Genomic DNA, 144,179 nt, shown 5'->3' on the forward strand with positions numbered 1-144,179 from the left:
ATCTCCCTTCTCATCCTCTAAAGGACCAATATTTACCTTAGCCACTCTTTTTTGTTTTATATATTTGTAGAAACTTTTACTGTCTGTTTTTATATTCTGAGCAAGTTTACTCTCACAATCTATCTTACTCTTCTTTATAGCTTTTTTAGTAGCTTTCTGTTGCCCCCTAAGGATTTCCCAGTCCTCTAGCCTCCCACTAATCTTTGCCACTTTGTATGCTTTTTCCTTCAATTTGATACTCTCCCTTATTTCCTTAGATATCCACGGTCGATTTTCCCTCTTTCTACCGTCCTTCCTTTTTGTTGGTATAAACCTTTGCTGAGCAATACGAAAAATCGCTTGGAAGGTTCTCCACTGTTCCTCAACTGTTTCACCATGAAGTCTTTGCTCCCAGTCTACCTTAGCTAGTTCTTCTCTCATCCCATTGTAATCTCCTTTGTTTAAGCACAAAACACTAGTGTTTGATTTTTCCTTCTCACCCTCTGTATTTTAAATTCCACCACATTGTGATCGCTCCTTCCGAGAGGATCCCTAACTATGAGATCATTAATCAATCCTGTCTCATTACACAGGACCATATCTAGGACCGCTTATTCCCTCGTAGGTTCCATTACATACTGTTCTCGGAAACTATCGTGGATAGTTCTATAAACTCCTCCTCAAGGCTGCCTTGACCGACCTGGTTAAACCAATCGACATGTAGATTAAAATCCCCCATGATAACTGCTGTACCATTTCTACATGCATCAGTTATTTCTTTGTTGATTGCCTGCCCCACCATAATGTTACTATTTGGTGGCCTATAGACTACTCCTATCAGTGACTTTTTCGCCTTACTATTTCCTGATTTCCACCCAAATGGATTCAACCTTATCCTCCATAGCACCGATGTAATCCCTTACTATTGCCCGGATGTCTTCCTTAAGTAACAGAGCTACACCACCTCCCTCACCATCCACTCTGTTCTTCCGAATAGTTTGATACCCGTGGATATTTAACTCCCAGTTGTGACCATCCTTTAACCATGTTTCAGTAATGGCCACTAAATCATAGTCATTCACAATGATTTGCGCCATCAACTCATTTACCTTATTCCGAATACTACGAGCATTCAGGTAAAGTACACTTATGCTGGCTTTTATGTCTCTTTTTTGAATCTTAACACCTCAATCAGTAACCTCTCCTAAGTTATATTTACTCTTAGCTTTTCTCCTAATTTTCCTTGTCATTGAACCCATATCTTCATGTAACAACCTGCCGCGTTGCTTACCATTTATGTTTTTACTTCCCGTTTTATTCCTTTTAGTATTACTGGGCCTATTCACTGAACTCCCCTCAGACACAGGTACCTTCTACTGTCACCCTTTTTGATTTTTGACTATGGCTTCTCTGCCTTACACTTTCCCCCTTACTGCCTTTTGTTTCTGCCCCTGTTTGACTACCTTCCGACTTCTTGCATCGGTTTCCATCCCCCTGCCACATTAGTTTAAACCCTCCCCAACAGCTCTAGCAAACACCCCCCTGGGACATCGGTGCCAGTCCTGCCCAGGTGCAGACCGTCCGGTTTGTACTGGTCCCACCTCCCCCAGAACCGGTTCCAATGCCGCAGGAATTTGAATCCCTCCCTCTTGCACCATCTCTCGAGCCACGCATTCATCCTATCTATCCTATATTTTTTAAATTTAGAGTATCCAATTATTTTTTCCAATTAAGGGGCAATTTAGCGTGGCCAATCCACCTATCCTACACATCTTTGGGTTGTGGGGGCGAAACCCACGCAGACACGGAGAGAATGTGCAAACTCCTCACGGACAGTGACCCAGGGCCGGGATTCGAACCCGGGTCCTTAGCGCCGTAGGCAGCAATGCCAACCACTGTGCCACTGTGCTGCCCTCATCCTATCTATCCTGACATTCCTACTCTGACTAGCTCGTGGCACTGGTAGCAATCATGAGATTACTACCTTTGAGGTCCTACTTTTTAGTTTAACTCCTAACTCCCTGAATTCAGCTTATAAGACCTCGTCCTGTTTTTTACCTATATCGTTGGTGCCTATGTGGACCACGACAGCTGGCTGTTCACCCCCCCCCCCCCTCCAGAATGTCCTGCAGCCGCTCCAAAACATCCTTGACCCTTGCATCAGGGAGGCAACATACCATCCTGGAGTCTCGATTGCGTCCGCAGAACCGCCTGTCTATTTCCCTTACGATTGAGTCCCCTATCACTATAGCCCTGCCATTCTTCTTCCTGCTCTGCTGCGCAGCTGAGACAGCCACGGTGCCATGAACCTGGCTGCTGCTGCCTTCCCCTGGTGAGCCATCTCCCTCAACAGTATCCAAAGCGGTATATCTGTTTAGCAGGGAGATGACCGCAGGGGACACCTGCTCTGCCTTCCTACTCTTGCTCTGTCTTTTGGTCACCCATTTTCTATCTCCCTCAGTAACTTTCACCTGCGGTGTGACCAATTCGCTAAACGTGCTATCCACGGCCTCCTCAGCATCGCGGATGCTCCAAAGTGAGTCCATCCGCAGCTCCAGAGCCGTCAAGTGGTCTAATAGGAGCTGCAACTGGATACACTTCTTGCATGTGAATTACACTTACTTATTCGCACTAGAGGCAGTTCAGAAGTACAGCCCAGAAAAATACATAATTGTTTTCCCAAATTCTCCAGCTGATTGGCTGAAGTAAGTGCAACACAAGCTTTTTTAAATACATTCATGGGATGTGGGCGTTGCTGGGTAGGCCAGAATTTAATGCCCAGCCCTAATTGCCCTTGAAAAGGTGGTGGTGAGCTGCTGCTTTCTTGAACCACTGCTGTGCCTGTGGTGTAAGTGCACCCAAAGTGCTGTGAGGGGCGAGTTCCAGGATTTTGACCCAGTGACAGTGAAGAAATGGTGATATATTTCCAGGCGGCATGGTAGCACAGTTGTTAGCACTGTTGCCTCAGAGCGCCAGGCTCCCAGGTTCGATTCGCGGCTTGGGTCACTGTCTGTGCGGAGTCTGCACGTTCTCCCCATGCCGGTGTGTGTTTCCTCCGGGTGCCCCGGTTGCCTCCCACAAGTCCCAGAAAGACGTTCTGTTAGGTGAATTGGACGTTCTGAATTTTTCCGCTGTGTACCCGAACTGGCGCTGGAGTGTGGCGACTAGGGGCATTTCATAGTAACTTCATTGCAGTGTTAATGTAAACTTACTTGTGACAATAAAGATTATTAAAAATTATTAAAAGAAACAAAGAGGAGGAATTAACGGGTCTTTATCAAATTGACAGTCAGTGACTAGTGGGGTACCGCAGGGATCAGTGCTGGGACCCCAGCTAATCATAATATATATTACCGATTTAGATGAGGGAACAAAATGTCATATCTCGAGATTTGCAGATGATGACAAGTTGTGACGGAGGGTGAGATGTGAGGAGGATGCAGAGATCCTTCAGTGTGATTTGGACAAGTTGAGTGGGTGGGCAAATGAATGGCAGATGCAGTATAATTTGGATAAATGCGAGGTTATCCACTTTAGTAGCAAAAACAAGAGGGCAGACTATTATCTGAATGGCTATAAATTAGGCGAGGGGAACATGCAATGAGCACAGGGTGTCCTCGTACACCAGTTACTGAAGGTAAGCATGCCCACATTCTCCACTTCATTTTAGGGCAGCACGGTAGCATTGTGGATAGCACAATCACTTCACAGCTCCAGGGTCCCAGGTTCAATTCCGGCTTGGGTCACTGTCTGTGCGGAGTTTGCACATCCTCCCCGTGTGTGCGTGGGTTTCCTCCGGGTGCTCCGGTTTCCTCCCACAGTCCAAAGATGTGCAAGTTAGGTGGATTGGACATGATAAATTGCCCTTAGTGTTGGGTGGGGTTACTGGGTTATGGGGATAGGGTGGAGGTGTTAACTTTGGGTAGGGTGTTCTTTCTAGGAGCCGGTGCAGACTCGATGGGCCGAATGACTTCCTTCTGCACTGTAAATTCTATGAAATAGGTGCAGCAGGAGGTAAAGAAGGTAAATGATATGCTGGCCTTCATTGCGAGAAGATTCGAGTATAAGGGCAGGGATGTCTTGCTGAAATTATATCGAGCCTTGGTGAGGCCACACCTGGAACATTGTGTGTTTTGGTCTCCTTATCTGAGGAAGGATATTCTAGCTATAGAGAAAGTGCAACAAAGGTTTACCAGGCTGATTCCAGGACTGATGTTTGAGGAAAGATTTAATCGGTTAGGATTGTATAAATACTTGATGTCGCGAGGAATTAAGGGCTACGGGGAGAATGCTGGTAGGTGGAGTTGAAATGCCCATCAGCCATGATTGAATGGCGGAGTGGACTCGATGGGCCGAATGGCCTTACTTCCACTCCTATGTCTTATGGTCTTATGGTCTTATTTGTTGGAGTTCAGAAGAATGAGGGGATCTCATAGAAAGCTATAAAATTCTAACAGGATTGGACAGGGCGGATGGAGGAAGGATGTTCCGATGGTGGGTGTGTCCAGATCAGGGGCACAATCTGAGGATATGGGGTAGACAATTTAGGACTGAGATGAGGAGAAATTTCTTCACCTAGAGAGTGGTGGACTATGAAATTCGTTACCACAGGAAGTAGTTCAGTCCAAAACATTGTATGGTTTCAAGAAGCAGTTAGATATAGCACTTGGGGTGAAGGGGATCAAAGGATATGGGGGAAAGTGAGATTAGGCTATTGAGTTGGATGATCAGCCATGATCATAATGAATGGTGGAACGGGTTGGAAGTGCCAAATGGCCTCCTCCTGCTCCTATGTTTTCTATGTTTCTAAAAAAAAATCTAAAATTCCCAATTTTTTTTTTAATTAAGGGGCAATATTTAATGTGGCCAATCCACCTACCCTGCACACCTTTGGGTTGTGGGGTGAGAGACATGGAGATTATCAACCCTTTTAATCACATTTTTGTTTGATGTTTTATGTTTCATTTGCTCTTTGTTTTTGTTGAAGACGGTATCCCTATAAGGGGCTGCCTCTTTTAATTTGTCCCTCAGTTTGTTTAATTTAGTATATTTGGTTCGATCAAAATAGTTGGCACCCAAATCCTTTTGTTCCTCCTCAGCCACTTTATCTTCCTTTATCGCAAAGTGGATGGCCTCCCACCTCCTCCTTATCTGCCACAGACTTGTCAAGTCATTGACGGAGTTTTCAATTGGCTGCACTGTTGGTATTATTAATGGGGGTCCCCCCCCAACCTTGTACCTCCTGGTCATCGTGCTGGTTCAGCACCACATTCCCAGAGCCATTTTTAGAGCGGCTGGGTGGTACTGTGATTAATCCCACTGAGGTCCCCCTCTCTCCCCAGACCTGTCGTGGCTGCAGGGCCAGAGCTGTGGTCATTGGCCGTCACGTGGAGGGATTGCTCCACGATCGCAACCAGACAGCTGTGACCATTTTATGTTTAAAAATCTGACCTTTCCTTCAGAGGCTGTCTCCATGTTCGGGTCCCTATCTCTCTCATGGGTTTGCCAACGTGTCAGTGCTGGAACGTTGCTCATAGCAACAGGAGTAGTCCATTCAGCCTGTCGAGCCTGTTCCGCCATTCAATTAGATCATGGCTGCTTATCAACCTCAATGCCCCTTTCCCCATATCCCTTGATGTCATTAGTGTGCAGAAATCTATCATTTTCTGTCTTGACCCCACTCAATGATTGAGCTTCCACAGCCCCCTGGGGTAGGGAATTCCAAAGGTTACCACTCTCTGAGTGAAGAAATTCCTCCTCATCTCAGTTTGAATGGCCTGCGATTTATTCTGAGACTCTGTCCCCTGATTCCACTCACCAGCCTTGGGATACATCCTTGTTCTGCTGTGGAAGCATTTTGTAAGTTTCAAGGAAATCACCTTTCCTTCTTTGAAAAGCTGGAGAGCACAGGCCCTGTTTCCTCAACTCACCTCGTACGACAATCCTACCAACCCAGGGGTTAGTCTGGCGGACTTCCATTGCACTCCCTCTCTGGAGGTTGTGTACTTCCTTAGATAAGGAGATCAAAACTGTCCATAATACTCCAGGTACGGTCGCACCAAAGCTCTTTACAATTGCAGCAAGACATCTTTACATCTGCACTCAAATCCCCGTTTGCCTTCCAAACTGATTGTTGCACTTACCTGCTGGCCCTTGTTGATCCATGAACAAGGACAGCCAGGTCCCTTTGGGCCAACATCTCACCATTTTAGAAAATATTCTGCCGTTCTGTTTTTACTGCTAAAGTGGATAACTTCACACTTATTCGCATCATATTCCATCTGTCAGGTTCTTGACCATTCACTTAGCCTGTCCAAGTCCTCTTGAAGCCTCCTTGCATCCTCCTCACTACTTACATTACCACCTAGTTTTGTGGCACCAACAAATTTGGAAATATTACAATTGGTCCCTACATCCAAATAGTTGATAGAGATTGTGTACAGCTGTAGCTCTGACACTGACCCCACTAGTAACAGCCTGCAATCTTTACTATCTGTTTAATTCATAAAGCGGGCCCTCCAGCCTTGGGAGCCTACCCGCTGTCCTCCATTCTATTAACTGGTTGACACTAATAATAGCAGTTATCATGTCAACATCATATTGTGTGGGGCTAGGACCTGGAATTGAAATGAAAATGAAAATGAAATGAAAATGAAAATCGCTTATTGTCACGAGTAGGCTTCAATGAAGTTGCTGTGAAAAGCCCCTAGTCGCCACATTCCGGCGCCTGTCCGGGGAGGCTGGTATGGGAATCGAACCGTGCTGCTGGCCTGCTTGGTCTGCTTTATAAGCCAGTGATTTAGCCTTGTGAGCTAAACCAGCCCCTAATTGATCCTGATGTCAGGTTCCTGACCCCAGAATGGAAATCCCATGGTGCTGGGACTCTTGTTTTACCTTCTTCTAATAAGGGTTGATTGGAGGTGTCGTAAATACAACTTTATTGTTATTTATTCACTTTAACACATTCGCGTAAGAACTGAATCAAAACTTAGAAACAAAATATCAAACAATGCATAAACATTGCAAAAAAGCATTAAACATAAGAGCATAACGAAATTGCTTTGAAACAAATGGATAAATGATTCAAAAATTCAATAAGGCAGAAATTCAGGAATGAGATCTTGACCACGAGGGCCTACTTTTAGGGGAATCCTTATCTCTGGTCTAATCCCTCATTTACTCTCATTGGTTTCTAATTCTCAGCTGAGACCTCCTGGTTTGTTCAAATGGATGTTTGTTACATAGAGGATGATTTATTAATCAAACATTGGCCATTACTTAAGACTGACTGTTGTCCATCAAAGTTAGCTCAGCATGTATGTGCACAGTCTCATGAAAATAGGTTTCTCATGTCACCACTGGCCGTAGACCTTGCTGTACCTATTTAATTGATACATTCTTATTGCTGAATACACTGAAATACAATAGTCAATTCATTGTATAAAACATTCACTGAAACAATGTCTAAATTTCCACAGTCAAGACACTCGAGTTCAATAGTTAATTCATTATCTGAAACAATGGCTGTATTCTCACAGTCAAGACACTTTTAATAATTTCACTCTTTAGCTATGCATTCAATTAGCACGTAAAACCATGAATAAATCAATAATCTATCACACGGATTTAATCTTTTTTTGTAACTTCCTGCTCCTGTGTGGACAATTTACTTGATCTCCTAATGAACGGTATATTCAGGTTTGCAGATGACGGCAGCACGGTGGCGCAGTGGTTAGCACTGCAGTCTCACGGCGCCAAGGTCCCAGGTTCGATCCCGGCTCTGGGTCACTGTCTGTGTGGAGTCTGCACGTTCTCCCCGTGTCTGCGTGGGTTTCGCCCCCACAACCCAAAGATGTGCAAGTCGGTGGATTGGCCACGCTAAATTGCCCCTTAATTGGAAAAAAAATAATTGGGTACTCTGAAATTGCAGTTGACAACTCTCTATTTCTTCATCCAACTCATTAATATATGCGGTGGAACGCTGTTTATATTAACTCAGGATATGTGGGCATCGTTGTGCTTTATTACCCATCCCTAACTACATTGCTGGAGACTTTCCTAAAGGGGAATAGTGGGTTTTGCACTGTCAATTTTTATTGAATTCAAATTTCACCCCTCTGCTGGGTTGGGATTTGAACCCAGGTTCCCAGAGCATTGCCCTGAGTCTCTGGATTACTCGTCCAGTGACGACACCAATAGGCCACTGCCTCCCCAGTAGCGATCTTATGTACTCATTGCACACTCAAAGGTCAAACTATTGGAACATTGCAGTTATCCAGTTACGAAATTGAATTTCACTTTCAGTTTCCTGCCCTGTGTGATTTCTGTTCTCCAATTTCCGCCGTGTGACAGAAGGTGATGATTGCTGTCGGGGTACATTGTTCAGGGTGCAGGCATCAGCTGGCACATTGAATGCATCCCAGTTGAGCATGGATTTAGTTCTCAGCTAGGAATCACCTACCCATTTTCCAGCAGATATCTTCAGATAGCAATAGGCGGCAGCATCTATGGCTAACCTTTTTGTGCCATTCCCTGGCCCTGCGCCAATGAGGGAAGTTATACTGTCCCAGTTGCTGGCCAGTTTGTGGTGGATTATAACAAGAGCCTCTTTTTGGGACAGTCCCAGATCGGGCGCACTTCTCAAGTGATCCCTCACTAAGTTGAGAGAGAAAGACACTTTTGGAGACTTCCGGTGGTGGCCATGGAGGTGCAGATCGCACATTTTTTTTTTTTTTTTTTTTTTTTTCATCAACCATTAATTTTATTGTTTTCTTTTGTGGTGTATGAGCATGTGTGTTGAAGGAAGGGGAGTGTTACAGAACTGGGTTTGGGAGGAGGCGGAGGGTGGTGAGAGTGGAAACCAAAAGTTGCTCTTTTGTTTGAAATGTCCGACAGGGGCTATCAGTCCCATTGTAAAATGGCTTTCCCCGTTAACAGTGGACAGGCATCCCCACCAGCATGTTCAGCTTGCTCCATGGGTTATTTTTTGTTTAAAAAGACCCGCATCCCGTCCCCACTTAACAGCCGTCCTTTCCAAATTGTCGATATGCCGAACGCGGTCCATCGTATTACCAAAAAAAAACACAGGGGAAAAAATAATGATAAAAACGCAAAAAGGAAAATAATACAAGGTTTGTTCATCACAGTCTCGAGGGGACCTACAACAAAGCAACGAGTTCGTCCAACCCGGGAGTAAGATGACGTCCGTTGCCGGGGAGACCAGGTGATCGGGTCTAAGGAGATCTGCGGTACCTCCTCCGCTCCCGAGGGCTGGGCGAATCATGACGTCTCTTCCTCACTGGTGATTCGCTGCCCGAGTGCCTCCTTCGGCGCTCTCGTTCTCGTCTGCCATACGAGTCCCTGGATAGTCGAGAACGCCTCCGATCCACTGGCGAATAACTCAGTGACCGGGAATCACGCAACGAATCGATCGGCTTTCGTGGGCTCCGTGTCCTCCGTCTGTGAGGTGGAGGGGGCAGATCGCACATTTGATAGCTTCAGCCTGTGACGGACTTTTGGACCTTTTCCCCCGTTTCTCCACGGATTTTATTGGATAAATCGGTGAAGAGTGAGACAGTGAGGATAAATCCCCCTCCAGTGTATGGAGAATTGGACCAGAAAGTGGCCGTGTGAGAAGGCAAAGTCCTACTAGGAAGATGCGAGCGGAGCTGGCCACGCGGGAAAGCATGGCGGAAAGGCAGGGCCGCGGGGAAACGGCACAGTGGTCGACGGAGCAGCTGGTGGAGTTTTTTGAAGATTGCTTTGTCAAGCTTAAGAAGGACACGCTGGACCCGATCAAGGCTTCGATTGATCAGGTGTTGCAGAATCAAGAGACCCACGGACGTGCGATCCAGGAAGTGGAGAAAAAGGTGTCCGAGCACGAGGAACACCAAGTTGGAGATGCTGACTGACCGCCAGAAAAGAGTGTAGGAGAAGCTGGAGGACCTGGAGAACAGGTCCAGGAGGCAGAATCTGAGAATCGCAGCCTCCTTGAAGGCAGTGATGGATCGGATGTGAGGGCCTTTGTGACGAACATGCTGGAGAAGTTGATGGGGGCTGAGGCGTTCCCTCAGCCCCTGGAAGTGGATAGAGCGCACAGAGCCCTTGCGAAGAAGCCCCGAGCGAAAGAGCCGCTGAGGGCAATGGTGGTACGTTTACACCGATTCCTGGACAAGGAACACGTTCTGCGGTGGGCCAAGAAAGAACGGAGCAGAAAGTGGGAGAATTGTGAGCTGCGCATTTATCAAGACCTGGGCGCGGATTTGGCCAAGAGGCAAGCTGGGTTTAATCGGGCAAAAATGGCCGTCTTTCAGAAGGGGATGTTGTACCCAGACTGTCTGTGGGTCACATATGAGGAACGGGATTTTTACTTCGAAACACCAGACGATGTATTGACTTTCATCAAGGGAAAAAGACTGGAGGTCGCAACGGGTCTTACTTTACGCAGATGACCTGCTCGTGTATATTTCAAAGAACAAAGAAAAGTACAGCACAGGAACAGGCCCTTCGGCCCTCCAAGCCTGCGCCGACCATGCTGCCCATCTAAACTAAAATCTTCTACACTTCCTGGGTCCGTATCCCTCTATTCCCCTCCTATTCATGTATTTGTCAAGATGCCCCTTAAATGTCACTATCATCCCTGCTTCCACCACCTCCTCCGGCAGTGAGTTCCAGGCACCCACTACCCTCTGTGTAAAAAACTTGCCTCGTACATCTCCTCTAAATCTTGCCCCTCGCACCTTAAACCTATGCCCCCTAGTAATTGACCCGCGATTGAAGAAAGTGTTGCTGGAGCGCAGTCCGGGGGAGGGTGGGGTGGCGCTGCCGAACTTTGTCAATTACTACTGGGTGGCTAATATAGCCATGATTAGGAAGTGGGTAGTGGGGGAGGGGTTGGTGTGGGAGCGGATGGAGGCGACGTCATGCAAAGACACAAGTTTGGGAGCACTGATATCGGCACCTCTTCCATTCTCGCCAGCCCGATACTCCACAAGTCCGGTGGTGGTGGCGGCTCGGAGAATCTGAAAATGATCCCCAAAGATCGCCTGACCGTTTTCTTCCCCAATTCTCTCTGGGTAAATTATCACTGCAGTACAGTGTATGGCCACATGAGGCTGATCTTGAGGCCGCTGCTGTGGACTTTCTTGCCTCCCTGGGTCACTGTTAGTCACCGACACAGCCTCCAGCAGCGACTCCCGTCTCTGCAGCAGCTGATCGGCCAGGTTAGTCAGCACCTGCAACTAAAACAGAGGAATTTAAAAGAAAAATCAATTCTCTTTAAATTTATTTCCTGAAGATCCTCCTTCTGCACAGAGTTAGTTTCCAGCACTGAATCATAGAATCTACAGTGCGGAAGGAGGCCATTCGGCCCATTGAGTCTGCACCGGCTATTGAAAAGAGCACCTCACTTAAGCCCACACCGCCACCCTAACCCCATAATCCAGTGACCCCCACCTAACTTTTTTTGGACACTAATTTAACATAGCCAATCCACCTACCCTGCACATCTTTGGACCTTGGGAGGAAACCGGAGCACCCGGAGGAAATCCACGCAGACACGGGGAGAATGTGCAGACTCCACACAGACAGTGACCCAAGCTGGGAATCGAACCTGGGTCCCTGGAGCTGTGAAGCAACTGTGCTAACCACTGTGCTACCGTGCAGCCCTTAGCAATCTATTTTGCCAGGCCTGCATCTCCCACCCAACCAAATGACTGCTGACTGGAATGTGTTCCCACAAGTACCTCAGTCATTAACTAGTATCCCGAGGACTCCCATATCCAAGATTTCGCAGATAATTCTGTGGGGATCTCCCTGCCTTTCAATTGGTCTGTTGTTATGAAGCTGATTCATGTTTGTCCCATTCTGGACTCAGCTGTGAGGGGACAGTTATGGGTTTACCAACTCCATCCATACCAATTGGGAGAAATGCATCTGTTCAGAGATTTTTATTGCACGTGATTTAGATCTCCAAATGACAGAGAATAGAAATATATTTTTATTTACAATTTTTGCATTTAATAATACGGAAGTGCCAACAATGAATGTGGCATTTTTAAAAGTAACTACGGAAATCTATTGTGAATGTGCCATGGGCCACAAGAGTCGACCATTTTGTAAAAGTGAAAGATAGATTGCAAAACACTGTTTTCAAGGTTAGGTGGGAATGAAGAACTGACCCATCTCTTCCCAAAGGAAAGGGGAGAATTATTATCCATGGAACGGCCTTTCTACAGGTTTCAGCCAGACTAGAATATCCAAGATATTATTAAACTCCAGAAATAACTCCTCAGTAATGTACAATCCCACCAAAGACGATACCCATTTGGATTCACAAGTTAGCAATAAAGAAGACAATGTGAGGTAACATGACTTCTCACCGTGCAGATGTTTAATAAAGAACTGAACATTCAATTCACAATGTGGTGAGAACTGTCAATCAGTGTTAACATTTTTGAGAAAAAGAGAGAAAGTATACTCGATGGGATTCTTCGTAAGTGTTGACCCTGGGACTGAGTTGGGAGTGTTTCCCGTTCTCGTTGGTTGCGTCAGTTCCAGAGCTATTGAGGACATGCTAATGTGCCAGCATTCTGCCCACTTGAAATTAGTGCGATTCCAACCAACAGCGGCGTTGGATTCGCTGAGGTTGGAATTGGCACTGGAGAGGTGACAAGCTGGAGCTACATATAAACACTCTGCTCCCCACACACTCTTAACCCAGCCAAGAAGATGCTCAATCACACTCCTGGCCACTGCATGAGCATGGTTGTAGCGGGTCTCCGCTTTGGTATGGGGCCTCCAGACAGGTGTCATTCGCCCGATCACAGCGAATACCCCTTGTCACCCGGGTCGGTCCCCGCTACTCCCCTCAGCCCTGGCAGATGCCCCTCCCCCAGCCAGTGGCACAACTGTCAGCCCACTATTCCGATTATGATTAAAAATGTCATCTCCTCTCTCTCCATCAGAAGCCACAGCACCTGGTCCCAGTTTTTAAATACCTGTAGTAAACCACGGCCGCGTCACTTCTACCTGGTGGGAGGGGAGCCTTGTGGAACATATGAACATAACGTAAGAACTAGGAGCAGGAGTAGGCCATCTGGCCCCTCGAGCCTGCTCCGCCATTCAATGAGATCATGGCTGATCTTTTGTGGACTCAGCTCCACTTTCCTGCCTGAACCCCATAACCCTTTAGTCTTCAAAAAACTATCTATCTTTGTCTTAAAAACATTTAATGAAGGAGCCTCAACTGCATCACTGGGCAAGGAATTCCATAGATTCATAATCCTTTGGGTGAAGAAGTTCCTCCTATACTCAGTTCTAATCTACCCTTATTTTGAGGCTATGCCCTCTGGTTCTGCTTTCACTTGCCAGTGGAAACAACCTGCTCGCATCTATCCTCTCTATTCCCTTCATAATTTTAAATGTTTTTATAAGATCCCCCCCCCCGCATCCTTCTAAATTCCAGCGAGTACAGTCCCAGTCTACTCAACCTCTCCTCGTAATCCAATCCCTTCAGCTCTGGGATTAACCTCGTGAATCTCCTCTGCCCACCCTCCAGTGCCAGTACGTCCTTTCTCAGGTAAGGAGACTAAAACTGAACACAATACTCCAGGTGTGGCCTCACTAACACCTTATACAATTTCAGCATAACCTCCCTAGTCTTAAACTCCACCCCTCTAGCAATGAAGGACAAAATTCCATCACCTGTTGCACCTGTAAACCAACTTTTTGCGACTCATGCACTAGCACACCCAGCATGCACATTCCACTAAATTAGTTAGGCACGACCAGCCCTTTATTAACCCATGCTGCATCTGTTCAATGGGACAATTTCCATCCAGATGCCTCACTATTTTTTCCTTGATGACAGATTCCAGCATCTTCCCTACTACCGAAGTTAAGCTCACTGGCCTATAATTATCCGCTTTCTGCCTACCTCCTTTTTTATACAGTGGTGTCACGTTTGCTAATTTCCAATCCGCCAGGTCCACCCTAGAGTCCAGTGAATTTTGGTAAATTATCACAAGTGCATTTTCAATTTCCCTAGCCATCTCTTTTAGTACCCTGGGATGCATTCCATCAGAGCCAGGAGACTTGTCTACCTTTAGCCTCATTAGCTTGCCCATCACTACCTCCTTAGTGATAACAATCCTCTCAAGGTCCTCACCTGTCATAGCCTCATTTCCACAGTCACTGGCATGTTATTTGTGTCTTTTCCCCATCTACCCTTATTAAATCTCCCTTCTCATCCTCTAAAGGACCAATATTTACCTTAGCCACTCTTTTTTTGTTTTACATATTTGCAGAAACTTTTACGATCTGTTTTTATATTCTGAGCAAGTTTTCTCTCATAATCTACCTTATTCTTCTTTATAGTTTTTTTAGTAGCTTTCTTTTACCCCCCTAAAGATTTCCCAGTCCTCTAGTCTCCCACTAATCTTTGCCACTTTTTCCTTCAATCTGATACTCTCCCTTATTTCCTTAGATATCCACAGGTAGAGGCCTGGAGAATACTGGGTGAAACCTGGTAATGATATATTAGCGCATGTAAATGCCGGTTTTGCATGCGGACAATGGCGCGGGGGGGTGGAGCGCTTGTCATCCCAGTGAGGCCCAGCAGCATGGCGGTCTGTTCAGTGCCCAGCACCAAACCCGATTTTCGGCCAACGCCTAATTTCCAACGCTGCAAGGCAGATAATCCACCCCAATCCTACAGAGAACCCAGATTTTAAATTCAATTACTATTACAGTAAAATATCTTGTGTAGAGTATCCATCAGGATAAGAACTCATGGCATTGGGGATATTATGTTGAAAGTTGGTTAACAGATAGGAAGCAGGATAAACGGAATTTTCAAGTTGGCAAGCTGTAACTAGTGGTTTGCTGCAAGGACCAGCTATTTACAATCTATATATGTATCTTAGACAAAGAGACTGAGAGTAATGTAACCGGGTTTGTTGACTCTGCGATGCTATGGGGAAATGTAAGCTGTGAGGAATACACAAAGCCATTGCAAAGGTGGCAGATGGAGTTCAATGTGGGGGTGGAGGTGTGAGGTTATACACTCTGGTAATGAGGATAGAAAAATAGAATATTTTTAAAAGGTGTGAACCTTCTAAATGTTAATGGTCAGAAAGACCTCAGTGTACTTTTACAAGGAGCACCAAAAGTTAACACGCAGGCACAGCAATTAGGAAAGCAAATGGCATGTGAACATTTATTGCAGGGGGATTGGAGTGGAATAGCAAGGAAATCATGGGTTGGATTCTCTCAGCCCGGGGCTGGGATGGAGAATCCCCGCGACCAGTGCGAATCGTGCCACGCCGATCCAACGCCGGTACCCGATTCTCCGCAGAGTGGAGAATCGGCGCCATTGGCGCTGGCGTGGTTGGCGCAGCGCCAGTCAGGGGCCGCTCTACGCAGCCGGCCGGCCGATTCTCGGCCCGGGTTGGGCCGAGCAGCTTTTGTGAAAACGGTGAGTCCAGCCGGTGCCGTCCATACCTGCTCTCAGCTGGCGGGAACTCAGCGTTGGAAGGGTCGGGGGGGGGGGGGGGGCGGCGGTCTGTGCGTGGGGGGCGGTCTGTGCACGGGGAGGGAGGGCGTGGTCCGACCCTGGGTGGGCCTCCGATGTGGCCTGGCCCACGATCGGGGCCCTCTGATCGGCAGGTCGGCCTCTCTGGCTGGGAGACTCGTTTCTTCCACGCTGACCCCAGTAGCCCTGCGCCATGTTGCGTTGGGGCCGGCGTGTTGAAGGAAGCCACTGCACTTGCATGCGTTGGTGCCAGTGCCACTGCACATGCGCGGATGCCGTGGCGCCCAGTTCGCGCTGGGATCAGCAGCTGGAGCGGCGTGAACCGCCCCAGTGCCGTGCTGGCCCCTTTTGCGGGCCAGAATTCGTCGTCGGATCGGCCCGTTCACGCCGTCGTAAAATGCAACGGCATTTCCGATGGCATGGACACTCCGCCGTGGGATTAGAGAATCCCAACCCTTGTGTTGCATTCCCGTTTGGGATTGTTAACCTTTAAATAGACATCCCAATACCTCATTTTAACCAATAGACATAGAACATACAGTGTAGAAGGAGGCCATTCGGGCCATCGAGTCTCCACCAACCCACTTAAGCCCTCACTACCACCCTATCCCCGTAACCCAATAACCTCACCTAACCTTTTTGGTCACTAAGGGCAATTTATCATGGCCAATCCACCTAACCTGCACGTCTTTGGACATATGCAACAAGATTTCACTTTTTTAAACAAAACACAAACTAGATTGTAAGAAAATATTAAACAAAGCAAATACAAGTAAGTTAACATTATAGCTTCTAACAGACATGTCCAATCTTTTTTTCTCCAGGGGTCAGATTTGTATTTTGTTTCTTACAAAAGGGCCAGTGAGCAAATTTTGGAAAGATAAGTTTTGGCAAAAACATTAACTGAATTCCAGAAAAAGGTTGAGGTCTGAAGGAAAGAAACAATTACTGCACAAACATAAAGCTAAATTGTAGCAATAAATTGTGGAGGTAAAAAAGATGAAATGAAATGAGATGAAAATCGCTTATTGTCACGAGTAGGCTTCAATGAAGTTACTGTGAAAAGCCCCTAGTTGCCACATTCCGGCACCTGTTCGGGGAGGCTGGTACGGGAAACGAACCGCGCTGCTGGCCTGCTTGGTCTGCTTTAAAAGCCAGCTATTTAGCCCAGTGAGCTAAACCAGCCCCAATGAAGCAATAAAAGTTGCCAAAACCCTAACCCATTCACTCACTCTCTCCCACACCACTGCACACTCACTCACACCCGCACACACACTCACTCACTCTCTCCCACACCACCACACACTCACTCATTCTCTCGCCCACACCACTGCACACTCACTCACACCCGCACATACACTCATTCCCCATACCATCACAGTCACTCCCACACCACCACACACTCACTCACTCTCTCCCACACCACTGCACACTCACTCACACCCGCACACACACTCACTCACTCTCTCCCACACCACCACACACTCACTCATTCTCTCTCCCACACCACTGCACACTCACTCACACCCACACACACACTCACTCCCCATACCACCACAGTCACTCCCACACCACCACACACTCACTCACTCTCTCCCACACCATTGCACACTCACTCACACCCGCACACACACTCACTCACTCTCTTCCACACCACCACACACTCACTCATTCTCTCTCCCACACCACTGCACACTCACTCACACCCGCACATACACTCATTCCCCATACCATCACAGTCACTCCCACACCACCACACACTCACTCACTCTCTCCCACATCACCACACACTCACTCTCTCCCACACCACTGCACACTCACTCACACCCGCACACACACTCACTCCCCATACCATCACAGTCACTCCCACACCACCACACACTCACTCACTCTCTCCCACACCACTGCACACTCACTCACACCCGCACACACACTCACTCACTCTCTCCCACACCACCACACACTCACTCTCTCCCACACCACTGCACACTCACTCACACCCGCACACACTCACTCCCCATACCATCATAGTCACTCCCACACCACCACACACTCACTCACACTCTTACACACAGTTGCTCACTCACTCACTCTCATACACACACTCACTCGCACAATCACTCACTCACTCTCATACACACACTCGCACAATCACTCACTCACTCTCACGGCATTCATATAGCGCTTTTCAAGACCTCAGGCAGTCCGAACACTATTTGCAAACAACAAATTACTTTTATGAAGCATCGCAGCTGTTGTAATCCCTCAGCCAATTTGCGCACAGCAAGATCCCATCCAGACAGCAAGGCGATAATGACCAAGGTCATCTGTCCTTTTTGTGACACCGGTGGAGGGGTGAATATTGATGAGGGAAGTGGGAGAGAGTCCAGAACATTCCGACTCTGCGATGAGAGGGACTGAGACAAAATGTGAAGAGGGAAATGTTTTACCAGCCGGTGAGTTGTCAGCAACGTTTCCTGTTTTATATGTAAAGAGAGTTGGAAGCCGGGATGTCCTCGGCCCCGAGTGGATGTATTTCTGGTGGTTTCAGCAGCTTCTTAGTGGCCCAGGTTAGCAGATTTTTGACTTTGATGGTCCTGCCTCTTTTACAGTGATGTCTGGGTGTCTGTCCCTGGGCAGGAGGACATGGGTTGTTACAGACAATTCCACAACTGGGCAGCAGAGGGATTGCAATGTGTAGTCAACACTATTAATAATATTTATTGTCACAAGTAGGCTTACAATAACACTGCAATGAAGTTACTATGAAAAAAAAAGGAACACATTTGATAAGTTTCCTGTTATTTAATTGAATATCTGTTCTTTCCGGAGTTTGGGTTAATTTATTTTGATGACAACCATGGTCCTAATTGTAGCAGCTTGTTGGACAGACAGCCAATGGGGACTGCGGTTTTTCTTTTCTTTCTCCTCCTCCTGCTGGCTCAGTTAATTGTCCTCCCAGTCATGTCCCCGGCACAGTGGGTCTTTGGCGTCCTCTTTGCCGCCTGTCTGCTGTACTGGGACGGCGGCTTGTTGCTGCTGCTGCCCCTCTGGTGGTGCCTGGGCGCTGGGCTGGGCGAGCGGAGCCGGGACCAGCAGGACCTGGGGCCGGATCCCCATTACCAGCAGTTACCGGAGAGGAAAGCGGTGAGTCCAGACTGTGTCCGTCTGTTGCTTAATGTCAGGAGCAGCGAGCTGTACATACAAATACCCACAACTAGACTTCCTATCCCCCCCCCCCCCCCCCATTCCTGCTGATAATCGAGATGGCCCAGAGAGTGCTCGTAGCTTCCCCGTCCATTGAGATCATTTCAAGTGTTTGATTTTTGTCTCCTGCCAGTTTCGTGCAGGAGGAGTTGGCCTTTTGCCAGTCCGGATTTTTTTAATTTAAGGATTAGGGTTAAGAGTGGGGTTCATGATTATGGGGCTGGTGTTAGTTAAGGCATTGGGAGTTAGGGGATGAGAATAGTGTTTGAAACTCGACCTGTCTGTGCTGCCTGCCTGTGTGTGTGTCTGAAGGAACAATTCACCCAGTCTCACACCCCCCCCCCCCTCCCTCCCCCCTCCCCTCCCTCCCCCCTCCCTAAAACCCTGCAGAGAATAACTCGCTTCTGGAATGCCCCCATTGAGACCACCTCCACTACTCTCCCAGACAGTGCATTGCTTTAAAAAAAATTTTGAGTGCCCAATTCATTTTTCCCAATTAAGGGGCAATTTAACATGCCCAATCCACCTACTCTGCACATCTTTTGGATTGTGGGGGCGAAACCCACGCTAACATGGGGAGAATGTGCAAACTCCACACGAACAGTGACCCAGAGCCGGGATCGAACCTGGGACCTCGGCGTCGTGAGGCAGCAGGGCTAACCCACTGCACCACCATGTTGCCCAGGCAGTGCATTCCTGATCCTAAACACTGGCTGTGTTTGGGCAACAAAAAAAATAATTCCCGCTTGTCTCCATTGCTTCTTTTGCCACTTACCTTAAACCTGTGTCCCTCTGGTTGTTCATTCTCCCACCAATGGGAACAGTTTCTCCCGATCTACTCTGCCCAGACCCCCCTCACAGTTTTAAAAACCTCTATCAAATCTCCTCTCAATCTTCTCTTCTCCAAGGACAACAGTCCCAGCTTCTCCAATCTCTCTCCGTAATTGAAGTTCCTCATCCCCAGCAGCCATTCTGGGGAATCTTTCTGCATCGTCTCTCGTACCTTCACATCTTTTTCAAAGGCGTTAGGTGGACTGGCACCCAAAACTGGACCGGCTTGGCTCACTGTCTTGTGGGGTCTGCACGTTCTCCCCGTGTCTGCGTGGATTTCCTCCGGGTGCTCCGGTTTCCTCCTAAAAGACATGCTGTTCGGTGAATGGGGCATTCTGAATTCTCCCTCTGTGTACCTGAATAGGCGTCGGAATGGGGCGACTAGGATATTTTCACAGTAACTTCATTGCAGTGTTAATATAAGTCTATTTGTGACAATGATTATTATTATTATACCCAATGTCCCTGTTCAGGAAGCCTGTGCTTTATTAACACTCTCCCAACCTGTCCTGCCACGTTCAATGATTTGTGCTCGCATCACATACGCCCAGTCCCTCTGCTCCAACAACCATCCTTCACAATCATTTTCCACCAAAATTAATCACTTTGTGCTTCTCTGCATTAAATTTCATCTGTCATTTCTCTGCCCATTGGGCCAACCTACGTGACCTTTTGAAGTTCTCCAATATTCTTCTCTCAATTCACGATATTTCCAAGTTTTGTTGTCCTCCAATTTTGAAATCTTTCCCGATACACCAAGGTGTAGGTCGCTAACATATATCAGGACAAAGCGGTGCCCCCAGGGGGAGCTCGTCTAGTCCAAAACAAACCAATGACAACTATTTTCTGTTTCCTGTCACTCGGCTAATTATTTATTGATGTTACGACTGCCCCTTTTATTTCATGAGCTCGAACCTTGCTCACAACTTCACTGCTTTCATCTCCCCTTTGTTCTCAAATCCCCCTCTACAGCCTTGTTATCAGTGAACACCTGAAACGTGATATCTCCCCTGCCAATTTTCCCTCCCCTGACTCTGAATTGCTTCTTGTCCGATTGTTCTCCCCCTTTCACTCCCCCCATCCATAACCAGTCTTGCTCTTTGGAACACCCCTGAATCCTTTTTCTTGCCACCTGTCTTAATTCCCCTTAACAATCTGTCCCCTTGACAATCTGTCCCCACCCAATCTGTTCCCAAATGCCACTTGGTGTTAATGCTCTACTGTGTTTAAAGCTCTCTTGATAAATTCCATGTGAATAAGGCTGACAACTGTAACCAATGCAAACTGTTCAGGTTTTTGCCAGGACCATTCCGAGGTTCACTGTGATGCCAGCACTGCATTCATCAATTTGTGATACTTTACTTTCACTTGCTATTTACTGGAAAATGGTTAACTGGAATCCCCTGTCGAAACTGTGTTCAGTACTTGGCACAACTCAGCTGTTTATCGGCAGGAGTTGATGTGTTGGGTTTGCTGGGTTTGTGATGGCTGCGTTTACCAGAGCAGTAGAAGAGACAGGCTACCAACACTTGTAGAAGTACAACTCCATTTTATTTAACTATGAGCTGTTAAACATACTTGCACTGTGGGTCGACACTATGTTAGGTTGACTGGAGACCTGAGGCTAACCTGACCAGACTATACTGCTAGCACATGGCAGATGTTCGTGTTACTGATTACGGGCTCTGTCTGTCTCAGAGGCTGCATCCCAAATGAGCGGGAAAACTAGTTCCCTCTGGCTTTATAGTGACCGTGCCCTGTCTGGTGATTGGCTGCTGTGTTCTGTGTTGATTGGTCTTTCAGTGTGTCAGTCAGTGTGTGTCTATGCACCATCATATACTTGTGTGTATATTATGACAGGAGTCTGTTAATTACCTGATTTTCATGGCAAAATGTTATTCTGGTTCTTGTCTTTCTTTAAACCTCTTTCATTTACATATTTTGGAGTGTCTCAGCATGACTCATTTTTGGATGGCCAGAGTAGACAGTAAATGATGATTTTGTAAAAAAATCTTCAAGTCAGCATTTTGAACAGCTGTTGGTAATCTGTGTTCAGATGGTATTTGATTGACTCTGCATTGTTGCAAACATTAAGGGGAGGATTCCCTGCCGCCCACTGCTGGGACGCGGTAGCAAAGTGGTTAGCACTGTTGCTTCAAAGCGGGAATCATACCTGGGATCCTGGAGCTGTGAAGCAACAGTGCCAACCACTGTGCTACCGAGCTGCCCACAGCTTGCCTTTGTGATGCTCCAGCCCTCTGGCCCGGGATTCACGGATTGGTGCAGGCTTTTGCCAGCATAGCCCTGACGCAGGGAAAATCGTGGTGGGCCAAGGGGGTAAGTATTTAACCTAGGTGGCCCCAAATTCTGTCAGAGGGCGCCTTTTCCCTTTCCGAAGGGCAAAGTATTTGAGGGCAATAGGCACGGGAGTGCCTGCGGAGGGTAATACTCCTCTGGTGTGGCTGGTGGCATGAATCGGTGCACGAGGAGTGGTGCAAGGAAGAAAGAGCAGCGGGAGTAAGGGGGTCTTTGTGGTGCGTCACAGGGAAAAATGGCGGAGGCCAAGGGGCTGCGCTACCTGCTCAGTGTTCGACAGAGCTGTTGGTGGAGTTCTTGAATGAAACGTTTCGGCAGCAGAGGAAAGAGGCCCTGGAAGACAAGTGGTGGAACCGCTGGGATCGAGAGAGTGGAACAGAGACTGGAATCCCAGGGCCTGGTGAGAGCCAGAAAGTGGAGGAGGCGGTGGGGAAAGCACCAGGAACAGTTGGCTTCGTCGGTGGCTGAGGTGCGAGTGATGAGGGAGAGCCAGAAAAAGCTCCGGGAAACGTGGAGAATTTAGAGAAGGATCGTCGGGATGCCTGAAGACATTGAAGGTGTGGCGGCCGTGGTGTATTTAGCAAGGATGCTGGAGAAATTGATGGGGATGGGGGGCCTTTGCTCGGTCCCCTGGAGGTGGGCCGAGTGCACAGGGTGCTGATGAGGAGGCTGCAGGCAGGTAAGCTGCTGAGGGCGATGGGGGTGCGGTTACACTGCTTTCTAGACCAGGAGAAGATCATTCGATGGGTGAGGCTGACCAGGAAATGTACCCGGGAAGGGAACGAACTGCGGGTGTTGGGTGCGGAGCTGGTGAAGAGGAGGGCCGGGTTTAACCGGATTAAGACTGCCTTCAAAAAAGGGGTGAAGTTTAGGGTATTGTACCCGGCCTGCCTGTGGGTGACTTTCCAGAAGCGAGAGATTTATTTCGAACATCAGAGGCGGCAGTGGCATGTATGAAGGACAATGGACTGGGAGGACTTTGTACTTTGGAGGAGTTTTGTGTGTTTAAAGTCTTTGTGTTGGGTTTTCGGGGGCATGTTTTCACTGGGGAGCAACGATGGTGAGGGTGCGTTTTGTTACTCTTTATGGATGGTTGGTTGGGTTAGTGGAGGAGGGGGGAGAATGGATGGTTGGGTTAGTGGGGGAGGGGGAGAATGGATGGTTGGGTTAGTGGGGGAGGGAGAGAATGGATGGTTGGGTGAGTGGGGGAGGGGGAGAATGGATGGTTGGGTTAGGGGGAGAATGGATGGTTGGGTTAGTGGGAGAGGGGGAGAATGGATGGTTGGGTTAGTGGGGGAGGGGGGGAGAATGGGTGGTTGGGTTAGTGGGGGAGGGGGGGAGAATGGATGGTTGGGTTAGGGGGAGAATGGATGGTTGAGTTAGTGGGAGAGGGGGAGAATGGATGGTTGGGTTAGTGGGGGAGGGGGAGAATGGATTGTTGGGTTAGTGGGGGAGGGGGGAGAATGGATGGTTGGGTTAGTGGGGGAGAATGGATGGTTGGGTTAGTGGGAGAGGGGGGAGAATGGATGGTTGGGTTAGTGGGGGAGGGGGGAGAATGGATGGTTGGGTTAGTGGGGGAGAGGAGCTGGAGGGAGGAAGGACGGTTGAAGGACTTGGGCGGGGGCCACCATGCTAGCTGGGTGGGCGAGTTAATGTAGTGAGGTGGGCCGATGCCCGGAGGTAGGTGTGGGGTGGAGGGGGTGTGGGGTGGAGGGGGTGGAGTTGATTTGTTTTTTTGTTTGAAGGTTGGGGGAGACGGTCGCTGATATGGGGAATGTTGGTGTGGTGCAGTTGGGAAGTGATCGATGACAGTGGACATCAGAGGACGGATCCTCCTGGAGGGTCGCGTGACGTGGGCCGGGGGCAAGCTCACAAATGGGTATGGCTGATTGGCCAGAGAAGGGGGAGGGGAGCCCCCAACCAGGCTGGTCATGTGGAATGTGAGGGGGTTTAATGTGCCAGTTAAATGGTCGCGTGTGTTCACACATCTGAGGAGTTTGAAGGCAGACGTGGCTTTTTTGCAGGAGACTCATTTGAAGTTCGGGGACCAGACGATACTGAGAAAGGGATGGGTGGGGCACGTGTTTCATTCAGGGCTGGATATGGAGACGAGGAGGGTTGGCCATGTTGGTTAATAAGTGGGTTGCGTTGGAGGTGGGGAGTATTGTGGTCAATCCGGGGGGGAGATATGTGACGGTTAGTGGAAAGTTGGAGGGGATGCCGGTGGTTCTGGTATCTCCCTCTGTGGACCCAAACAGGTGCAGGAATGTGGCGACTAGGGGATTTTCACAGTAACTTCATTGCAGTGTTAATGTAAGCCTACTTGTGACACTAAGAAAAGATTATTATTATGTCAATGCCCCGAATTGGGATAATGTGGATTTTGAGGCGGGTGTTAGGGAAGATCCCAGACTTGGACTCGCATTGTCTGATTATGGGGTTGGGTTGGGGGGGGGGGGATTTTAATACGGTCACAGATCCGAGCTTGGACCGGTCATGTCCCAAGTCACCAAAGGTATTGGCAGTGGCAAAGGAGCTGAGGGGGTTGATGGAACGCATTGGGGGAGGGGGTAGGTGGACCCGTGGAGGTTTGGGAGACTGAGGGTGAAGGAATTTTTATACTTCTCCCATGTGCACCGGGTGTACTCCTGGGTTTATTTTCTTTGTGCTGGACAAGGTATTGCTAGCGGGATTGGCCGATTCAGTGTATTTGCCGATTTGTGGTTTCCGACCACACTGGGTAGATTTGTGTGTGTGTGTATGAATCATAGCCTCCTTCTGCATTGCTATGATTCTATTTGGCCCATCAAGTCTGCACCGGCCCTTGGAAAGAGCACCCTATCCCCGTAACCCCACCCAACCATTTTGGACACTAAGGGCAATTTAGCATGGCCAATCCATCTAACCTGCACAACTTTGGGAGGAAACATGAGCTCCCGGAGGAAACCCACGCAGGCACAGGGAGAAAGTGCAAACTCCACACAGACCCAAGCTGGGAATTGAACCTGGAGCTGTGAAGCAACTGTGCTATCGTGCCCCCCATATTTTAAACTTTTATAGCCAGTTGGTGAAAGAGGAGACCAGAAGTCAACCTTTACTTTGATTTCAATTTAGTCACAAAATTAGATGATATAAATGTATAACTCCTAACTTTACAACCCACCGCCAGTGCCTCTTTATACTATACCAATAAAAATTAAACTAATTAAACAAATTGACAGCCCCTGAAATGGACACAAACAAAAGAAAACATTATGAAAGAAACTTTTTAAAAAAAGAAAAGAAATTTAGAGTGCCAATTATTTTTTTCCAATTAAGAGGCAATTTAGACAGTTACTCACACTAATGCGCATTCCCCCGATCTACCTGAGACGTGGGATCAACGCCTTTGCCACGGAGACTTTGGTCGAGCATGGTTCAGTGCTAGTTTCACAAATGGGGACCAGTTAAAACAGCACTCTCGCAGGGGATGGGAGGCCTCCAGGGTGCTTTACCCCTGGGCAGGGTGGTAACCTGGCACTGCTGATGCCACCCTGGCACTGTCAAGGTGCCAGGCTAACATTTTTCCCATGCCGGGGACCAGGCCCGGGATGCCCTGCGCATGTGGCCGGGGGGGGGGGGGGGGGGGGGGGGGGGGGGGGGTGGAAGAGGGCCTGAGGGCCCCCTTATAGGTGAGTTGAGTCTTTGTGGGGGCCGCGTCAGGAGGAGGAAGTTTGGCCTCCCGATCTCCTGCACTGAGGAGTTCTGGTGAGCGGAGCTCCTCGGTGTAGGAAACAGGACTCGGCCTGGTCTCGTCAGCAAGTTCTCCGCTGAGTCGCTGAATTGAACCGGAGTTCTGATAAACAGCGTGGGGCGAGAAACACCCGACTAAACATGCTCATTCGAGAACTCTGTTCTGGTTCGATCATGTCCCAAGACTGTACACAATACTCCAGATGTGATCTCACCACTGTCCAGAACAGCTGGAGCATAACCCCCCTACTTTTATAATCAACTCCCTCTCGCAATAAATAATACCTTTCTATTAGCTTTCAGAATTACTTTATGAAACTGGATACGTACCGTTTGTGATTCATAATGATTCTGTGAAAACATTGGGCAAAGTAATTTACCCATTGCAACACATTCCTGTCTCACTGATAGCTGTATTCATTTAATTATCTATTTTCTAAAATTTAGAGTACCCAATAAATTTTTTTCTATTGAGGAACAAGTTTGCATAGCCGACCCACCTACCCTGTATATCTTTGGGATGTGGGGGCGAAACTCACGCAAACATGGGGAGAATGTGCAAACCCCACACGGACAGTGACCCGGAGCCGGGATCAAACACGGATCTTCGGCGCCGTGAACGCAGCAGTGAGCCATGTTCCTTTTATGATGTTTCCTTTGATAAGTTTAAACGTTTGCAGGTTTTTGTTTTCTGAAGTCTGCAAGAAGAGGTTTTGGTTCTGCTGTGCTTTGTCAGAATGAGTGGAGTGGGTTATGTGTAACAGTTGCAGAGTCTAGTCACTCCTTATATTTCCTGTAGTTCCTACTGAGGCTGACTATTTAAAATAGATTGATGGCAAGTCATATGTTATTTAGTAATTCTATTCTCTCTCGTCCTCGGAATGGATTTCACAAATGCTATCTTATCCACTCCCAGTCTGGCATCAGTAGTTAGGATCGAGGTCAATGGAACTGCAACATGTATAACTGTTTTATTCACACCTGGGTACATTTTCCTATTTCTGTCCCTTCATCACAGTTGTATTTAGCTGAGAGGATCTTTCTCTAATCTACTTTCTTGACTTTAAAGGCAATAATTTGACTGATTTGGACTTTGTGCAAAGTGTACAAAGCCCATTGTCAATGAGTTGGAGAGGGGCCAAATTAATAATCTTTATTGTCACAAAGTAGGCTTACGTTAACACTGCAATGAAGTTACTGTGAAAAGCCCCTAGTAGATAGTAGCCAGTAGTATCGTATTCCAGGGACAGTGATGTCATCAAGCAGAGCAAGCACACATTGAAGAATTCTCATAGAGAATGAACCAGAACGTACATTGCACTGACTCTGCTTCATTTTTTGTCTAAATTTTACAGACTGCAAAATAAATAATTGGGATATACACATGACGTCTTGTGGGGCATGGGGTTGACGCCCTGTCTCTGAGCCGGACGTCCTGGGTTCAAGTCCCGGCCAAGGATAGTGCGGCCAACCAAATTGTGTATCAATCTACGAATCCTTTTGACACACATCAATGGCAGGTGGTAAGATTGGGCGAGGTTCTTGGTCAGCCATGTGCTGGAAAGAAATTGAAGCCTCTACCATCACTATTCATAGCTCTAGGCTACGACATGCGTGGATAAGAACATTTCACCACAGCAACTTGGATTCTTTGGGAGTCAGTTGTCTGGTGTGGACCAAATTGGTGCCAACAGCTTGGGGTTTAATCACCATTCTGACTGGGGCGGACTTGGGACCTGCCTCCTTAACCTACCCCGGGTGGTGAAGGTGGTGCGGTTGGTCATTCCTGCCTTTGGGCAGGGAAGTGAAGAAGAAGATAACTTGTGGGATTAAGATAGAAGCTGAAATAGGAACAAGCTTCCATTTTGACATTCAAGGCCAGAATTTATTTCTTGAGTATTTATCTAAGAACCCATATGTAACTTTTCAAGTAAGGCTAATTGTGTGAAAAGGCAGGCTCTTACCAGTTCAGTAGCTGGAGTTGGGGAGAACTTTAACAAGGCATCAAATAGATAACGGTAGAATTGCTGACAGCAACTTCTGGATTTCTGCAGTATTCTGCACATGTGCTGACTCACTAAGTTTCTTTCAGCTTCAGAGGAAAACTTTTTTTTTATAAATGTTTTTTATTGAGTTTTCATTTTATATATGACAAATTACAAATTATTAGAGAGAAAAAAAGAAAACACAAAAATTTAACATGAATATTTACAGGTGAGCATCTTCATAACAACAATTGTGGCCGTCCCCTTTAGCCAGCATACATATTTTACATTCCCCAATATGGCTGAGGCACATGTTTATAGGCATTTATTTATAGTTTGGTTTTGGGCCTTAGCTTGCTATCAAACCCCCATAATGAGCCCGTAACCCCCCCCCCCCCCCCCACCCGATTCCCGTCCATTTTCCCCTGATTCTTGGCCACCCGACTATTCTTCCTCTTGTACGTTGGCCACAAACAGGTCCCGGAACAATTGCATGAATGGCTCCCACGTTCTGTGGAAGCCGTCGTCTGACCCTCGGATGGCGAATTTGATTTTCTCCATTTTGGAGAGATTCCGAGAGGTCGGACAGCCAGCCTGCAGCTCTGGGTGGTGCTGCTGACCGCCAGCCAAACAGGATTCTACGGCGGGCAATCAGGGAGGCAAGGGCGTCCGCCCTCCTCCCCAGGAATAGATCTGGCTGGTCTGAAACCCCGAAGATCGCCTGATCGGGCATGGCTCCACCCTCACCCCCATCACTTTGGACATAGCCTCGAAGAAGGCTGTCCAGTACTCCACAAGTCTGGGGCAAGACCAGAACATGTGGGCGTGGTTGGCCGGGCCTCTTTGGCACCGCTCACATCTGTCCTCCACCTCCGGGAAGAACCTACTCATACGGTTTCTCGTTAAGTGGGCTCTATGTACCACTTTTAGTTGCGTCAGGCTGAGCCTTGCGCACGTGGAGGTGGAGTTGACCCTATGCAGTGCTTCGCTCCAGAGTCCCCACCCTATCTCCATCCCCAGGTCATCCTCCCATTTCCTCCTTGTTGCGTCCAGTACGGTGTCGTCCCTATCTACCAGTCGGTCATGCATGTCACTACAGTTCCCTTTCTCTAGGATACTTGCGTCCAGTAGGTCTTCCAGTAGTGTCTGTCGTGGCGGTTGTGGGTACGTCCTTGTCTCCTTTCGTAGGAAGTTTTTGAGCTGCAGGTACCGTAGCTCGTTCCCCCAGCTAGCTGAAATTTCTCTGTCAGTTCGTCCAGTGTTGCGATCCTGTCGTCCGTGTATAGGTCCCTGACTGTCAGTGTCCCCCCCGTCCTTCCTCCACCTTTTGAAGGTGGCGTCAGTCAGTGCTGGTTTGAACCTATGGTTGTTGCAGATGGGAGCCTTGTCCGACATTTTGTACAGGCCAAATTGCTGCCGCAGTTGGTTCCAGGATTGGAGGGTGGCTGTCACCACTGGGCTGCTGGAGTGTTTTTTGGGTGGGGATGGGAGTGCTGCTGTGGCGAGGGCCCGGAGGGAGGTTCCCATGCAGGAGGCCTCCTCCGCACGCACCCACTCGGCTTCTGGCTCCTGGATCCATCCCCTTACTCGCTCAGCTGTTGCCGCCCAGTGGTAGAATTGTAGATTCGGGAGGGCTAGCCCCCCCCCTGGATTTTGTTTTTTGTAGGACCTTCTTTGGGATCCTAGCATTTTTACCCCCCCATACGAACGCCATGATATGTTTGTCCAGTGCTTTGAAAAAGGCCTTGGGGATGTAGATCGGAATGGATCTAAACAGGAAGAGGAACCTGGGCAGTACGTTCATTTTGATCGTCTGGACTCCCCGCGAGGGAGAGCGGGAGTGTGTTCCATCTTTGCAGGTCCTTTTTAACTTCCTCCGTCAGGCTGGTGAAGTTCCATTTGTGGATCCCTTTCCAGTCATGGGCTATTTGGATCCCCAGGTAGCGGAATTTATGTCGGGCTTGTTTGCTTCAGAGGAAAACTGATGGTGAATATTAACTGTCGTTATCACCACAAAATCCTGGTGATTAACCTTTATACTGACTTCACCATTTGCCCATTCTTGGTGTAAAAGGTGAAAGGCTCCTACATAGTGTACTATGTCCTCTTGGTGTTCTTTTCAATTAATATTTAAAATAGAGACATGCCATCAGGAATGCCTCTCATGTCCTTTTTTAAAAAAAAAACATTTGAGTGCCCAATTATTATTTTCCAGTTATGGGGCAATTTAATGTTGCTAATCCACCTACCCTGCACATCTTTGGGTTGTGGAGGGTGAAACCCACGCGACACGGGGAGAATGTACAAACTCCACACATGATGTGGAGATGCTGGCATTGGACTGGGGTGGCCACAGTAAGAAGTTTTACAATGCCAGGTTAATGTCCAACAGGTTTGTTTGGAATCACTAGCTTTTGGAGCGCAGCTCCTTCATCAGGTGCCTCTGCTGCTCACCTGGGGAACTCTTATTTCACGAGCCTCACTGGGAGATCAATCGGGTCATTAGGAAGGCAAATGCAATGTTAGCATTCATGTTGCGAGAGCTATGATACAAGAGTGGGGATGTACTTCAGAGGCTGTGGAGAGCTCTGGTCAGACTCCATTTGGAGTATTGTGAGCAATTCTGGGCCCCGTATCTAAGGAAAGACGTGCTGGCCTTGTAAAGGGTCCAGAGGAGGTTCACAGGAATGATCCCTGGAATGAAGGACTATCATACATTGAGGGGCAGTTGCTCTGGGTCTGTACTCAATGGAGATTAGGGGGATCCAATTGAAACACACAATACTGAGAGGCCTGGATAGAATGAACGTGGAGAGGATTTTTCCACTCGTAGGAGAGACTAGAATCCAAGGGCACAGCCTCCGACTGAAGGGACGATCCTATAATACAGAGATGAGGAGGAATTTCTTCAGCCGGAGGGTGGTGAATCTGTGGAGCTCTTTGCCGCATAAAGCTGTGGAGGCCAAATCACTGAGTGTCTTTAAGACAAAGATAGATAGGTTCTTGATTAATATGGGGATGATGGGTAATAAGGAGAAGGCAGAAGAATGGGGATGTAAAACATATCAGCCACGACTGAATGGTGGAGCAGACTCGATGGGCCGAGTGGCCAATTCTGCTCCTATGTCTTATGGGCTTATGGGTTATTACATACCCCTCTTATACTATTGAGCTACACCCATTGCATCAGATTAGTAATGAGGTTTGCCCTCTGTTGTACCTAACCAGCACCATTTTATAGTGTCAGAGGATTCAGAAGTGACATAAACCAGCACATTCGTGTTTACAAATAATCATTTAGTAGTACAGAGCTTGAGTATTGTTGAGAGATACTTTTTTTGGTGAAGTTTTTCCTGACAAGGTATTGAATTCAATGTGAGAGAAATCTTCACATTCATACTGGATGAGAAGAGAGTGCGATTGGCAAGTGGACTCTGGTCAGGGTTTTGCCATGGACAATGCAGTACAGAAGAGTTAACTGCCAAGCATCTGTTTAAATTCAGCTACCTGTTGTTGTGAGTGGTACAGTGGTTAGAGGTTAGCACTGTTGTCTCACAGCGTCAGTGACCCTGGTTCAATTCTGGCCTTGGGTGACTGTGTGGAGTTTTCACATTCTCCCCATATCTGCGTGGGTTTCCTCGGGGTGCTCCGGTTTCCTCCCACAGTCCAAAGATGTGCAGGTTAGGTGGATTGGCCATGCTAAATTGCCCTTAGTGTCCAAAGAAATGCAGGTTAGGTGGGGTTACGGGGATTGGGCAGGGGAGTAAGCCTAGGTGGGGTGCTCTTTCAGAGGGACGGTGCTGACTCGATGGGCCAAATGGCCTCCTTCTGCACTGTAGGAATTATTTTTTTTTAAACTTAAGAGTGTCCGGTTAGGGTTTCCAATTAAGGGGCAATTTAGCGTGGCCAATCCACACAACCTGCACATCTTTGGGTTGTGGGGGTGAATCCCACGCAGACACGGCCCTGTAGGAATTCTGTGGTGCATTTTTCATGGCAATGCCTCAACCACACCAATCAGTGGCCACTTGGCAACCAATGAGCACCTTTTTCTCATGTTGTATAAATTGTTCCCTTAGACATTTGTTATTCTTGTGATTCTGTCCTGATGAGTGCAAGACAAAAAACTTTGACCGCCTGTCTCTTTTTAAAAAAAAACAATACTCTGGTTATGTTAGTGCTCTTTCATCACCCTTGTTAATCTATTGGACCTAGTGGCCACCTGTAGATATTAGAAGTTCCACTCGGCCACGTTTTATTTCATCAGGAACTTGGCACACTTTGACCTGTTTGCGGATGTTGCTCACATCTTCTGTTATGTTTATCTATTAGAAGCATCCGCCATGCCACAATATGGTGCATGGTGATGTCTCAATGATGAGGGCTTGAGACTTGTATGTTTAGTCATGAGCCTTTTATTGTTAACTTTGAACTATTCAAGGTATGGTCACGAATGGAGCTGTTTCATGCGGGTAGGCTGCTTGCAGAGTTCTGCTCCTAGACTGTTCCCCCAGAGTCTCTTGCGATGTGACTCTGCATGGTACTGTACTGTGGGCAGTGCGCTTCTCCAGTCCCAGGTTAACCCTTGCTCCGCTGAGCACCTTTTACATTGCATCACAATGTAATCAGGCATGTAGCTCAACAGTGGTTCGGTAGCATCACTACTGACTGAGCTGGCCAGGTCCGAAAGGATATAACTGCTGGACTGGGTCTGCGGAAGGAACAAGAAGGAAAAACATTCTTGGCCTCATCCCGGCACACATCCCTCCTTCTTTCCCACTACCAACTTAGTCAGCACCTTCACGTCTGTGCTCTGCAACGAAATGGGCCTCTATGACCCACACTCTAACGGATCCTTCCCCTTCTTCCGGATGAGCGTGATTGACATCGATGTCAGTGTCTCTGGCAGCTCCCTCTTCTCCAATGCCTCACTAAACAAATGCAGTGCCAAATCTGTTGCAAATGCCTTATAGAACTCTGCTGGAAAGCTATCTGGCCCTGGAGCCTTCTCTGACTTCATCTTCCTAATTCTATCAATCGCCTCCCTCAGCCCGTGCGGCTCCTCCAATGCCTGCTCCCTCTCTTCCACCAACCTTGGAAAATCCATCCAGGAAATGTCCCATATCCCCTTCCTCGGCCCTGTACCGTTTCTCATAATACCCCCCTGAACACCTCATTTATCTCCCCCTTCTCCATTTCTCAACTTTAAAATTTCCCTGGACACAGCCTGCCTCCTCCAGCTGGTGGGCCAGCATGCGGCTTGCCTTCTCCCCATATTCCTATTGCATCCCCCTCTCCCTCCTTAGCTGCCCCACTGTCCTCCCTGTCGTCAACCTATCGAACTGCCCTTGTAACCTCTTCCTCTCCGCCAGCAACTCTTTAGTGGGGGGCCCCCGAATCTCCTGTACATCTCGGCTATCTCATCCAACAGCCCCCCCATGGCTCCTCCTCCTGTCACTGTGTGCCTTGAACGAGATGATCTCCCCTCGGACCACCAACTTCAACCCCTCCCAGAATGTGGCCGCCGACACCTCCTGTTCTGATTGATTTCCATGTACTCCTGATCGCCGACCTCATCTTTTCAAGATAGGGAATAGTGTTTGGAGCGGGGATTGAAAATTATAGCTTCAGTCTTCCCAATATTTGTTTGAAGGAAGGGTGACAGTGGTTAGCACTGCTGCCTCACAGCGCCAGGGACCCAGGTTTTATTCTCGCCTTGGGTGACTGTGTAGAGTTTGCAGGTTAGCTGAATTGGCCACGATCAATGCACAGGGGTTATGTAGATAGGTGGGGGAGCAGGCCTAGGTAGAGTAATCAATAGTGGCCATCTCCTGCACTGTGTAGGGATTCTATGAAGTTTCTGCTCCTGCAGCAGTGGATATAAGCAGTCTGATGATTTAGTAACAGTGCAGGGATTGAGAGATATGGCTTGCGAGGTAGACCTGGACGTTATCCGTGTACACTTTTTTTGAAAATTAATTTTGTGCTTTTGTTTGCAAAAGTTATTGCTTGGATAGGATGAAAATTCAGACGGCCTCCTTGAGCCTGCTCTGCCATTTAATAGGATCATGACTGATCTGATTGTGGCCTCACCTATTCCCATCATCCTCTGATACTCTGACTTCCTTGTTAGTCAAGAATTTAAATCTACCACTGCTAAATAATTCAATGACCCAACCTCTACCACTATCTGGAAGGGAGTTCAACCACACTCAACCCTCGAGAGAAAGGATCCTCCTCATCTTCTTCTTAAATTGGCTACCCCTTATTTTCGAACAGTGTCCCCTAGTTCTAGGGTGCGATTTATTACAATTAGAGTCCTGTGTCGGGTGTGTTTTAGTCGGGTGTTCCCCAGAGCTGGCAGCAAAGAGAATGACCCCACCTTAAACAGGACTTTCCTTCATTTCTGGGCCCCGCAGAGGTAGCGGTCAGTCCGATTTCCCGCAGTAACGTCCTCTGTTCGCTAGTGCATGGCGCACCAATCTCTGAACCCCCACTGCGGCCTCTAGAGGCGCCTCCCCCCCACACTTACCAAAGCGGATGTCCTCGAGCCCATCGCACCCACCTCCTAAAGGCAGTGCACATCCCCCCCGAGCCCGATCCCTGGCATGGGCAAAATGCCACCCGAGAACCTTGGCATTGGCAGACTGGCAGTGCCCCTGCCAGTGTGACAGTGCCACCTGGGCACTCTCGCGAGATATGCGGCTTTGTCGTTTCCCGAGTCCGCCACGGCCTGTCGATGGCATATCTAGTCTAGCCCATGTGGAGCAACATCCTTTCAGCATCCACCTTCCACCCTGTCATGTACCTTTCAGGATCCTTTTATGTTTCAAATAATATTGCAACACATTTTTACACAGGAAATAAACCACACGAACAGTGTTGTGGATGCAGCTGATGGAAAAGTGCAGAGTTCAATCGAGCTTGACCCTTCCCTTCGTCAGTCCCTAACGAAAGGTAAATATTCAAAGTACCGAATTCCGGCCGACGTGTTCAAATTTTAAAGATGACACTTTATGAAAACTGTTTAGGCATTTGAACCGTACATTCGAGGTGAGGTAGTTTTTTAAATCTGTTGATTAGTCCTTACTTTTAATCCGTAGCAAGATTTAACCAGTGCTTACCAGAGACATCGAAGGTGGCTGGCATTCTCCGACCGTTGGGATTCTCCGTTCTGCCAGCAGCGTGGGGTGGCTTCAATGGGCAATCCCATTGGCAAGCGGAGGGATTAGGGAATCCCGCTGCCAGCGAATGGCGCGCAGCCGAGAAACAGGGGGGAACGAAGAATCCCGACCCTAATCAATTCTGTGTTTTGCTAATTTTTCTGCTGCCCGTGTTTGATTTGCATTCTCTGCACAGTGGTCTTCCACACACCAAACTCTGCAGGCCTGATTATAAATACATACATAGACAATTCTCGCTAAGTTGCACTGGCAGCCAAGATAGATTTGCAGATGGAGAATGAGAATATTCCCTCATCATTAAACACTATTGGCATTTACAAACAAAAGAGTGAACGTGCTTCCGTAAAATCAAATCCCTGCGACATACTTTTTTTTAAAAATAATTTTAGATTACCCAATTATTTTTTCCAATTAAGGGGCAATTTAGCCTGGCCAATCCACCTACTCTGCACATTTTTGGGTTGTGGGGGCGAAACCCACGCAGACACGGGGAGAATGTGCAAACTCCACATGGACAGTGACCCAGAGCCGGGATCGAACCTGGGACCTCAGCGCCGTGAGGCGGTTGTGCTAACCACTAGGCCACCGTGCTGCCCTTCGACATACTTTTTTAAAGGGATAAGTTAGATGTTCTAATTAATTGAGAATATGCAAATCATAAAATGATTACATTACAGGAGACCATTCAATCCTCATGTCCATGCTGTCTCTCTACAAGAGCAGATCATCTAGTCCTACTTTCCTGCCTTTTCCCCTCAGGCAGGATCTGGAATTAAAAGTTTATTTTTTTTTAATTTTTTTTTTTTTAATTTAGTGTATCCAATTAATTTTTTTCCAATTAAGGGGCAATTTAGCGTGGCCAATCCACCTACCCTGCACATCTTTGGGTTGTGGGGGTGAAACCCACGCAGACACGAGGAGAATGTGCAAACTCCACACGGACAGTGACCCAGAGCCGGGATCGAACCTGGGACCTCGGCGCCGTGAAGCAACAGGGCTAACCCACTGCGCATTAAAAGTTTATTAATGACTGACCATGAAACCATTGTTGGAAAAACCCGTCGGGTTCACTAATGTCCTTTAGAGAAGGAAATCTGCCATCCTTACCTGGTCTGGCCTATATGTGACTAGATCCACAGCGACTGTTAAATTCCCTCTGAAATGGCCCAGAAAACCACTTAGTTCAAGGGCAGTTAGGGATGGGCACCAGATGCTGGCATTGCCAGTGATGCCCACAACCTGTGAATAAAGTTCCTAGTCCTTGGAACCATCCTTGGCTTTCCTAAAGCCTTTTTTGAAGTGTGGCACCCAGAGTTGGACACACTAATCCACCTGAGGCTGAAATAATGTTTCATAATGGTTCACCATAGCCTCCTTGTACTGTATGCCCCAATGATAAAACGCAGGATTCTGTATGCCTGTTATTTGACCTCCCCTTTAAGAATTGTACCCTTTATTTTATATTGTCTGTCCTTATTCTTCCTATCAAAAGGTTTCACTTCACACTTTTCTGCATTAACATCCATCTTCATGTGCCTGCACATTTCCTCTTTAAGTCTATTACTATATTTGTCACTATTCAAATAGTATCAAGTTTTGCATCATCTGGAAATGTTGAAATTGTGTCCTGTCCACCCAAGTCCATGCGATTAATATGGATCAAGAAAAGCAATCATCCTAGTGCCAATCCCTGGGGAACCCCATTGTATAACTTCCTCCAGTCTCAAAAGCTATTGTTCATAGTTTCCTTCTGTTACCTGTCACTTGGCCAACTTTGAATCCGTCTTGCCACCTTGGCTTTATTTTGTGGACATTGCTGACCAGGCACAGCAGCACAGTGGTTAGCACAAATGCTTCACACTCCAGGGTCCCAGGTTCGATTCCAGGCTTGGGTCACTGCCTGTGCGGAGTCTGCACGTTCTCCCCATGTCGGCATGGGTTTCCTCCGGGTGCTCCGGTTTCCTCCCACAGTCCAAAGATCTGCAGGATAGGTGGATTGGCCATGCTAAATTGCCCTTAGTGTCTAAAATTGCCCTGAGTGTTGGGTGGGGTTACTAGGTTATGGGGATAGGGTGGAGGTGTGGGCTTGGGTAGGGTGCTCTTTCCAAGGGCCGGTGCAGACTCGATGGGCCGAATGGCCTCCTTCTGCACTGTACATTCTATGATTATGTGGCACTTTATCAAATGCCTTTTGGAAGTTTAGGTAAACCACGTCAACTACATTACCCCCATCAACTCCGAATTCTTGTTGCCTCATCAAAATACCCAATCGAGTTAGTTAAACGAAATTTGCCTCTTCCAGGCCGCAGCTGACTTTTCTTAATTAATCCACATTTGTACAAGTTACCAGATCATTTCTAAAACCTTTGCCACTGCTGAGGTTAAACTGACTGGGCCTGTAGTTGTTGAGCACATCCTTACAGACAGTTTCGGACATGGTTGTAACATTTGCAATTCCCGGTTCTCTGCCACCACTCCGGAGAATTCTAGGATCACTGCCGATAATTCCACTATTATCACCCTTATTTCCCTCCACATCCTTGGATGCACCTGCTCTGGTCCGGATGCCTTAACAATTTTGGTACAGCCAGCTTATCTAATACCTCTGCTTTATTGATGTTTTGCTCATCTGGTATCTAACTCCCCCCTCTTTCACTATGTCTTTGGCAGCACCACCTTCCTTGGCAAAGCCAGATGCAAAGAATTAATTTTGCACCTCAGCCATGTCCTTTGGCTCCATATGTAAATCTCCTTTTTGGTCTCTAAATTGGTCCTATGCCCTTTACCACTGTTTTACTATTTATATGCCCATAGAAAATTTTTTGGATTCCATTATGTTAGCAGGGTCAGCTTCTTGTGTGGTTTTAAATACATTGTTTCTGTCTTTTAGTGTTTGAATGTAGTTACTCCCAGTTCATCCTGTTGTGGTACATTCCACCTGAACCCAAGGAAGATCAGCCACTCTACAAGACCCTGCTTAATGAGTTTAACATGATGGTGGATCATGCAGTTGGGAAATTCGGGCAACTGGATCTTACCAGAATAGAGCGTGGGTTGATTCGAATCCTGACTGTCCATTTGCGAGCCGTCAAGAAGGAAAAGAAGAGGTATGATATGTTTTTTGAGTTTAAAAAAAAAGATCCAATGGTTAAGAATGGAACTTTAAAACTAAAATAGGGCTATCAAACAGAACTATCAACTTCACCTAGAACTTCAACCCTTCTCACCACTTGTTTGAAATCCTGAACTCTTGTTTTCTTCATCCAGTAAAGTATCTCCTTCAGAAATGTATTTCTTACTCCGCTGACTGGCGTGACGCTCACAGGAGACGGACTTTCATGATCTTCCCAGAGCAATGTTTTTACTTGGGTGACGCAGCATTTTTGCCCTATCCACGAGTTTACCTTTTAATCCAACAGACATTAATAGAGATAATATGGTTTTGGGATGGGGGGGGGGGGGGGGGAGGATATACAAATGTAAGCAATTTTCTAGCACTCTCCAGAAGCTTACATGACCCAACATCAAGGCTCGTACAATATAACCATTATATAACCATCATCTGGATCTGGCACCTTCTAAGGCCTTACTTAACCAATGCATGTATAAACTTCTGTTAACCTCATCCATCCACCTTTTTATTTTTATTTCGGATCCATCAATCTGTTTTTTTCATCATTACCCTCTTGACTTTGTTCTTTAGCTTGTTTCTCAATGATGAAAGCCAACTCCTTGTAAAACCAGAATCCAACTCAAATTGGAATCACTTTTTTTTCCTACTCAATGTAGGAACTGAATCTTTGGCACTTGATAGGCCAGCTGTTCCCCTCACACAGCCCCACCCCACTGAGAGGAGCTGACCAATCAGAGGCCAGCACTTCTGTTGGACTGCAGTATCACTGGGAAAACGGTGGCTGTCGCCCGTATAATTCCTGCCCGGGGCCTTGGATAATCACTGGACCCTAGGCCAGAAGTGAGTGAGTGATGGCAGGAAGGGAGTTGCAGGACAGGGGTTAGCAGCAAGGGCATGGGGATGGCTCTCACTGGCCCCCCCCCCCCCCCCCAACCTTTCTGATGCTGGGACCCTTCATTGGGCACCTCAGAGCCTGATTAAAACAATGCACGCCCATTCCCTCCCAGAGTTCCAAAGCAACCCCACATGCGTTTGCATGCTGGATGCCCACATGTTGAACCTCCGTTAATACCAATGGGGTGAGATGAGGCCCTTAGATGGGCACCACTTAGAGCTCATCTTGGAACAGGGGTTTGATGATGCTGAGAGCTTGTCTGCCATTTGGGACGTAGCACAGTTAAAATCCCCACCCAATAAAAGCAATCCTTTTATTTAAGATAAGTTGGAAGATCTTTTTAGTAAATTGTGGATCATTCTCGTTTTGAGGCGTATACATTTATCAATGATACCTCTGTCCCAGCTCCAGTTCCATTAAAGCATTCATGGTCCTTGTGTTGTGAGTGGGTACAGAAATGTACTGATCTGTGGAATAAGATTGCTACATCTCATTTTTCTCCTGAATGCAGGAGAGGAAAAGAATGCCAGGTTTGCCCAAGGTCTGCCTAGCTTAGTATGTTCTGTGTCTGAAAAATGTGTTTCTGTAAAAGTGCAATTATGCAGCTTAGATATTTCAACGGACAGAGTATCTTTTTTCTATTAATTGGGTTTCACGTTATAACTAATACGCATCCATAATAATCTGTATTCAATTGACGTGAAAGGTGTGTCCAGCTTGACAAATAGCATAATATCAAAGAAGAGGGAACTGGGGGAGAGAGAGGGGGGAAGGGAAAAAGAAAGAAAGTGGCTTTAACATTATTCCCTTGAGAATACTGTGGGGTAGAAACTATGATTGCAATAGGTTGAACTGCAATTTTACCAAGTGGGGCTGGGCCAAAAAATCAAAATTGTTTATACAGCTAAAGCAAGGCTTATGGGCTCACTATCCCATTTGTGAGAGGGTGAATTGTCAGGCTGGGAAGCTGAGCTTTGAGGAAGATGCAGAGATCTTTCAGTGCAATTTGGACAAGTTGAGTGAGTGGGCAAATGTATGGCAGATACAGTATAATTTGGACAAATGTGAGGTGATCCACTTTGGTAGCAAAAATGGGAAGCCAAATTATTATCTGAATGGCCATAAATTAGGAGAGGGGAATGCGCAACGAAACCTGGATGTCCTCGTATACCCGTCACTGGGGATAAGCATACAGATACAGCAGGCGGGAAAGAAGGCAAATGGTATGTTGGCGGTCACAGCGAGAGGATTTGAGTACATACATAGATACATAGAAGATAGGAGCAGGAGGAGGCCTTTTGGCCCTTCGAGCCTGCTCCGCCATTCATCACAATCATGGCTGACCATCCAACTCAATAGCCTAATCCTGCTTTCTCCCTTTGATCCCATTCTCCCCAATGAGAACAGGAGCAGGGATGTCTTGCTGCAATTATACAGGACCTTGGTGAGGCCACACCTGGAATATTGTGTGCAGTTTTTGTGTCTCTATCTGAGGAAGGACTTGCTCTAAAGGGAGTGCAACAAAGGTTTACCAGACTGATTCCTGGGATGGCAGGACTGGCATATGAGGAATGATTGAATCAGTTAGGATTGTATTCATTGGAGTTCAGAAGAATGAGGGGGGGGAATCTCATAGAAACCTATAAAATTTGAAGAAGACTAAACAGGGTAGATGCAGGAAGGATGTTCCTGAAGGTAGGTCAAGAACATGGGGTCACAGTCTGAGGATACGGGATAGACCACTTAGGACAGAGATGAGGAGAAATGTCTTCACCCAGAGAGGAGTGGTCGACCTGTGAAATTCACTACCACAGAAAGAGGTTGAGGCTAAAACTCTGTTTTCAAGAAGCAGGTTGGTTATAGCAGTAGGGGTGAAGGGGATCAATGTGGGGGGGTGTGTAAGGCGGGATCAGGCTATTGAGTTGGGTGACCAGCCATGTTTATGATGAATGGCTGAGAGCAGGCTCGAAGGGCCAAATGGCCTCTTCCTGTTCCTATTTTCTATGATTCTATTAGAGTTCGATGGCTTTTGAGGCAGCGATCTGTGAACCCGCTCTTGTTGTAATGTAGGAGTTAATGTAAATCCTTGAGAAAGCTTTCGACCACCTGGATAATGTCCCCAACTCCCTGAGTGTTCTGGCACCCCGTGAATTCGCAGGTTGTTCCGTCTCATGACGTTTTTACGGCGCTGTCACCTGTGTCTCCTGAGTGAATACGAGAGTAGCGTCTCGCTGTGTAAGTTGCTATCCTCAACCAAACTGATTCTGATCTCAGACTCCACTTTCCTCTTTCCCAAATCGCTGACACTTTGCTCCAGATCTGAGAACTGAATTGTTCATTTTTCCCAAGGGTGTGGTTTACTTGTTTTCTGAGTTTTCTCAGCTCAGTCAGGATAATGCTGTGCTCAGACGCTCCCATAGCTGAAGGCTCGGGTGGGCCTGTTGCTGCCATGTAGAGATGGGCTGCGGCTTCTAACTTCTGCATTTCTGTCATACTGAAGTATTTTTGATTACTCTCTCTTGCACCTCAAACTTTGGCTCATTCTGTGTCTATAGCTATACTCGGTAAGTATTTTGGGGTGATTTACTAAGTGGACGGAGATGGATTCTTGTTGGGGAAAACGGAACAACACTCAGCAGGCAGCCAGTCGGTTCCCCAGCTCCCTCTAATCAATCCTTCTCTTTCAACCTGAGAATAACCTTTTTCAGCCTCTGAGAAGGTTCTCAAGATATCTCCTGTAGGTCTTTTAGATCCACCGTACAAGTTATGGGACAATACTGCTCCAATGACATATGGAGAGGTGTGACAGGTTGACACCAATTCCTTGGACGACTCCACTTCAAGACTTTAAACATAAAAATCTAGCCTGATGCTCCATTGCAATACTGACGAGGAGCTACACTGTCGGAGGGGTCGGATTTCAGGCGAAGTGTTGAATCGAAGTCCCGTCGTTTCTCTCAGGTGAATGTAAAAGATCGCACGACGCTAGAATAGACAATAGTTTTCCCCAGTGTCCTGGCTGATATTTATCCCTCAATCAATGTCACCGAGACCAATTACCTGGTCACCATGACATTGCTGCTTGTGGGAGCTTGCTGTGCGCAAATGTAGTTCCTGCTATACAACAGTGACCACACTTCAAAAGTACTTCACTGACTGTAAAGTTCTACGGTTGTGAACAACACTATAAATACAAGTCACCCTCTGTAGTAAACCAGCAATTCTCTGATTACTACTTTTCACTATTCACAGGCTTGCTTTCAATGGTGGGATTACCGTTATAAAGTAAACCTGCCGAAGGTAATGAACGGCAGCACAGTGGTTAGCACAGTTGCTTCACAGATCCAGGGTCCCAGGTTCGATTCCCAGCTGGGTCACTGTCTGTGCAGAGTCTTCACGTTCTCCCTGTGTCTGCGTGGGTTTCCTCCCACAGCCCAAAGATGTGCAGGTTAAGTGGATTGGCCACGCTAAATTGCCCTCAGTGTCCAAAAAAAAATGTTGGGTGGTGTTACTGTGTTACGGGGACAGGGGGGAGGTGTGGGCTTGGGTGCTCTTTCCAAGAGCTGGCACAGACTCGATGGGCCGGATGGCCTCCTTTTGCACTGTAAATTCTATGATTCCCTTTGGTGATGATTTTCCTGGGTACTTCTGATTTCCTTATGCTATTGACAGTAAATATAAACACCAGTCAGCAGGGATGGACGGATGGGCAGTCTCACAAATGCACAAGTACTCTATCTCACGCCCAAACACCTCCTCCGAGAATCTAGTGTTGTCACGTGATATATATGTGACCGCTCTTGATCATCATCTGGTGTTAAGAAGTATTAACATTAAATTGTTAACTCTGTCTCCCATACAATATACATATTGTTACACCCTTCACTTACCCAAGGAAAACTGAGGCCTGTGTAATTGCTTAGTACTGTAATGATAGGCGGCACGGTGGCGCAGTGGTTAGCCCTGCTGGCTCACGGTGCCGAGGACACAGGTTCGATCCCGGCTCTGGGTCACCGTCCGTGTGGAGTTTGCACATTCTCCTCGTGTCTGCATGGGTTTCACCCCCCACAACCCAAAGATGTGCAGGGTAGGTGGATTGGCCACGCTAAATTGCCCCTTAATTGGAAAAGAAAATTTGAGTACTCTAAATTTATATTTAAAAAAATACAGCAATGACTGCTTTACTTGGTCAAAATATTCTATGCCTTGGCAAGTTATTAATCTGGTGAAACACTCTTTTTTTTTAAACCATGAAGCCCATCACATGACTTTGCAAACGAGCCCTTATGTCATCACCTGCATCAGTGAATCAAAATCCACCACACTTCCTGCAATTTGGCAACATTTCCTGACAGAGCTGAAACTAGCACATTTTCTTCAGCAGACTTGATGGGCCGAATGGCCTCCTTATGCTCCTTTGTTTTATGATCTTATTGCATTGGCCTGCTGCATTCCTTACCCACTCCATCATCATTAAAGCTTTTTCTTGTGTGTATCTGCATCTCCCAACCCTTCCTTCTCTCTCCACCCGTTTCTATTTCGCAAGTTCTTTTAATATCTTTGGGCTGCATACCTGAAATGCTGCCACTTAGCACGTTGAGAAATTTATCCCGAGGTGTTTTTTTTTTTCTACTCCTGAGAAGTGAAGTGGCTAAAATTAAAAAAACCCTGAAAAACACAAAGAAGTCTCCCTTTGTGGAGTATTGCCCTGGCTGTGATATAAAGTGGCACCTTCGTGGCAACTAATGTAAGTTGCCCCTCATTGCCAGTGGTTTCAAAAACTGAGGTTCCGGTTTTGATTCCAGCCCAGTTTTACTCTTAAGAAGCATTGCCGTTTACAAGGGTTCGATGCATGTTCTGACAAGCGACTGAATTAGGCACCGCTGCTGTTCCATGCGTTCAGAATGGTATTTTTTCCTGTTCATGAGCCAGAAAAAAAGTCACATGGGGTACCTAGCAAAGCTTAAAAGAAATAACAGCTTTTCGATTGAAGTTGAGCATCAGGCGCATGGATTTCTTATTCTCGCAAGCAGACAGGAGAACGTTGCATGATTTTTCGACAGGCGGGGCCTACGCTCAGGCAACTAGTCCCTCTAGCTTAACTGACTACTGATTCCACTTACTGGTTCGGAGTCCACCTGATTAGCTCATTGGGAGCACTGAGAGTGGAAGTCACACTCTGGACTGAATCTTGGATTGTGTGCGGACACTTGTGTAGTACTGAAGAAGCAAAGGACTCTCTGAATTGAGGTGTCAGCATTTGAGTGAGATATTAGACTTGAGGGACCATTTGCCTGTTTGAGCTGTGTGGGTGGATATTAAATTCCTTGACACTATTGAAGAACAGTAGAGGGTTCACCTATTGTTTCTGGATTCCCAACTGTTTGTGTGACCATGTAGCCCCACTCAAATGCTCTTTTACTAGTCTTACAATATTTTAAATTTAAGGTAATCATCTGGAATGCATTGCCCTGAAAGAGTCGTGGAAGATTAAGTAATTTTCCAAATAGTAATGGAATTATATAAAAAAAGCGAAGGTTTGTAGGGTGAGCGGTGAGGTTTTTTGGGGGAGGGGGGGGGGGGATGCATGGCCTCTTTCTGCGTTGAATGATCTATCCAATTTTCTTTTTTGAAAGTTATTGGGCAGGATTCTCCCGTACCCAGCGGGACAGAGTGGCATGAACCCCTCCGGTGTCGGCCCACCCCAAAGCTGCGGAATCCTCCGCACCTTCAGGGGCTAGGCCGGCGCCGGAGTGGTTTGCACCCCACCGTCCGGCGTGGAAGGCCTATGGTGCCACGCCAGCCAGAGCCGAAGGGACTCTGCCGGCCGGCGAGAGTCCGCGCGGGTGTGTCAGCAGCCGCTGACATCATCCCCACACATGCGCAGGGCGGGGGTCACCTACGCGTCAGCCATTGCAGAGGCTGACACGGCCGACGCGTAGTAAAAGAGTGCCCCCACGGCACATGCCCGCCTGCGGATCGGTTGGCCCCGATCGCGGGCCAGGCCACTGTGGGCGCACACACGAGGGCCAGATCGCCCCCCCCGTTTTGGCCCCCCCCCCCCCCCCCCCCCCCCCCCCAGGACCCCGGAGCCCGCCCACGCCGCCAGGTCCCGCCAGTAAGGGACCTAGTCTGATCCACGCCGGCGGGACCAGCAAAAAACCAGCGGGACTTCGGCCCATCGCGGGCCGGACTTTGTGTGTCCCAGGATGCAGCTATCGTGCACGCTCCCTGGGAAGCGTGCACAGACATGGAGATCTGGAGGTGGAGGTCGCACACGAGTTGAACATTCAGGAAGTGGCACCTCTTCCTGTTAATGAAGGGCACTCCCTGATGCGTGCAAGGCGACATGTGTGGCATCTATTGCCCCCCGCAACTGGGACATCCCGGCGATGGCATAAATTCCTGCTGCCTTGACCTATTGATCGGCTTGGTCCAGCTGAAGATAAAGCCTGATGCCTGGGCATACAGGACATCCGGAGCCTCATGGGCTGTAGCTTGTGAAATGTCGCACATTTGAGCCATGGTATGAACCGGTGGCATACAGGTTCAGGGCTGCAGTGACCTTCACAGCCACCGGGAGCGTGCGTCCTCCTCCTCCATGGGGTGCCAAGTCTGTGGGGACATGGCACAGGTGCCTTGTCTCCTTGTTGAGATGGAGTATCCTGCTCACATGTTGTCCATCATCTCCTCAAGAACAATGAAGCCTTTACACCATGGGCCATCTCTGGCGTTTCCCCCCTCTTTTTTATTTTCCTCCTCAGCCTGATGGATGGCTGGGTCTTCATACTGTGCGAATGCCCCCTGCACATGGGATGCCACCTCCAACCTGTGTTGATGCTGCAGCTGCCTCAGTGTCTGTCCACCTGGGCTGCTAACAGCACCGTGCGGGCATGCTCCAATATCTGTAAGGAACTGAAAAAAGGGGAGACCGACAATCAGTTAGGGCTTCCACCCCAGGACCCTCCTATCCCCCACCCTTACATGTCCCGCCTTCTCTGAGTGCCATCCAGTGAGCCAGTTGGGCTGGACAAACTTCACTCTGCACACTGGCCCCCGGCCACATCAGGAGCCCCTAGACCCCAGACCCCTGCCGGGAACATTAGGGAGACTGTGCTCAGGTGCCCTCCACTGATCCACACACTCGCCCTTTGGTCGCGAGGATATGCCCACTGCTGAAACCCAGTGTTTGATTGTTGACTGCTGCCTCGATGGCACTGACAATTCTGGATTTTGGGCAAACTGGTCAGGCTTCAAAGTTTGATTGAAATGCAATAATCATCATCTGAGACATGGCACGTGTAGCCACTTGAGTTACAGGTTCCTCAGTAAAAATGGAGGATAAGCCTGAGAATGTGCTCTCATGTCCAGAACTTTGTCGCTGAAATGATCTGTCCATCAATGTGTTACTTGTTCCACGTATCAGTGCCATTCTCCATCAGGAACCTCAGCTGTCCAGGTCCCTCCCACATGGCCCAATCTCATTGGAACCAAATCCTGGCATCCACACATTCCACTGGTGCTCAAGGTGCAGCTAAACATCCGTGACTTCCAGCATGTTTAACCCATGGTGACATGCTTGTTACACCAGCAACAAAAGCATCAGCAATCAGAAAGCATTTATTCAGTATCCTTGTCAGGTAGCCATTCGGATCAATGTTGTGCACCAAGTCCCGCAGCATCTTCTTCAAACAGGATTGCCTTCTGGACTCGTACATCCCCCTGAGCCCAGTGTTCCCGGACCCAGGTATCTTGGAAAACATTGTTCATCTTTCCAGCTACAGAAAAGGAAGGAAACCGCAACAGCAGGAGCAAACACAACCTGCAGTTGTGAAGTACTCTTGCAACTAACATGGCCAATTCCTTATTAGCAGCAGCCTTCAGCTGTGAAGCTAGAGACTGCTCACAGTCAAAGGGAGTTAAAGTGGCCTTTGCGATACAACCAAGAATAGCACTCTGTCCTAGGTGAGTTTGGTGAGACAGAGAGGCTGCAGTTGTAGTTGCCCCTGTTATGGGTCTCCACAATATTTAAAGATGATGACCCCCGACCTGGAATTCTTCAGGCCGCCCCCCCCCCCCCCCCCCCCCCCCTCCCCCGAGCATTGCAGCAGCTCCTCCGGTGCCCTTGAGCTGCATGCCTGAAAATGGAAATGGCTACTCGCCTCCTCAGCAGCTATTACGGCAGCTTCTAGTTTTTGAAAAGGAGTACTAAACTGCATCCATGTGGTTTCTCACTGGGCAGCCGGTTAATTCTCGGGAGGCCGTTACATTCGACCGCAATATCGCTAATGAGATGGAAATTAATGTAAATTGAGGTTAATTTTTTATTTATTATTCCTTTATCAGAGTTACAAAGCCAGGGCTCAGAATGTGGACTGGGGCAAATCCCTAATCCAGCTCCTTGCCTGCTCCAAAAACCAATTCAAATTGAACCCAATTCATGGTCCCCACAAGAGAGACATACCAGATCCAGGCATTATACCTGACCTCGCGCTCATCTTAGCCAAAGGCCGAGAAGCCATCAATTTGGGGTTAATGATATGCTCGCCCTATTTGGGCGAGATCCGTAACTTGCCGTTGGGAGCGGGCCGGTTAGATGGAAAACTGGGACGGGGTTCTCCCTCTGGTGTGGACGCCATCGGGCTGCTCCGTTTTGCCGGCCGGTCAATGGAGTTTCCCATTGTGGGGCAGCCCCACGCCGTTGGAAAAACCCCAGGCTACCGGCAAAACGGAGCATCCGGCCAGCGGGGAATCCAGCCCCTGATTTGTGTCTGGCACGAATCTCAGTTTTAATTTTTTTTTTCTGTTTTTTTAACCGGCTGTGTTTAAATCGCGCCCAGAATCTCAGTAATTTTGGCCATGTCGACCATTGATTGTTGTAAAAACCCATCTGATTAAGAGTCCTTTAGGGAAGAAAGTTGCCGTTCTTACCCAGCCTGACTCCAGACCCAGCAATGTGGTTGACTAACTGCCCTCTGAAATGGCCCAGCAAGCTACTCCGTTCAAGGACAATTGGGGATGAGCAACAAATGTTGTTAGCAATGCCACGGCCCATGAAAGAGTAATAATAAATGTTTGCTGGACAGTGACATTGAACTTAAACCTTTGCTGATTTTCTTTCTTGAACTATCGCAGAGCAGCTCAGCTAACACGGGTCAGATACAGAAGTGGGAATTGGTTGGGTCCGTACAGAGCAATACCACAGGAATTGATGTATCTAACCTCTGAAACCTCAATGGTGGAGTATGTAATTCTAAAACGTGACCTATACGGAACGCTAGATTTTCCATAAGGCGTTAAATTACTCGCTAAAGTTACACAATTTGAAGACCTATTTTGAAGTGTTGCAAAGTAAAGACCCATTATTTCATATAAGTAAACTGACCGATACCTGTTTGTTGTAGAGAGAAGATCTTCCAAACCCGTCATGAGGAAGTGTGTTTCCTGAGGAGGACTTCGGAAGCCCTGATATACCACTTACTTCCAGATTCATTATGGAAGCTAAACTGTTACTGGCACATTCTGAAGGAAGTTGTTACATTGAAAGGCAGGTACCAGCTGAGCTTAAGCCTGAAAGAAACTTAAAGATGAGGTTTGCGTTTAACGTACTTTGTGGAAGTATGCATTGCAGTCCTGTCTTCAGTCCTCTGTAAACGTCAGCTCGTTCAAAGCTCTGACATCTTTATCCTAACTCCCCTTAACTCTTGACACGCTGCTATTGACCAATTTAAGAGTAACTAAGAGTGTTGGATTGGCTGCTTGAAGGACAGTTATTTCCAGCTGGAACTTCTCTGCAATCACCCTCTGTAATGTGGTAAGTTTGCGGCGAGGTTGGTTTCTGCAGATCTGCAGCAGATCATCTACATGTCCGAAGCTGGAGACTTCAGCCCCCCATTAACTCCAATGTCCTGCCCAAACTGGAGCCTTTGTATACTGTATAGGATGGGACAGACCAAATACTTTTTTTTTTTTAAAGTACCCAATTATTTTTCCCAATTAAGGGGCAATTTAGCATGGCCTACCCTGCACATCTTTGGGTTGTGGGGGTGAAACCCACGCAGACACGGGGAAAACTCCACACGGACAGTGACCCAGAGCCGGGGGGACAGACCAAATACTAATAACCACATGAGCTCACAGTTGGAAATGTTGGGTATATTTAACCAGAGATTTTGTCAGCGTCTATTTCTTTTTTTTTTCTCTCTTAAAAAAAATAAATAAATTTAGAGTACCCAATTAATTTTTTCCAATTAAGGGGCAATTTAGCATGGCCAATCCACCTACTCTGCACATCTTTGGGTTGTGGGGGCGAAACCCACGCAGACACTGGGAGAATGTGCAAACTCCTCACGGACAGTGATCCAGGGCCGAGATTCGAACCCAGGTCCTCAGCGCCGTAGGCAGCAATGCTAACCACTGTGCCACCGTGCTGCCCAGAGTCTATTTCTAATGGATTGGGTTGCAGGGGGAAGTTGTAAGTTCAGATTTCCTTGGCAGAAGCCGGGGGCTCGCAATATTTGGGGTGTCAGATGAGCCGGGAGTGCAGGAGGCGAAAGAGGCCGGTATTCTGGCCTTTGCGTCCCTGGTAGCCCGGCGCAGGATTCTGCTTCAGTGGAAGGATGCGAGGCCCCCAGGATGCGTGGAATCCTGGATTAACGACATGGCAGGGTTTATTAAATTGGAGAGGGTGAAATTTGCCCTAAGGGGATCGGTGCAAGGGTTCTTCAGGCGGTGGCGGTTGGGGAATTACTATTGTTTACTGGTTAACGTTTATTTGTTTATCTATGCACTTTTGTTCTTGTTGTTTTATTATTTGTGTAAAGGGGCGGGGGGGAGGTTTTATTTTTCCTTTCTGTTATTTATAATATGTGAAAAGTTCGAATAAAAATTATTTTTAAAAAAAAGAACTCCAGATTTCCTTGGCAGCTTTTTGGAATAGGATAACTTGTGACTTAAGTTGAAATGTTTGCAGAGTTGAACACCCAACCGACTAACTCAATCTGTGTTGTTTAGATGTTGAATTGAGAGACATTGGGATGGAAATGGTGGATTTATAAAGTTTAAATGTGTACAAAATAGTAGAGAATGGTACTAGTTCATCAGGGGAGAGAGAGGTTCTCTGCAATAAATGCATAAAAAGCTGGGCAGGAAGATTGGAGAGGGCCAAGCTTTGCTGTGGGGATTCTCGATGGTTGCCCAGCCAATCGCATTTCATTCTACAAGCTCCCATGTGCACAATAGACAAGCTAACCGAGAACGGGCCGTTTCCATGGAGCTGCACTCTAGCACAAGTCAGCCCCTTCAAGACAGCAGGGCAAAGTAACTATAGGTGGTAATATTGTATTTGAGGCATTATTAATATTGTTACGATGCACTCTAATGTGAGAAACATTCTTTGTCAAAATAATTCCTTTCCTTGCAACGTTTTTCCCATCCCCAACAGTTCTGGAGGAAGTGATCAATACGGTCTGTGATGCCGACTTTATCAATCAGGCACTGATCAAATTTTTGGATGAAGATTCGCCTGAAACTAATGAAGCCGAAGTTATTCCCGAGGCTCCCCCAACAACTGGGAATGATGACGGAAGAGGAAAAACGTGAGTCGCAATTTTATAATGTATGGTGTCGTTTCTGTCTTCCTCCTGTTTGTTTCAGTGAAATGTGATTGAACTGTGACCGTACTGCCTCTTCGAACTCCTGAGGCTACGTTCCTGCCCAGGGGCTTCTTTAGGGTTTGCTAGTTACCACAAGAATACCAACGTAGACTGTTATTTATTTTTTAAAGTTCCTGTTTATTTACAGATAGATATATAAATCTCAGTGCTTTACATGAGGTTCTACTTCTGTTTTACATCAGGGCCGGGATTCTCCCCTACCCAGCGGGGCGGGGGGTCCCGGCGTGTCGGAGTGGCATGAACCACTCCGGCGTCGGGCCGCCCCACCTTTAGGGGCCAAGCCCTCACATTGAGGGGCTAGGCCCGCGCCGGAGTGATTCCCACTCCGCCGGCTGGCGTGAACGGCTTTTGGCACCACGCCAGCCGTGGCCTAAAGGACTTTGCCGGCCGGCGTAAGTCCACGCATGCGCCAGAGCGTCAGCGGGTGCTGATGTCACACCGGCGCATGCGCAGGGGAGGGGGTCCCTTCCGCCTCCGCCATGGTGAAGGCCATGGCGAAGGCGGAAGAAAAAGAGTGCCCCCACGGCACAGGCCCGCCCACCGATCGGTGGGCCCCAATTGTGGGCCAGGCCACCGTGGGGGCAACCCCCCCCCCCGGGGTCAGATTGCCCCGCGCCCCACCACCACCACCTCCCAGGACCCTGGAGACCGCCCGCGCTGCCAATCCCACTGGTCAGGTAGGTGGTTTAAACCACGCCGGTGCGAGTGGCCTGTCAGCCACGGGACTTCGGGCCAGAGAATCGTCGCAGGGGGCCCGCCGGTTGGCACGGGGGGCCCGCCGACCGCTGCGGCACGATTCCCGCCCCCGCCGAATCTCGGGGGTCGGAGAATTCCGCCCGAGATCTCTGTTACTTAACCTAAAGCAACTGTGACTTTGCATCAAAGTTATATCTGTATTGTGTGCCCTTGATAACCCTTTACAGTTTAAAAAAAAACTCAAATGAGGAAGTTTCAGAGCAAGGGCCAAACCTGATGCACCCACACATGTGGCGTTACTGGATTTTTTTTTTTTGCATAAGACCGATTTAATCGTAATTGTGTTTGTGCATTTCTTACCTGCAAAGTTGACATTTTATTATTCTGATCTTGCAGGGAATGTAATGTTCCCAAGGAAAAGGAGAAAAAGAAATCAAACAAAAAAAGTGAGTCATTCTCCTCAAACTTCTTTGTGAATTTTCTTTTTCCAGCTTTGTCCTGTTGTGCCTCTTGCATGACCTACTTTGACGAGGTATTGCAATTCTCTTCTACCGCCTTACATTCTGGGAGTCACTGATAAAAGGCCTGACGTACACATCACAACCTCCCCCTGTATTCTAAAATTCTGTCATATATTAACATCCAAATGACCTCTTATTTAATGAAGGGAAGGCATGGACGGCATGGTAGCACAGTGGTTAACACTATATTGCTTCACAGCGCCAGGGACCCGGATTCAATTCTGTGCAGAGTTTGCACGTTCTCCCAGTGTCTGCATTGGTTACCTCTGGGTGCACCGATTTCCTCCCACAAGTCCTGAAAGACCCGCTGTTAGGTGAATTGGGCATTTTGAATTCTCCCTCTGTGTACCCGAACAGATGCCGGAGTGTGGCGACTAGGGGCTTTTCACAGTAATTTCATTGCAGTGTTAATGTAAGCCTATTTGTGGCACTAATAAAGATTACTATTATTATTATTATTATTATTATTATTATTATTATTAATAGTGTCCGAGTTGGGCGACTTGTCTTGGTGGATTGGAAAATAGCAAATCTAATACCTAGAAAGTGGGAAACTATAGGCCAGATAGCCTAACATCTGTCATACGGTTAATGATAGGATCTATTATCACAAATATCGGGAGGGATTCTCTCAGCCGGGACGGAGAATCGCCGGGACGGGCGCGAATTGCACAACGCCGGTCCACCGATTCTCCGGAGAGCGGAGAATCGGCACCATTGGCGGCGGCGTGGTCGGCGCAGCGCCGGTCTGGGGCCGCTCTACACGTCCCCACCCCCCCCGGTGATTCTCTGCCCGGGATGGGACGAGCGGTCACGCACAAAAACCCAAGTCCTGCCAGCGCCGTTCACACCTGCTCTTATCCGGCTGGACCTCAGCTTGCATGCATCCGGGGGCGGCCTGGTGGGGGGGGGGGAGGGGAGGGGGAGGGGGAGGGGGAGAGGGAGGGGGAGGGGGAGAGGAGTACGATCCCAGGCGGGCCTCCGCTGTGGGCTGGCCCGCGATCGGGGCCAACCGATCGGCGGGCCGGCTTCTCGGGCTGAGGGCCTCTTTTGTTCTGCGCCGGCCCCTGTAGCCATGTTGCGTCGGGGTCGGCGCGGAGAAGGGAGACACCGCGCGTTGGCGCCGGACCCACTGCACATGCGCAGACTCGCGGCACCAACCTGACGCCGGGGGTCGGCAGCTGGAGCGGTGTGGTTAGAATCGGTGCTCCTGAGGCCTTTACACAATATAAGAAGAGTACACGGTGTAGGGGTAACATATTAACATGGTTAAAGGATTGGTTAGCTAACAGGAAACGGAGTAAAGGTAAACTGGTCTGTTTTTTTTATTTTGGAATTATTTTGACAAAGGATGTTCCTCACATTAGGGTGCATCGTAACAATATTAATAATGTCATCAACACCTTGGAGTTCACTGTTGAACATAAGTTTAAACAGAACCACCACATCAATAACTAATGGCCTCATCTTCTGATCCCTCAATGTTGATTCACTATCTCATCAGGATTTTAAAAATGTATTTATTCCATCATGGGACGTGAGCGTCACTGGCAAGACCAGCATTTGTTGCTCATCCCTAATGTCCCTTGAGTTGAGTGGCTTGCTAAGCCATTTCCAAGGGCAGTTAAGAGTCAGCCATATTGTTGTGGGGCTGGAGTCAGCCAGACCAGGTAAGGGCGGCAGATTTCCTTCCCGAAAGGGTATCCGTGCACCAGATGGGTTTTCACAACAATTGGTGGTAGTTTAATGGTCACCATTACTGAGATTGGCTTTCAGTCCCAGATGTTGTTAACTGAATGTAATATCCATCGGCTGCCAAGACCGGGTTTGAACCCGTGTCCCCAGAGTACTAGCCTCTGGCCTACTAGTTTAGTGACATTAGGTGTCCCGACGTCATCGCGCACTTGCGTGACATTCCGGTCGGCGTGCGTACACCTGCAAGAATCAGAAATCCTCCTGCCGACAGTCCAGCGGGCAATATAGCCCATTAAGGGGCCAATTGACCTCAATTTTACATGGCCCGTCTGCTTTTATGGTTGGCTGCCCGGCTGATTGACCAGGCGGCCCTTACATTTCAACGACCATCTCGATCCAGGGCCGGGTGAAATGTCAAGGCCGAAATAGAATTTTAACGAGATGCCGGGTTTGTGTATGATTGTGATGCCTAGACACTTGGCAGTGCTTTTCCATCATCGTTTATTTATTTTTTTTACAAGTCTGCAGCTTCCTGAGACAGCTCCGCAGTGGCTATCCTCCTGAGGGAACCACCAACTCGCACTGCCCCGTTATTTCCCCGGCAGCGCTGGACCTTTCCTACTGCATGTTTCACGCAGGCTGCCCATTAGTTGATCAGCCAGTGTGAGATTGCGTTCCGCTGTGCTCGCAGCTGGAACGTGCCCGCCTCCGATCCGCCGAGTGTGCATGCTCAGTAGGCAAAAAAATTCAGCCCTCGGGTTTCTTTGTGTCTCTCCAGTCAATTCAACTCCAGTTGCACTTTACAATTCTCCTTGGGTGGAGATGCTGACTGTGGTAGTCACCACTCTTTGTATAATACATGTATTAGAAGTAATACGGTAAGGCCACTGTTCTACAGGTACGGGGGTAGATCCCAACCTGCTGGCTCCGCCCAGTAGGCAGAGTATAAATGTGTGTGCTCACCGAGCTGCTGCCATTTCGGTAGCAGCTGCAGGAGGCAACACATCTCTGCTTAATAAAGCCTCGATTACTCTCTACACTCATCTCGTCATAATTGATCATCACTGACGCTCTTGTTATAATAAGGAATTGTTCAGTCGTTTTATTGTTGTTTGTTTTTACTTTGGTTGGAGAACTTCCAAAATTTTTTAAAATGTTCAAGAGGAACAAAAAGCAGAAGAATCCTGAAACCAAACCATCGTCAGATCACATGGATGAAATTGATGGACCGGCTGATCCGGACTTTAGATCACTTCCTCCCAGTGAGTCCGATTTGAACATCCGAGCTGAAGATTCTGCTGAAGAAGAGGATTTAAATTTCTCAAATGAGGTTTGTTGGAAACCCTTTTAAAACCAGCCGGCTGTTGTAGTGCAATGCCTGTTTCAACATTAGTACACAATAATGAGCTACGAGAGAATCTTCTTTTTTTTTTTTCCTTTTGACTAGATTTTTAAAATATGTTTCAATTAAATTTACATTTTTTTTTGTCCTGCAAGATGTTCTTGTTGAGAGGTGTATTAATGACAGAATCTAAATATGTTAGAAGAGGCACAACTGTATCCTGTATCCTTTGGAAAGGAATGGTTTTCACACTTCTTTAGTCAGTCGGATGGTTTATTTTAAGTGACCATTTTCAGAGTGCCGAACAATTGTGGACTCGTTCTGGGAATCATTCCAGAAAGCCTCTGGCTATTTGGTGCTGCCAACAAATTTGACCTTTTTAATGAAGCTTCCAGTGATGGAATATTCTAGCCTCGGGTGCACCCGAGATGCAGAAAACCCACCGATTGGACTCGATATGATCCCCAAAGTCACGCCCAACAGTAAACATCATGGAAAAAAGCTTTATGGGTGCCGTCCGCCCAATAAAAGATGCACAGAGCTACGCCACAAGAGTGGCTGATGCTGCCTAAATCAGATGTCTTAGATCCATATTAGAAATGCGTGGCTGTGAAATATCGGCTTCAGGCCACCTCCACATACTTTTCCAGAGAGTGTTGTGAGCAGTAGGTTTAACTGCAGAATTAATCATCAGCTTCATCAAGATTATAGAAATGCAAATTCATTTCTGGGTAATCTTCTTGACACTTCAAGATAATTGTGGACTAGTTCTGGGAATCATTCCAGAAAGCCTCTGGCTATTTGGTGCTGCCAACAAATTTGACGTTTTAATGAAGCTTCCAGTGATGGAATATTCTAGCCTCGGGTGCACCCGAGATGCAGAAAACCATTACGTTCCCAAGCAGCTGCAAGGGAGTGATTCATGAAGCATCTGACTTTGTTATAGATACGATATATAGCTGTATGTATATTTGGCTCTATCTTGTTATGGGAGCTCTGGTGGCGCAGTGGATAGTAGTGTCCCTGCTTCTGAGCCAGAATCTCTTCCAGAGTGACATAATCAGGGCAGCACAGTGGCACAGTGGTTAGCACTGCTGCCTCACGGCGCCGAGATCCCAGGGTCGATCCCGGTTCTTGGTCACTGTCCGTGTGGAGTTTGCACAGTCTCCCTGTGTTTACGTTGGTTTTGCCCCCACAACCCAAAGATGTGCAGGGTAGGTGGATTGGCCACGCTAAATTGCCCCTTAATTGGAAAAAATTAATTGTGTACTCTAAATTTTTTTTTTTTAAAGAATTGTTATGGCGCAGACCATTCAGCCCATTGTGTCGGCATTGGCTCTCCAGACGAGCATTATAGCTTTGAGCTTCTTCCCTGTACCCCTGCAGGTTGTTGCTATTCCAGTAATCATCTGAAATCCTGTTGACTGCTTGAATTGAACCTACCTCCACCACACTTCCAGGCTGTGCATTCCAGACCCCAACCACTTGTGCTGTGAAAATGCAGTTCCTCGCATCACACTTGCTTCTTTTGCAAATCATCTTAAATCTGTGCCCTCTCGTTCTTGATCCTTTTTAAAGGCGGGAACAGTTTCTCCTGATCTACTCTGTTTAACTTAGGTTTCTCAACCCTGGAACCATCCTGGGTTCAAGTTCCACCCAGGACTTGATGGCCAAGGAGTGTGTGTTCATAATGAGACTAAACAAGTTTTGTGTCAATCTGCAAATCCTTTCAACACCGACCAGTGGCTGGCAGTAAGAGTGGGAGAGATTCCAGGTCAGCCACGTGTTGGAAAGAATGTGGAGCTATGGATAGTGATTCTAAAGCGACTGCGACATGCATGTGAATACATGTTCCAACAGCATATTGGACTCCCGAGTAAACTGTAACACACCACATCTTGTTGTCAAAACTGATTCTGTCTGCTGGCTACATGAAAGTTTACTAATGTGCAGTAGTTATTAGATTCATATCATGGCAAATTGTGTTGGGAGATAAGGTAACACAGTGGTTAGCATTGTTGCATCACAGCGCCAGGGTCCCAGGTTCGATTCCCGGCTTGGGTCCCTGTCTGTGTGGAGTTTGCACCCCCCCCCTCCCCCCAATCTATCCCAATTCATAGTTTATTTTCTTGGTCTATCCACCAGCTACCAATTTTGGCTGAGAACATACAACATTACAGCGCAGTACAGGCCCTTCGGCCCTCGATGTTGCGCCGACCGTGAAACCCCTCTAAAGCCCATCTACTATTCCCCTATCATCCTATGCCTATCCAATTACCATTTGAATGCCCTTAGTGTTGGCGAGTCCACTGCTGTTGCAGGCAGGGCATTCCATGCCCTTACTACTCTGAGAAAAGAACCTACCTCTGACATCTGTCCTATATCTATCTTCCCTCAATTTAAAGCTATGTCCCCTCGTGCTAGACATCACCATCCGAGGAAAAAGACTCTCACTGTCCACCCTATCTAATCCTCTGATCATCTTGTATGCCTCAATTAAGTCACCTCTTAACCTTCTTCTCTCTAACGAAAACAGCCTCAAGCCCCTCAGCCTTTCCTCAAGTTCTTCCCTCCATACCAGGCAACAACCTGGTAAATCTCCTCTGCACCCTTTCCAATGCTTCCACATCCTTCCTATAATGCGGCGACCAGAACTGCACTCAATACTCCAAATGCAGCCGCACCTGAGTTTTGTACAACTGCAACATGACCTCATGGCTCCGAAACTCAATTCCTCTACCAATAAAAGCTAACACACCATATGCCTTCTTAACAACCCTCTCAACCTGGGTGGCAACTTTCAGGGATCTATGTACATGGACACCGAGATCTCTCTGCTCATCCACACTACCAAGAATCTTACCATTAGCCCAGTACTCTGTCTTCCTGTTATTCCTTCCAAAATGAATCACCTCACACTTTTCTGCATTAAACTCCATTTGCCACCTGTCAGCCCAGCTTATCTGCAGCTGCAGCTTATCTATGTCCCTCTGTAACTTGTAACATCCTTCTGCACTGTCCACAACTCCACCGACTTTAGTGTCATCTGCAAATTTACTCACCCATCCTTCTACGTCCTCCTCCAGGTCATTTATAAAAATGACAAAAAGCAGTGGCCCAAAAACAGATCCTTGTGGTACACCACTAGTAACTGGACTCCAGTCTGAACATTTCCCATCAATCACCACCCTTTGTCTTCTTCCAGCTAGCCAATTTCTGATCCAGACTGCTAAATCACCCTGAATCCCATGCCTCCATATTTTCTGCAATAGCCTACCGTGAGGAACCTTATCAAACGCTTTACTGAAATCCATATACACCACATCAACTGCTTTATCCTCATCCACCTGTTTAGTCACCAAAAGAACTCAATAAGGTTTGTGAGGCACGACCTACTCTTCACAAAACCATGTTGACTATCTCTAATCAAATTATTCCTTTCCAGATGATTATACATCCGATCTCTTATAAACCTTTCCAAGACTTTTCCCACAACAGTAGTAAGGCTCACTGGTCTATAGTTACCGGGGTTGTCTCTACTCCCCTTCTTGAACAAGGGGACAATATTTGCTATCCTCCAGTCTTCTGGCACTATTCCTGTAGACAAAGGTGACTTAAAGATCAAAGCCAAAGGCTCAGCAATCTCCTCCCTAGCTTCCCAGAGAATCCTAGGATAAATCCCATCCGGCCCAGGGGGCTTACCTATTTTAACACTTTCCAGAATCGCTAACACCTCCTCCTTTTGAACCTCAAGCCCTTCTAGTCTAGTAGCCTGTATCTCCGTATTCTCCTCGACAACATTGATGGTCTTTGTTTTTCTGACCTCTTTTATTTAACGTCCCAGGAGTATTTGAGTAATCCCTAAACTCGGTTTCAGTTATGTGTTCACCACTTCCTCTGGGTGGGTGCATCACCCTTGCTCAGTCTGCCTCATGATGATGTATGTCACATCACTCACTGTCTTGGTGCTGCTCTGCTCAGTATGTTGCTGTATGTTTTCATTTTAGATGCCTGAATGGGTGAAACAAAAGATTCTTATTTCCACTGAAAATGAAAAATCATCACTCAGAAAATGTCGGATCTCTGTTTCAGAGGTATGTTATTAATTGTGTCTTTTAAAAATCTTTCATGAAGACTGTCTGTGGATGGTTGGCAGCTTCAGTCTTCAATGTTCCAGTTTTATATTGTAATATCTTAGAATCACTTCATTTTCTCAAATTCTTTATTCTCAAAGGGAGGTGTGTCCGTGCTATGGAACAGAGCAGTCTCCTACCTCAGGCACATAAACCTGAGGAACAGTATTGCACAGTCTGATACAGATGCCCTGCTCTTGATGATCCTGAATTCAATGCAACAACCTGCCCCCTACTCCATCAGAGAAGGTTTTAACTCACGAGGGCAAGGATGAGCTGATTCTTTGAAGGGGTAGAAGATGTGTGTGAACGTTGCGGAGTGGGGGGAGCGCCCTGCTAATCACGTTCATATGTTTTGGTCCTGTCCAAAGCTTGGGGAGTACTGGAAGGAGGTGTTTAGGGTAATTTCCAAGGTGGTGCATGTGAAACTGGACCCGGGTCCCCTGGAGGCCATATTCGAGGTGTCGGATCAGCCAAGGTTGGAAGCGGGTGTGGAGGCAGATATCATAGCCTTCGCCTCGTTGATCGCCCGAAGGCGGATCCTGCTGGGCTGGAGAGCGGCCTCTCCACCCTGTGCCCTGGCATGGCGGGGGGACCTGTTGGAATACTTGACCCTTGAGAAGGTTAAGTTCGAACTGAGGGGAAGCTCGGAGGGGTTCTACAAGTCATGGGCACTATTTATTATGCACTTTCAAGAACTGGATAACATCGAACATTAGTTGGGGGGGGGGGGAAGGGGGGGGGGGGGAAGGGGGGGGAGGGGGGCTGTGTATGTTGAAGATGGCTATGGGTAGTCCCTGATTCCTTTTTTTTTCTTTGTCATTTGTTTATGTTAACATGCGGGCTGATGTCGGCATGGTGGGAGGATGGGATCGTTGTTACTGTTATGGGGTTTGAGATATTTGTTGTTGGTTATTGATTGTTGTTGGGTGTAAATTCGGGAGAAAAATTGTGAAAAAGGAGGAGAATAAAAAAAATTTTTTTTTTAAAAAGAGAAGGTTTTAACATTTCTCACCTATGGCATCTTTAAGGCACATCTCCGTGAGATTGTGAATTTGTGTTGCTTTCATCCCTAAATTCACCCTCCTGAGAAATCAATTGTCAAAATTCACTTTTTTTTTTAAGAATAGCCTTTGACTCGGGTGTACAAATAGTCATTTGGTCGTACAGAACATGACTATTCCTGAAAAAAGTGACATGTCAAAGCTTTTCACCTTGAACTCGGGACACTGCAAGAATACCAGAGCAAGGCGAAAACAATCATTTAAACTTTGAGTGTTGATTGGTTGGCAAGTGAATTCCGATTGGGAGAGACATTGTCATGGACAATGCACCAGTTGATAGTGACTGACCAGTTAACTGCCAAGAGTTATTTGAAATTAAAACCCTGATTGGTCAAGGCATTACTCCAGGGAATGAATCAGCAAAAGACTGTCACTTATTTAGTTTAGCTGAAAGAGGCGCAAGATGTATAAATGTTCCTTGCGGACAGAAAGAACTGGGCTCTGTGTATTCATACTAATATATATATATGTTGGACACTGTGTTTTGAGTTTTGGAAGCACAGGCTTGTTGGGTATGGTCTATACCTTGACCGTCTCTGGCACAATACCTCTGAGAAGAAATGGCTCTTTTCAGTGTCACAATCCTATGTGACTATGATTTTGATTTGTACCGAGGTACAGTGAAAAGTATCTGTACAGTCCAGACGCATCATTCCATACATGAAAACAAAATAGGACATACATAAATACACAATGTAAATACATAGACACAGGCATCGGGTGAAGCGTATGGATTGCAGTACTACTCAGTAGAGAAGATATGTAAAGAGATCAGATCAGTCCATAAGAGAGTCATTCAGGAGTCTGGTAACAGCGGGGAAGAAGCTGTTTTTGAACCTGTTAGTGCATGTTCTCCGACTTTTGTATCTCCTGCCCGAGTTTGAAGAGTGAATAACCCGTGTGGGAGGGGTCTTTGATTATGCTGCCCGCTTTCCCAAAGCAGCAGGACCATGACCATGGTGAACTATCCCTCATTCATCTCAATTGGTCTGCAACCTTTGTCCTCCTCCAACCTCCAGCTGGGTGAAGCTGCTCTCACTATTCTTATCTATCCTGTCATAGCCAGAGAATCATCTACAGTGACTTCTCTTCCCATTCCCACATCATGATCTCTGGCGTTTGAGGGCAGCGCAGCGAGTAGCACTGCGGCCTCGCGGCGCCGAGGTCCCAGGTTCGATCCCAGCTCTGGGTTACTGTCCGTGTGGAGTTTGCACATTCTCCCCGTGTTTGCGTGGGTTTCGCCCCCACAACCCAAAAAGATGTGCAGAGTAGGTGGATTGGCCTCACTAAATTGCCCCTTAATTGGAAAAATTAATTGGGTACTCTAAATTTATTTTTTTTAAATCTCTGGCATTTTCAAGGTTCTTGCCCCTATTTCTCATCTACATGCTGTCCCTTGGCAATATCATTCAAAACGCTGCAGGTTCATGTGTATGCTAATGACACCAGCTATATCTCACTACCACTTCTCTCAACCCCTTCTACTGACATCCAAGCTGACAAACTGTTTGTCCAACATGCAGTTCTGGATGGACAGAAGCAAAATATTGGGAAGACTGAAGTCACTATCTTCTATCCTCACTACAAACTGCAGACCAGTTAGCTTGACTTCTGGAGTGAGGAAGTTGCTGGAATCAATCATTAAAGAGGTGGTGACATGGGTAGCACGGTGACACAGTGGTTGGCACTGCTGCCTCATAGTGCCGAGGTCCTAGGTTCGATCCCGGGTCTGAGTCACTGTCCGTGTGAAGTTTGACATTCTCCCCGTTTTTGCGTGGGTTTCTCCCCCACACCCCAAAGACGTGCAGGGTAGATGGTTTGGCCACACTAAATTGCCCCTTAATTGGAAAAAATGAATTGAGTACTCTAAATTTAGGGCGAAAAAGAGGAGATGACTGAATATTTGGAAAGATGATACTCAATCCATCAGTGTCAGCATGGCTTTATGAAGGATAAGTCATGCTTGACAAACTTGCTTGAGTTCTTTGAGGATGTAACCAGCAAGATGGATAATGGGGAACCTGTGGATGTGGTATATCTAGACTTCCAGAAGACATTTGACAAGGTGCCTCATAAAAGACTGATCCAGAAGGTGAAATCGCAGGGGATTGGGGGTAGCGTAGTAGATTAAATTGAGGATTGACTGACAGAAAGCAGAGGGTTAGGATAAATGAATCCTTCTCAGGCTGGTGAACTGTAACTAGCGGGATGCCGCAGGGGTCAGCCCTTGGGCCTCAACAGTTTACACTCTATATAAATGACCTGCAAGCAGAGACAGAGTGTAATATAGCAAAATTTGCGGATGATACTTAAATAGGTGGAAAAACAGGCAGTGAAGAGGAGGTAAATAGCTTACAGATGGATATAGATAGGCTAGGAGATTGGGCCAAAATTGGGCAGATGGAGTTTAATTTGGGTAAGTATGAGGTTATCCATTTTGGACGAAAAAATAGAAAGGCAAATTATTATCTAAATGAAAAACAGATTCAAAATGTGTCTGAACAGAGGGATCTGGGAGCCTTTGTTCATGCATCACAGAAAGTTAGTATGAAGGTACAACATGTAATTAAAAAGGCAAATAGAATGCCAGCATTTACTGCAAAAGAACTAGAGTATAGAAGTAGAGAAGCGTTGTTGCAATTGTATAGGGTGTTGGTGAGACCACACCCTATATTGTGTCCCGTTATGGTCTCCCTATTTGAGAAAGGATGTGGTGGTATTGGAGGCAGTTTGGAGGTGGCTCACCAGATTGATTCCAGCAATGAAAGGTTGCTGTATTTGGAGAGATTGAACAGTTTGGGCTTATATTCACCTGGAGATTAGAAGGATGAGAGGGGATATAAAATGCTAAGAGGGATTGATAAAGTAAAAGTAGACCAAATGTTCCCCCTTTTTGTGGCAATCTAGAACCAGAGGTCACAGGTATAGGTTGAGAGGCGGTAGATTGAGATGAGGAGGAACTACTTCTTGCAGAGGGTGGTGAATTTGTGGAACCCGCTGCCCCATAATGGGGTGGAATCTGAATCATTAAATGGTTTCAAGAAGGAGATGGATATGCTTCTGACTTTTTAAAAGAAACGGTTAAAGCGACATGGGAAACAGACAGGAGGTGGATTTGAAACCAGGAAGATCATGGTGGTAACTGTTTGAAGCTGAACCAGACTGGTTGCAACCTTGGTGTTATATATGATCCCACTATGACCCTCTGGCCACATATTCCTATCATAGCTAAGACCACCTATTTTCATCTCTATAAACATTGCTTGACCATGTCCCTGCCCCACCTCGTTAATCTGCTGCTGCAACCCTCCTCCACAACTTTGAGGTCATCCAAAACACTGCCGCCTGTGTCACAACTTGCACCAAGCCCCGTTCACTATCCCCCCTCTTTCACTCCTGCACATTGACTCCTGGTTAAGACGAGCTTAATTTTAGAATTCTCAACCCTGTTTACAAATCTTTCCCCCTCCAATGGCCTTGCCCCTCCCTCTCTGTGACTCCTCCAGCCCCAAGACCCCCTGAAATTTCTCAACTCTTCCGCTCCGGGCCTCTTGTACAGCCCCAGTTTTTAACCGCTCCACCATTGGTGGACGTGCTTTGACCTGCTGTTAACCTAAACTGTGGATTTCCTTCTCTAAACCCCTCCATCTCTTGAACTCTCTTTACTTCTTAAAAGACACTAGTTCAGACCTATCCTTTTGACCAACTGTTTGATAATTTGCCTTGAATATTGTCAGTGTGGCCCAGTGCCAAATTGTGTTGGATCAAACTCCAGTAAAATGCCTTGTGTCGTTTTACTGTGTTAAAGGAATAAATCTGTAATATAAACTAGTCTCCGTGGGGTTATCTTCGATTGTCTTAAAGACCCATCTGGTTCACTCTTCAGAGGAGGAATTCTGCCACCCTTACCCGGTCTGGCCTACGTGCTAGTCCAGACCCACCGCAATGTGGTTGGCCTTAGTTGCCCTCTGAAATGACCCAGCAAGCCTCTCGGTTCAAGGGCAATTAGGGATGGACAACAAATGCCGGCCCAGCCAGTGATCCACGTCCCATGAAAGAATGAAGAAAAATAATTCCCCCCACCGCTGAAATCGGCCCTGGCTGATTTATTCTGCTGCCTTTGGTGGAGGAGTTTGTGAGACGATAATATTGCGCCTTTTTTGCAGGTATCGTGGGGTGAAACCGAAGGTCCATTTTGTAGAATCGACATAGAAAGCCTGGAAGCTGCAGAGGACTGCTGGTCCATTCAAAGGAAATATCATGAATTTGAAGACCTTCAGAAAGAGCTCAGTAAGGTAACCAGCTTCTTATCTACAAAAGTCGAGAGATAATTTAATTCTCAGAGAATGTTCCGTTAATGTAAATCATGTTGAAACTTAATAATGTAGTAATATTGGTAACTGAAACTTCACAATTCTGTGGCAGTGGAAAGTCAAAGCTTCACCCTATTGGTGTGTTCAATCCTCCTCTGATCATTGCTCTTCTTTTTAAATTTGATCTTTGTTCCTCCCTTTCTCCCGTTTTCTCCTGAGGGCGCTTATTTCATGCAGAGCTGCAAGTCCGTGAATGCAGGTGCCATCCTACGGGGTGTGTAGCTCGCTGCTGCCGCCGGAGGGGAACCGGATCACAGGGACCGAATCCCACTACTGGGGGGCAGAGAATCTATCCCATCGTTTCCGCAGCGAGTGGTTGGGGTCTGATGGGGTGCACGGCGCCATGCGTCCACCATCGGAGAACAGGGACGTGTTCGTGAACAGAAAGGGGACCTACTCCATGAACATTCAGGTGGTCTGTGACCACCGCATGAAGATCATGCACGTCTGCGCCCAGTACCCCGGCAGTGTGCATGATGCCCTTTTATATTGGCGCAATCCTTCACCCTGCCATGTTCGAGGAACCCCCCGCCCCCGGCTGAGGGGCTGGTTACTGGACGACAGGGGTTACCCGTTGCGGTCGAGGCTGATAACGCCTATATGGAGGCCACAGACTAACGCGGAGACCCGCTACAATGAGGCCCATGCAGCAACCAGGGGTGTTGTGGAGAGGTGCTTTGGCCTCTTGAAGATGCGCTTCAGGTGCCTGGACCGCTCTGGAGCGGCCCTCCAGTACCATTTAGAGCGGGTCGGCTGCATAGTTGTTGTCTGCTGCATCCTGCACAACATAGCCCAGCAGAGGGGCAATGTCCTGGTGGAGGAGGCACAGGGGGAGCCCAATGAGGGCGACGCATCTGCACATGAGGCGGATGGGGAGGGGGAGGGGCACAGACACGACATGGGGGCTGGATATAGCTGGGAGGCTGCACGACGCCACCGGCTTGGCGAGCGAGCACGCGAGGCGTTGATCGCCACATGTTTCACCAACTAGGGGGAAGGCATCGCTGAGCAAGGTACTTGCACCACCGTCCTGCCCAAACGCACCCCCCCCCCCCACCTCCCACACCATCCGACAACCCTAGCTCCCACACCACCACTTTCACAGCACCCTACACCTGCGGCACAACGGGATGGTCTCACACGATTGCTTGTGGAAGCGGGTATGATCAGTGCCATGTTGAATGATGACGGGCAGCACGGTGGCGCAGTGGTTAGCCCTGCTGCCTCACGGCGCCGAGGTCCCAGGTTCGATCCTGGCTCTGGGCTGCTGTCCGTGTGGAGTTTGCACATTCTCCCCGTGTTTGCGTGGGTTTCACCCCCACAACCCAAAGATGAGCAGGGTAGGTGGATTGGCCATGTTAAAATTGCCCTTTAATTGGAAAGAAAATGAATTGGGTACTCTAAAAAATTTTTTAAATGTTGAATGATGACAACCCGCTCTGCGATGAGCTGTGAGCTCCGGATCGTTAGACGATGTCTGACTCATGGCCACAGCTACACCCTCCACCTGGGTGGTCCCTGTATGTGTCACGGACACTCCATCACATGGCCATGTGGGTAGCTGCCGTTGGTGTTCCGAGGACGATGGGGTGGGGTTGGGGGGGGGGGGGGGGGGGGGGGGTGTACACACACCCGGCCTCACCGTTGTACCGAACTTCGACCCCCCCCAGCGTCACTCGGCCCCTTCACGACTCCTCAGGCACCGGACACAGCACAGAGGCATCTAGGTTTGGTGTAACAGTGACTTTAATCGTGACATTCACATACAAGTGCCCGAGCCCCTATATCTAAGCTGTGCCCTGCACCCGTGCCAACTTGGTACGTGTCGAACTTCTTGGCCTTATGGACCCTACCACTACATCTTGGTGTTTCCCCAGACGGTACAGCAGGAGTGGAGGCGGACTGATGAGACTCCTGCCCTTCGACTTGGCACCCTGTCGGCGCGCGTTTCCTGGGGCAGCCTGGCTTGGATGGGCCAGGCTGCTTGGCGGGCGTGCTGGATAGCGTGATGCCACCCTGTTCTGCCCGCTGCCCACCAGATGCACCAGGGACAGAACGGGGGGAAGTCGGTGTTCTGGGACCTCCCTTGCTGGAGTCACCGGGACGGGCCCTAGAAACTCCTCCTCCCTCGGGGAGCCCGGAGGCCCCTGAGCCTCACTATGGGACGGTGGTGCGAGCAGAGACGAGCGCCGTGGCACCACCGACACCTGGTGTTGCCAGTCCTGGAGGCCCACTGTGGCATCGACCAGGGTCTGAACGTTCACAGCGATGGAGCTCGGGGAGCGCGCCATCCCTGTCGGGGACTGTGCAACCTCCCTCTGGGCTTGTGCGACGCCATCCAGCACGTGTGCAAGGCCGCTGATGCTCTGTGATGGCCTGCTGAGACTGGGCCATGGCCTGCTGGGACTGGGCCACGGCCTGCTGGGACTGGGCCACGGCCTGCTGGGACTGGGCCACGGCCTGCTGGGACTGGGCCACGGCCTGCTGGGACTGGGCCACGGCCTGCTGGGACTGGGCCTGCTGGGACTGGGCCACGGCCTGCTGGGACTGGGCCACGGCCTGCTGGGACTGGGCCACGGCCTGCTGGGACTGGGCCACGGCCTGCTGGGACTGGGCCACGGCCTGCTGGGACTGGGCCACGGCCTGCTGGGACTGGGCCAGGGCCTGCTGGGACTGGGCCAGGGCCTGCTGGGACTGGGCCACGGCCTGCTGGGACTGGGCCACGGCCTGCTGGGACTGGGCCACGGCCTGCTGGGACTGGGCCACGGCCTGCTGGGACTGGGCCAGGGCCTGCTGGGACTGGGCCACGGCCTGCTGGGACTGGGCCACGGCCTGCTGGGACTGGGCCATGGCCTGCTGAGACTCAGCCGGACCCCGGAGCATAGCGGCAATGTCCAGCTGGCTCTGGGACATGGCTGCCTGTGAGAGGGCAGCCCTGTCCTGCGCCATGGATAAAATATGCACATGAAGCCCCACGCCTTGCATAACCTGACCCATGGCCAACACCATTGCCTCCACCGCGGACGCCACCCGTGCGATGTCGGCCTGGGTGGCAGCCATGATCGGCACCGCTCCCTGCTCCTGGACGCGGATGGACTTCTCCACCTGCGTCTGCAGGTGCTGGAAGGCGGCCGTCATCCCGTTGTCTAGTCCCTGGGTTTCCACACGCATCAGGTCTGTGGGTGGGTCTGGTAAGTCCAGGAACCAGCGAACCGTCTGGGCGGCAGCTGGTTCCTGGGGCTGGGCTGCCCTCCGACCATCCGGCCCCTCGGCTGCTCCTACCTCCACCTGCCGTACCGGAACGGCTGTGTGGTGCGCACCAGTCAGTGTCCCAGATCCTCATCACTAATGTGGCCAACCGAGGTGAGGGTATTTGATGCGACCATCACGACACGAATTGGAGTAAATTGTGGCTTTAATCGGCTTACAACTGAGCCTGCCTGCGACTATGCTGAACTGAAGGTAGACTCGCAGGACCGCAGCACTTATACTTCCTGCTGGGGGCGGAGCCAAGGGCGGAGCCCTGTACATCCTCCTCATCTCCCCCTGTGGGCAGAGCCGCGCAATGGCTCACAGATGGAGCCCACAGGGATACAGTAATGTTCAGTGTGAATTATAGTGGTTACACATTCACCACAGGTATCTGCGATGGTGGAAGGTGTGGGAGACAGCAAGGTCCATGTCCTCATCGGACCCCAGGTCTGGGGTCTTCAGGGTCGAGCCTTGGACCAATGGACGTTGTCCCTGGACTATGTGAGGGGCCATGTCCAGTCTGTCCAACATCTGTTTGGCTGTCCCCCGTCCGTCACGGTCCAGAGTCCCCGTCCCCCGTCCGTCACGGTCCAGAGTCCCCGTCCCCCGTCCGTCACGGTCCAGAGTCCCCCGTCCCCCCGTCCGTCACGGTCCAGAGTCCCCCGTTCCCCCGTCCGTCACGGTCCAGAGTCCCCCGTTCCCCCGTCCGTCACGGTCCAGAGTCCCCCGTTCCCCCCGTCCGTCACGGTCCAGAGTCCCCCGTTCCCCCCGTCCGTCGCGGTCCAGCGTCCCCCGTTCCCCCCGTCCGTCGCGGTCCAGCGTCCCCCCCGTTCCCCCCGTCCGTCGCGGTCCAGCGTCCCCCGTTCCCCCGTCGGTCGCGGTCCAGCGTCCCCCGTCGGTCGCGGTCCAGCGTCCCCCGTCCGTCGCGGTCCAGCGTCCCCCGTTCCCCCGTCCGTCGCGGTCCAGCGTCCCCCGTTCCCCCGTCCGTCGCGGTCCAGCGTCCCCCCGTCCGTCGCGGTCCAGCGTCCCCCCGGCCGTCGCGGTCCAGCGTCCGTCCGGCCGTCGCGGTCCAGCGTCCGTCCGGCCGTCGCGGTCCAGCGTCCGTCCGGCCGTCGCGGTCCAGCGTCCGTCCGGCCGTCGCGGTCCAGCGTCCGTCCGGCCGTCGCGGTCCAGCGTCCGTCCGGCCGTCGCGGTCCAGCGTCCGTCCGGCCGTCGCGGTCCAGCGTCCGTCCGGCCGTCGCGGTCCAGCGTCCGTCCGGCCGTCGCGGTCCAGCGTCCGTCCGGCCGTCGCGGTCCAGCGTCCGTCCGGCCGTCGCGGTCCAGCGTCCCCCCGGCCGTCGCGGTCCAGCGTCCCCCCGGCCGTCGCGGTCCAGCGTCCCCCCGGCCGTCGCGGTCCAGCGTCCCCCCGGCCGTCGCGGTCCAGCGTCCGTCCGTCCGTCGCGGTCCAGCGTCCCCCCGGCCGTCGCGGTCCAGCGTCCGTCCGTCCGTCGCGGTCCAGCGTCCCCCCCGTCCGTCGCGGTCCAGCGTCCCCCCGGCCGTCGCGGTCCAGCGTCCCCCCGGCCGTCGCGGTCCAGCGTCCGTCCGTCCGTCGCGGTCCAGCGTCCCCCCCGTCCGTCGCGGTCCAGCGTCCCCCCGGCCGTCGCGGTCCAGCGTCGTCCGTCCGTCGCGGTCCAGCGTCCCCCCCGGCCGTCGCGGTCCAGCGTCGTCCGTTCCCCCGTCCGTCGCGGTCCAGCGTCGTCCGTCCCCCCGGCCGTCGCGGTCCAGCGTCCCCCCGTCCGTCGCGGTCCAGCGTCCCCCGTCCCCCGTCCGTCGCGGTCCCCCGTCCGTCACGGTCCAGCGTCCCCCGTCCGTCGCCCTCCCCCGTCCCCCGTCCGTCGCGGTCCAGCGTCCCCCGTTCCCCCGTCGCGGTCCAGCGTCCCCGTTCCCCCGTCCCCCGTCGCAGTCCAGCGTTCCCCCGTCCACCCGTAGCGGTCCAGCGTTCCCCCGTTCCCCCGTCCCCCGTCGCGGTCCAGCGTTCCCCCGTCCCCCGTCGCGGTCCAGCGTTCCCCCGTCCCCCGTCGCGGTCCAGCGTCCCCCGTTCCCCCGTCCCCCGTCGCGGTCCAGCGTCCCCCGTTCCCCCGTCGCGGTCCAGCGTCCCCCGTCACGGTCCAGCGTCCCCCGTCGCGGTCCAGCGTTCCCCCGTCCCCCGTCGCGGTCCAGCGTCCCCCGTCCCCCGTCGCGGTCCAGCGTCCCCCGTCGCGGTCCAGCGTTCCCCCGTCACCCCGTCGCGGTCCAGCGTCCCCCGTTCCCCCGTCGCGGTCCAGCGTCCCCCATTCCCCCGTCCCCCGTCACGGTCCAGCGTCCCCGTTCCCCCGTCCCCCGTCACGGTCCAGCGTCCCCCGTTCCCCCGTTTCCCGTCACGGTCCAGCGTCCCCCGTTCCCCCGTTTCCCGTCACGGTCCAGCGTCCCCCGTTCCCCCGTTTCCCGTCACGGTCCAGCGTCCCCGTTCCCCCGTTTCCCGTCACGGTCCAGCGTCCCCGTTCCCCCGTCCCCCGTCACGGTCCAGCGTCCCTGTCCGCCACTGGCCAGGGTCCCCCGTCCGTCACTGTCCGTCAGGCAGTGGAGTCTCACTTGTTCCTGCGGCTCCGACCTGGCATGGTGCTACCTCCCGCGTGACAGCTCCCCCAGCGAGGGTCCAGGGCCCTCTGCTCATGGACAGTGAGGGGGTGCAGAACAGGTGATCCCTTCCGGTTCTTGCACACTCACGATGGTTGTGGGCTATCTTATCCTGCGGGGGAGGGGGAACCATCAGAGTTGGGCGGTCAGCAGCAAGACATGCAGATGTTGGCAACATTATGACTAGGGGGTGGGGGGCCACTGGGTACCCCGCCATGGCAGCTCGCAGGTGTGGTGCCCATGTGGGTAGTGTGGATACATAGTGCCCCCCCCCCTCCTGCGTGGACAGGGGGGATGCGCAGCACGTGGTTGGGGGGGGGGAGGGGTGGGGGGTGGCCTGGGGGAACTCTGGGTACTTACCCAGGCTGTCCTCTTGAGGTCGTGGAGCTTCTTGCGGCACTGCTCTCCCGAGCGTGGGTGTGCCCCACAGCACTAACGGCGATGCCCACATCACGCCAGCTGCACCTGACTGTGCTGGCCGGGTGCCGGTGGCGATGTCTTGGGCACAGGATCGCCCTCCGCTCTTCCACTGCGTCCAGTCGTGTCTCCAGGTCATCGTCCCGGAACCTGGGAGCGGCACGGCGGGGCGCAGCCATCTCTCTGTGTCGGGGCCTGTGCGTAGATCACGCACATAAAATGAGGCGGCGCCAAGTCATCCGGGCGTTACATGATGACGGCGCCGCTCTGGGGTCACAGCCTCCGCATTTCTCGCGGCCTCGCTTCGGGGCCTGAATCGATGCTGCCAGCGGCCCGTTAGCGCCGTCGTGAAACTAATAAAGACCAGGGTGCTGTATGCATTGTCAGAGACTTTCACTTCAGACACGGCATGGTAGCACAGTGGTTAGCGCTGTTGCTTCACAGTGCCAGGGTCCCAGGTTCGATTCCCGGCTTGGGACACTGTGCGGAGTCTGCACATTCTCCCCCTGCGTGGGTTTCCCCCTCCCACAAGTCCCGAAAGACGTGCTTGTTAAGTGAATTGGACATTCTGAATTCTCCCTCCGTGTACCCGAACAGGTGCCGGAATGTGGCGACTAGGGGATCTTCACCGTAACTTCATTGCAGCGTTAATGTAAGCCTACTTGTGACAATAATAAAGATTTATTATTCATCAGTTTGGGCTGGAATTGAACCCAGTTTGTAGAATCAAATTATGATCTGCTCCGTTACGCCACCAAATCCATTGTTCTTATTTTCCAGACGTTCAGCTCGTTAGTTGAAACAAAGCTGCCGTCCGTCAACGGCACATCATCTGACAAGGTCAGCAATGAATTCAAGGAAGACATTAAATGTCAACTGAATGGATTTTTAGAGGTTAGTGAACCAAAGTTGTGGTAATTGTGTGCATCATGCAGGTTGTTTGTGTGAATATCAGTGATGAACAGCTTGACTAACAATAACATTTGTGCATCAAGATTATTCTATGACTCGTTTTCTGGATTGTTTGAGAGTTTCTTGTGGAATTTCACTTGGGCTCGGAGCTGTACGCTGGGCGAACAGGAATCAGTGACTCCTTGCCAAATAATGTGTGGAAACAACAATTGTGGTTTTGTGTCTAAATAAACTGGCAGCAAACTACTCTCCTGCACTCTATTGAACAATTATTAGTGATGAAAGGAAGATAACTTTATTAGAAAGGAAGAATTTGTATGAAAACTTTATTGTAGCGTAAATGGTAACCCCAAATTAGTCTGTTGAGACAGCTCCCTTGCGTGGTAAAATTCCCATTTGTTTGTACATCTCCAGGTCTCTGAATAACCTAACATGGGGATGGATTCTCCCATCAGTCACTCTGTCAATGTTCTGATCATGGAAAGTGGCATCTGACTGTCCATCTCTAGAGCTTGGATTACAAATCCAGATGCCTTTTCTCAAAGGCAGGATCGTAGACCTATGGAAAAAGTTGATTATTCCTCTCGGCTTTCCTTTGATGGTCCTAGCTTCTGCCTGATGGCCGTTGCTTTAGGATGATTCGTTCTGCCTCTTGCATTGACCAAGCTCTTGATTACCTGTCCCAATAACACTTGTGAAGTGCATTGGAGTAATTTTAAGGCATAATTTAAATGCTAGTTGTTTGGGGAATAAGCAGTGTGCGTTTGGTGCTGGGTGCAGTCATTCCTGATCTCGTCACAATTAGAATTTATGTCCGTTGCATAATGAAGAGTTCACTCCTCAAATAGAGTAACCACTTTAAATGGAGTCGGAGTGGAGACTTCCAATAACCAGTTTTTATGGAGTTTTGGACAGTAGGGCAGACTATCTTGGGGTGCAGGAGAGTAGTTTGCTGCCAGTTTATTTAGACACAAAACCATTACTTTAGACCTCTAGCTGTAAGCCAGGCAGGTACCTGAATTTTTCCTCCATTTCACATGAGGTTTTCTCCGTGGTATTTCACCATCGTGTTGTGATCTGTCTCCACACGTCCACGCAACTTCTACGTTATGGAAGGCGATCCACCTTGGGAAGCCCTCCTCTAGATAAAGATAATACTTGAAATACTCGATTAAAGCCTGGTGCTTTTTCCCTTGCAGAAGCTGGTGTCTGAAGAGTCTATTTTGAGTAATGAAAATACACTTAACTTCTTCTCGGCTAATGATCAGATTCGAGATTACTGGGGGCTGTTAACATCTCTGTTCACTGACGAAGATGAGGTAAGTGCACATGACATGGGTGTTTGTTGCGGGTTTGTGGTTTGAACGAGTGCAAACAAGTTACGTTTTTACTTGCGAAAGAGAAACTACAGCAGTTTGTGCACAAGTGAAAATCGACAGTCCTGACGTTGTTTATCAATGTCACAGTTACAATCCCAGGGTAAAGTCCAACAACCTGGTGTTGTAAGACTTCTTACTGTGCTCACCCCAGTCCAACGCCGGCATCTCCACATCACTGTTACAATCAGTGCATGTGCCGCATTGATAGCAGCCGGAGCCAAAATTAAAAATGATATACTTTTTTACTCCACCACTGTTTTCAAAAATACATTCCATCGCTCAATTTTTAAAAATCTCATCCTTGTTTCTAAATTCCTTCATTACCTCGTTGCCCTGTCCCTAGCGCTGTAACCTCTTCCAGCGCCACATGCATCTCCCAAGACCACTGCTCCTCCAATTCTGGCCCCTTCAGCATCCCAGAATTTTAATCACTCTAACATTGCTGCAGAATTGAGTTTTGGAATTCCCTCACTTTCCTCTTTAAGGCACTCCTTAAAACGTATCTCTATGATAATCCTTTTCCTATATTTAGTCAAATAAAGGTAGTTTTAAGGGATTTATTTTTGTATACAGATGAACATTTGAAATAAGGAATAGTTTTAAGTTGGTTTAATTTTATGTTTCTGTGCCTGGAAGGGTATAACCTATAGTTAGATTCATGCTGGATAAAGATATTTGTGTGGGTTGGTTTCAATTCCAACTCTGATTCTATTGTGCTTAGAGAGGACTTCAGCATGAAGGGAAAATAAATTAGCAGTGGTTGCTTAGCAACTGGGGATAGGTAGTGAGAGAGAAGGACGCTCGCTTAGTCTTTCTAGAAGAAAAGCCATATTATGGAGTATTGAGAAAGCAGATGCCGGAAATCTAATGTTCAGCTTGTTAAAGAAACGGAGAGAAGTTTCTAAGAAGTCTGGAGTTAATGGAACAGAGAAAACTGGGAACAAGAACTGATTGTTGTTCAATAAAGTTACAGAGTTGAAAACGCATCGGATCGTGAGAGACCAGAAAGATACCTGCAGTAGTGCTAAAGTTTGTGAGAAATTACAACAGTTTGGGAGATATTATTTGATATTGTGGACATCAATGGCTGGACCTTGGAGTTTGTTTAAAAGCCTTTCAGACAAAGGATACCTGAAGGGAGAGATGTAAAATCTGAAAGTGAAACCAAAAGAATATTTGAAAGCGTGACTTTTGAAAGCGGAATTTGGAATCACTCGTGTGGAAGCCGGTGTTCAGTGAGACAAGGTGGCTCACAGTATAAAAATGACCTGGGGGGATTTTGAGGAGAAATCACAGACATTCACTTGGGTTCAAAGAGGAATGTGTCTTACCATAGTCCTATTGTGTGCTTAAAAGGGACTTTTTGTGTTAATCAGACCATTGTAGCTTGAAATGTATGGAAATCTAGGAATGGCTGTCACCTCCTGAAGAACCCCTGCACCGATCCCCTTAGGGCAAATTTCACCCTCTCCAATTTAATGAACCCCGCCATATCATTGACCCAGGCCTCCACTCTTGGGGGCCTCGCATCCTTCCACTTAAGAAGAATCCTCCGCCAGGCTACCAGGGACGCAAAGGCCAGAATGCCGGCTTCTTTCGCCTCCTGCACTCACGGCTCCACTGCAACCCCAAAAATTGCGAGCCCCCAGACCGGTTTGACCCTGGATCCTACCACCCTCGACACCGTCCTTGCTACGCCCTTCCAAAATTCCCCCAGCGCTGGGCATGCCCAGAACATATGGGTATGGTTTGCTAGGCTCCCTGAGCACCTAAGACACCTGTCCTCGCTCCCAAAAAACCGGCTCATCCTTGTCCCGGTCATGTGAGCCCTATGCAGCACCTTAAACTGTATGAGGCTAAGCCTCGCACAAGAAGTGGAGGAGTTCACCCTTCCTAGGGTGTCCGCCCACATCCCCTCCTCAATCTCCTCACCCAGCTCCTCCTCCCATTTGCCCTTCAGATCCTCCACCGAGGCCTCGTCTACCCCCTGCATCACTTGGTACGTTGCCGAGATCCTCCCCTCTCCAACCCACACCCCCGAGAGCACCCTGTCCTGAACCCCACGCGGCGGCAGCAGAGGGAACTCCGCCGCCTGACAAATGCCCTTTCCTGCATGTACCTAAAGGTGTTCCCCGGGGGGGAGACCGAACTTCGCTTCCAGCTCAGCCAGGCTCGCAAACTTCCCGTCTACGAACAGGTCCCTCAACCTCCTTACACCTGCCCTGTGTCAACTCGGGAAGGAATCGTAACACTATTAAGATTTCCCTTTGCGACTCGGTAACAAATTCTGTTTGGGTGATAACATCCCAAAATGCCTTGCAGAAGTGTTTTGATACATTAAAGTGGCTAAAAAAATACAAGTAAAAGACAAATGAACTAGTTTTAACTATCCTATTCCCAAATTCCATTAAGTTTCTAGATCAACTTCTTCCAAACCATTGACCATCTTATAGTCATAGTTATTTAGTTATATCTTGGATGCCTCGTTATAAGGAGCAAAAGCTTGTTTTTCCAGTCATTGAATCCTTTTGGCACTGTCGTTCAGCCTTATGGTTTCTGCAGTGTCTCTAGCGCTAGAATCCTTCTATATCTGACCCTGCAGGTTTAGTCATTACCTAAATGCAGAACAACAACAACAATAATCACTTGTGCAATGTGGCAGCTGCACCGTATAAAAATTCCCCAACTTGGGGGAATTGTAGCATAGTGGTTATGATAATGGGCGAGTAATCCAGAGGAAGGGAGCAACAAGTTCAAATCCCCCATGGTGGCAGCTGGGGAATTTAATTTTAATGAATTAAATCAATAAAAAGTGTCAATAATGGTGACTTAAAACTATTAGATTGTTGTAGAAAGCCATCAGGTTCTGGGGAAGAACTGCCATCATTACCTTGTCTGGCGATACAAGGCATTAGACCCACAGCAATGTGGTTGCACCTTAACTGCTCTGTAAAATAGCCAAGCAAGCCACGTAGTCAGCTCACCACCGCCTGACTGAGCGTAATAATTACCGCCTTTGCCAATGACACCCATATCTCTTGAATTAAATTTATAAAATCAGACAAAAGTGTATGCTGAGCAAAAAGGCCCAGGGCCTGGGCAGGTGTCACCTTTGTTGGAGCGATGAAGGTGAGGGATGGAAGGGGCAGCTCGGTGGCGCAGTGGGTTAGCCCTGCTGCTTCACGGCGCCGAGGTCCCAGGTTCAATCCCGGCCCTGGGTCACTGTCTGTGTGGAGTTTGCACATTCTCCCCGTGTTTGCGTGGGTTTTGCCCCCACAGCCCAAAGATGTGCAGGCTAGGTGGATTGGCCACGCTAAATTGCCCCTTAATTGGAAAAAAATGAATTGGGTACTCTAAATTTAGTTTCAAAAAAAGGTTAGGGATGGACAAGGCATAGGAATGCAGACATCGAGGTTTATAGCGCTGAAGCAAGATAGACAGGGAAATTCTTTTATACTACAGAGCTTGATATATCTGCTTAATTTGCTATTCAATGAATCTCCCTGCCACGTGTTTTCCAGTGACAGAGGCAACTCGCTATTGAACACTGGCAGGATCTTCAAGCCCCACCGATGTCTGGCATTTTGTGTGGCCGACCTGTCCCGTTTCCAGGAAATCCGCCATTGGTTGGGGGGTGGGGGGGGGTTCGCCTTTGGTGGGGACCAGGCCAGAAAATTTAGCCAATATAAAGCAAAGTGCAAAACCTTCCTTAGTCTGTGTATGATAATTTCAGGTTTTTCACCTACCTGTACATCATAGGAAACTGATGCAGACAGCGATACTTCGGAAGGCCTATGTGACACGGACGTAGGGGAAACTGAACCTTCTGAAACAAATCCAGAAAACACAGAGACTCCGAACAGGGACTCTGCAGAATTGAAATCTCCTGAAGTATTTGATGAAAGCGCAGATTCGGATTGTGCCTTCAGATGTATGCCAGACTCTGGTGAAGCGAAAAAAGCCAGTGTACGCAGCATTGGCTTCATAAAAAGAAAAAGAAAAAGGAGACGATCTCAGAAAAAGGCTGAAAGAGTTAAAGATATCACAAGCCAGCTTCATGAGCTCTTGGAAGAATTATTTCATACAGGTGAACACTTTCTTTCGAAGCAAAATTGCATTAAGTTTCTAACTAAGACCAACGTGTTAGTATTCTGGGTTTTCCGTTCACAATCTAGACTTTTTTAAAATGTTGCTGCTTTTAGCTCACAACGCTAAATCGCTGGCTTTGAAAGCAGACCAAGGCAGGCCAGCAGCACGGTTCGATTCCCGTAACAGCCTCCCCGAACAGGCGCTGGAATGTGGCGACTAGGGGCTTTTCACAGTAACTTCATTTGAAGCCTACTCGTGACAATAAGCGATTTTCATTTCATTTCATTTCATTTTCCGATGAGCTTCAGAAATAAGGATATGTCTCTGAGGTTTCAGTCATGTGTCTCTGCAGTTGCCCCAAAATATGGTGAACTGCATTAACAGAGGACACGGTGGTGACTATATCCTTGTAAGGAAACTGTTTGGCTGAGTAAACCAATTTCTTTGAAGAAGACAACTTCTTCAATCAACGTTATCACTCCAGATGCTCACGAGATGGGAGACAACTGGCTTTCAGATGCCATTGATCGCTCATGGCTCTGTGGCGAGCCATTGTTATTAAGGGTCAGGTCCTTCTGCCTTCCCTCTTTTTAGAGAAAAGAGTCCTAGCCATTCAGTACTTTCCTGACCGTTCTAACTTCTCAATTCTGCTATCATCCTTTTAATCTTTTTCACATCTCCAGTGCCTCCATACCTTTTTTTTTTGGCGGATTGAAAACAGGTTACAATTGACATTGTTACCTTACTTATGATCAAAGAATAAGCTGCAAGCAATATTTGATCTGGAATGTACTGCCTGAAGGGGTGGCGGAAGGAGTGGAAAACTAATGTGTTTGGCTCTTCCAAAGAGCTACCCCCACAATGGGCCAAATGGCCTCTTTTAGTTATGTACCCTTCTCTAATTAACTACACTTGACGTATCAGCCGATCAGTCGGGTGGGAATTCGCAATTGTTTCAGTGATAAATGTATCTTTCTGTTGCAGACTATCTTCCAGCTAAATTATTTCTACATGTACTAAAGCATGTCGTGTCACTTTTCAGCAGGTAAGTGGCTTATAATTAATGCATTTAAAAGTTGGCCAATAGTGGGTTCTGATGCAATATTGATGTCAACAAAATATCTCAAAATGCCGATTCCTATAGTTCACTGAATTCTGGAGCACAGATCAGTCTTGCTTGACCATCCCAAATTTCCATTAAGTATTCTCCAAATGTATCACTCCTCAGCAGCGACACTGATTGGGGTTCCCTTTTTGTTTTAACTGGGGTTGTGTAGGTGGGGTGGTGTGGATGCAGAAAGTCGGAGATTAATTAGGGCTAGGCTTTCCACCCATTGAGCTGGTGTTAAAAATAAGCCACATTATAACTGGCACCAATGGTGAGCCACATTATGACTGGTGAGCCCCAGTATAACTGATGGGGTTAGATGAAGAAGGATAGGCAGAGACTCACTTGGTATACAAACACCTGCATGGTAAAATGGCCTGGTTGTTCTGCACATTCTATGAAAAATCTAGTCTGAGTGGGTCTCTGTTGTGTGACTGTTGTCGTCCACCGTGTCAGGGTTCCAATGTGCAGTGACTGATGTAGGGCCATGTAGGAGGGAAACGCACAGCATCTACCATTGCTCCCTGCCTGTTTAATCACCATGATATTTCATGCTTCAATCTGAGGACCTGAGTGAACTGTGAAACTAACTGTGTATTTTGGATAGTCTGACCGGGCAGGGACTGAGAAGGAAGTGTAAATTACAGGGGGTGATTTCATAGAAACATAGAAAATAGGAGCAGGAGGAGGCCATTCGGCCCTTCAAGCTTGCTCCACCATTCATTATGATCATGGCTGATCATCCAACTCAACAGCCTGATCCCACATTTCCCCCATACCCTTTGATTCCCTTCACCCCAAATGTTATATCTAACTGCTACTTGAAAACATACAATGTTTTGGACATCAAATGCTTCCTGTGGTAGCGAATTGCACAGGCCGACCATTCTCTGGGTGTAGAAATGTTTCCTCATCTCTGTCCTAAATGGTCTACCCCTTATCCTCAGACTGTGACCCCTGGTACTGGACACCCCCACCAGCAGGAACATCCTCCTTGCATCTACCCTGTCTAGTCCTGTTACAATTTTATAGGTTTCTGAGATTTCCCCCTCGTTCTTCAGAGGACCAGTGAATACAATCCTACCCGACTCAATCTTCCCTAATATGTCAGTCCTGCCATCCCAGGAATCAGTCTGGTAAACTTTTTCTGCACTCCCTCTAGAGCAAGAACTTTCTTTCCTCGGGTAAGGAGACCAAAACTGCACGCAATACTCCAGGTTTGGCTTCACCAAGACCCTTAATAATTGCAGCATGACATTCCTGCTCCTGTACTCAAATCTCGCTATGAAGGCCAACATACCATTTGCTTTCTTTACCACCTTTTTTATCATAGCGAGATTTACCAGACTGATGCTGCATGCATGCTTGCTTACTCTAAGTGACTGGCGTAAGAGGCACCCAGGTCTCGTTGCACATTCCCCTCTCCTAATTTATGCTGTGGAGATGCCGGCGTTGGACTGGGGTGAGCACAGTAAGAAGTCTTACAACACCAGGTTTGTTTCAAACACGAGTTTTCGGAGCGCAGTTCGGAGCGTATGTTGGGAACATACCTAATTTAGGGGCTGGTTTAGCTCACAAGGCTAAATCGCTGGCTTTTAAAGCAGACCAAGCAGGCCAGCAGCACGGTTCGATTCCCGTACCAGCCTCCCCGGACAGGCGCCGGAATGTGGCGACTAGGGGCTTTTCACAGTAACTTCATTGAAGCCTACTCGTGACAATAAGCAATTTTCTTTTCATTTCATTTCATTTCATTATGGCCATTCAGATAATCTGCTTTCCCGTTTTTGTGACAAAAGTGGATAACCTCCTATTTATCCAAATTGTACTGCATCTGCCATTCATTTGCCCACTCACTCAACTGGTCCAAATCACACTGAAGGATCTCTGCATCCTCCTCACATCTCACCCTCCCACCCAGCTTTGTGACACCTGCAAATTTGGAGAAATTACATTTTGTTCCCTCATCAAAATCATTAACATATATTGTGAATAGCTGGGGTCCTAGCCCCGATCCCTGTGGTACCCCATTAGTTACCGCCTGCCATTTGGAAAAAGACCCACCCTTTGTTTCCTGAATGCCAACCAGTTTTCTATCCATCACAATACACTACTTCTCATCCCATATGCTTTCATTTTACACGCTAATCTCTTATGTGGGACTTTGTCGAAAGCCTTCTGAAAGTCCAAATATACCACATCCACTGGAGCCCCATCTTCAGCTCTACTAGTTTCCTCCTCAAAGAATTTCCGTGGATTTGTCAAGCATGATTTTCCCTTCATAAATCCATGCTGACTCTGTCCGATCCTGCCACTGTTTTCCAAGTGCTCTGCTATAAAATCTTTTAATAATGGATTCTAGAATATTCCCCAATACCGACGTCCGTCTGACTGGTCTATAATTCTCTGTTTTCTCTCTACCTCCCTTTTTAAATAGTGGGGTTACATTATTCATTCCTACATTACTTCAGACCAACTGTAACTTTCCATTGTGGGTTTAGTTTGAACAAATATACAACCTCATATTCGTCAATGGATCTCGGTGGTGAGACAGACAATGAGATGGCGATCTTGCAAAGCTAACAGTGGAAGAGTCAACCTGGACAGCAGTTTTAGATTTCTGCATTTCATCGCACATCAACCTATGCCTGACTTCAGTGCAGCATTTGCATATAAATAACAGCAAGCACCATTAGCCTACTGTTAATTTGACAGCAAATAAGGCCCATAATGTTTGTGCTGTGCAAAATGTGCAAATCGTACTATACGTAGTAGTAAGATTGTTAAGTACAGAAGGAGGCCATTCAGCCCACTGAGTCTGCACCTACCCTCCAAAAGTGCAATCTTCCTAAGCCCACACTCCCACCCTATCCCTGTCATAATATCCACTCGGGTATATAATGAGATGCAGACAGGCATTGATTGACGCATATGATGACCAGTAAGCATACAACACAGTACAGCCAATCATCAGACAGGACACTACCACTATGAAGCCAGAGGGCACTAGGTTTCCTGCTCTCTCGGGACCCAGCTACTGAGACAGTCAGAGTCCACGAGCCAGCAAGTGCAAACACCATGCAGTAGCTAGTAAGTCTGGTCAGGCTACTACAAGGTCACCAGTCAGATCGGTATAGTGTCGACCCACAGCTGAATATGTATAGCAGTTCTATAGTTGAATAAAACAGTGTTGGATCTTCTCCAGTGTTAGACGTCTATTTCTAACTTCCCTGCATCGAGGGCAGTCCACATCGAACCAACCTGCCTAACACATCAATCCCCACCTAACCTTTGGGCACCAAGGGCAATTTAGCGTGGCCAATCCACCTAACCTGCATATCATTGGACTGTGGGAGGAAACCAGAGCTCCCGGACGAAACCCACGCAGACACTGGGAGAACGTGCTAGCTCGACACTGACAATCACCCGAGGCAGTAATTGAAGCCAGTCCCCTGGTGCTGTGAGGCAACAGTGCTAACCACTGTGTTGCCGTGCCACCTGATATATTTGCATGTATCAGCTCTTTTGTTGGTTTGAACTATAGTTGTGATGAATCCTTTGATCGATGACTGCTTTTAAGCGAGTTCCATTGACGCCATCGAATTGTATTTCTTTTATAGCCATCTTCAGAAAAAGCTAGATCAGTTCTTCACTAGAGAACAGATCATTGTGTACGTAGATTTTCTAAGGGAGGCCTTGTGGCCCAATGGAAAGCCTGCAGGGCTACCTCCAGAAAGATCAAATGAAAAAAAAACATTTACCAAAGAAAGAGCTGAAGAATTACTCCAGAAAAAAATTTCAGAAGGTCAGAATTTTATTTTCTTCTCTTTTGCTCCCTCTAACCTTTTTTTTTAAATCCTCCTATACTTCGCCAAGAGTGAAGGTCCATCCATGACTATTATCCCAAGGCTACCAATCTTCTTGTTAAGTCAAATCATAACATCGATTACTAGCTAATGAGTAGAGAAAAATGATCTGTTTGAGCTGCTCGCAGAAAAATACTTTTCATTGTACCTCGGTACACATGACAATAAACAAATCCAATCCATTCATTAAAATAATTAATTGATCAACCAGCCTCCTCGTAGTGAGTTAATCACCTACTCCTTATCCCACCTTTGTTAAAGCCAGAAGTAGATGGCTTGAGGTCAGGTTTGGGAGGTCTTGTCTCCATCAGGACAAACACAAAAATGCTAAATTTCAAACAATCTCAACCATTGATACTGCAGGAGAAAAGGGTGTTGATAGGTTGGCAAGTAAACTCTGATTGGTCAGGTATTGCTATGGAGAAAGCAATAGGAAACTATAAACTCTTTGTGTTCCCCATTGCAATGCCTGGCCAATCGGTGTCAACGTGACAAATAATCATCACCCTTTTCTCCTATAGTATAAATAGTTGTGATAGTTGAAATTTAACTTTCGTATGTTTGTGCTGATGAGTGTAAGATGAAAAACTTCAGTATAATGTCTCAGCGGCACGGTAGCACAGTGGTTAGCACTGTGGCTTCACAGGGACCTGGGTTGGATTCCTGGCTTGGGTCACTGTGCGGAGTCTGCACCTTCTCCCCGTGTCTGCGTGGGTTCCCTCCGGGTGCTCCGGTTTCCTCCCGCAAGTCCCGAAAGACGTGCTGTTAGGTGAATTGGACATTCTGAATTCTCCCTCTGTGTACCCGAACAGGCGCCGGAGTGTGGCGACTCGGGGCTTTTTACAGTAACTTGATTGCCGTGTTAATGTAAGCCTACTTGTGACAATAAAGATTATTATTGCTATCCAACAGTATTCAAGTTCTGTATTACCAAGTGACTGATTTTTTAAAGTTTTAACATCTAACATTATAGGGGATTAAGATTCAGCCCATTCTGCTGTCAGTTTTAATGATTGGCCTTTACTGTGGTCTCGATCTGTTTACTAATCATTCTTATTATTTCCCTCTTTCTCACCTATGATTTTATTGTGTGACCTTAAACCGGTCCATTAAATTGTAGACGTGTTTTTAATCAACCAAAATACTGGAAGTTGTTTTGTATTATTTTAATCAAAATGAAGATTTGCTATCATTGAGACTTTTTCCTTATTGAGTTTGGAATAACAGCTGAAAACGGACTATGTTTGTTTAATTTCAGCTTTTAAATATCTTCCTTTATGTGATAAGGAACTTGTGAAAGTTATGTTTCCCATGTTTCAAGATATGGAAACGAATAAGAGACTTGTATATGTAAGTACCGCAAAATGTGATCTTGCACTCGCCCGCTGGTGGGTTTTGAAGGAAAGTTGGGGCTTGTAAAATCCAGCAGGTGGCCTGCTTGCTACCTACCTACCCACCCCCGAGCTGTCTGAAACTTTATTGGGGAAGGGTTGGGTTACCTGCCTGCTCTTGGGTCAATTGAGGCCTTTAAGTGGCCTGTTCCCCACCACAGCAGGGGGAGTCCGGGGTCAGTGAGGAGCCTGGCAGCTTTAGATGTGCGAGCTACTGTTAAGCAAGTGGTTGTGGCCAGGGAATCCCCACCAGGTCATCCCTGCTCCCTTCACCTTCCTCACTGGCCTCTTGAACCCATCTCATACTAAACTGCATTGTCCGTTGTGGGTTTAAGCCTCTCTGCATTAACAAAATAATTCCAGGCTGCCACTCGACTTGTGTTCTGAGGGCGTACTGCACTGCTAGAGGTACCGTCCTCAAATCAAACAGTAAACCTGGGTCCCATCTCCTCGGCTGGATGTAAACAATCCTATGGTGCTATTGCAAAGAAATGTAGTGGAGTTCTCTGGATGACCTGGCCTAAGTTTATCACTGAGTCAACAGCACTAATACAGATTACCAGTTTATTAGAATCATAGAATTTACAGTGCAGACGGAGGCCATTCAGCCCATCGAGTCTGCACCAGCCCTTGGAAAGAGTACTATACTTAAGCCCACACCTCCACTCTATCCCCATAACCCAGTAACCCCACCTAACCTTTTTTTTTTGGGGGGGGGGCACTAATGGCAATTTAGCATGACCAATCCATCTAACCTGCACACCTTTGGACTGTGGGAGGAAACCGGAGCACCCGGAGGAAAACCACACAGACACGTGGAGAAAGTGTAAACTCCGCACGGGCAGTCACCGGAGGCCGGAATTGAACCCGGGTCCATGGAGTACAGCTCCCAAAGAGAACTTTTCCCCTATACCAACGAGCTGGGCTGAATGCTGACGGAAAGCCCTTGCTGTGTGCAAATTGGCTGCTGAATCTCCTTAACAGTGACTTCTAAAGTAATTAACTAATGGACTGTGAAGCACTTTCAGACATATTTTAGACATGAAAAATGCTCAGGAGATGCACGCCCTTTCTTCAAATGCACCATCCAATCCATTTTTCCTTTTGTGGTCATTTTTCTTTCAGATCAGAAATTTGCTGTATTCTTGAATTGAAATTCAATGACCCATTTACAGTGAGGGTAGTGTGAAGTATAAATTATCATTCATTTCTGCAATCTTGGCTTCCTTTATAACGTAGCTCAACTAAAGAGTGAAGTAAAAATAGATTGAAAGGGGTAACCAGTGCCACTCGAGTGGGGTGACAATTTGGGGAATTCTGTTCAGCACAGTGGCCCAAGATTGAAATGTAGAGATACAAGGATCACTGGTTTTATGGTTAATCTGCTGTTTCCTGATGATTATCATTGAGATTCTGGGTTCCATTGACTATCCTCAAGATGCCTTTATTTTTCTTTAATTTAAAGTACCCAATTCTTTTTTTTCCAATTAAGGGGCAATTTAGGGCGGCCAATCCACCTGCCCCGCACATCTTTGGGTTGTGGGGTGGGACCCACGCAGACACTGGGAGAAGGTGCAAACTCCACACGGACAGTGACCCGGGGCTGGGATCGAACTGGGGACCTCGGTGCCGTGAGGCACCAGTGCTAACCACTGTGCCACCCAGCTGCTCACACAAGATGCATTTACATTTGTTCTCTTTTTTTTAAAAATATAATTTTTTTTAAAGTTGCTTTGCGCAAAGGGCCTTGCTTGAAAGTACTTTTGGTACGCCTCCAGGAACAGTCTTGGTTAACATCCTTTAATTACGACATCCCAGTAAAATAAAGGTACATTTATTCAATTGTCTTAATCATAATCTTTATTATTGTCACACGGGCTGGTTTAGCTCACTCCGCTAAATCGTTGGCTTTTAAAGCAGGCCAGCAGCACGGTTCGATTCCCGTACCAGCCTCCCCGGACAGGCGCCGGAATGTGGCGACTAGCGGCTTTTCACAGTAACTTCATTGAAGCCTACTCGTGACAATAAGCGATTTTCATTTTCATTTCATTTCAAGTAGGCTTGCATTAACACTGCAATGAAGTTACTGTGAAAATCCCCTAGTCACCACATTCCGGTGCCTGTTCGAGTACACTGAGGGAGAATTCCGATTGTCCAAATTACCCAACAGCACGTCTTTCGGAACTTTCCACTCTAATGTAAGGATGTTGGTTAATTGGATGAATTTTTATTCTGTGTGTGTGTTTTTTTTCCTGTAGAGAGTGTTGGTGTTTCTGTTGTTTGAAATCACCCCTGGAATAAAGGAATCTTGGATTGGTGATTCACTGCCTTGTTTGGAAAGATTAAACGTCAATGAGTTCAGTGATAAACCACTGTGAGGACAACGAGTTGGGAACGTGCCTGGAACAACATAAACAATCGCAAAAATTAGGGATGTTCTGGGCAAAAATGCTAACGTGCAAACTGCAAGTGTCCCCCTTGCTCACCTCTCTGCCTGACCATGTGATGAAGCTGAAGAAATGCCCTTGAGCTTGTGCAGTCACTTGCCCGTCAATAATCTACTTTTGTGACATCTGCGGCAGATATTGATTGTTGAAACTTGTTTTAAAGGTGTGTTATATTTCAGGATTGCCGATTTATTCACAACTTACTACTGCTTCCCTGACATTTCCACGAATGCTTTAAAGTTGGTGTTTACACCACGGATCACACAGTTATTACAGTTGAATGTTTCCAATTCAGTGAAGTGTCCTGGTCCATGTGCACCCAGAATATCATGTACCAGTGCAGAGTTCCTTGATGGATTGAAACGTCTGTGCGATTGGATGTCACAGTGTCTCTGACCTGAACTTGGGTCAGAATGTCATTACCACTTATTTGCTTCCTGTTTTTTAAATAAATATGGTATTTTTGTATTCCTGAAAGCATTTGGGACATTTTACTGCCCGCAAAGGCACAGTACGAATTCAAGTTTTTAAACAGTTGCTGGAGACTAGGAATCTGTATATTTTTAAAATTTTAATCTATTTTTAAGATTATTCTGCCCAGATGTGAGAGGAGTTCCATGTTCATGTTAGTGGAAATCGTGCATTTCAAGTGAATTGACGTTTGATTACATGTCATATATTGTCAGTCCTGGAAATTGTATACTCTCTGCAGGTCAGGCAGAACCTTTGTCAAACTCTAGATATTGTGAAGTTAATGTCTGCAATTTTGTTTGTAATGTTTTATTGGTATTTGTGAGTACGTTTAAACTTGTAATTGTATTTGTCACAAATGCTCCTCTTGCCAATTTAGATTTCATTTTGGTTCGGTGGTAGATCTCTTGTCTCGAACCCAACCTCACTCCAGAGTCTGGAACATATCTGGCTGGATTCTTCGTCGTGGGATCCTCCGTTTCGCCGGCTGCGCACTCGCGTCCGCGGGTTTCTCGACAGCGTGGGGGTGCCCACAATCCAAGGAAATCACCTTTTGGGCAGGGTGATGCCCCTGCCAGCTACCATCTGGGTACCCTGGCAGTGCCAGCTGGCCTGGCACTGCTAAGGTGCCGAGCTGGCATTTGTTGCGCGTGATTGGGCTGGGGTTGTCCACTTGGGGGGGTGCGCAGGGGAGGGGGACCCTCTCATGTAGGGAGGTTAAGGATTTTTTTTTGTGGGCCTCTTGAGAAGGGGACTGCAGTGGGGAGTTTGGCAAGCAGAACTCCCCATTGTAAAAGAAAGGGGGCAATATGCTGCCTCAGCCGTGGGTTCCCCGTTTCGGCCCCTTTTTCAACAGGAGTCGTGTTGAATAGCCACGTGTTTCTCGGCACTGAGAGTGCCGGGGTAAGACACAGCTAAACATGCCCGCTCGGGAACTTTGTCCCCTTTTGGGAAGATTGCGCCCTTTTTTGGGCCATGTGGAGTTTCTCACCGGTTTTGTCCGCATTTCTTTTAGGACTGGGAAACTGAACTCTGTGATCGAGCCACCATTTTGAAAGGGTGCCCCGATCTCTAAGTGAGCTTGTGGTTCCCCCACACCCCCCACCTATTGACAATGTCACCCCCCCCACACATGTGCACTACCCCGTACCACCCAAGTGAGGACACGCCGCTATGGAGTTCCTGGGGGACCCCCCCCCCCCCATGTCCACTTACAGGCCCCTCCCCTTCCAGGACTCTGACCCATCACCCCCCCCCCCTCTCCTGTCTCTCTCTCTCAGCCCTCTCTCTCTCTCTCTCTCTCTCACCCTCTCACTCTCTCTCTCCCCCCTCTTTTTCTCCTCTCTCTCTCTCTCTCTCTCTCTCTCCCTCTCATTTTCTTTTCTTTCTCTCTCTCTCTCTCTCTCTCTCTCTCTCTCTCTCTCTTTTTTTTTTCTCTCTCTTTCTCTCTTTCTCTCTCTTTCTCTCTCTTTCTCTCTCTCTCTCTCTCTCTCTCTCTTTCTCTCTCTTCTCTCTCTTTCTCTCTCTTTCTCTCTCTTTCTCTCTCTTTCTCTCTCTTTCTCTCTCTTTCTCTCTCTTTCTCTCTCTTTCTCTCTCTTTCTCTCTCTCTCTCTCTCTCTCTCTTTCTCTTTCTCTCCTTTCTCTCTCTCTCTCTCTCTCTCTCTCTCGTTTTTCTCTCTCTTTCTCTTTTTCTTTTTCTCTCTCTCTCTCTTTCTCTCTCTCCTTTTCTTCTCTCTCTCTCTCTCTTTTTCTCTCTCTCTCTCTTTTCTCTCTCTCTCTCTCTCTCTCTCTCTCTCTCTCTCTCTCTCTCTCTCTCTCTCTCTCTTTCTCTCTCTCTCTCTTTCTCTCTCTCTCTCTTTCTCTCTCTCTCTCTCTCTCTCTCTCTCTCTCTCTCTCTTTTTTTCTCTCTCTCTCTCTCTCTCTCTTTTTTTCTCTCTCTCTCTCTCTCTCTCTTTTTTTTCTCTCTCTCTCTCTCTCTCTCTCTTTTTTTCTCTCTCTCTCTCTTTTTTTCTCTCTCTCTCTCTCTCTCTCTCTTTTTTTCTCTCTCTCTCTCTCTCTCTCTTTTTTTCTCTCTCTCTCTCTCTCTCTCTTTTTTTCTCTCTCTCTCTCTCTTTTTTTCTCTCTCTCTCTCTGGTTATGCCTTGTCCTAGGTGGGACAACTTTGGTATAACTTTGAAGCAAACCAAGAATTAACGCAAAGGAAAGAAGTTTTGATGTTTGGGGAAGTTCTCACAGGGTATATTGTCCTGAATTTAGCTCAGCAACTTTTAAAAATTACTCAATAAGCTCAGACTTGATAAAGGAAGATTTTCATAGAATAATGGAAACTACAGAATGGGAGGTTATTCATCTCGCCGTGTATTCTCAACAGAACCCCATTATCCCACACCGTAGATATATATTTATTTCTGTTAGTATTCAATGGCCTAATAGCCCTCAGTCCAAAGAACTTTCCTTTTCCCTTCCACGTTGTTTCTTACAGTGAAATACTTGTTTTTGTTCACTGTGGTGAATCACAGTAGCGTAATTCACACTGTATTACACATGTTGTACTATGTCTCTGTAAGCTCGGCACACGAGCAGCTGCGCTACTCTGCCACTAGGGGGAGATGCACTGGGAGTGTACGGGAGTTTGTACTGGGCTCCACCCATGGCTCCTCCCCCTAACCGGAAGTATAAAGGTTGATGCTGAGAGCCTGCCTGCCAGTTCATCAAGAGTTCATCTTGTCACAGGCAGGCTCTGTTTAAAGACGATTAAAACCACTGTTCACTTCTAACCCCGTACTGTTCACTCCCGTACCAGCCTCCCCGGACAGGCGCTGGAATGTGGCGACTAGGGGCTTTTCACAGTAACTTCATTGAAGCCTACTCGTGACAATAAGCGATTTTCATTTCATTTCATTTTCATAACCACGTGTCGCGTGAACTGATGGTCTCATCATTCACTAGTTTCCGCTTCCCTCCATTTGGAAATAATCCTCCTGTATTCAGGCTGTCTGACGCACAGAAGGTGGGCAGCCGGTGGCCGGTGTGACCAGGGCACCTGGCCATGGCAGGGGTATGGGTGCTGGCAGGGGGTGGAGGGTAGGGTGTATGCACACTGCTGACGGGTGAGGTTCAGTCACCCTCCGGGTGGGAGGGGATTACTGGTGCTTGGGATGGGGGTTGGTGCCAGGGGCACTGTGCTGCCTGCTCACCCTGGCCACCCTGAGGAGGTTGTGTAGCTTTTTACGGCACATCAGGCCGGTCCTGTGGGTGATGCCCACAGCGTTCACAACCTCTGTGACCTGAGCCCAGGCCCAGTGTACAGCTGTGGGTGGCAGACTCCCATCGAAGAATTAAACCACAAAACAATAATTATTATTGTGCAATAGGCAGAGGCCATAAAAAACAAACTTAAAGATATTTCTGATTTAGATGTATACATTTATGATAATTAAAGTTCTGTTCAGCAAATACTTCCAAGTGTTACCATTTTGTCATTTTTAATGGGTGGAGTGTTGCTGATCTTTAGCTCACAAATGTGTTTAATCTTTTTTTAAACCTTTTATTATTGTCACAAGTAGGCTTACATTAACACTGCAATGAAGTTACTGTGAAAATCCCCGAGTCGCCACATTCCGGTGCCTGTTCGGGTACACAGAGGGAGAATTCAGAATGTCCAATTCACCTAATCAGCACAGGCTGGATTCTCCGATTTGGAGACGATGTCCGGACTACCCAAAAAACAGCGCAAAATGGCCGTGGGTCCTCTGTCTGGTGGGGGACTAGCAGGCGCACAGCGTAGACCACCCGGCTCTAGCTGCCGTTACGGCTGGAGAATGGCCGGGTCCGTAGCCGCGCATGTGCAGGGCGGCGGCCTGAAGTGGCCACGCCGTACAACATGGCGCCAGCCGCGTACGGACCCGACCTGCCAAATAGTGCCCCCCTTTGGCCAGGCTCGCCACCCCCCACCAGTGCCCCCTGCCAAATAGTGCCCCCCTTGGCCAGGCTCGCCACCCCCCACCAGTGCCCCCAGCCCCTGCCCGCGGACCGACTCCCCCCCCTGACTGTGGCGGCGCTGGACTCGGTCCACAGCCGCCACGTCAAGGTCCTGAAATAAAATAGCATGAGTGACCCACGCCGTTGGGAACGCGGCCCCTCGGGAGCAGAGCAGCGGGAGGGAGGGGGGGGGGGCCTCGGGTAACGTCTTGAGGCCGTCCCAACGATGTGCGGTGTACTTTACACCCTTCTGGAGGGGGTGAAGCATCGCAAAAGCGGCGCCGCCCATTATTTCGCCGCCAACTTGGATTCTCCGGCCAAACGAGATTTCGCCATCGGAGACCGGATAATCCCGCCCCACGTCTTTCGGGACTTGTGGCAGGAATCCGGAGCACCCGGAGGAAACCCACGCAGACGCTGGGAGAACGGGCAGACTCGGCACAGACGTGACCCAAGCCGGGAATCGAACTTGGGACCCTGGTGCTGTGAGGAAGCAGTGCTAACCACTGTGCTACCATGCCGCCCTAATTCATACTGAGTGCTGCTGGAGAGATGGATTCACATTTCAGATACACACACGATTCACCTAAATCGGCACAAAGTCCCATAGTGAGCGTGTTTAGCCGCGTGTTTCCCAATGCTTGCAGCGCCGATAATTACATGGCTATAAACCACCACTTGTGCTAAGTAAGGGGCCTCAGCGGGTAATGTGTGGCCGAGGTCGCACACAACCCTGTTTCCTACGCTGAGCCCTCTGCTCGACCAAACTCCTCAGGATAGCGAGAGACCTCCAAGTCACCCGGAGCTTTATGGCCGAAGCGTGGCCATTGGATTGTGCCCACTGACTCGCCATTCTTTCGCACACTCACCCCCCTCTCTCTTGCATACGTGCATTCCCCACTCTCTCCCTCTCTCTCTCGCATACGTGCATTTACCCCTCTCTCCCTCTCTCTCTCGCATACGTGCATTCCCCCCTCCCCCCCAATCGCCCCTCTCTCCCTCGCGTGTGTGCACTCGCCCCTATTTCCCTCGCGCGTGTGCACTCGCCCCTCCCTCGCGTGTGTACATTCGCCCCTCTCTCCCTCATGTGTGTGCACTCGCCCCTCTCTCCCTCGCGTGTGTGCACTCGCCCCTCTCTCCCTCGCGCATGTGTACATTCGCCCCTCCCTCGCGTGTGTGCACTCGCCCCTCCCTCGCGTGTGTACACTCGCCCCTCTCTCCCTCACATGTGTGCACTCGCCCCTCTCTCCCTCGCGTGTGTGCACTCGCCCCTCTCTCCCTCGCGTGTGTGCACTCGCCCCTCTCTCCCTCACGCATGTGTACATTCGCCCCTCCCTCGCGTGTGTGCACTCGCCCCTCCCTCGCGTGTGTACACTCGCCCCTCTCTCCCTCACATGTGTCCACTCGCCCCTCTCTCCCTCACATGTGTGCACTCGCCCCTCTCTCCCTCGCGTGCGTGCACTCGCCCCTCTCTCCCTCGCGTGTGTGTACATTCGCCCCTCCCTCGCGTGTGTACACTCGCCCCTCTCTCCCTCACGCGTGTGCACTCGCCCCTCTCTCCCTCGCGTGTGTACACTCGCCCCTCTCTCCCTCACATGTGTCCACTCGCCCCTCTCTCCCTCGCGTGTGTACACTCGCCCCTCTCTCCCTCACATGTGTGCACTCGCCCCTCTCTCCCTCGCGTGTGTACACTCGCCCCTCTCTCCCTCACATGTGTGCACTCGCCCCTCTCTCCCTCGCGTGTGTACACTCGCCCCTCTCTCCCTCACATGTGTCCACTCGCCCCTCTCTCCCTCACATGTGTGCACTCGCCCCTCTCTCCCTCGCGTGTGTGCACTCGCCCCTCTCTCCCTCACGTGTGTGCACTCGCCCCTCTCTCCCTCGCGTGTGTGCACTCGCCCCTCTCTCCCTCGCGCATGTGTACATTCGCCCCTCCCTCGCGTGTGTGCACTCGCCCCTCTCTCCCTCGCGTGTGTGTACATTCGCCCCTCCCTCGCGTGTGTGCACTCGCCCCTCTCTCCCTCGCGTGTGTGTACATTCGCCCCTCCCTCGCGTGTGTGCACTCGCCCCTCTCTCCCTCGCGTGTGTACACTCGCCCCTCTCTCCCTCGCATGTGTACACTCGCCCCTCTCTCCTCTCTCCCTCGCGTGTGTACACTCGCCCCTCTCCCTCGCATGTGTACACTCGCCCCTCTCTCCTCTCTCCCTCGCGTGTGTACACTCGCCCCTCTCTCCCTCGCGTGTGTACACTCGCCCCTCTCTCCCTCACATGTGTGCACTCGCCCCTCTCTCCCTCACGTGTGTGCACTCGCCCCTCTCTCCCTCGCGTGTGTGCACTCGCCCCTCTCTCCCTCACGTGTGTGCACTCGCCCCTCTCTCCCTCACGTGTGTGCACTCGCCCCTCTCTCCCTCGCGTGTGTGCACTCGCCCCTCTCTCCCTCACGTGTGTGCACTCGCCCCTCTCTCCCTCGCGCATGTGTACATTCGCCCCTCCCTCGCGTGTGTGCACTCGCCCCTCCCTCGCGTGTGTACACTCGCCCCTCTCTCCCTCACATGTGTGCACTCGCCCCTCTCTCCCTCGCGTGTGTGCACTCGCCCCTCTCTCCCTCATGTGTGTGCACTCGCCCCTCTCTCCCTCGCGTGTGTGCACTCGCCCCTCTCTCCCTCACGCATGTGTACATTCGCCCCTCCCTCGCGTGTGTACACTCGCCCCTCTCTCCCTCACATGTGTGCACTCGCCCCTCTCTCCCTCACGCATGTGTACATTCGCCCCTCCCTCGCGTGTGTACACTCGCCCCTCTCTCCCTCGCATGTGTACACTCGCCCCTCTCTCCCTCACATGTGTGCACTCGCCCCTCTCTCCCTCGCGTGTGTGCACTCGCCCCTCTCTCCCTCACGTGTGTGCACTCGCCCCTCTCTCCCTCGCACATGTGTACATTCGCCCCTCTCTCCCTCGCGTGTGTGCACTCGCCCCTCTCTCCCTCGCACATGTGTGCACTCGCCCCTCTCTCCCTCGCGTGTGTGCACTCGCCCCTCTCTCCCTCGCGCGTGTGCACTCGCCCCTCTCTCCCTCGCGTGTGTGCACTCGCCCCTCTCTCCCTCGCGTGTGTGCACTCGCCCCTCTCTCCCTCACATGTGTGCACTCGCCCCTCTCTCCCCTCGCGTGTGTACACTCGCCCCTCTCTCCCTCGCGTGTGTGCACTCGCCCCTCTCTCCCTCGCATGTGTACACTCGCCCCTCTCTCCTCTCTCCCTCGCGTGTGTGCACTCGCCCCTCTCTCCCTCACATGTGTACATTCGCCCCTCTCTCCTCTCTCCCTCGCGCGTGTGCACTCGCCCCTCTCTCCCTCGCGCGTGTGCACTCGCCCCTCTCTCCCTCGCGTGTGTGCACTCGCCCCTCTCTCCCTCGCATGTGTACACTCGCCCCTCTCTCCTCTCTCCCTCGCGTGTGTGCACTCGCCCCTCTCTCCCTCGCGTGTGTGCACTCGCCCCTCTCTCCCTCGCGTGTGTGCACTCGCCCCTCTCTCCCTCGCGTGTGTGCATTCGCCCCTCTCTCCCTCGCGTGTGTGCACTCGCCCCTCTCTCCCTCGCGTGTGTGCACTCGCCCCTCCCTCCCTCGCGTGTGTACACTCGCCCCTCTCTCCCTCACGTGTGTGCACTCGCCCCTCTCTCCCTCGCGTGTGTGCACTCGCCCCTCTCTCCCCTCGCGTGTGTGCACTCGCCCCTCTCTCCCTCGCGTGTGTGCACTCGCCCCTCTCTCCCTCGCGTGTGTGCATTCGCCCCTCTCTCCCTCGCATGTGTACACTCGCCCCTCTCTCCTCTCTCCCTCGCGTGTGTGCACTCGCCCCTCTCTCCCTCACATGTGTACATTCGCCCCTCTCTCCTCTCTCCCTCGCGTGTGTACACTCGCCCCTCTCTCCCTCGCATGTGTACACTCGCCCCTCTCTCCTCTCTCCCTCGCGTGTGTGCACTCGCCCCTCTCTCCCTCGCGTGTGTGCACTCGCCCCTCTCTCCCTCACGTGTGTGCACTCGCCCCTCTCTCCCTCGCGTGTGTGCACTCGCCCCTCTCTCCCTCGCGTGTGTGCACTCGCCCCTCTCTCCCTCGCGTGTGTGCACTCGCCCCTCTCTCCCTCGCGTGTGTGCATTCGCCCCTCTCTCCCTCGCATGTGTACACTCGCCCCTCTCTCCTCTCTCCCTCGCGTGTGTACACTCGCCCCTCTCCCTCGCGCGTGTGCACTCGCCCCATCTCCCTCGCGTGTGTACATTCGCCCCAATCTCCCTCCCGTGTGTACATTCGCCCCTATCTCCCTCGCGTGTGTACACTCGCCCCATCTCCCTCGCGTGTGTACACTCGCCCCATCTCCCTCGCGTGTGTGCACTCGCCCCATCTCCCTCGCGTGTGTGCACTCGCCCCTCCCTCCCTCGCGCGTGTGCACTCGCCCCTCTCTCCCTCGCGTGTCTATACTCTCTTCCTCGCGTGTGTACACTCGCCCCTCCCTCGCGTGTGTACATTCGCCCCTCTCTCCCTCACGTGTGTGCACTTGCCCCATCTCCCTCGCGTGTGTACACTCACCCCTCTCTCCCTCACGTGTGTACATTCACCCCTCTCTCCCTCACGTGTGTACATTCACCCCTCTCTCCTTCGTGCGTGTGCACTCGCCCTCTTTCTTGTGATGCTCCTTCACCCCTCTCTTGTGCGTCTGTGCTCTCGCCCCTCTCTCGTGCATGGTCTTCACCATGGCGGAGGCGGAAGAGACCCTCTCCCCTGCGCATGCGCTGGTATAAGTAGCCGCTGATGCTCCGGCGCATGCGCGGACTTACGCAGGCCGGCAAAGTCCTTTCGGCCCCGGCTGGCGAGGCGCCAAAGGCCGTTTACGCCAGCCGGCGGAGTGGGAACCACTCTGGCGAGGACCTAGCCCCTCAATGTGAGGGCTTGGCCCCTAAAGGTTCACGCCACTCCAACACTCCCGGACCCCCCCGCCCTGCCGGGTACGGGAGAATCCCGGCCCTGATGTCTCAATATTTCCTTGTTCCAAAGCTTGTAATAAGGGAAAGGGTCAATAACTATCCTAAAAACCCAGCAATTTATAAAAAAAAACCTTTCCAGCTGCCGCAGATTTATTTTGTTTCTATTTAGTAATGGCATGTTTGCGCCCACAGGGAAACAACCTGTACCCATCTCCATTGGTGGCAAGGCCTCTGGTGCGAGCATCTTACCCGACTACTATACGATGATGAAAAACTAAGGGCAACGCTGTTGTCGACCTTACGATGACCACTCTGTGCTGGAGCTGCCCCATGTAAATTTAAAATAAATGACAAAGCCGAGCAATATTTACATAGAATTTACAGTGCAGAAGGAGGCCATTCGGCCCATCGAGTCTGCACCGGCTCTTGGAAAGAGCACCCTATCCAAGGTCAACATCTCCACCCTATCCCCATAACCCAGTAACCCCACCCAACACTAAGGGCAATTTTGGACACCAAGGGCAATTTAGCGTAGCCAATCCACCTAACCTGCACATGTTTGGACAGTGGGAGGAAACCGGAGCACCCGGAGGAAACCCACGCACACACGGGGAGGATGTGCAGACTCCGCACAGACAGTGACCCAAGCTGGAATCGAACCTGGGACCCTGGAGCTGTGAAGCGATTGTGCTATCCACAATGCTACCGTGCTGCCCAAATTTAATAATTCACACCAAATTCTTCCTTTTCAGATTCTACCCTCTGAGTGAATACAATATCTCCTTCAATGACCTGACGTATGAACTATTATCTAACAGAAGTATCCTATCTGAATTTCTCCCTATACTGCTGGCAGTTACAATTTAACATGTCTAAACGTCAGTCACATTCCTTCCCCTTCCCACTGAAGCTCTCCACCGTCACCCACTGCTCCACCTTGTGGCCTAGGCAAAAATAATTATGACCTCACCAGATTATGTCGGAATGGTGACAGCAAAACTGCCAGGGATTTCCAGGGTCTGCCCATGTTCAGAAGTTGCAGTCAGTGATTCTACACTTTGCACTACTACACTATGGCCTGCAATCAATTAGAAATCAGTCACCTGATGAGCTGTCGGCAGTTTGCACTGTTGACCCAACTCTTGAAAACGTTTCACCTGTTGATTGGAGTTTCTAAAATAAATTTAGAGTACCCATTTATTTTTTCCAATTAAGGGGCAATTTAGCCTGGCCAATCCACCTAACCTGCACATCTTTGGGTTGTGGGGGGCGAACCCCACGCAGACACGGGGAGAATGTGCAAACTTGACAGGGACCCAGGGCCAGGATCGAACCTGGGACCTCAACGCCGTGAGGGAGTAGTGATAATGTGATTGGGTTTTAACTGACTTTTTAACAGCGTAGTTAATTTGGGATTGCTGCTGTACAGCCTCAATTGCCCAGGTAAAATCATCTTGTGTTTGTAGAACGTCAAAATTCCCCATTATGGGACAAAGTTCCGCTGTTCTTCAAATGAATTATGTTTACAATACTTCAACCTCGACCTTAATCCCATGCAAATGTCCCAATTTATTTAGTTCTCTGTCCTTCACTTTTAATTCCATTTTAGAATCATTGCATTTTACGCCCTGGTTTGCTGTCTGTGAGGATGCCGCAGAGGAGCATGGGCTGCTTTCCCCTTTAGAGAGAGAGCTGACTGGTGGTGATTTAGCCTGAGGGTCACCACACCTCAGGTGAGGGTAAGGTTGAGAAGGCCTCCCTCGGATGGTACGGGAATTCAACCCGTGCTGTTGGCGTTACTCGGCATCCTGAACCAGCCAACTGTGATTGCTGCTTGCCAAATTGGTGACATCACAGCCGGTGGACACTTGCAGCGGGATCTATCTTTGCCACCTAAGTCGATGGATTTTTGGCTGCCTCGCCGCATCGCCCATGGCCTTGAGGATTCCCCTGATTTGCCACAAGAGTTTGTTCGCTCTCCCTGTGTCTGCGTGGGTTTCCTCCAGGAGCTCCGATTTCCTCCCACAGTTCAAAGATGTGCAGGTTAGGTGGATTGGCCAGGCTAAATAGTGTCCAGGGATGGGCAGGTTAGGTTATGGGGTTACGGGGATAGGTCGGGTTGGGGGGGGGGGGGGGGGGGGGGGACAGTGGACCTAAGTAGAGTGCTCTTTCGGAGGGTCGCTGTGGACCCGATGGGCCGAATGGCCTCCGTAAGCACTGTAGGGATTTGATGAAAGCTGCCTTAGGGAAGGATGGTAAGAATATGACAGATCAGTAACTCTTTCTGGGCAGTTTTCCACAGGTAAACAACAAGCATTGCTGCTTCACCACTGTAGTGATCTCTGTATATCAACATACATGATCAATGTCAGCTGACTCACGGAAGTACCATGGAGGGTGCGTCGCGGCTAGGAGGGGTCCTAGCCTGGGGGGGGGGGGGGGGGGGGGGGATACCGGGTTGCTGCTGGAACGACTAGTAAGGAGCCGATGGGGGCCAGGGGGGGGGAGAGGAGAGGCGCTATCGCCATGGGGAACGGGTCGAGCGGGGTGTGCTGGCCTGGGGCGAACATCTGCCAAGCTATGGCTAGTCGGCGGGGGAGGGGGGCGGGTTGCCCTCTGATCCGGCTGATTACTTGGAATGTGAGGGGGCTGAACGGGCCGGTTAAGAGAACCAGGGTGTTCTCCCATCTAAGGGGGTTGAAGGCGGACGTGGCTATGCTCCAGGAGACCCGCCTGAAGGTGGCGGACCAGGTCCGTCTGAGGAAGGGGTGGGTGGGGCAGGTTTATCATTCAGGATTGGACGCGAAGAACCGGGGGGTGGCGATTCTAGTGGGAAGAGGGTGGCGTTTGAGGCGGCTGAGGTGGTGTCGGACAAGGAGGGCAGATATATTATGGTGAAGGGTAGGCTGCAGGGAGAGAAGGTGGTGCTGGTGAATGTATATGCCCCGAATTGGGATGATGCTGGCTTCATGAGGCGATTGTTGGGCCTGATCATGGGGGGAGATTTTAACACAGTGCTGGATCCCACACTGGACCGGTCCAGTTCAAGGACGGGTAGGAGACCGGCGGCGGCCAAAGTGCTGAGGGGGTACATGGACCAGATGGGAGGGCTGGATCCCTGGAGGTTTGGGAGGCCAAGAGCGCGGGAGTATTCCTTTTTCTCTCACGTCCATAGGGTTTATTCCCGGATAGATTTTTTCATCCTGAGCAGGGGATTGATCCCGAAGGTGCAGGATGCCGAGTATTCGGCCATAGCGACTTCGGACCATGACCCGCACTGGGTTGATCTGGAGATGGGAGAAGCGCGGGACCAGCGCCCGCTTTGGCGCCTGGATGTGGGGATGCTGGTGGAGGAGGAGGTGTGTAAGAGGGTTCGGAGAAGCATTGAGGGGTATCTGGATACCAATGATACGGGGAAGGTCCAGGTGGGGATGGTCTGGGAGGCTCTGAAAGCAGTGATCCGGGGGAGCTGATCTCCATCCGGGCCCACAGGGAAAGGAGGGAGGAAGGAGAGGGAGAGACTGGTGGGAGAGTTTCTGGAGGTGGACAGGAGATATGCGGAGGCACCGGAGGAGGGGTTGCTGGGAGAACGGCGCAGGTTGCAGGCCAATTTTGACTTGTTGACCACCAGAAAGGCGGAGACACAGTGGAGGAGGGCGCAGGGCGCGGTATATGAGAATGGAGAGAAGGCGAGCAGGATGTTGGCGCATCAGCTCCGTAGGCGAGATGCGGCTAGGGAAATTGTTGGAGTGAAGGATGGGGGTGGAAATGTAGTGCAGAAGGGGACAGAAGTAAACGGGGTCTTTAGGGACTTTTATGAGGGATTGTACTGGTTGGAACCTCCGAGGGGGAGAGAGGGGATGGAGAGCTTCATGAACAGGCTATGTTTCCCAAGGGTTCAAGAGAGGCTGGTAGAGGGGCTGGGGGCGCCGATAGAGTTGGAGGAGCTAGTCAGGGGGATCGGACAAATGCAGTCAGGTAAGGCCGGACGGGTTCCCGGCAGAATTTTACAAAAAATATGGGGACCTGGTGGGTCCCCTGCTGGTGCGAACTTTCAATGAGGAGTGGGAGGGGGGGGGCTTTGCCCCCGATGATGTCGAGGGCACTGATCTCTTTGATCCTAAAACGGGATAAGGACCCCTTGCAGTGCGGATCATATAGGCCTATCTCGCTCCTTAACGTAGACGCTAAGTTGCTGGCGAAGATCCTGGCTACCAGGATAGAGGATTGTGTGCCAGAGGTAATTCATGAAGATCAGGCAGGATTTGTCAAGGGGCGGCAGCTCAACACGAATGTGCAGAGACTGCTCAATGTTATCATGATGCTGGCAGTGGAGGGGGAGGCGGAGATAGTGGTGGCGCTGGACGCAGAGAAAGCGTTTGATAGAGTTGAGTGGGGGTACCTGTGGGAGGTGCTTGAGAGGTTTGGATTTGGGGAGGGATTCATCAAATGGGTGAGGCTGCTTTACGCGGCGCCGATGGCGAGTGTAGTCACAAATGGAAGGAGATCGGAGTATTTTAGGCTTTATCGTGGGACCAGGCAGGGGTGTCCCCTGTCTCCCCTGCTCTTTGCACTGGCGATTGAACCGCTGGCCATGGCGTTGAGGGAGTCAGGGAGGTGCAGGGGTCTGGTGCGGGGTGGGGAGGAGCACCGGGTATCGCTGTATGCGGATGACCTGCTGTTATATGTGGCGGACCCAGAGGGGGGAATGCCGGAGGTGATGGAGCTGTTAGCGGAATTTGGGGGCTTTTCGGGCTATAAGCTAAACTTGGGAAAGAGCGAGGTTTTGTAGTGCACCCGGGAGATCAGGAGGAGGGAATTGGGAGGCTCCCATTCAGGAGGGCAGTGAAGAGTTTCAGGTACCTGGGGGTGCAGGTGGCCAGGAGTTGGGGGGCTCTTCATAAGCTTAACTTCACCAGACTAGTGGAACAGATGGAGGAGGAATTTAAAAGGTGGGACATGGTGCCGCTATCGCTGGTGGGCAGAGTGCAATCCGTCAAAATGACGGTTCTCCCGAGGTTCTTGTTCCTCTTCCAGTGCTTGCCCATCTTTATCCCTAGGGCCTTTTTTAAAAGGGTGACCAGCAGCATCATGGGATTTGTTTGGGCGCATGGCACCCCGAGGGTGAAGAGGGTCTTCTTGGAGCGGAGTAGAGATGGGGGGGGGGGCTGGCGCTGCCCAACCTCTCGGGGTACTACTGGGCGGCCAACGTGTCGATGGTGCATAAGTGGGTGATGGAGGGGGAGGGGGCAGCATGGAAACGGATGGAGAGAGCGTCCTGTGGGGATACAAGCCAGGGGGCCCTGGTAACGGCGCCGTGGCTGCTCCCTCCCACGAGGTATACCACGAGTCCGGTGGTGGCGGCTACCCTCAAGATTTGGGGGCAGTGGAGGCGACATAGGGGAGAAGTGGGGGGCTCGATGGAGGCTCCGTTAAGGGGGAACCATAGGTTCGTCCCGGGGAACATGGATGGGGGATTTCGGGGATGGTATAGAGCGGGCATTAGACAGCTGAGGGACCTGTTTATCGACGGAAGGTTTGCGAGCCTGGGGGAGTTGGAGGAGAAATTTGGGCTCCCCCCGGGAAACATGTTCAGGTATCTGCAGGTAAAGGCATTTGCTAGATGGCAGGTGGAGGGATTCCCTGCGTTCCCCGCGAGGGGTGTGAGTGACAGGGTGCTCTCGGGGGTCTGGGTCGGGGAGGGGAAGATATCCGATATCTACAAGCTTATGCAGGAGGTGGAAGAGGCGTCAGTAGAGGAGCTGAAAACGAAGTGGGAGGGGGAACTGGGGGAACAGATCGAAGACGGGACATGGGCTGATGCCCTGGAGAGGGTAAATTCTTCCTCCTCGTGTGCGCGGCTTAGCCTCATTCAATTCAAGGTGCTGCATAGGGCCCACATGACTGGGACGAGGATGAGTAGGTTCTTTGGGGGTGAAGATAGGTGTGTCAGGTGTTCGTGGGAGTCCAGCGAACCATACCCATATGTTCTGGGCATGCCCGGCATTGGAGGAGTTCTGGAAGGGGGTGGCGAGGACGGTGTCAAGGGTGGTGGGATCCAGGGTCAAGCCAGGATGGGGACTCGCGATCTTTGGGGTTGGGGTAGAGCCGGGAGTGCAGGAGGCGAAAGAGGCCGGTGTGCTGGCCTTTGCGTCCCTAGTAGCCCGGCGAAGGATTTTGCTACAGTGGAAGGACGCGAGGCCCCCAAGCGTGGAGACCTGGATCAATGACATGGCGGGCTTCATTAATCTTGAGAAGGTTAAATTCGCCCTGAGAGGATTGGTGCAAGGGTTCTTTAAACGGTGGCAACCTTTCCTCGACTTTCTGGCTCACCGATAGGGTACTGGGACAGTAGCAGCAGCAACCCGGGGGGGTGTGGGGGAGGGGGGAGGGGAGGGGAGGAGGGGGGAGGGGGGAGGGGAGGGGAGGAGGGGGGAGGGGAGGGGAGGAGGGGGGAGGGGGGAGGGGAGGGGAGGAGGGGGGAGGGGAGGGGGGGAGGGGGGAGGGGAGGGGAGGAGGGGGGAGGGGAGGGGAGGAGGGGGGAGGGGAGGGGAGGGGAGGGGAGGGGAGGGGAGGGGAGGGGAGGGGAGGGGAGGGGAGGGGAGGGGAGGGGAGGGGAGGGAGGGGAGGGAGGGGGGGGAGGGGAGGGGAGGGGAGGGGGGGGAGGGGAGGGGAGGGGAGGGGGGGAGGGGAGGGGAGGGGAGGGGGGGGGGAGGGGAGGGGAGGGGAGGGGAGGGGAGGGGAGGGGAGGGGGGGGGAACATTGATTATGTTTGCTTATTTTATTTAAATTTGATTTATTTAATTTAAATTTATGGTTAAGTTCTCTTGTTGGGGGGGGGGGTGGGGGGAGTGTGATACATGTGATGTTACGGTATGGGGGGAATTGTGGGTGTTACGGGGCTGTTAGTTGCATATTACTGCTTGTTGCTATACTTGTTGTTATATTTTTATATTTTCTGTAAAAAATTCCAATAAAAATTATTTTTAAAAAAAAACACACATGATCAATCTACATAAAGCTAGTACAGGCAATTGAACACTAGATGTCTCACTATCAGGACCTATATAAATAGTTTTCCCGCTCTTTCTGAGAGAGAGAACAGAGAGAACAGCCGTAGGAAAGCTAGAGAGAAGAAGTTATTAGTTATCAAAGTATTGTATAATTTAATTAGTTATCTCTACAATTATTCATTTGTTTTACTAGTTGAGTATTAAGTAAAAAGAACTCACAATATTCATTTATATTACTCAATAAATTTGTTTATCTTTACAAGAACAATCCTGCTCATTTCAACAACTCGGTTAGTTCAAAAGAGTAATATATATATTGCACAAAGTAATATAATAACCACTAACCTTGAAATCTGGGCCACTGAGGGGCCAGAGATGCTGGAACCACTCGCAGCACATTTGGCCATGCAAGGCACAAATTACACTCAAATTTCTGCTAGATTTATCAAGGGTTTGAATGAAAACTTTGTTGCATTTCTCCAAACCTAATACCTGGACATAAAACTTAATTTTCCGAAACTCGCTGAGGGACTACAAACAGTTGCAATTCGTGATAATTAGCGCGACCTTGGGGTGCATTGCCGGTGTTGTGGGTGGAGTCGGCGTCCGGCTTGATGTTTTCCTCAACATCGTATAAGAATATGGAAACTGGATTTGTGCTGGACATAAAATGCGCTTAAAATTGTTTCATCTTTCCGCTGGTTTGGTCAATTTCGGGTAAAGTCCCCTGAAAGAATAAATGTGGTTGGGTGGAAATGTCTGCCCGTCATTTGGATTCCAACGTTAAGACTGTCTGATTGTGCAGACTGATATTCTGTGGGAATACTGTATTGCCTGGATGCGTATAAGAATTTCTATTTTCGTTCAACATTCAGGATCTGGTTCGGTTCATCAAGAAACTGGGTCATGTCCTTGTTTCATTTTCAGTGATGCATCTTGGCATCATACAGTTTCTTGTGTGACATTCCAGGCACGGGCAGCTGTTGTGCCTAATACATTTTGGGCTCAGATGATTAGAAAAACAACATTCAATGTCCTCTGAATATTTTAAACACATTTTTACAACATTATTGTAATAGTATGAGAGTGTGCACTCAGTCAATTGACACATGCCACTGCACGCAGAGGCACAAGTGTGTTCATAGAACCGTACGAATTAGGAGCAGGAGTAGGCCACTCGGCCCTTCGAGCTTGCTTCACCACTCAATAAGGTCAGAGCTAATCCTCAACCTCAACCTCACATTCCTGCCAACCCCCGATAACCTTTCACCCCCTTGCTAATCAAGAATCTATCCACCTCTGCCCTTAAAAATATTCGAAGGCCCACGATTCAACCAAAACATTTATTGTGTAATTTTGGGCCAGTTTGGCGGGGTGTTTTGCGTTGGCTTTTTGGGCCTGGACTCACCCACACTTAGTTGTTGTTTTGGGACTTGCGGCGTTTCTCCCCGGTCTAGTCCACACTTTCAGCAGTGAGGAGCTGAACTTGCTGCTGAGTTGGGCTCCTCCGAGATCGGGGCACCTTTTTGAAAGGGTGTCCCAATCTCTTAGAGAGCTTGAGGGTCCCCTACAACCCCCACCCATGGGCAATGCCAACCCTACAGGCATGGACATTACCCCACACCCCTCCCCCAATATGTGGGCTGAGGGCCCACTTTTTCAGGCCTCCGCTTCACCCCTCAACCTTTATGAGGCCCCTTCAAACACATCCCACTTCCATGGGCATGATCCTCCTCTGGCCCTGATCCTTGGCAGTGCCAAGCTGTCAGCCTGAGCAACCAGCCTGGCACCCTGGTAGTGCCCCTTACACTGGCAGTGCCAACCAGGTACCCTTGCAGTGCCAGGCTAGCACTGCCAGGGTGCTCAGTTGCCAGGGGAAAGTGCCAGGGTCACTGTCTGTCCCCAATCATCCCGGTGACCCCAATGGCCTCTGAGGCCCACGAGTGGCCTCACACCTGGTCTTGCTTGTGGACTAATCGGCACCTGGTTGAGGCCTCGCAGGTGCGGCCATTGACTCCTGGGCGCCGGGTGAATGTGACATCAAAATGGCTGTGCATATTCGAATTATCCTAAATTAGCCTGATGCAAGGACGTGATCCAGATTGCGCTGGGCACCGTGAGCTGGGTGACTCGCTCAAGGCTTTGCGCCCAGCACGATGCTTGATTTGTGCCTCCCTGTAATTCACCCGGGTGGAGCCGGGCAATGGGAGAATTGCGCCCAAAGACTCTGCTTCCACTGCGTTTTGAGGAAGAGAGTTGCAGAGACTTGCCACCCTCTGTCTTAAATGAGTCACCCCTTCTTTTTATTTTTTTATTTTTAAAATAAATTTAGAGTACCCAATTTTTTTTTTCCAATTAAGGGGCAATTTAGCATGGCCAATCCACCTAACCTGCACATCTTTGGGTTGTGGAGGATGAAACCCACTCAGACACGGGGAGAATGTGCAAACTCCACAGTCAATGACCCGAGGCTGGGATCAAACCCAGGTCCAGGTCCTCAGCACTGTAGGCAGCAGTGCTAACCACTGCACCACCGTGCTGCCACTTGAAACAAAACAGTTGAAACACTTTTTGAAGACAACCCCGAGTTGCGGATTCTACCATAAGAGGAAACATCCTCTCCACCTCCACCCTGTTAGTTACATTTAACCAAATTAACATTTCACGGTAAATGCATGATGTACTCTGAATGTATTGTCATGTGAGAGAACCTTTAAGAACTGGGTGTTTATTAAATAGCTGTAGTGGATGTACCTTTAAGAAATGGGTGTTTATCAAGGGCATCGTGGTGACACAGTGGATTAGCCCTGCTGCCTCGTGGCGCCAAGGTCCCAGGTTCGATCCCGGCTCTGGGTCACTGTCCGTGTGGAGTTTGCACATTCTCCCCGTGTTTGCGTGGGTTTCGCCCCCACAACACAAAAAAATATGCAGGCTAGGTGGATCGGCCAGGCTAAATTGCCCCATGAATTGGAAAAAACTGAATTGGGTACTCTAAATTTATATTAAAAAAGAAAGAAATGGGTGTTTATCGAATAGCTGCAGTGATGTCAGAGTATGAGTGGAGCTGGGCTGTCTGTCTTTCACTTACGTTTTTGAGTTGGCAGCTACAGTGTGTTTTTAGTTTTGTTTTGTGAGCTGGATAGCTGCAGGAAGAGCAAGCAGCTGCATAAGGAGCTCTCTCTGCAATCTGCAATCTAAAGACTGTCTCCAGATTATTTGGGTGATTTCAAAGTGATAACTGCTCTCAGTAGAGAATTTAAACCTGATCTCTGTAAAAAAAGGGTCTTTTCTCTTATGGATGTTGCAAGGAAAGATTAAGGGTTACTTATAGAATATTGTATGTGTGGGGATGATTGGTGTTGAAAGTTGTTAAGATGTTTACTGTGAGTTTATAAAGTGTTAACTGGTTGCATAAATAAACATTGTTTTAATTTAAAAGTACTTTAACTCTCTGTTGCACTACACCTGTAAAGTAGGCCCCTGTGCTCCCCATAACCACAATCTATTAAAGGTTGTGGGTCAGGTGAAATCCATGATACACTTTGGGGTTCTCTAAACCCTGGCCCACAACAATATCCAATCCAGGAAATTCCTGTGTCTACCTCCTGGAGGTATCTCTTCATCTCCTGAAGTAAGGGGCCTTGACAATATTTGGTTACAACTGAGGGTTTCCCCAATAACGATGGGTGGTTGAGCACTATGGCAATTCACCCCAATGGGTGAGCACTGTGGCAACTTACCCCAATGGGTGATTACTATGGCAACTTACCCCAATGGGTGATTACTATGGCAACTTACCCCAATGGGTGATTACTATGGCAACTCACCCCAATGGGTGAGTACTGTGGCAACTTACCCCAATGGGAGATTACTATGGCAACTTACCCCAATGGGTGATTACTATGGCAACTCACCTCAATGGGTGATTTCTATGGCAACTTACCCCAATGGGTGATTACTATGACAACTTACCCCATGGGTGTGTACTATGGCAACTCACCCCAATGGGCGATTACTATGGCAACTCACCCCAATGGGTGTGTACTATGGCAACTCAACCCAATGGGTGATTACTATGGCAACTCACCCCAATGGGTGTGTACTATGGCAACTCAACCCAATGGGTGATTACTATGGCAACTCACCCCAATGGGTGTGTACTATGGCAACTTACCCCAATGGGTGATTACTATGGCAACTCACCCCAATGGGTGTGTACTATGGCAACTTACCCCAATGGGTGATTACTATGGCAACTCACCCCAATGGGTGATTACTATGGCAAATTACCCCAATGGGTGAGCATTATGGCAGCTTACCCCAATGGGTGATTACTATGGCAACTTACCCCAATGGGTGATTACTATGGCAACTTACCCCAATGTGTGTGTACTATGGCAACTCACCCCAATGGGAGATTACTATGGCAACTCACCCCAATGGGTGATTACTATGGCAACTTACCCCAATGGGGGATTACTATGGCAACTTACCCCAATGGGGGATTACTATGGCAACTTACCCCAATGGGTGTGTACTATGGCAACTTACCCCAATGGGTGATTACTATGGCAACTCACCCCAATGGGTGAGCATTATGGCAATTTACCCCAATGGGTGATTACTATGGCAATTCACCCCAATGGGTGATTACTATGGCAACTCACCCCAATGGGTGATTACTATGGCAACTTACCCCAATGGGTGATTACTATGGCAACTCACCCCAATGGGAGATTACTATGGCAACTTACCCCAATGGTTGATTACTATGGCAACTGAACCCAATGGGTGTGTACTATGGCAACTCACCCCAATGGGTGATTACTATGGCAACTCAACCCAATGGGTGTGTACTATGGCAACTTACCCCAATGGGAGATTACTATGGCAACTTACCCCAATGGGTGATTACTATGGCAACTCACCCCAATGTGTGTGTACTATGGCAACTCACCCCAATGGGTGATTACTATGGCAACTTACCCCATGGGTGTGTTCTATGGCAACTCACCCCAATGGGTGATTACTATGGCAACTCACCCCAATGGGTGTGTACTATGGCAACTCAACCCAATGGGTGATTACTATGGCAACTCACCCCAATGGGTGTGTACTATGGCAATTCACCCCAATGGGAGATTACTATGGCAACTCACCCCAATGGGTGATTACTATGGCAACTTACCCCAATGGGGGATTACTATGGCAACTTACCCCAATGGGTGTGTACTATGGCAAATTACCCCAATGGGTGATTACTATGGCAACTCACCCCAATGGGTGAGCATTATGGCAACTTACCCCAATGGGTGATTACTATGGCAACTCACCCCAATGGGTGATTACTATGGCAACTCACCCCAATGGGTGATTACTATGGCAACTTACCCCAATGGGTGATTACTATGGCAACTCACCCCAATGGGTGATTACTATGGCAACTCACCCCAATGGGTGATTACTATGGCAACTTACCCCAATGGGTGATTACTATGGCAAGTCACCCCAATGGGTGATTACTATGGCAACTCACCCCAATGGGTGATTACTATGGCAACTTACCCCAATGGGTGATTACTATGGCAACTTACCCCATGGGTGATTACTATGGCAACTCACCCCAATGTGTGTGTACTATGGCAACTCACCCCAATGGGTGATTACTATGGCAACTCACCCCAATGGGTGATTACTATGGCAACTTACCCCAATGGGAGATTACTATGGCAACTTACCCCCATGGGAGATTACTATGGCAACTTACCCCAATAGGTGATTACTATGGCAACTCACCCCAATGGTGATTACTATGGCAACTTACCCCAATGGGTGATTACTATGGCAACTCACCCCAATGGGTGATTACTATGGCAACTCACCCCAATGGGTGATTACTATGGCAAATCACCCCAATGGGTAAGCACAGTGGCAAATTACCCCAATGGGTGATTACTATGGCAACTCACCCCAATGGGTGATTACTATGGCAACTTACCCCAATGGGTGATTACTATGGTAATTCATCCCAATGGGTGAGCACAGTGGCAACTTACCCCAATGGGTGATTACTATGGTAATTCATCCCAATGGGTGAGCACTATGGCAACGTACCACAGTTTCAGGGGGCAAGATGTTATTTAGGCCGAAGAACCTGAAGCCTCTTCCTACAATATTTGCACGCTAGTGGACATAAGAGGCGGGGTTTACGCCTGTTACTCCTACTCAGCGTCACTCAGCCAATTCCATATCCACTATCCCTTGTATTTGGTGGGCTTCAACATTTTTTGGTGTTATGAAACTTGTGCGTTGTACTGTGAAGACAGAAGCCAATGATTTGTGCATTGATTGTGAGCTGCTTTCTTTAACCGTTGCAGTCTATATGGTGTTGGTACACTCCAGTGCCGTTAGGAAGGGAGTTCCAGGATATATTAGTGCGTGACTGAACATGACGTGTAAAATTAATCCCGAACTCTTGTGGTAATTACGAGCAATCCCGGTTCTGTCGGTGACTTTCCCACCGCTATGTAGCCATACTGAGTGACTTTTTTGGGCCCTGGTGAGTTTCTCCCCGGTCAAACCCATGCTTTGAATTATTCTATCACTGGGGAGCTGAATTCAACGACCAGACCGGCTCCTCCGAGATCTGGCCATCGTTTTGAAGGGGTGCCCCAATCTCTAAGTGGGCTTGTGGGTCCCCCCCCCCCCCCCCCCCCCCCCCCCACCCCACACACACACACACACACACACACACAAGGGCATCACCCCACACAGCCCCAAATGATGACACCCACTTTGGGGTCGGTAAGGGCCCCTTTTTCAGGCCTCCCATTCCCCCTGCCAGGACCTTTCTACCCCACCAACCTTCTGGAGGCCTGTTCATATCTGCCCTGCACCCTCCCACCCTTCATACCCCCCTCCCTTCATACCCCCCCTCCGCCTTCCTTTCATGGGCATGCCCTCCCCCCCCAACACCCTGACACCCTGGCAGTGCTCATGCTGGCTTTGCAATGCCACCTGGGCACCTTTGCACCAAGGTGCCAGCTTGGCAGTGCCAAGCTGCCTGCATTCCCTGCCCTGTCCCTGACCACCGAGGAGCCTCCCGATGGCCTGACAGACCCCCCGGGTTTGTGTTCACCAGGACTAAATGCCACCCAGGGGAGGCCGGTAGATGCCGGGAGCCAGCGCCGGCCCTAGGGTTGCTGGCGCCCCGGGCAAGCTGAACTTCGGCGCCCTTGGGGAGGGGGGGCGGGGCCTGGGAGGGGGGGCGGACCCGCGGGGGGGGGGACCCGCAAGGGGGGGGGGGGAGACCCGCAAGGGGGGGGGGAGACCCGCAAGGGGGGGGGGGGAGACCCGCAAGGGGGGGGGGGGGAGACCCGCAAGGGGGGGGGGGAGACCCGCAAGGGGGGGGGGGGGAGACCCGCAAGGGGGGGGGGGGAGACCCGCAAGGGGGGGGGGGAGACCCGCAAGGGGGGGGGGAGACCCGCAAGGGGGGGGAGACCCGCAAGGGGGGGGGGGGAGACCCGCAAGGGGGGGGGGAGACCCGCAAGGGGGGGGGGGGAGACCCGCAAGGGGGGGGGGGGAGACCCGCAAGGGGGGGGGGGAGACCCGCAAGGGGGGGGGGGGGGGAGACCCGCAAGGGGGGGGGGGAGACCCGCAAGGGGGGGGGGGGGGGAGACCCGCAGGGGGGGGGGGGGAGAGACCCGCAGGGGGGGGGAGAGACCCGCAGGGGGGGGGGGGAGACCCGCAGGGGGGGGGGGGGACCCGCAGGGGGGGGGGGGGGACCCGCAGGGGGGGGGGGGAGACCCGCAGGGGGGGGGGGAGACCCGCAGGGGGGGGGGGAGACCCGCAGGGGGGGGGAGCGGACCGGGGGGGGGGGGGAGCGGACGGGGGGGGAGTGATAATTGATTATTGATTATTGAAACCGCATGAGCAGATGGTAAATTGTTTTCTAACCTACACCAGATGACATGTAGTTCAACGGAGGGTTTTTCAAAACTCTCACTGACAGTTTCAGCTTTTTCTCCCCTATGTTTAAAGAGCATGGGATTTTTATCCCCATGTTTAAAGATAAGCAAATTTTAAAAGCTTGAGACATGACATTTAAGCAGACCTTGGGGGTGAGGCTTCTGTATCTGGGTTCTGCACACCACTTAGCACACAGTAATAAAACTCCAAAAAAAGGCCAAATAACTAAGTGTTATAACTAAGTATACCTGTGTCACCACCTTTGCACTGCAGCTTTTTGGCTCCCCTGTTAATCTCGTTGCACTTGTAAAGTGACCTGTGAATGAATGAGCGCTGGCCAGCTGAAATTTTTGGCGCTGAAACGGCAGCGCTGAAATTTTTGACGCTGAAACGTCCAGGCGCTGAAACGGCAGCGCTGAAACGTTGGCGCTGAACTGTCCCATTCCCCTGGGGGAGGTCGGCCACAGCGGGGGAGGTCGGCCACAGCGGGGGAGGGCGGCCACAGCGGGGGAGGGCGGCCACAGCGGGGGAGGGCGGCCACAGCGGGGGAGGGCGGCCACAGCGGGGGAGGGCGGCCACAGCGGGGGAGGGCGGCCACAGCGGGGGAGGGCGGCCACAGCGGGGGAGGGCGGCCACAGCGGGGGAGGGCGGCCACAGCGGGGGAGGGCGGCCACCGCGCATGCGCTGGTTGGCACCGGCCCAACTGCGCATGCGCGGGACCCGAGTCTGGCGCCCCCTAGCACATGGCGCCCCGGGCGACTGCCCGAGTTGCCGGTGCCTTGAGCCGGCCCTGCCGGGAGCCTGATAGATCCCGGGTCAGCATGCCTAAGTGGCTCTTAAACCTGCTCAGGCGTGCAAAGCGTGGTCCCAGAAATTGTGGATAGGATCCTGATTGCGACGTAGACCTGGGTGCATCTCGTGAGGCATACTGGCTGTCGGGAAGCCCACGGGAGGCATCTCCCGGAACCTTCCGGCCGTGCCACACTCCCGTTCAGCGCAATGCGGTTGGTAGATTGTATAGAGCCAGTTGCATTGCTGCTCTCCTGTTTCCCCTCTGTAGTCATGAATGTTGAGCCATTACTTGTTCGTGCTGTGCTGCACCATTCCTGTGGTTTTGTTGCACTGTTTATTAAAATATAAAACATAGGGTGGCACAGTGGTTAGCACTGCTGCCTCACAGCTCCACGGTCTCAGGTTCAATTCTGGCCTCGGCTGACTGTGCGGAGTCTGCATGTTCTCCCTGTGTCTGCGTGGGATTCCTCCGGGTGCTCCAGTTTCCTCCCACAGTCCAAAGATGCACGGGTTGGGTGGATTGGCCATGATAAATTGCCCCTAAGTGTCCAAAAGGTTAGATGGGGTTACTGGGTTATGGGGATAGGGTGGAGGCGTGGTCTTAGGTAAGGTGCTCTTTCCAAGGTCTGGTGCAGACTCGATGGGCCGAATGGCCTCCTTCTGCACTGTAAATTCTGTGATTTAAGTCTACAGTGCAATTGTCCTTTTTGTCACTTGTAGGCATCCATTCTCAAACCCACTTTCCAAATTCAGGTGCTAAATTTGCATTTTGATTTAACACAGTAAAAATGTCATTTTTGTGCATTAACATCGCTTTTCTTCTCTTTTCAAAATCTCTTTTAGCTGTTTCAGGAATGTTGTTAAGATGCTTCTTATGTTCACTCAAAACCTGTTTTGTATTCTTATTTTGTTTGCTTTTTGAATGTTTTGTGATCTTGTTGTTTCTGCAGTTGGTCGGACTCTGTTGAGGGCCCTGACGACCCTCACTTTCCCCTTGTCCTCACTTTCCACCCCACCAACCTCTGTATTCAAAGGATCATCTTCTACCATTTCAGCCAACTCCAGCACGATGCTACCACCAAGCATGACAATTCCCTGTCAGCATTTCATAGGGACTGTTCCATTCATGACACCCTGGTCCACTCCTCTATCACCTCATCCCCTTTTCCTGTATCTTCCCATGCAATCGCAGGAGGTGTAAAATCAAATGAAATGAAATGAAAATCGCTTATTGTCACGAGTAGGCTTCAAATGAAGCTACTGTGAAAAGCCCCTAGTCGCCACATTCCGGCCCCTGTTCGGGGAGGCTGTTACGGGAATCGAACCGTGCTGCTGGCCTGCTTGGTCTGCTTTCAAAGCCAGCGATTTAGCCCTGTGCTAAACAGCCCCCTTTTCCCACCTCCCTCCTCATCATCCAAGGCCCCAAATATTCCTTCCGGGTGAAGCAGCAATTTGCTTTCACTTCTTTCATTTTAGTTTATTGCATTTGTTGCTCCCAATGCTGTCTCCTCTACATTGGAGAGACCAAACACAGACTGGACCCCCATCAAGGACCGGACTGTAACTTGTTCTTATGTTTTGCTTTCAGACCCTTGTCCTGCGATTAACACATTCTGCTGTGTGATCTTTATACCACTATTAATACCTGCTTTAGTCTTTAACGCTATCATTACCACTCCCTTTATCTTGTGTCCATGACAGCTTTGTAATTTTGTCTGTCCTGAGCTCCAGCTTACCCTTGACCTTCTATTTTGCTCTACCTGCTCCAAACCCTCTCTTCACCAGTGTAAAACACATCACATTTCTACCTCTCCTCAGCTCTAAAGAAGAGCTTTACGGACCCAAAACATTAACTCTGTTTTCCTCCCCACAGATGGTGCCAGACCTGCTGGGTTTTTCCAGCATTTCCTGTTTTTGTTCAGCCGTTGCCACACCCCTCCCCCTGCTACTTCGCACCAGTTCTCAACGCGCTGCCTTTTCGCCCAATGAGCAAAGTCCGGCTCTACACAGGCAAAGGTGGAGCAATCCACAGAGGGGAGTGCACAGTTTCAAAAATCCAACGTTGTGGCCAAAAAGCACCAGAGCAGGGACCTGAGCAGCCTGACTTTACCTTTAACTCTGGGGAAACGGCTCACTATGTAGGTGGAGCAGGAAGCAAAAAGTTAAAGTGATTATAATCGACCAAGCGTCAATTCAAATGGGCGGGTGACAAAAGGCAATGGTGTTACATTTCCTTTTTTTAAGCACGCCACATAAAATGTACTGATTAGCACCACTTCTACATCTTGTATTCTGATTGTCAACTCATCCCCCCCCCCCCCCCTTTCAATTGCACGGTGTGAATATCAATCCACAATGGGACCTGTTTGGTGGATGTATGATGGGTATTGATGTGATTTGAGGAAATCCCAGGCAGTGGGGTATACAGCTGTTCCAGCAGTGATGCCTCATCTTTATGTTGTTCCTCTTTTTCTCCTCTTTAATGTTTTTCTCCTCAGAAGATGTCTGATGAGCACCTTGGCCACCCACCACTTCTAATTGTCGCTGCTGCGTTATGTTGTGTAGGGCAGTGCCCGTCACTATCACTGTGGGGACCATCTGGGAGGCAGATGTTTATAGGGCGCTGCTAAACGGCTATGCTAATTAATGACCCGCCTCTTCTAATGACCATGCGTGGGATTTACCAACCACCCCGCCGCGTGCGTTTTGGCAATGGAGGTGGCACGCCAGTGGGATCTACCAGTCCCACCGTTGCCAACGGGATTTCCCATTGACTGCACCCCTCGTTGCTGGGAAACCCGTGCGCCGGCGTGGGACCAAAATTAACCGCTGGCGTGAACAGCCGGTAAATCCCTCCCCATGTCTCCTCCAGCGAGCGGGTTACTTGCACATAACCAGAATTTAGAGGTGTAAAAAAACTGGACAAAAGCAAATTACTGCAGATACTGGAATCTGAAACCAAATAGAAGAAAATGCCGGAAGATTCTCAGCAGGCCTGGCTGATGCTGCCAGACCTGCTGAGATTTTCCAGCATTTTCCTTTTTCTGTCTTCAGAATTGCGAGGGGGTTCCAGCGACACTTCAGTTATTGCTTCCCACCCTATCCCAACACCCACCCCACTGTCTTTCCCTCCCGCCTCGTTCCTGATACTTAAATTATATCCCCCCTCCCCTTAATAGCTGGTTTAAATTGTCAAAATATTTTGGAGCACTCCCCAAAAAAATAGCCTTATTCAACATGCGATTGGTGATAAATACCTTTTTTACATTTGACTCCTGCGTGGCGTAGAAAGCAATTCATTTTAAAACACAGTGTTCTGTAATAATACATCTAAAGTCATGTAAACCTTTGCTTGAGGTTAGAGAGTCTAGACTGGATCAATGCTTCTCGTTAACTAAAAGAAGATGTGCAATGGGAATAATTAAATCTGGATTTACCACGAATAAGGGGCGGGTATAGACATGAGGTCATTTTTTAAAAAAAAGTTGATTGTTGCAATCTATTTTTGTTAATTCTTTCACGGGATGTGGGGATCACTGGCAAGACCAGCGTTTGTTGCCCATCCCTAATTGCCCTTGAACTAAGCGTAAGTTAAGGGTCAACCACATTGCTGTAGGTCTGGACTCACAATCCAGGTAGGTTTCCTTCACTGAAGGGCTTTAGTGAACCAGATGGGTTTTTAACATCATTATTGTTGCCATGCCACAATTACTGAGGCGACCTTTCAATTTCCGATTTATTGATCAAATTTAAATTTCACCAGCTGTTTTATAGAATTTACAGTGCAGAAGGAGGCCATTCGGCCCATCAAGTCTGCACCGGCTCTTGGAATGAGCACCCTACCCAAGCCCATACCTCCACCCTATCCCCATAACCCAGTAACCCCACCTAACACTAAGGGCAATTTGGACCCTGAGGGCAATTTAGCCTGGCCAATTCACCTAACCTGCACATCTTTGGACTGTGGGAGGAAACCGGAGCACCCGGAGGAAACCCACGCACACAAGGGGAGAACGTGCAGACTCCACACAGACAGTGACCCAAGCCGGGATTCGAACCTGGGACCCTGGAGCTGTGAAGCATTTGTGCTAACCACTATGCTACCGTGCTGCCCAACCGTGCTGTTGTTGTGGGATTTGAACCCATGTTCTAGGGCAATAGCCTGGTCCTCTGAACTGCTGGCCAAGTGAAGTAGAATGAGATTTACTTCCTGAGCATAGGCATACGTGGTTAAGGGGCACAGAGGTGAAAAAATGAAATGAAAATCGCTTATTGTCACAAGTGGGCTTCAAATGAAGCTGCTGTGAAAAGCCCCTAGTCGCCACATTCCGGCGCCTGTTCGGGGAGGCTGGTACGGGAATTGAACCCGCGCTGGGACTACTGTGTGCCCAAGCAGCCAACAATGCAGGCACAGGCACTACAAACAGTTAAATGAAGAAAGAGCACCATAATTGCTCACTTCCTGCCCACTGACAATAACTAAATCATGAGTCGTAATCCCTGTGTGCAGAGATGGCTGCAGAACAATCCCTAGCTCTTAATTTTAGGGAGGCAGACCTTAGGGCAACGGTGAAGCAGTTATTGGAACTGAACTGGAGTTGATTTTTAGGATAAAACTTGTCAGAAAAGTGATATCTTTTTCAGTGCACAACTCATGAGTTTTAAAATCAATTTATACCATCAACAGGAGATTTATATGGGAACAAAGACATTATACAAACAATAATGAAAAAACAGGTTGTTCTCAAATGTTGACCTTCAGGTTCAATGGTAGAGTAATAGGGGTATATGAATAAGGGGAAGATGTGTAAAAAAAATTATAAGCAGAAACGATGGCACGGTGGTTAGCATTGCTGCCTACGGCGCTGAGAACCTGGGTTCAAATCCCAGCCCTGGGTCACTGTCCATGTGGAGTTTGCACATTCTCCCCGTGTCTGCATGGCTTTCACCCCCACGCTAAGGGACCACGCTAAATTGCCCCTTAATTGGAAAAAATAATTGGGCACTCTAAATTTATGGGCAGCACGGTAGCATTGTGGATAGCACAATTGCTTCACAGCTCCAGAGTCCCAGGTTCGATTCTGGCTTGGGTCACTGTCTGTGCGGAGTCTACACATCCTCCCCGTGTGTGCGTGGGTTTCCTCCGGGTGCTCCAGTTTCCTTCCACAGTCCAAAGAAAATGAAATGAAATGAAAATCGCTTATTGTCACGCGTAGGCTTCAAATGAAGTTACTGTGAAAAGCCACATTCCAGCGCCTGTTCGGGGAGGCTGTTACGGGAATCGAACCGTGCTGCTGGCCTGCTTGGTCTGCTTTCAAAGCCAGCGATTTAGCTGTGTGCTAAACAGCCCCTGATGTGCAGGTTTGGTGGATTGGCCATGATAAATTGCCCTTAGTGACCAAAATTGCCCTTAGTGTTGGGTGGGGTTACTGGGTTATGGGGATAGGGTGGAGGTGTTGACCTTGGGTAGGGTGCTCTTTCCAAGAGCTGGTGCAGACTCGATGGGCCGAATGGCCTCCTTCTGCACTGTAAATTCTATGAAATGGAGATCAGGATACCAGGGGACATAAACGTAATACAAAAACTTCAACAAGTGCAGTCGGTGTAACAGTTAAAGAAACGGGCTCAATTTTGGAAGGTAACGTTAGGAATGCGGTATCAATAAATTCAGAAATAGTAAATATCCCAAACTATTAAAGCCAACAACTGTTCTGGTGGTAAGGGTTGATCTTCTGGGAGCTGAAGAGGAAATTGTAAGGACCATAATAATTACCAACAAGCATATTATGACAATGCTGAAGCCACCCGAAGACAATCAGACACTGGTTCTGGATGTATCTAGGGAAATAGCTGAAGAAACTGGTCCACGGGCAGCACGGTGGCGCATTGGTTAGCACTGCGGCCTCACGGTGCCGAGGTCCCAGGTTCGATCCCGGCTCTGGGTCACTGTCCGTGTGGAGTTTGCACATTCTCCCTCTGTTTGTGTGGGTTTTGCCCCCACAACCCAAAATGTGCAGCCTAGGTGGATTGAACACGCTAAATTGCCCCTTCATTGAAAAAAAAAGAAACTGGTCATACTTTAGTGGGGGAAATGAAGAAATGTTGTGGAAATTGGAAAACAGGGAGAGAGGCAGTTCCATAACACACACAGTGGTGAACCTGAAAACTGTGTGGGTAAAATGCTTGGGGTTCTGGGGACTTCCGGTGATGGCGGGGGGGAGGCAGCCGCACACTGGAGGGCTCCCGCTTGGGAATAGGAATTTCAGAATTTTAATACCTGGTCCCGGGGGCAACGGAGGCTGAAAAGGCTGTAAGAAGGCACAGGGAGGAGAAATGTCCGAGTTTGGGAGAATAACGGCCGTGAAAAAGGGGGTAAACGGAAGTCCGCCGGTGAGTGAAAAATCCAGCGCAGGAACTGTAAGGAAAGCGGAGGCTGGAGCTCCAGGGGAGGCCGCATCGTTCACAGCAGAAGAAATGACCACGGTGATGGCTGTGGAACTTGAAAAACAGTTCACAAAACACATGGAAGCGATGAAGAAGGAAATGGTGGCGGTATTGAAAGTGCTGGTGGAGGAGGCGATTGCCCCGGTGAGGGCGGGGTATCAAGCGAGCGGTGGAGGTATGGGAGCAAGGTGAGACATTGAAGGAAGTGGAAGAGGTATTATTGCAGCACAGTGATCAACTCACCTCAATGGGGAAGGAGTTACAGAGGGTGTTATAGACCAACAAGGGTCTTCGAGTCAAAATGGAAGACCTGGAAAACTGAGGCGACAGAATCTGAGGATTGTGGGTCTGCCCGAAGGAGTGGAAGGCCCGAGGCTGACGGAGTATTTTGCCACGATGTTGGCGAAGCTATTGGGGGAGGGGGAAGATCCCTCCCGATATGAACTGGATCAGGCTCATCGGTCATGGAGGCCTGTACCAAAGGCGTGTGAACTGCCAGGAGTAGTAACTCTGTTTTTCCATAGGTACAGCATGAAGGAGAAAGTCCTGTGCTGGGCAAAGCAGAAGCGGGAGATGCAGTGGGAAGGAGCTGGCATACGTGTATACCAGGACTTTACGGTGAAGCTGGCGAGGAGGCGGGCTGCCTTCAGCCGGGTGAAGAAGGCACAGTACATCAGCAAGATGCAGTGCAGCATAGTATACCCAGCTAAGTTGAGGGTGACCTACAATTCCAAGGACTTTTATTTTGGGACGGCGGAAGCAGCGGAGGAGTTTGCGAAGGCAGAAGGACTGTGGCAGAATTGAGAATTGGTTGTGCACCGATGTAGCCTCATGTAACTTTATTTTTTCACTAAATGAGTCGACACTGTATATATTTGGACAAGGGAAGAGATGGGACTTTCATTTGCAATGATGATCCTTTGGGGCTTGGGTGTGTATGCGGGGGTTGTGTGCTAAAGAGGATTTCTTGGTCTTCCTGAGACCGGGCAAGGGGGAAGGAGACCCAGGCGAGGGCCTCCACCGGCCAGTGAACGGGTGTGAGGTGGGGGAGGGTCCGCGGCCATCGGAGCCTGGTAGGCCAGGTTTCAGTGAGTCTAGATAGGGTGAAAAGTTGGGGGAAGGATGTGGTGAATGTAATTCATATAATTCATACTAATTGACATTGTGTCCTTGTGGGCTCTGTGAGCCGTTGCGCGACTCTGCCCACAGGGGGAGATGAGGAGCTTGTACAGAGCTCCACCTTCGGCTCCGCCCATGGCTCCGCCCATGGCCCCTCCCACTACCGGAAGTATAATGTGCTGCAGCCGTGTGAGCCTGCCCTCAGTTCTTCTGGTCGCAGGCAGGCTCAATTGTAAGTCTATTAAAACTACAGTTTACTTCTAGTCGTGTTCTGAGTGAATTGATGGTCACATCAATTTTTTTATTTTTTTTTTTATAAATTTAGATTACCCAATTATTTTTTCCAATTAAGGGGCAATTTAGCGTGGCCAATCCACCTACTCTGCACATTTTTTTTCGGGTTGTGGGGGCGAAACCCACGCAGACACGGGGAGAATGTGCAAACTCCACACGGACAGTGACCCAGAGCCGGGACCGAACCTGGGACCTCAGCGCCGTGAGGCGGTTGTGCTAACCACTAGGCCACCATGCTGCCCTATGGTCACATCAATTTAATAGACTTAAGAAAACTACTATGGAATCAGCCCTTAAACCAGATCGACTAGAACTCGACCCGCAGGCTGCAGAGGTGAAGGAAATTTTTCTACACTGGCTTCGGTGCTTCAAGGCCTACCTGCGTCGACCACCTCCGAGATTACAGAGGAGCAGAAACTCGGCCTACTGCACGCACGGGTGAGCCATCGCATCTCTACGCAACTCAATTGTACCGACTCCTATACTGAGGCCCTCGCTATGCTCGACCGAATGTACGTGCGGCTGGTAAACGAGGTCTACGCGCGCCACATTTTCACTACCCGCCGCCAGTGCCCCGCAGAGTCGCTAGAGGACTTCCTGCGCGACTTAAAAGCCCTTGCTCGGGAATGCAACTTTCAGGTTGTAACGGCCTCCCAGCATATGGAACTCGCTGTCCGTGATGTGTACGTTGCGGGGCTCCGGTCTATGTGCGCCAGCGACTACTCGAGAAAGGGGCCCAGAACTTGGAGGACACTGTAGAGCTAGCAACTACTATGGAGGTCGCGTTCCGAAGTCTAAACTCATTCCCCGCGGACCAAGCAACCCCATCGTGGACCCCCGACCATCGACTGCCCCAGGCCTGCGCCGCGCGGCCACCCACCCTCTATCGAGCGCCGGCGTGCCATTTTTGTGGCCAGCTCCAACACCCACGGCAGCACTGCCCGGCCCGCAACGCAACCTGCAGCAGCTGCGGTCGAAAAGGACATTATGCTAAAGTATACCAGTCGAATTCGAAACCCTCTAACTCCCCCGCAGTCCACAGCAATCGCTCCCCCAACTCACAGTCCCGCAGACCCCGTAATGTTGCAGCGTATCTGCCGACTCTGCCTCCGCCTGACATGTGTGACTCATGGGGGCCGCCATCTTGGCAATCCTCCCCTACGCGGCTGGCTATGTGCGAGTCATGGGGGCCACCATCTTGGATTACATCTTCCTCGCCGCCCACCACGTGCGATCCACGGGGGCGGCCATCTTGGACGCCATCTTCTTCATCGCCCGCCACGTGCGATCAACGGGGGCCGCCATCTTAGCCATCATCTGATGTTCATCTCGACGACTACGACCTCCGTGGACAGTCATCACGGGGCCACTCCAGCACTGCTGATCGAGCCGCCGACTACCCGCAACTCAACGCAGTCACTTTGGACCAGTCGCGTCCAAAGCACCTCCAGAGCTCGATGATGTCCGTTCAGGTCAACGGATACAAGACACCGTGCCTCTTCGACTCCGGGAGCACCGAGATCTTCGTGCATCCTGACCTGGTAAGACACTGTCCGCTCCCTATCTTCCCTGCACGGCAAACTATCTCCCTCGCCTCGGGCTCGCACTCGGTCCAAATACAAGGGCGCACCGTCGCGACCCTCACGATTCAGGGCGCCAGCTACTCTAATTTCCAGCTGTATGTACTCCCCGACCTCTGCGCCCCAGTCTTACTCAGGCTCGATTTCCAATGCAACCTCAAGAGCCTCACACTCAGCTTCGGCCGACCCCTACCTCCTCTCACTATATGCAGCTTAGAGACTCTAAACATCAACCCCCCTCCACTCTTTGCTAACCTAACGGCTAACTGTAAACCAGTAGCCACCCGCAGCAGGCGGTACAGCCTACAGGATAGGGTATTCATCTGAGCCGAAGTCCAGTGACTCCTACGTGAGGAAGTCATAGAGGCCAGTAACATCCCCTGGAGAGCCCAGGTGGTGCTCGTCAAGACCGGGGAAAAGTTCCGGATGGTGGTTGATTACAGCCAGACCATTAACCGGTTCACGCACCTTGATGCGTACCCCCTCCCCCGGATTGCAGACATGGTCAATCAGATCGCCCAGTACCGCATATTCTCCACTGTGGATCTGAAGTCTGCTTACCACCAGCTCCCAATCCGCCCGGAGGACCGCCACTACACGGCGTTCGAGGCCGATGGCCGCCTCTTCCATTTCCTCCGGGTCCCCTTTGGCATCACGAACAGGGTTTCGGTGTTCCAACGAGCAATGGATCGAATGGTGGACCAGTACGGGCTGCGGGCCACATTTCCGTACTTGGACAATGTCACCATCTGCGGCCATGATCAGCAGGACCACGATGCGAACCTCCACCGATTTCTCCAAACCGCCCAGAAACTCAATCTCACTTACAATAAGGAGAAATGCGTTTTCCGCACTACTAGGCTAGCCATCCTCGGCTATGTCGTGGAAAACGGAGTCCTGGGCCCCGACCCGGACTGTATGCTCTTACAACTCCCTCTCCCTCATTGTCCCAGGGCCCTCAAGAGGTGCCTGGGATTCTTCTCTTATTATGCCCAGTTGGTTCCCCAGTATGCGGACAAAGCCCGCCCACTATTTAAGACCACACTCTTCCCACTGTCAGCAGAGGCCCGCCAGGCCTTCAGCTGCATCAAGGAGGACATCGCCAAAGCCGCCATGCGGGCGGTGGATGAATCCGTCCCCTTTCAGGTGGAGAGCGACGCCTCAGCGGTCACTCTCGCCGCCACTCTGAATCAGGCAGGGAGACCAGTCGCCTTCTTCTCCCGAACTCTCTCCGCTTCGGAACTTTGACACTCCTCAGTCGAAAAAGAAGCTCAAGCCATTGTGGAAGCCGTACGGCACTGGAGGCACTACCTCGCAGGTCGGAGGTCTTCCCCGACGCGCTCCATGCAATTAGGTCCCTCCTGTGCACTGCCACTAACCAGACCCCTCACAAACGACTATTTGTTTTCCCTAGGGGCACTACCACGGGGGCTTTGCTCCCATCTTCGTTGAGGGCACCGGCCAGGTCCTGTTCTTCTCCGGACGCACGTCCGGACACACAAAACGGACCCATTAGTAGAGAGGGTACTACTGCTTCACTCGAACCCCCACTACGCTCAGCCCATGGCCCCTCCCATTACCGGAAGTATAAAGTGCTGCAACCGTGTGAGCCTGCCCTCAGTTCTTTTGGTCGCAGGTAAGCTCACTTGTAAGTCTATTAAAACCACAGTTTACTTCTAATCGTGTTCCGAGTGAATTGATGGTCACATCAAAGGAACCGAGGTTGGGGGAGGAGTTTACAAGAGGAGGTCGAGGGGAGGAGTCTGGGAGGGGGTGTGGGGGCAGTGTCTAAATTCATGGGTGTCATTCTTTCGGGGATTGGGTGGCATTGAATATTGGGGGGGTGGGCGGGGGTTGGGGGGTGGGCTGTATATGTCAATGGTGACCATAGGCGATTCCTGATTCCTTTTTCTTTTTTTCCTTTTCTTTATTTTCCCACCTTGGGAGGGTTTGTTTTATTTGATGCTTGTATTGTCAGGTGGGCCGTTTGGGGTGGTGGGAGAATGGGATCGTTGTTGTTGATAAGGGGATTGATATTGTATTCGTTACCGTTTACTGTTTGTTGGTGGGGTATAAATTCTGAAGAAAATGTGAAAATGGAGAATAAAAATATATATATTTTTTAAATGCTTGCGGTCCTGACTAAATGGAACTTGGTGAACAGTGGCTATCTGGACTTCAACAGAAAGTCCATTAAACAAAGAAGGATGGGACAGGTTAGAAGATATTAAAGTGGATTTGAAACTCCTTTCTTCTTTCATGGGATGCCAGTGTCGCTGGCAAGGCCAACAATAGGGCAGCATGGTAGCATGGTGGTTAGCATAAATGCTTCACAGCTCCAGGGTCCCAGGTTCGGTTCCCGGCTGGGTCACTGTCTGTGCGGAGTCTGCACGTCCTCCCCGTGTGTGCGTGGGTTTCCTCCGGGTGCTCCGGTTTCCTCCCACAGTCCAAAGATGTGCGGGTTAGGTGGATTGGCGATGCTAAATTGCCCGTAGTGTTCTACAAAGTAAGGTTAAGGGGGGGTTGTTGGGTTACGGGTATAGGGTGGATACGTGGGTTTGAGTAGGGTGATCATGGCTCGGCACGACATCGAGGGCCGAAGGGCCTGTTCTGTGCTGTACTGTTCTATTCTATTCTAATTGTACCCCATCCTAAATTGTCCTTGAACTGAGTGGTTTGCCACTTCAGAGCGCCGTTAAGAGTTAACTACATCACTGTGGGTCAGGAGTCACATGTAGACCAGGTAAGGACGGCAGATTTCCTTCCCTCAGGGCGTGCATGAACCAGGTGATTTTTTTATGACAATCAATGATAGCTGTCATGGTCACAATACTGAGGCTTGCTTCATTTTCTAGATTTATTAATTGAATTTCAATTGTACCAGTTACCATGGTGGAATTTGAACTCATCCACAGAACATTAGCTTGGTCCTCGGCATTACTAGTCTAGTGATTTTTTAAAAAATATAAATTTAATGTACCCACTTGTTTGTTTTCCAATCAAGGGACAATTTAGCATGGCCAATCCACCTACCCTGCACATCTTTTGGGTTGTGGAGGTGAGACCCACGCAGACTCGGCGGAGAATGTGCAAACTCCACACGGAAAGTGGCCCGGGGCCGGGATCACCCCCGGGTCCTCAGCCCCATGAGACAGCAGTGCTGCCCAGGTCTAGCGATGTTACCACCACGCCACCCCTAAACTGTTTGCATCCATAGAGAGTGGTTTTAAATGGACTTGCATCCGAGTGTTGGGAAGTGAATGATGAATGCCCCAGGGAACTGTGGTGGGACGATTGCCATTTACGTTGTGCACAAGTGATTGGGAATTGAGGAATTGGCACAAAGAAGTTACTCATTATAGCCATATCGGAGGTGATTAGGATGGGCGGAGCTAAATAGATTGGGAAGTGGGCCTCAGAAATGACAACTAAAATTAAATGGCATCCAAAATAATGTGACTTGAGATGAATAAACATTGTGATGTTCACCTACAGGAGACAGGACAAGGAAAATATGTGGGTTATTGCTGTACAGACCATCTGTCAGTGTGGCACAGGAGCAGACAAGGCAAATAGAACCTTGGGTTGTAAAGCACAAGGGATAGAGCCAAAATCACAGGATGCGATACTGAGGCTATACATTTCAAAAGTAATTAATTGATGGTGAACTGCTTTGGGAAAACCGAAGAATATAACAGGTATTATACATGAATTTGGGCAGCACGATGGCACAGTGGTTAGCACAACCGCCTCACGGCGCTGAGGTCCCAGGTTCGATCCCGGCTCTGGGTCACTGCCCGTGTGGAGTTTGCACATTCTCCCCGTGTCTGCGTGGGTTTCGCCCCCACAACCCAAAAATGTGCAGAGTAGGTGGATTGGCCATGCTAAATTGCCCCTTAATTGGAAAAAATAATTGGGTAATCTAAATTAAAAAAAAATAAATACATGAATTTATTTCTAACTGAGCATTGATTCATTGCCATCTGGTTACCACGTTGCAGAAAGAACAGTTTTGCGACTGGGTTTGGATCAGTGCCTGAGCTACAAGGAGAGCTTAAAGAAACTGAGAACCCTGCAGCCTATCTGCTCGGTAGCCCCAGTATTTGTACGACTGGTTCAGTTACATTTCTGGCCAATGATTTGTTTTTAATAAATGAGTACCCAATAATTCTTTTTTTCCAATTAAGGGGCAATTTAGCGCGGCCAATCCACCTAACCAGCACATCTTTTGCGTTGTGCGGGTGAAACCCATGCAGACGTGGGGCGAAAGTGCAAACTCCACACGGACAGTGACCCAGGGCCGGGATTCAAACCCGGGTCCTCAGCGCCGCAGTCCCAGTGCTAACCAGGTTTCTGGCCAATGATGACCCCAAGATGTTGATGATGGGAGATTTGATGATTGGAATGCTACTGAATATCATGGGGAGATGGTTAGGCATTCTCTCTGTTGGAGCTGGTGACTGACTGACACATATGTGGTGTGAATGTTGCTTCCCACCTCTCAGCCCAAGCCTGAATGCGCTGTCCAGGTTGGCTGCATGCGAGCGCTGAACATTTCATCACCTGAGGAGTCACGAATGGTGCTGAACGTTGTGCAGCCATCGCTGAACATCCCTTCTTCTGACCTTGTATTGGAGGGAAGGCCATTGATGAAGCAGCTGAAGATGGTCGGGCCTAGGACACTCTACACTGAGGAATTTCTGGGGCTGAGATGATGGACCTTCAACAAGCAGAATGCGAGTTGCGCTCATCTCTGGAATTCAGCTCTTTGTCTAGGGACTGGATTTTACATTGGCAAATTGGGTGAGCTGCACCATGCCCCCCCCCCCCCCCCCCCCCCCGCATGCAAGGGTGTACAATCTGGCATGATTACGACATCACCACATCAGTATCCCGAATTACAACGGCAAGCGGCCTGCCGCTCTCCATTTTGAAATTCCAAAGCTAGTTCGTTACCAACCCAGTTAGTCATAATTTGTCATTGCCTGTTGCTCTTTTCAGATGTTGGACGTGAATAAATTGGGAAGGTTTTACAGCAGCTATAACAAGACAGCACAAAGTCAGGAGGAAAGGCTTGTCACTGGGACTATGTGGTTGAATGTACCAGCAGATTCTGCTGGCGTAGGTGGAAATATTTGTGTGTTTTCTGTTATGACATTTTTAAAATCTCCTTTGTGCTTTCAATAAAAAGTAAACACTGATTCTGAGAGCAGAGGGCCTTTTCAATTCTAGCCTGAATTCTTCTTTGTGCCATTGTCCCTCTGCTACATGAAATGAAATGAAAATGAAAATCGCTTATTGTCACGAGTAGGCTTCAATGAAGTTACTGTGAAAAGCCCCTAGTCGCCACATTCCGGCGCCTGTCCGGGGAGGCTGGTACGGGAATCGAACCGTGCTGCTGGCCTGCTTGGTCTGCTTTAAAAGCCAGCAATTTAGCTCAGTGAGCTAAACCAGCCTGCCTGCAATCCTGATTGGGCCCAGTGTCACCTTTGTTCCTCTAATTGGCCTCTCTCCACTGTTCCATTCCGGTCCTCATTCTGCCAAGTAACTTAAAACCCAGCCCTTTGGTTGGACTAAAGTTGTCATGTGATCTCGAGCTGGGTGAAGCCCCAACTAATCGTTGGTGATCAGGTCATTGGTGAATAAGTGTCACTTGATAGCACTGTCGGTGTCTGTTTCCACCATTTTGCTGATGATTAAGGGTGGGCTGATGGGACAGAAATTTGTTGGGTTGAATTTGTCCTGTGTAGTTTTCCACTTTGGCAGGTAAATGCCAGTGTTTTAACTATACTGGGACAGCCTGGCTAGTCACAGCTAGTTCTGGAGCACAGGTCTTCAGCAGTTACAGCTGGGATGTTGTTGGGGTCCATACTCTTTGTGGTATCCAGTGTGGTCAGCTGTTTCGTGCTATCACTCAGAATGAATCAAATAAGCTTTCCTTAACTCCTCCACTGTTGCTAAACTGTCAAACTGCTTATTCAACACTCGGTGCTGGATGAGCAAAACTTGTTTCAAAGTAAACATTGGGAAGTCTGAAGCCATTGTCTTCAGCCCCCATACAAACTCTGCTCCCTATCGACCAACCAAATTCCTCTCCCTGGCAACATATCTCAGGCTGAACCAGATTATTCACAACCAACCCCAAATCTGCAGCATCACTAAGAGCCATTTCCACTTCCGTAACATTGTCCAACTTTGCCCCTGCCTCAGCTTATTGGCTGCTGAGACCCTCATCTTGTTATCTCTAGACTTGACTATTCCAATATATTTCTGGCCGACCTCTCACATTCCACATCCTTAAACTCGAGATCATCCAGATCTCTGCTGCCTGTGTCCCCACTTGTAGCAAGTCCAGTGGACCCATCAGCCCTGTGCCCACTGACCTTCATTAACTCCTGACCCAGCAATGGTGTAATTTTAAAATTCTCATCCACTCATGAAGCAGAACCGCAAACAGCAAAGCAATGCCCCTGAAAGGGTTTAGAAAAGGGCTTGCAAAGTCATTCTTTGCCCTAATTACCGCAGTGACTCAGGCACCTTCCCCATTTACTGTTGGCAGACACTCACAAGAACAGACACAATCGACTCTGCCTTTCTTTCACTGGATCCATGCTGATCTCCGAAAGTCACGACTTGTTACCTGATGCCAGCTATGGAATTCAAAACAACTAGCTGAATTAAGAAAATAATAATCTTTTTATTCTCACAAGTAGGCTTGCATCAACACTGCAATGAAGTTACTGTGAAAATCCCCTAGTCGCCACACTCCGGCGCCTGTTGGGATACACAGAGGGAGAATTCAGAATTCTCAGCCGGTACAGGAATTGAACCTGCGCTGCTGGCCTTGTTCTGCATCACAAACCAACTGTCTAGCCCACTGAGCTAAACCAGCATCAAGATATGTAAACCGACAAGTTTTAAGAATTGTCCAATGCCATAAATTCATTCGTAGGAGGAGCAAACTCGAGTGACATTAGGCCTTGAAACTTGATTCTGTAAAGACCCTAATCTGATGATTAGTATGTTATTCTACTCTGTTTGTCCACCTCTTTTTTTGCATTTTGCTTGGAATGATTGATTGCAAAGCTTGTCTCAATTCAGCCCTTGAACATAGCAGAGGTTGATTCTTAAACAAATAAACCTTGGAATTGAAAAATTTGGAATTGTTTTCAAATCGCCCCATGGTCTCGCCCCTTCGTCTCTCTGTAACCTCCTCCAGCCTTACAGCCCCTCTGAAATACCTCTTGCCATCTAATTCAGCATCTCTCATTTTAATTGCTCCACCATTGGTGGCCTTGCCTTCAGTTGCCAATGTCTGGAATTTCCTCTCTGTTTTGCTTTTATCTTATAAGATCCTCTCTGAAAACTATCTTTTAAAAAAAATTTAGAATACCCAATTCATTTTTTCCAATTAAGGGGCAATTTAGCGTGGCCAATCCACCTAGCCTGCACATCTTTGGGTTGTGGGGGCGAAACCCACGTAAACACGGGGAGAATGTGCAAACTCCACACAGACAGTGACCCAGAGCCGAGATCGAACCTGGGACCTCGGTGCCGTGAGACAGCAGTGCTAACCACTGCGCCACCGTGCTGCCTGAAAACTATTCTTTTGACCAAACTACAGGCAGTCTGCCTTAAAACCAGCTCGTGCCTTAGTGTCAAACTTTTCTTCAGGACTCCTGTCAATCACATTTGGATGCTTTAATACATTAAAAGCACTATATAGATACAAGTTGTTGTTACCAGAGACATCGGGAGGACAATGATATGGATTATCCTCTCAGCACTTCAGGCTGAAGATGGTAGCAAACAATTTTCGCTCTCATGTGCTGGGCTACCCCATCATTGTGGCTGTGGAAGCTCATGAAGCCTCCCCAATCACAACGCCACGTGGCAGGACTGAAGAATTTTGATCTGACCGGTTGGTTGGTGGGATTTTGTGGTTCTATCTGTAACATGCTGCTTTCACAGTTCGGCATTCAGGTAGTCCTGTGTTATAGCTTGACCAGATTGGTACCTCATTTTTCTATGTCCTTGGTGTAAGAGTCAGACGATCAGTGAGAGGGGAAACTTTGTCTTGAACGAGATAGAGACTGAGTGAGTATGTGTGGGATTTTGGTTCAAAGTGGGAATTGGGTGTACAGCGGGAAAGAGGAGCTTTAGGTAAGGTTTACTGCCAGAGGTGCAACTTCGAATAGAGTGCTGGGAGTTGGGTAATTGAGAGATTTGGGGAAGGAAGGGAAAGAGGTACTAACTTTCTCAGACTTCAGGAAGTTGTCTTATTCTGCTACAGGAGAAGAAGCTCGTTATTTGGCGAATATCTGGTAAGTGACTAAGGTTTATTCTATTTCTAAGATTCAAAATAGTCTAACAATTGGTGGTAAGGTTAATACAACATATTAATAAAATGAGAGTAAACTATGTAATTGAATAAAATAATTAAATAGTTAATTAGAACACATTAAGGATGGCAGGGCAGGGCAGGTGAGCTGTGACTACAGCAGCATGTGGGAGCTCCTGGATGTCACTTTGATCCAGGGCAACCTGTTTGCAGTCAATGTTTGAAGTTCGAGCAGCTTTGGCTCAGAGTTAATGAGCTGGAGGCTGAACTACAGACGCTGTGTCACATCAGGGAGTGGGAAATTCACCTGGATCCTTTGTACTGGGGCAGTCACACCTCTTAGGACAGGGTGTACTGATTTGGTCAGTGGCCAGGGACAGGAGTGTGTGACTGTGAATGAGGCAGGTAAGGGATTTAAGAGTACAGGAGACTCAATCTTTACAATTGTCCAACAGGTTTGAGGTTGTTTCAACTTGTTTGGATAGGAGTTGGGGCTATAGATGGGTGAGCTAACTGACCATGGCACTAGGGTACAGGAAGCCATTCAGGTGGGGGCAGCAAAAAGGAATGTGGTGATTTTATGGGATAGTATAGATAGAATTTACACTGTTCTCAGACGCAGCAGTCCAGATGGCTGTGTTGCCTGCCTGGTGCTAGGGTTTGGGACGTCTGCTTGGGGCTGGAGACTTAACTTGCTGTGGGATGGGAAGGACCCAGTCATTGTGGTCCATGTAGGTACCACTAACATAGGCAGGACAAAGAAGGAGGTTCTGTATAATCAATATGAGGACCTTGGCACCACATTCAGAAACTAAACCACAAAGTCGGAATCTCTAGATTATTACCTGAGCCACATGCAAATTGGCATGGGACAAATCAAAGAGATGAATGCGTGGCACTAAGTTTAGGAAACCAGGATGTTGAAATGGTTTGGGTAGAGATGAGAAATGGTAAAGGCAAGAAATCACTTGTGGGAGTTGAGTGCAGCCCCCATTGCAGCAATCACATGGTAGGGTGAAACATAAAAGAAGAAATAATTGGAATTTGTCAGAAAGGTACGATAATATTCATGGGAGGTTTTAATTTATATATAGACCCCAAGCTTCAAATTCCCAAACTCACTCTTAGCTGTGTCTCACTCTGGCTGTGTCTTCTCTGGCTGTGTATCACTCTGGCTGTGTCTCACTCTGGCTGTGTCTCACTCTGGCTGTGTCTCACTCTGGCTGTGTCTTCTCTGGCTCACTGGGAGTGAGTTACCTTCTTTGCCTCCTTCTATGCTGTAACCATGCTATGATTGTATTTTATGATACAGCACGGTAGCATTGTGGTTAGCACAATTGCTTCGCAGCTCCAGGGTCCCAGGTTCGATTCCCGGCTTGGGTCACAGTCTGTGCGGAGTCTGCACATTCTCCCCATGTGTGCGTGGGTTTCCTCTGAGTGCTCCGGTTTCCTCCCAAAGATGTGCAGGTTAGGTGGATTGACCATGCTAAATAGCCCTTAGTGTTGGGTGGAGTTTCTGGGTTAGGGGGATAGGGTGGAGGTGTGGACCTTGGGTAGGGTGCTCTTTCTAAGAGCTGGTGCAGACTCAATGGGCCGAATGGCCTCCTTCTGCACTGTAAATTCTATGATGACTGGAAAGGTCAGATGGACAAAGGTAGTCTAGATGAGGAGTTCATTGAATGTTTTTGGGATAGTTTCTTTGAATAGCATGTTCGGGAGACAACCAGAGAGCAGACTACACAAGACCTGGTATTGTACAACATGACAGGAGTAATTAATTTTTTTTTTTTTTTTTTTTTTTTCTTTTTTTTTAAATTTAGAGTACCCAATTCATTTTTCCAATTAAGGGGCAATTTAGCGTGGCCAATCCACCTACCCTGCACATCTTTGGGTTGTGGGGGCGAAACCCACGCAGACACGGGGAGAATGTGCAAACTCCACACGGACAGTGACCCAGAGCTGGGATCGAACCCGGGTCCTCGGCGCCATGAGGCAGCAGTGCTAACCACTGTGCCACCGTGCTGCCCGGACAGGAGTAATTAATGATCTCGCCTAAGTAGCAGTGACCATAATATGATTACAATTTACATTCAGTTTGAGAGAAAGAGGAGTGGGAATGAGAGTATGTTTTAAACTTCAATAAGGGCATGAAAGCTGAGCTGGCTAAAGTAAGGGATAAGTCAATAGAGGGGCGGTGGCGGATATAACTTTTTTTCCAATTAAGGGGCAATTTAGCATGGCCAATCGACCTTTCATTCGACCAAACTGTTTGTCCCTCTTCCACGGTAAAATTTGCAGCTGGGTGTCCCTGGAAAGGGAGAATGCGGTGTCCACGGGCTCCATAGAGGCCTTCCGTGCCTGGTGGGCACCGCAGGGGTTGGGGTGCTTTTTTGACCCCTTTAATTGCACTCTTATTTGATATTTTTTAAGTTTCCGTTGATCTTTGTTATGTTTGGGCAGTGCCCCTAACAGGAGCGGCCCTTTTTTGCTTTGTCCTTCAGCTTGTTTCCTTTCTTCTGTTTTGTTGGTGGACCTCAAAGAGTGGCCAATCTGCCGATCAGGGACACCTTTGGGTTCTGGGGGTGAGACCCACACAGAGACGAGGAGAATGTGCAAACTCTACACGGACAGCAACCAGGGGCCGGGATCGAACCCGGGTCCTTGGTGCAGTGAGGCAGTAGTGCTAACCACTGCGCCACTCTGCTGCCCTGATATTTAAGGGAATATTTCAGAATTCATAGAATAGATGCGTTCCAACAAGGAACAAAAAGTCCAAAGGACAGAAACACCATCCGTGGTTAACTAGAAAGATTAAATGGGCAGCACGGTAGCACAGTGGTTAGCACTGCTGCCCCACGACGGCGAGACACCAAGTTCGATCCCGACCCTGGATCACTGTCTGTGTGGAGTTTGCACATTCTCCCCGTATTTGCGTGGGTCTAATCCCCTCAACCCAAAAATGATGTGTAGGGTAGGTGGATTGGCCACGTTAAATTGTTCCTTAATTGGAAAAAATGAATTGGGTACTCTAAATTTTTTTTTGACATTCAGTATACCCAATTCATTTTTTCCAATTAAGGGGCAATTTAACGTGGCCAATCCTCCTACCCTGCACATCATTTTTGGGTTGAGGGGGTAAGACCCACGCAGACACGGGGAGAATGTGCAAACTCCACACAGACAGTGACCCAGAGCCGGGATCGAACCTGGGACCTCGGCATCGTGAGGCTGCAGGGCTAACCCACTGCGCCACTGTGCTGCCCCGGGTACTCTAAATTTAAAACAAAAAATAGAAATATTAAAGATAGACTCAGACTTATAGAAAATAACATCATTGTGCTAAGACTGGTAGCAGGGCAGAAGATTGGACAGAACGCAAGGAACAGAAGGGATGATGAAAAGATTAATAAGGAGGGAAAAATTAGAGTACGAGAGAAAACTAGAGAGAAATATAAAAATTGATAGTAAGAGGTTTTTTTTTGCAAATATTTAAAAAAGAAAAGAGTTAACAAAGTGTGTATTGGTCCTATAGAAACTGAGTCTGGAGAATTTATAATGGAATCAAGGAGATGCAAATTAATTGAACCTTAAAAAGAATAAATTTAAAGTATCCTATTCTTTTTTTTTCCAAGGAGCAATTTAGCACGGCCAATTCACCTACTCTGCACATCTTTTTGGATTGTGGGGCTGAGACCCACGCAGACATGGGGACAATGTGCAAACTCCACACGGACAGTCTCACTGTAATGTGCAAATTCCTGAGTTACCCGAGGAGTGGGATTAATCTCAATCCTGTGGAGGGCTCTGAGGGCCCTAGGTGTATGCTCTTTGGACAGGGTGGCACCTGGGCACTCTGACATGCCACCTGGGTGCCAGTTTGACACTGCCAAGGTGCTCAGGTGGCACTCCCAGCTGCCATTTGCACTGCCAAGTTGGCACTGCCAAGCTGCCATTTTTACATAGGTATGATCAGGCAGGGGTGCCCTATGTGGGTGTTGGGTGGGATGCAGGGGACTGAGGACCCTCCCATAGTGTGTTGGGAAAGGGGTTCAGAGATCACTTTGGGGAGCCTTGGAGATCAGACGGCATTTTAAAATGGAGACCCGATCTCTCGCTACACATCAGGTGTTCCGGCGAGCGGAGGTCCTCAGTGTACAAACCAGGGTTATGTGCGCCTCGGCCGCGTATTCACCGTTGAGGCCCTGTATCAAATACGAGTTGCGTTTTATAGCCTTGTGTTTCTCGGCACTGCCTGGTCTTTGTATTAATTTAGTAAAATCATGTCCATGGATAGAATATTGGCTGGCTAAACGGAAGCAGAGAGCAGGCAAAAATTGATCCGTTTCAGGTTGGTAAGATGTAATGGGGGTGGGTCACAGGGATCAGTGCTGGGAACATGTTACTTCACAGCGCCAGGGTCCCGGGTTCGATTCCCGGCTTGGGTCACTGTCTGTGCAGAGTCTGCACGTTCCCCCCCGTGTCTGCGTGGGTTTCCTCCGGGTGCTCCGGTTTTCTCCCACAAGTCCAGAAAGACGTGTTAGGTGAAATGAAAAAATGAAAATCGCTTGATTGTCACAAGTAGGCTTCAATGAAGTTACTGTGAAAAGCCCCTAGTCGCCACATTCCGGCGCCTGTTCAGGGAGGCTGGTACGGGAATCGAACCGTGCTGCTGGCCTGCTTGCTCTGCTTTAAAAGCCAGCGATTTAGCCCAGTGAGCTAAACCAGCCCCTGAATTCTGAATTCTCCCTCTGTGTACCCAAACAGGCGCCAGAGTGTGGCGACTAGGGGCTTTTCACAGTAACTTCATTGCAGTGAGTAAGCCTACTAATAATAATAACTTTATTGTCACAAGGGGTGGCCAATTTAAAACGGAGATGAGGCAAAATTATTTCACCCAGTGGGTTGAGAGTGTTTGGAACTCTCTTCCTATAAAGGTCGTGGAAGCAGAGTCATTGACTATTTTTAAAGTAGAGGTGGATAGATTCTTGGTTAGCAAGGGGGGCTGATCGGTTATCAGGGGTAAAGGGTAGGAACGATGCAGATTTGAGGTTACTATCAGATCAGCATGATCTAATTAAATAGCGGAGCTGGCTTGAGGGGCTGAATGGCCCACCCCTGTGTTTTGCTCACATGATTGTGTGTTCATGGGCAACACGGTGGCACTGTGGTTGGCACTGCTGCTTACGGCGCTGAGGGCCCGGGTTCAAATCCTGGCCTTGCTTCACTGTCTGTGTGGAATTTGCACATTCTCCCCTTGTCTGCGTGGGTCTCACCCCCACAACCCTGAGATGTGCAGGTTAGGTGGACTGGCCACGCTAAATTGCCCCTTAATTGAAAAATAATAATTGAGCACTTTTTTAAAAAATGATTGTGCGTTCATGTGGTGGTGTTCCTTGCATGCTTGGACCTCTGGCTTGATGGTAATGGTGAAGTAAGGGACAGATGCTGGCTCATGTGGTTACAGTTGTGAGTGAATACATTGCTTCTGCTGCTGCTGCTGACAACCCACAGTGTCTCATGGATGACCATGGAGTTGCTAGATCTGTTCTGAATCTATCCCTCTGAACACAGCGATAGTTCCACACAAGACAGTGGAGGATGTACTCAGCGTGAAGACAGGACTGTGTGGAGATCACTCCTACCAGTAATATCATGGGTAGAATGGCGAGGACAAGGTCAAGTAGGTTTTTCCCTTATGTTGGTTTTCTCACCACTGGCCACAGGTCCATTTTAGCAGCTACGTCCTTCAGGACTCAGCCGGTTAGTCGGTAGTGGTGCCACAGAGCCACTCTTGGTTTGGACATTGAAGTCCCCCACCCAGAGTGCACTCTGTGTCTTTCTTACCCTTGATGCTTCTTCCAAGTGGTGTTCTATGTGGAGGAGTGCTATTTTATCAACTGAGGGAAGGATTGAGGTGATAATTTAATTGGACATCAAGTTACTATTGAGAAATCCCCATGCCCAGGCTTTATTCTAATTTTTATAGGGGTTTTGATCCATTGAATGGCTAATTAAACCATTTTACAGGACACTTTATAGAACAGTACAGCACAGAACAGGCCCTTCGGCCCTCAATGTTGTGCCGAGCCATGATCACCCTACTCAAACCCACGTATCCACCCTATACCCGTAACCCAACAACCCCCCCTTAACCTTACTTTTATTAGGACACTACGGGCAATTTAGCATGGCCAATCCACCTAACCTGCACATCTTTGGACTGTGGGAGGAAACCGGAGCACCCGGAGGAAACCCACGCACACAGGGGGAGGACATGCAGGCTCCTCACAGACAGTGACCCAGCCGGGAATCGAACCTGGGACCCTGGAGCTGTGAAGCATTTATGCTAACCACCATGCTACCCTGCTGCCCCTTGACACTTAAGTTGACACTTAAGAGTCAACTAAGGGTAGGGTATCAGTTATGGGCCAAACCTGGCAAGGACAGCAAATATCCTTCCGTAAAGACAGCAGTGAGCCAGATGGATTTTCAATAACAATGGTCATCATTACTGGACCTTTTTATTTCAGATTTATTTAATTGAATTTAAACCCCTCAGTGGGATTTGATGTCACTCCAGTTTATTAGTCAAACAGCTGGATTAACATAACCAGTATGCAGCCTACCAATAGAGAACATAAGACTATCTTTTTGTGTTTTTCTTTTGTTATTTATTTACAGCACAGAAGGAAGCAATTCAGCCCATCATGTCCGCATCGGCTCCCAAAAGGAGCTAGGCCCGTTCTCCAGCCCCATCTCCGTAGCCCTCTAAATTCAATTTCGAATATGTATCCAGTTCTCTTTTGAACCCTCCTATGGAATCCACCTCCACAACTCTCTCAGGCAGCGCATTCCAAACACCAACAACTCTGAGTAAAGAGGTTTCTCCTCATCTCACTCCCAGCTCTCTTGCTGACCATCTTGAAATTGTGACCGCTAGTCACTGATTTACCAACTACTGGAAACAGAATATCCTTCCTTACCCGGTCAAAATTTTTCATAATTTGGAACACCTCAATAAGGTCGCCTCTTAATCTTCCCTGCTCCAAGGAGAACAAGCCCAATTTCTCCAATCTTCCTTTGTATCTAAAATTCCTCATTCCTGGTCCCATTCTAGTAAATCTCCTCTGCACTCTCTCCAGGGCTTTAACATCCTTCCTTAAATAAGGTGCCCAGAACTGAACACAATACTCCAAATGGAGTCTGACCAATGATATTATGCAGGAATAGATTGCAGACATAGCGAATTTTCAGAAACTGTTCACCAACTTCCTGTCAATAGTGGGTTGGATAAAACCTTGGAAAGATGAATGGATGTGTTCACCTTTCATACAACAGGTGTTTGGGATGGAAAATAATAATCTTTATTGTCACAAGTAGGCTTATATTAACACTGCAATGAAGTTGCCATGAAAAGCCCCTAGTCGCCGATGTGTTGGGTAAGCTGGGTCTACGTGGACTGTGTTTGATGCAGTAGAGAGAGAGAGACAGGCTTCCAACACTTGAAAAGATGCAACACGATTTTATTGGACAACTAACTATAATACATGCTTAACTGTGGGTTAGCACAGTAAGAAGTCTTACAACACCAGGTTAAAGTCCAACATGTGTGTTTCAAACATTAGCTTTCGGAGCACTGCTCCTTCCTCAGGTGAGGGAGTAGTGCTCCAAAAGCTAGTTTTTGAAACAAACATGTTGGACTTTAACCTGGTGTTGTAAGACTTCTTACTGTGCTCACCCCAGTCCAACGTCGGCATCTCCACATCATAACTGTGGGTTGACACTATGCTGACTTGATTGGAGACCTGAGGCTAACCTGACCAGACTATCTTACTACCACATGGTGTTTGTACTAGTTGCTGCTCACAAGCTCTGACTGTCTCAGAGGCTGGATCCCGAGAGAGCGGGAAAACTTGTGCCCTCTGGCTTTATAGTGGTCATGTCCTGTCTGGTGATTGGCTGCTGTGTTCTGTGTGCTCACTGGTCATCCTGTGTGTCAATCGCTGCCGGTCTGCTCTCCATCATATGCCTGGATGTATAGTATGACAGTCGCCACATTCCGGCGCCTGTTCGGGTACACAAAGGGAGAATTCAGAATGTCCAAACTACCTAACAGCACGTCTTTCGGGACTTGTGGGAGGAAACCAGAGCACCCGGAGGAAACCCACGCAGACACAGGAACCCTGGAACACTGCTATGGTCAGTCGAGGGAGATAGAAGGTCTGAGGCTGATACCAGTAATTTTAAGAGGAGGTTAGTTAAACATTTCATAAATCAATTTAAGAATATGGCTAATGAGCTGTGTATTCACATTTTGGTTAAGATGCACATTTTTTCTAGATGTTAATTGACCTGTTTCCTGTCTCATTGTTCATGTATAACAATCGTCATCTACACCTGCACATTCCTATTTATGGGGCGGCACAGTGGTTAGCACTGCTACCTCAGCACCAGGGACCTGAGTTTGGCCCTGTCTGGCATGGGTTTCCTCCGGGTGTTCCAGTTCCTCCCACAGCCCAGAGAGGTGCTGGTGTGGATTGGCCATGATCAATGCACAGAGTTTCGTGGCTAGGATGGGCGAGTGGGCCTGGGCAGAGTGCTGTTTTGGAGGGTTGGTGCAGACTTGATAGTACGTGTGGCCTACTTCTGCTCTGTTGGGATGCTATGGATTTGAGTTTATTTTATGAGGAGGGCCTGTGTAGAGTTTCCAAGGGGAACAGGTTTGTATAGATTTCCAACGATAAACATGGGGTGGTTTCTGTCCAAGTAGAAAACAGCAGGAGCTGCTTTCAAAGCAGAATTAATGGCCTCCTTTTCTCTCTCTCTTTCTCTGTTTTTTGCAAATCCAGCTGCTGGACGAAAGTAAGAGATTTGGTGAACATTGCAACCAGATTAAAAGGAGCTTTAGTGTGGGCTGTGTTTTTTTGCCTGTGTGTTAGAAACCCAGGAACAGCAGTGAGTGGGAAAGGGCCTGCAGCAGGTAAGATGACGAATCTATTTGTCAAGTTTCAGCCTTCGCTCACGTGACCGTCAATACTTAGCCCAATGGAAGGTACCATTGCGGCTGGTGGACGGGGGGGATATTTGTTGATGACAACGAGCTGGCAATAATGAAAGCGGCGACGACTTCTTTTTCCCGAGAGACTTGAAGAAAAAAATAAGAAACAGCGGGGGATATTTAGGCTGCGTTGTCAGGATTGTGTTTGAGGCGGGTTGAGGTTAGGCAGGGCCTCCCTCACCCCCCCCTTCCCGCAGTGGACCGCCCCTGAAACGCTCGGCCAGCCGGATCGAACGTTCAGTAACAATATTCTTTGATACGTGTCGGAGCGAGTGTTGCAAAAGCTTCTGCGTTCCTTCCGCTCTTTATGTCCCTTTATTAACCCGCAAACCGCGGCAGAGATGTCCACCCCAGCACGGAGGCGCCTAATGAGGGACTTTAAACGGTAGGAGGGAGGCAGGGCTGGGCAGGCATTCCCCCCCCCCCCCCCCTCTCCCATTTAACATGGCGGTGCTTTGACTTTTAAATATGGAAAGGCCAGCGGGCGGGCCGGCTCTGATCACCGTCTTCACTATCTCCAGTGTGATCACTATGTTCACTATCGTCAGTGTGATTACTGTGCGTGTGTCTAACCCCCTCCCTTTCTTCCCCCTCTCGGATTTCTAGGTTGCAGGAGGATCCTCCAGCCGGTGTGAGTGGAGCGCCCTCGGAAAACAACATCATGGTGTGGAATGCAGTGATATTCGGGTGAGTGAGGGTGTGAGGGAGGACCTTGTCTCTCTGAGGCCCGGGGGGGGTCTTTTCCACATGTCCCCCTGCCCCAGCAGAAATCCCCTAACTCCCCCCTCCCCTCTGTGCTGGAGCCAAGCTGTTGGGGTGGAGTTGACCAAGTCTGGGATATAGGCTTCAAACTTGTGGGGGTGGGGGCGGGATTCAGGATGTGATGAGTAAACCCCAATCTGTTCGAAGTGCCCTACCTGTTAGATTAGTCCAGGCACATTGCTTCGACCTTTTTTTAAGTAATGATGTGGGGATCACTGTATATTTGTCACCATTAATTATTTCCCCTCCCCTTTATTCCCTGTACAGGCCGGAGGGAACGCCTTTTGAAGATGGTAAGTCAGCGTCCAGAAGAAACAAACTTGTGGAATATAACTATCTTGGTGGAAGTCTGGTAAAATGCCTCCCTTTTCAGTCCGTCTATTTGAAAGGATGGACAGAATTTTCATTGGGATCTGACACTAATGATGGTGACCAAAATGCTTCGCAGTGGGGCAATTAAAAGATTAGAAGTTCAGACACTGACAATTTGTATATTTTCTTTTAGCAGCAGCTACATTTCCTGTTTATATAAATTGTGACACTTGTTATTTGCCTCAAATCCAATGCAGTTCACTCCCTTGTTTCCAAACAAAACCAGTTCTGAACACTGACATTAGGGTTGCAGGAAGCAGCTTCCTGGTTAAGGTGGAGGCAGGGAGAAAATTGTTTCCTTGTAAGTACAAGTGTTTTTGTTGCAAACTATCCTACTTGGAGCACATTACTGAGTATGGAAGCCTTGGCCTGTAGCTGTTATTCTCCACTTGGGTAACACTTTTACTTGTGAGCTTTTACTTTCTTGCTATTTAGAAACAGAAATTGGGATGTAGTTTGTGGCACATAATGCCGCTCTTACATCCTTGTAAATTGACAGAAGCCAAGGCCTGGAGCAGAGAACTATAGAGACTAGAGATGTGTTATTTTTTTGAGGATTGTCATTCAAATATGCAGCTAATGTTGCCCCAAAAAGAGTGATAATCTGGGAACTGAAGTCAGTGAAGCATAATCCTGTGTTTTTTCTGTAACATTCTGTAAATATTGTAATTTGATATCGGGATATGTGCTGTGATGCAGAACGCAGTACATTTGGCAATACTGTTTGTTGCTGTGCTACAGTGTGTGTGTAACAAAATGATTGAACAGCGACTGAATATTCACCAATTGAAATTCAGGTAAGAATTTGTTAGTGTAAATGTTTTTTTTCAATTCGGAGCCAGCTGATGGAAGTGAGGAACTGTAACAAAACCTCTTTATTTGACCCCAAAAATTGGGCATTAATTTTCTGGCTGGGTTTCAGGTGTAAATACATCTGAATTGATCATTCCATAGGATAAATCAAAACAAAATACGTCTAAAGTTTGAGTCAACATTTGATTAGAATAGTGTTGACTGTTTTGATTTTTTGTCAAGAGTCACCCAAGTGTTGTGATACACTGTGCCACCGATTGATAGAATTTGGGTTTAACCTTGCAGCTCACAGCATAATGAGCTCCAGGTTTCATTTGCCCCACTGTAGATACCTGCCAGAAGGATGTGAAACGATGGAACAGACTTTTGTTTTCTCCTTTGTGGCTTTCTTCACATGCTTCATGGAACTTGATGCTTCATTTTGGCATTTGCATGCTTTCTTTTGTTGGTGAAGAAGAAAATAAAGGTTGAACAGCATTTGCTCTGTTCAGCATTGTGCAGCCAGGTGGACAATGAACCATTCCAGCAGAGAGCTGGGAATAGGGTTCCAAGGGTAGCTGTGTACACGGGAAAGGGAAAAATGTGCGTGACTATGGACAACAAAGCTGGCCATTGGGCCCAACTGACATATAGTATAAACCGACCACCTCTCGCCTGTCTTCACCTATATCAGAATGACCCCTATTCCTTTTTCCCTAGCGCTTGTCTAGCTTCCCCTTTACTGCATCTATGCTTTTTACCCCAGTGACTCATTGTGGTTGAGAGTTCCGATACTGAGCAAAAACGTAATTTTGTTAGTGGCTATCTTGTATTTCTAATTAAAATTTGTGGAAACCTTCCCTCCACATCTACCCCACGCAGATCATTAAAATGTTTTATCAGGCCCACCCCTGTTTTCTAGAGGAGGCCCAGCCTGTTTAGACTTTCCTGACATTCTGTGACCCTTTTTTCCCGATCCAATTTGTCAATATCCTCTTTATAACGTGGAGACCAGGAATGTACCCGGTACTCCCGGTTGTGGACAAGCAAAGGTTGTAAGCAACTTTGACAACTTCTCTGCTTTTCAATTCCATTCCTCCTAGAAATAAACCAAGGTGCTTGGCTTGCTCTATTTTTTTTGTATCTTTTCACCTGCGTCACTACTTTTTAGTGAGTTGTGCATCACTCTGCAATGCAAATTGTAAGCTGTTCTTTCCAAGAGCTGGCACATGGGCATGATGAAATGAAATGAAAATCGCTTATTGTCACAAGTAGGCTTCAAATGAAGTTACGGTGAAAAGCCCCTAGTCGCCACATTCCGGGATCGAGTGGCTGCCTTCTGGGCTGGAAGATTTGAGTGTCCGTAGATGGGAGGCAGGAATTATTTTTGTCCTATACCTGAAGTTAGATTCTTACTAGGAGCAAATGTTGATACTTAGGCAGAATCATTCCTTTCTGTATATGCCCCAAAATGGTGAATGTCGGCCAGCCACTTTAATAAGGCGGCACTATTATTGAGTCAGATTCCAAACAACATCCAATAAGCAGAGAGTTATTTTTCAACCTGGAAACTGAACCAATAGGGCAGGAAGAGATGCGTGACATTATAGCCAAGATGTTAGAAGCCATTTGATTTCTGTCCTGATGATTTTTATAAAAAGATATTAATTCTTGTGAATGGGGGAGTCATTGACATGGCCAGCATTTCATAGAATTTACAGTGCAGGAGGCCATTCGGCCCACTGACTCCACACCAGCCGTTGGAGAGAGCACCCTACTTAAGCACATGTCTCCACCCTATCCCCGTAACCCCACCTTATCCCCGTGTCCCCACCTACCCTTTTTGGACACTAAGGGCAATTTAGCATGGCCAATCCACCTAACCTGCGCATCTTTGGACTGTGGGAAGAAACTGGAGCACCTGAAGGAAACCTGTGCAGACTCCGCACAGACAGTGACCCAAGCCAGGAATTGAACCTGGGACCCTGGAGCTGCGATGCAACTGTGCTAGCCACTGCTACCGTGTGGCCCAATTTGTTGACCATTCTTTTTTTTTTAAATTTAAGAGTACCCAATTATTTTTTCCAATTAAGGGGCAATTTAGCGTGGCCAATCCACCTATCCTGCACATCTTTTGGGTTGTGGGGGTGAACCCCATGCAGACACGGGGAGAATGTGCAAACTCCTCACGGACAGTGACCCAGAGCCGGGATTCGAACCCGGGTCCTCAGCGGCGTAGGCAGCAATGCTAACCACTGTGCCACCCCTTGTTGACCATTCTTGATTGCCCTTGAGAAGGTGATGATGAGCTGCCACCTTGAACCACAGCTGTCCATCAGGTACAGTTACATCTTCAGTGCTGTTAGGGAGGGAGTTCCAAGGTGTTGATCCTGTAACAGTGAAGGAATGGTAATATAGTTCCAAATCCAGGTGATATCAGCTTCAGCTAACTTAGTAAAGCTAGGGTCTCCCAACAGAGGACTTGCATTGCAGGGCCATGGCTGGGGGTTGTTGGTTGATAAACTGTTTCTGGTTTTGTTTAAATTTTGCTTAAATAGTGTGTAATAATCTTTTAGTGTCACAAGTAGGCTTACATTAACACTGCAATGAAGTTACTATGAAAATCAAGATGGACCATTTTTCTTCCATAAGACCATAAGACATAGGAGTGGAAGTAAGGCCATTCGGCCCATCGAGTCCACTCCGCCATTCAATCATGGCTGATGGGCATTTCAACTCCACCTACCAGCATTCTCCCCATAGCCCTTAATTCCTCGCGACATCAAGAATTTATCTATCTCTGCCTTGAAGCCATTTAGCGTCCCGGCCTCCACTGCACTCCGCGGCAATGAATTCCACAGGCCCACCACTCTCTGGCTGAAGAAATGTCTCCGCATTTCTGTTCTGAATTTACCCCCTCTAATTCTAAGGCTGTGCCCACGGGTCCTCGTCTCCTCGCCTAACGGAAACAGTTTCTTTGCGTCCACCCTTTCTAAGCCATGTATTATCTTGTAAGTTTCTATTAGATCTCCCCTTAACCTTCTAAACTCCAATGAATACAATCCCAGGATCCTCAGCCGTTCATCATATGTTAGACCCGCCATTCCAGGGATCATCCGTGTGAATCTCCGCTGGACATGCTCCAGTGCCAGTATGTCCTTCCTGAGATGTGGGGCCCAAAACTGGACACAGTACTCCAAATGGGGCCTAACCAGAGCCATATAAAGGCTCAGTAGCACATCGCTGCTTTTATATTCCAACCCTCTTGAGATAAATGACAACATTGCATTCGCTTTCTTAATCACAGATTCAACCTGCATGTTTAACTTTAGGGAATCCTCGACTAGCACTCCCAGATCCCTTTGTACTTTGGCTTTATGAATTTTCTCACCGTTTAGAAAGTAGTCTATGCTTGGATTCTTTTTTCCAAAGTGCAAGACCTCACATTTTCTCACGTTGAATTGCATCAGCCATTTCCTGCACCACTCTCCCAAACTGTCTAGATCCTTCTGCAGCCTCCCCACTCCCTCAGCACTACCTGCCTGACCACCTAACTTCGTATCATCGGCAAACTTCGCTAGAATGCCCCCAGTCCCTTCATCCAGATCATTAATATATATGGTGAACAGCTGCGGCCCCAATACTGAACCCTGTGGGACACCGCTGGTCACCGGCTGCCATTCAGAAAAAGAACCTTTTATCCCAACTCTCTGCCTTCTGTCAGACAGCCAATCCTCAACCCATGCCAGTGGCTCACCTCGAACACCATGGGCCCTCACCTTACTCAGCAGCCTCCTGTGTGGCACCTTATCAAAGGCCTTTTGGAAATCCAGATAGACCACATCCACTGGGTTTCCCTGGTCTAACCTACTTGTCACCTCCTCAAAGAATTATCCTGTCGGGATATGTTTGGCATGTCTTGAGATCAGGGATTGTCTTTGCAATTCAACAAAACTACAAACTACAGGATTTTTTTTAAATAAGAAAAAGTTGTGTACAGCTGTTAACAACTTTCATTCAATGTAACACCAGTAATAGATCCTGTTTCTCTTTCAACCCCCTTTTTGTTTCTCATTCCAGGTACTTTTAAGCTCACAATAGAATTCACAGAAGAATACCCAAACAAGCCACCCACAGTTAGATTTGTTTCAAAAATGTTTCACCCAAATGGTAAGTGAATGAAATGTGGCATTTATTGGAATTAATATACTTCAGATGCACTGTGGTCAATTATCTGGTGGTAGAGAAAATTAGTGTGTGTACCTTGTACCTGAAAGTGACGTCAACAATGAAGGAAGTATGGTAGACAAATGCAGGCTGCAATGTTATCTATTACAGCCATGTTCTTTGGGAGGGGGCTGTAGGTGGTAGGAATTCTGTCAATTCCTCTGCTGCTGCCTTTTGCATCTTGGGTTTTGTC

General features: G+C 49.1%; 2 protein-coding genes across 3 annotated transcripts in view; both read left to right on the plus strand.

The window, feature by feature from the left end:
* The first annotated feature begins 18,441 nt into the window (after window positions 1-18,441).
* Window positions 18,442-86,637, plus strand: si:rp71-46j2.7. 2 transcript variants are annotated; one of them, XM_038775437.1, is made up of 16 exons: window positions 18,442-18,658; window positions 34,443-34,539; window positions 37,657-37,873; window positions 48,199-48,341; window positions 50,238-50,391; window positions 51,562-51,611; window positions 54,515-54,711; window positions 58,731-58,817; window positions 64,087-64,215; window positions 71,398-71,511; window positions 72,729-72,848; window positions 76,668-76,995; window positions 77,982-78,042; window positions 81,723-81,907; window positions 83,227-83,318; window positions 85,618-86,637. In XM_038775437.1, the coding sequence occupies exons 1-16, from the start codon at window positions 18,476-18,478 to the stop codon at window positions 85,735-85,737; spliced, it is 2,277 nt and encodes a 758-aa protein (XP_038631365.1). In that variant the 5' UTR covers window positions 18,442-18,475; the 3' UTR covers window positions 85,738-86,637. The 2 variants fall into 2 exon arrangements, 1 of the variants encoding a protein (XP_038631365.1); XR_005457733.1 differs by lacking the exon at window positions 81,723-81,907 and having other exon boundaries at window positions 85,618-85,655.
* A 51,363-nt stretch (window positions 86,638-138,000) lies between these two features.
* The window catches only part of ube2a (ubiquitin-conjugating enzyme E2A (RAD6 homolog)), a 15,039-nt gene continuing 8,860 nt past the window's right edge, over window positions 138,001-144,179 (plus strand). The window contains exons 1-4 of the mRNA XM_038774836.1: window positions 138,001-138,218; window positions 138,440-138,520; window positions 138,863-138,888; window positions 143,840-143,929. Coding sequence (XP_038630764.1) covers window positions 138,175-138,218; window positions 138,440-138,520; window positions 138,863-138,888; window positions 143,840-143,929 — 241 coding nt within the window. The 5' untranslated portion in view covers window positions 138,001-138,174. The remainder of the gene's footprint in view (window positions 138,219-138,439; window positions 138,521-138,862; window positions 138,889-143,839; window positions 143,930-144,179) is intronic.

This window comes from Scyliorhinus canicula, chromosome 17, assembly GCF_902713615.1.
Source record: "Scyliorhinus canicula chromosome 17, sScyCan1.1, whole genome shotgun sequence".
NCBI classification, from domain to species: Eukaryota; Metazoa; Chordata; class Chondrichthyes; order Carcharhiniformes; family Scyliorhinidae; genus Scyliorhinus; species Scyliorhinus canicula.

Coding starts and splice junctions, on each gene's coding strand:
- si:rp71-46j2.7 (XM_038775437.1), top strand. CDS start 18,476: ATGTCCCCGGCACAGTGGGTCTTTGGCGTCCTCTTTGCCGCCTGTCTG. Junction 72,849..76,667: donor TGTTCACTGACGAAGATGAG/GTAAGTGCACAT, acceptor TGTACATCATAG/GAAACTGATGCAGACAGCGA. Junction 83,319..85,617: donor CGAATAAGAGACTTGTATAT/GTAAGTACCGCA, acceptor TTTTTCCTGTAG/AGAGTGTTGGTGTTTCTGTT.